At 54.0% G+C, this 140794-nt stretch overlaps 1 protein-coding gene and 2 long non-coding RNA genes across 10 annotated transcripts; 2 read left to right on the forward strand and 1 right to left on the reverse strand.

The window, feature by feature from the left end:
• Nucleotides 1-14438: 14438 nt before the first annotated feature.
• Nucleotides 14439-89046, forward strand: SH3BP4 (SH3 domain binding protein 4). 6 transcript variants are annotated; one of them, XM_081260577.1, is made up of 7 exons: nucleotides 14560-14612; nucleotides 45973-46051; nucleotides 46292-46378; nucleotides 63526-63768; nucleotides 67323-69682; nucleotides 75090-75278; nucleotides 75598-77475. In XM_081260577.1, the coding sequence occupies exons 4-7, from the start codon at nucleotides 63651-63653 to the stop codon at nucleotides 75820-75822; spliced, it is 2892 nt and encodes a 963-aa protein (XP_081116703.1). In that variant the 5' UTR covers nucleotides 14560-14612; nucleotides 45973-46051; nucleotides 46292-46378; nucleotides 63526-63650; the 3' UTR covers nucleotides 75823-77475. The 6 variants fall into 6 exon arrangements, with proteins under 6 accessions (XP_081116707.1, XP_081116703.1, XP_081116704.1 ...); XM_081260581.1 differs by lacking the exons at nucleotides 45973-46051; nucleotides 46292-46378 and having other exon boundaries at nucleotides 14439-14612; XM_081260578.1 differs by lacking the exons at nucleotides 14560-14612; nucleotides 45973-46051; nucleotides 46292-46378 and adding an exon at nucleotides 31032-31173.
• Nucleotides 83321-90117, reverse strand: LOC308630466. 3 transcript variants are annotated; one of them, XR_014017948.1, is made up of 4 exons: nucleotides 89969-90117; nucleotides 88127-88271; nucleotides 87385-87556; nucleotides 83321-83484 (listed from the first exon to the last, which is right to left on the reverse strand). It is a non-coding gene; the product is annotated as an uncharacterized lncRNA (long non-coding RNA). The 3 variants fall into 3 exon arrangements; XR_014017949.1 differs by having other exon boundaries at nucleotides 87385-87617; XR_014017947.1 differs by lacking the exon at nucleotides 87385-87556.
• Nucleotides 90118-118666: 28549 nt separating this feature from the next.
• LOC308630886 lies at nucleotides 118667-121796 on the forward strand. The gene is made up of 3 exons (XR_014018063.1): nucleotides 118667-118770; nucleotides 120859-121029; nucleotides 121607-121796. It is a non-coding gene; the product is annotated as an uncharacterized lncRNA (long non-coding RNA).
• The last annotated feature ends 18998 nt before the right edge of the window (nucleotides 121797-140794 follow it).

Below are 140794 nucleotides of genomic sequence, written 5' to 3' on the forward strand. Positions count from 1 at the left end.
GAGAGAGAGAGAGAGAGAGAGAGAATGAATAAATGGGCAAAGAAATAGAAAATAACTAAGAAAAAAAAGTTAAGGAAAATAGGACCTTGGCCCAGGAGATTAAATATCTAAAAACCAGGAGGTCTGACAAGAGAAAATGAAAGAAAATTGGAGGCATTCAATTTATTAAAGGAAAATGTACCATAATTTGAAGACACATGTTTGGAGACTGAAGGACTGTTAAGCTGACCATCACAGATCATAATAGGTGGAAAACAGCACAGGGAAATTCCACCACCCTGGGAACAAAGATACCTAGGATATCTAACAAATATCTAAGAACACTGAGAGAGAGAGTGTATCTCCACAAGGTGGATTCTGCACAGTGGGTGTGACCAAAGTTGGTCTCTCGCTCTGGATGAGAAGAGTAGATAATGAAATTATTTCTTGGTTGCCTAGAAGCTTAGTGTTAAAATCCCTGTTCGATTGCCAGTGGTCTCAGCAGGTTCCGCTGGGATGAAGATCTTAATTCATGTTGCAGTCTCTTCAACATTTATTTTCCTTTCAGTGGCTTTACGGTCCTGGTATTGTCTATCACACACTGTCAGACCCCATTGGAGACACATGCCTGAGAGTCAGCAGAAGGACGCCTCCCTCTATTCTGTCACTCCTTCCCTGACATGTCCAGTCGGTGCTGTGTGTGTCACCCAGGGAGCCGCAGGCCGTGGACGTACAGCTCCCTCCCAGGAGGCAGCAGAAGGTGCCTGAAGAACATCTGACGCTGGGGACACCCAGGTTGGCATCTCTGAGATGCCACCTCCTAGCTGTGTGTCACCACTGAGAATGATTTCTGGAATGAAAACAACATGCGACACGTGCCTCGTGCCAGGACCTGGCCGGAGAGCGTGACGGGACTGAGTCCAGCTGACACTCTGCTTTCCTGGGAAGATGGGTGCCGGGAAGCACAGGTGAGTCTCGGGTGGTGCAGACAGTCTGTACCAGGCCCAGGAGGCTACACCCAAAGCTTGGGGCCAGAGAGTCTCCACACTCAGGCTGGGTGGTCCACCTGCAAGGTGCAGAACAGAATAAACCACAGGAAGAGCCTCCCATGAGAACAACTGGTAACAGCTCATAAACAGAGTGCCAATCACCAGGCCTGGGGAGTCCTCACTGGAGACATGGATCATGGGGTCTTTGTGCAGGTGAAATAAATCAGGTGCATCAAGGACAGAGAAGACAGAAACCCATTTCCCACAGCCTCCACCAGGAGGAACCACAAATTGGAATCAGACACCTGGGGGCCATTGATACCAGAAACATTCGCCTTTTAATAGGCAATATACAATTTTACATTAATACGTTACAGTCTTGGTCTCTACTTTGAGAACGCGTCCTCTGTGGCTGTCTAACATGTTACACTCACGTGTCACACTCCCCCTGCCTGTTAGAGTTCAGATGCTGATGTTCAGAAGGCAAACCAAGGAAGCGCCATCCCTCTCTTTCAAAGCCTGCCTGCTTACCACCCATGGTGCCCTCTCTGACATGCCCACTTACCTGGAGAGGGAGCAGGCTATCTCCTCAGGCCCACTGCCAGCTGCCCTCTGCCCTCCCAGGGCCTCCGGGGACAGTGGCTGGAGTCTCTGGAGCTGATACAGAAATTAATCAACTCATCAGGATCATGAAGAGACCACTCCAAAGCCAAGCCCCAGCAGGCCACCTCCTGGCCCTGCCTCCCCTGGTCCCAGCAGGCCAGAGGACAGGGGCTGCCTGACAGGACTGGGCTCTCTGCCTCCAGACCACAGGGAGGTCTCTTGCCAGCTGAGGGAGAGTGAATGATGAGGTCAAGCCTGAGACCATCTTGGAGTCCCAACAAGCATGTGTGGGCTGGAGAGATGGGTTTCTGGGCAAAACAAGCAGCCGCCTGAGTACCTGCTGTTTTTTCTTTTTATTTAATGTATTTGTTTGTTTGTTTACTGGTGCCGAGGATTGAACCCAGGCGTCTAGCACGCCGAGCACGTGCCCTCCCTCTGAGCTGCACCCCAGCCCTTTCCATTACCATCCACAACTTTCTTTGCAACCATACCTGATGCACAGGTGGACATGGGTGAGCGAATTGTGCTCCTTCTCGGATGTGTGTACCCCTGCCTTTTATAACCAGACCGTAGGAAGAAAGCAGAGGTTGGGTTTTTTGTTTGTTTGTTTCAGATCCAGGCCACAGCATGGTAAATATTGTAAATAACGGTGTGCTATACATTTTGAAATCACTTAGAGTAGATTTCAAATGTTCTCCCCACACAAAAAAAGACAAGTATTTGAGGTGGAAACTTGTGTCTACACCCCACTGACACACCTCACTGACACACTCTCATGCCTGGGCTCTGCAGGCGGCCTCCGAGCCGCAGTGGAGGCTGGGGGTGGGAGTGGGCGGCCCGGGAGGCACCTGTCTCAGCGGAGCTCTAGTCATGGCTGCAGCCCAGTCGTGCAACCTCTCGGAGCCTCAGGTTCCTTATGTTCAAAGTGGGGGTGATGGGCCATGACCACCGAAAGGGGATGAGACTCATCTTCCTCCCTAGGTACCTGAGGCTAGGTCCCTGCCGGGACCCATGGTGCTGGTGGTTATCACTGCCATGGGACCCGCAGCCCCCCATGTTCAGAGCTCCACATGGGGCTTCCAGGACTCACCTCTTTCCTGCCCAGCCTCCTTCTGCCCTTCTGTGGGCTCAGGCACTCCCACTCCCAACCCGAATGACAAAAGGTCACCAAGCACCTCTCCCGGGACCCTTCAGAAACACACTCACACTCTGTCCACTTGTTCTGACTTGGGTCTCCTGACTGTCCTGCAGGTCTGGAGGCTCTGGCTGGCTGGGCCTGCGGTTAGGTGCCCTCAGCCCTGCAGACTGCAATTCTCTAATGGAGCCGAGGGGAGCTGATGGGGGGTGGGGCCATCCCAGAACCAGGGATGCCAGGTGTCCTGCCTGGTTAGATTCTTTGCTGCTGAAAACCACATGCTGACCAGAGGGAGCTTCTCCAGGGAGAAGCAGGCTATTCAATACTAACCGAGGTCTGTCCTGTCTGACCCCAAATGGGTGATGAACACAGAAGCGTGGAGAAGTGGGGTGAGAGGTGGAGCAAGCTTCTTATCACACAGGAGAAGGGGAAGAAGGGGGGAGGAGAGAGAAACAAGGCCTTCCTGACATCTCAGCAGAAGCAGCCACAAAGCAGAAGAAAAACTTTTCTAAGGAAACTGTGTCTACACCCCACTGACACACACCCCACTGACACACTTGAAACAAGAATCTATTTTTTTCCACCATATCTAATTATAATTTTATTATAAATTGAAAACTATAATTACATATACTTATGGGATACAAAGTGATTTATGAATATAATGTGGAATAATTGAATCAAGCTAATTAGCATGTCCACCTCCAATACTTGTCCTTTTTGTGGGGAGAACATTTGAAATCTACTCTAAGTGATTTCAAAATGTATAGCACACATTATTTACAATATTTCCCATGCTGTGCCCTGGATCTGAAACAAACAAATAAACAAACAAAAAAATCCAACCTCATGCCTCTTGTCTGAGGCTTTGCATTCTCTGCCCATCATCTCGCCGTCCCTCCACCCCAGCCTGTATAGCCACCCCTCTCCTCTCTGTTCTGAGTTCCATTGTTTCATATTCCACGGACAAGTAGGAACATGTGCTATTTGTCTTTCTAAGCCCAGTTTACTTCACTTGGCATAACTGTCTCCAATTCCATGTTGTACAAAATGGCAGAATGTCCTTCTGACTAGCATCCCACTGTGGATCTGCCCCACAGTTTCCTTACCTATCCCTCTGCTGGTGGACACTTTGACTGTGGAACTTAGTGGCTGTCCTTAGTGCTACAGCGAGCTCCAGAGTGCAGGCACCCCTGGACGTACTCATTTCAGATCTTTCAGGGAAATACCAGGGGTGGGATTGCTGAATCCTATAGTAGTTCCAGTTTTAGTTTTCTGAGGAATGTCCATGCTGTTTTCCCAATGGCTGCACGTCGTTCCATTTCTACCAGCAGTGTACAAAAGTTCTATTTTCTCCTCATTCCTGAAAATTGTCATCATTTTTTTTAGATAACAGTCATTATGATGGGCTTGAGTTAGTATCTCATTTGTGGTTTGCATTTCCCTAATGCCAAGTGACGTTGAGCATTTTTTCATACATATGTTGATTGTATGTCCTACTTTAAGCTGTGTCTATTCAGGTCCCTGGCACATTCTTTAATTGGATCATTTGCTTTTCTCCTATAGAGTTGTTTGAGTTCCTTGTGTATTCTGGATATTAATCCCTGATCACCTGTAGGTCCTACAAATATTCTCCCAATTCCTAGCTGTCTCCTTTGCTTTGCAGGAGCTTTTTAGTCTGACATAACCCCTCTGCCTAGTTTTGATTTTATTATCTGTGCTTTTGAATCAAATCTTAAAAATGCTCACCTGGGAGATTTCCTCAATCCCTTTATAGGGCTTATTTTAAATTTTGAATCCGTTTTGAGTGGATTCTTTATCAGGTGTGAGGAAAGGGTCCAATTTCATTCTTCTGCATGAGGATATCAGTTGTCCCAGAAGTGTTTATTGAAGACACTGTCCTTTCTCATTGTGTATTCTTGACACCACTGTCAGGAATCAATTGCCTGTAGATGCATGAGTTCATTTCTGGGCTCTCTGTTCTGTTCCATTGGTCACTGTGTGTCTGTTACTAGGTGAGCACCATATTGTTCTATGCTTTGTAGCGTAGTTTCAACTCAGATAGTGGGATGCCTCTAGCTTTCCACTTTTGCTCACGATTGCCTTTTCTATTAGGGATTTTTTTTTTGTAGTTTTATATAAATTTTAAGATTGTTCTTATCTATTTCTATTAAAATGACATTGGCATTTTGATCGAGATTGTGTAGAATCTGTAGATGACTTTGGGTAGTTTGGACATTTTAACAATATTAATTCTTCCAATCCATGAATACAGGATGTCTTTTCATGCATTTGTGTTCTCCTCAACTTCTTTCAAACTTTTTTAGTTTTCAGCATATAGGTCTGTGGCTTCCTTGGATAGATTTATTAAGTATTTAGTGAAGCTATTATAAATCAGATTGTTCTTTCGGCTTCATTTTCAAAAAGTTTATTATCAAATGGGGAAACACTACTGATGTTTGTGTGTTGACTTTGAACCCTGAAATTTTATTGTATTCTTTTATTCGTTCCAACAGTTTTGGGATGGAATTTTCGGGGTTTCTGTACATAGTCTGTGTTGTCAGCAAACGTGACAATTTCACTTGGTTCATTCCTATTTAGATGACTTTCATTTTTCTCTTGCTTAATTGCTCTGGCAAGAACTGTCAGTGCTGCAGTAAGAATGGGCATCATTTTCTGGTTCTCAATCTTAGGGTAAAGGCTTTCAATTTTTCACCATGGAATATTGTAGGTTTATCATATATTAGAAATTCAGGTTGCAGTAAAAAGTTATTGCCACAGTCCGGCTGGGCAAAATAACCGGGAGGTGACAAGCAACTTGAAGGTTGAAGCGGGAACTGCTTTATTGCGGGAAAACTCATCGGGAACTGAGAGGGAACTCAAGGTAGCGGGCACACAAGGTAGCAGGAGCCACTTTATTGCGGGACAGCAGAGGTATATATACCTAACTGATTATATATAGCTTGACTCAATTAGCATCATCTAGATACAGCAGTCAGCCAATAAGGAATCCCTCCATCTTAATGGCTCGGTGGCGTTGCCTCACAAACCACTCCTCTTGGCAAACTGCCAGGCGCCATCTTGACTGGTTGCAGCCCTCAAAAAGTTATACCTAGTTTTAATCAAATATATGCCTTTTTATCAAACATGATGCTGACTTTTGTCAAATGCTTTTCTATATTTAATGAAATGATCCTGTGGTTTTGGTCCTTCATTCTGTTAATGTGATGCATCATGTTGAATGGATCATGTAGATTGAACCATCCTTGCATTCTAGGAATAAATCCCACTTGATCATGGTGAATGATCCTTGTAAATGAATTCAGTTTTCTAGTATTTTGTTGAGGATTTTTGCATCTGTTCATCAAGAATATTTGTCCATAGTTTTCTTTTCTTGGGACATCCATTTCTGGCTTTAGTATATGGGTAAAGATATTCTTGAAAAACTGAGTTTGGAGTTATTCTATCATTTCAATTGTTTTTGAAGAATTTGTGAATAATAGTACTAGCTCTTCTTTAAATACTTGATAGAATTCAACAGTGAAGCCCCTGTCACCTACCCAATTACTTATTATTCTTTAAAATAATTATTGACTCCCACAGGTAGATACTCCTTAGAAAGATCAAGGACACTTGCATCTCCCTTTCCTCAGCGACTAGTACACTGCCTGGTACACAATAAGTAAGCACTTCAGGTGCATTTGTTGAATGTGTAAGTGAATAAAAAAGCAGAGTAATGAATATTTATTTAGAGATTGTTATAGTTTGGATAAAGGTGCCCCCTCTAAAACTCCTGTGTCAATGCAGAAATGTTCAAAGGTGAAATGCAGTTAGGATGTGGCTGGAGGGAGTGGGTCAGTAGGAGCCTGACTGGAAAAGTTCATTTTCCCTGTACTGCCTTCCTCTTTCTCTCTCTCTCTCCTTCCTTCCTTCCTTCCTTCCTTCCTTCCTTCCTTCCTTCCTTCCTTCCCCCTTTTCTGCCATTAATGGAGCAGTTATCCTCCACCACACCCTTCTGCCATGATGTTCTGCTCCCTTACCTTGGGCCCAGAACAATGAACTTAGCCAACCAGGGACTGAACTTCTGACACCATGAACCAAAATAAAACTGTCCTCCTCTAAGTTCTTTCTTGTCAGGTATTTAAGTCACAGCAGTGTAAAATGGACCAACAGAAAACTATTTCCAAAATTTCTTTAAAGTCAGCCATTTTGTCTCTGCACCCCTTCTGGATTCTGCATAGCCCTCTGGACTGTGCACAGAGAGCACAGTGCTGCTGTGATGCCTAGTTACACCTGTGAGTTCATGAAGGACATCCAGCAGGATGGAGGGACATAGCAGAGAACAGAGGCTTCCTGTGTAGCAAACGGATCACTTAACATTTTCTGGCTAAAATGGAGATTCTCATACAGCTAAAATTCTTGGCAAAGCAACACTCTAGCTGCTAGGGAAGTGACAGAGGATGTGACAGTGTATGGAAGCCTCGTGACTCTCAGTTCTCTACAGTCTTCAGGATCTCTCCATCTTTAGCTCCCCCTGCTCCCTGTCCTGCCCATCCCGTGGAATCTCCCCACCTTCAGCTCACCTGATCCCGTCTCGCCCATCTCCATGGAGTCCCCCCTTCCATCTCCAGCTCACCTGCTCCTTGTCCTGCCCACCCTGTGGAGTCCCCGTCTCCAGCTCACCTGCTCCCCATCTCGCCCTTTTCTCTGCAACATCATCGATATTACGTCAAGTCCCCAGGAGTGCAAAGCCCTTTTGAGCCTCAGGCTCTTCATACTTGGGTTCCCTCTGCCTGGCATAAGCCTCTCCCACTGCTTTTCCTCCTGCCTGGAGCAGGTCTCTCTTCACTTCCCAGCTCCTTGTGGTTTCTTTAATGTACCCACCACCATCTGCAGACTTTGTGGCTCCTGCCTGCCTCCCCACCAGAATCTCAGCAGCTCAGCGGCAGGTCTACATGTGTCACCAGAGCTCACACCTGCAGGGCCACCCAGGGGCTGGCAAGGGTTAGATGTTGTGCTCTTGCCCTTCTTTAGGCTTGTGAATTATGGAAGGACACCTTCTTCTTTGACTTAAAACCCATAGAGTGTATTTACCTAGGTTAGGTGGGTGTTGGGTTTTTTTTTTTTTTTTGAGGGGCGGGGCACATTTTCTTCATACCTCAGTATGCAAAAAATATTTCTCCACATCTGGAATCCAAGGAAAAAGATGAGATATCACGATTCATTATTTAATAAGAAAGCAATGTGCAAATCCTGTGCACTGGTATCTCAATATTTAAGCTTATAGATGCATTTTAAAAGAAAGATTTCTGTGCTGGCATTGTAGCTCGGTGGTAAAGTACTTGCCCAGTGCATGGAGGTCCTGAATTTGGTTCTCAGCACATGTACACAGAAATAGTTAAAAAGATGTATACAGTTATAGTTGTTTAAAGATAAAAATTAGTCTTTACCGCAAACAACATGTGTTATGTCCTGTGACAATAAAATACATAAGATTTTAGGTTGAATTTTGAATTAAATTCTTGCTTAAAATATTTATGGAATTGTTTTCCACATCAAGAAAGATTAAAGTGCGTGGGGTGGTACGATCTCATTTCCCAGCTCCTGGAATCCAAATATCACTTGAATTTGACTTATTAACTGAAAATTTGACTTATTAACTGACTCATTAACTGAAACTGCTAGAATTTTGTGGGTTTTATTTTTTTTTTTAGAATCACAGTTAATTCTTCAATAGCAATTAACAAATGATAAGAGATGACTTCAAATAGGCTCTACAAATATAACTTTATATCCAAAACATTGTATGAATCATGTGAATATCTTTTCAGATTAAAACACAAACAAAATAGGTGGGTTTTCAGTCCATGCCCTCAGTGGGAAATCTCTCCACCGTGTGGCTTAGGCTGAAGCACCTTGGCTGCAGGTAGAAAGCCTAAGGTGTCTCTGTTCTAAACTCCCTCTCCACTCTCTCTTCCTTGTGCTGAGGAATAGACATGTTTTATGTAGCACAGCAGCGAGTTTGGAGCAGGAAGACCAGGCTTCTGACCACAGGTGGCTGCTCCACACTCTGAGTGGGAAACAACAGATTTGAAATTCCAGTTACCCACGCATAGGATTCCATTTCTGTTACAGATTTCGTTAGAAGGAGATCAAACTCTGTGTGCCTTAAGCTTTTCTTTGCCCATTAGCTGTGTTTTGTATGCTTTTATCCTATTTCCCCCAACATGGGTATTTTGGTCCTTGTTTTTTTTTTTTTTGTTGTTGTTGTTGTTTTTCACAATTAGATTTTAATTTTTTTTTTATTTTTTATTGATTATTTAAAGCATTACATAGCTCATGATATATCATCTTTCATACATTTGACTCAAATTGTGTTTTGAACTCCCATTTTCACCCCAAATACAGATTGCAGAATCACATCTGTTACATATTCACATTTTTACATAATGCCATATTAGTGACTGTTGTATTCTGCTACCTTTCCTATCCCCTACTATCCCCCCTCCCCTCCCCTCCCATCTTCCCTCTCTACCTCCCCTGCTGTTGTTCAATTCTCTCCCTTTTTTTTCCCTCCCCCTTGCCCCTCATGACCTCTTATAATTTTATGTATCATTGAAGGTCTCCTACCATTTCCGTATGCTTTCCCTTCTCTCTCCGTTTCTCTCCCCCCATTCGTCTTTGTTTACTATTAGTCTTTTCCTCATGCTCTTCCTTCCTGTTCTGTTCTTAGTTGCTCTCTTTATATCAAAGCAGACATTTGGCATTTGTTTTTTAGGGCTTGGCTAGCTTCGCTTAGCATAATCTGCTCTAATGCCATCCATTTCCCTGCAAATTCTATGATTTTGTCATTTCTTAGTGCTGCATAATACTCCATTGTGTATAGATGCCACATTTTTTTATCCCTTCATCTATTGAGGGGCATCTAGGTTGGTTCCACAGTCTAGCTATTGTGAATTGTGCCGCTATAATCATTGATGCAGCCGTATCCCTATAGTGCACTCTTTTAAGGTCCTCAGGGAATAGTCCGAGAAGTGCGATAGCTGGGTCAAATGGTGGATCCATTCCCAGCTTTCCCAGGAATCTCCATACTGCTTTCCAAATTGGCCTCACCATTTTGCAGTCCCACCAGCAGTGTACAAGTGTACCCTTTTCTCCACATCCCCGCCAACACTTATTGTTGTTTGACTTCATAATGGCTGCCAATCTTACTGGAGTGAGATGGTATCTTGGGGTGGTTTTGATTTGCATTTCTCTGATTGCTAGAGATGGTGAGCATTTTTTCATGTACTTGTTGATTGATTGTATGTCCTCCTCTGAGAAGTGTCTGTTCAGGTCCTTGGCCCATTTGTTGATTGGGTTATTTGTTATCTTATTGTTTAATTTTTTGAGTTCTTTGTACATTCTGGATATTAGGGCTCTATCTGAGGTGTGTGTGGGGGGGGTAAAAATTTGTTCCCAGGATGTAGGCTCTCTATTTACCTCTTTTATTGTTTCTCTTGCTGAGAAAAAACTTTTTAGTTTAAGTAAGTCCCATTTGTTTATTCTTGTTATTAACTCTTGGGCTATGGGTGTCCTATTAAGGAATTTGGAGCCCGACCCCACGATATGTAGATCGTAGCCAACTTTTTCTTCTATCAGACGCAGTGTCTCTGATTTGATATCTAGCTCCCTGATCCATTTTGAGTTAATTTTTGTGGATGGCGAGAGAAAGGGATTCAATTTCATTTTGTTGCATATGGATTTCCAATTTTCCCAGCACCATTTGTTGAAGATGCTATCCTTCCTCCATTGCATGCTTTTAGCCCCTTTATCAAATATAAGATAGTTGTAACTTTGTGGATTAGTCTCTGTGTCCTCTATTCTGTACCATTGGTCCACCTGCCTGTTTTGGGTACCAGTACCATGCTGTTTTTGTTACTATTGCTCTGTAGTACAGTTTGACCTCTGGTATCGCTATACCTCCAGATTCACACTTCCTGCTTAGAATTGCTTTTGCTATTCTGGGTCTTTTGTTTTTCCATATGAATTTCATGATTGCTTTATCTATTTCTACAAGAACTGCCGTTGGGATTTTGATTGGCATCGCATTTAAACCTGTAGAGAACTTTGGGTAATATCGCCATTTTGATGATGTTAGTTCTGCCTATCCATGAACAGGGTACATTTTTCCATCTTCTGAGATCTTCTTCTATCTCTCTCTTTAGGGTTCTGTAGTTTTCATTGTATAAATCTTTCACCTCTTTTGTTAGGTTGATTCCCAAGTATCTTATTTTCTTTGAGGATATTGTGAATGGAGTGATTTATTTTCACCAAAGAACATTATTCTTTTTATTTCGTGGCTGAGAAAGCTCGGTGTGATTTCTGAGCAGCTCTTTCCTGGTGGGAAATGTGTTTCATGGTGGTCAGCATGATACATTAGAGAACGTCTAAAGAGCCCAGGGTTGTGTGTGGCATGCCACCTTGGTGCTGTTCTCGTCTGATCTGCTGTGTCTGGCAGTGTTTTATCTATTTTGAGAAGCCCCTCAGATGACCCTCTGATGGCAGTAGTTGGAGTGAACAGAACCCTTGTTGGGTTTAAGAACAGATGTGCCATGTTGACAGTCCAAACCCAGCCCCTTCCTTCTCTCTGTCTTCTCCATGAGTCAGACTCTCCTAGACATGAGAGACTTCTGGAATGGTACCTTCACGGTACACTGAGCACACACCCACCTGGAGCTGGTGCCCATGGAAAGATGCTCAGGTAGGATCCTGTTCTGAAGTCTGAAATTCACTGTCTCGGACTGACTCTCCAATCCTTTTCCTGAAAGCAATATGGACACCCTGTTGACAAAGACATTTCTATTTGGAGTTCATTTAAAAGTTAGGCTCATTCATTTGGGTTTTATGTGAACAAAAGAAAAACTTATCAATCTGTGTGTGTGTGTGTGTGTGTGTGTGTGTGGTGTAATAATGATAACTACGTTTGTATTTGTAAGTGATATGCTGTGTGCCCAGCAGTAAACTGAGCAATCTCCATGTGTTACCTTGATTAATTCTTGCAAGCATTGCACATATTTTAAATAGAAACAGCAGATACAGTGTAGCCTTGCCTTGTTACTGAGTCCTTAGGTGGTGGAGCTGCTGTTTCAACCCAGGCAGCCTGATTTTAGAACACACTACACTCTGCTTTTCACCCTATATATGAGTGTATATACACACACATGCACATCACATACATATATTATGTATGCATGTACATACTCATTAATGCATCTGCAAAACTTAGAGAAAACCTTCTGGAGAGATGTGTCATTCACCTTAGCCGGGGGATCTTGGAAGAGGATATGAAATTAGATGGATGCTTACATTCATTCCACACATTTCTCTAATCAGTTTAATCCCTGAAACAAACATGCATTTTTTCTTGTACTTAGAAAAACAAGTTACTGATTTGGCTATTATGTTTTCCCACTGGAAATGCTTCCTGAAAAACTGAATGTTATGGATGTTAGGAATAGTTCATATTTTTTCCTCTTCTTTTGCCCTAGAGACTTTTAGAAGAACAAGTCACCAAAAACTGGTACAAAAGACAGCATCCATTGAACAGGAATCAGGTCTAGAGACCTCCCTGCCTTCCAGAACCCTAGACAGAGCAATTTGCAGATGAGTCAACCTTAACATGACCTTCCATCCCAGTTCATCCAGAAGGGCAATTCCAGTTACTGTGGGGAAGTGTAAGGCGATGTGTTGATGTTTCTGCAGCTTTCTTTAAGGATTCTGACCTCTAAATTCCTCTCCTGGGAGATGACATGGTGTGGCTATGCCTGTCTCTGCTGGTGCCAGAGCCATGAGCTTTGCTCCCCCAGACGCAAGGTGCAGATGCCTCCTTCGTTCTGTGCATCCTGCATTTCCTTGGTCCTTTGTTCTTTGTGATTTTTAGTGCATCTTTCTGCTTCACTGCTCAGTGGACGGAGCTTTGCCTGGGCTGGGCTCTGGCTTTCTCGTTTGACTGCTTCTTTGTGTTTTGCCTGAGCTCCCTCATTAGCGTGTCTGAGGAGCTTTTCATGTGTTGGGCCATTTGTGGTCTTTCAGGGATTGTCTTTTTAAAAGCTTTTGATCATTTTCTACCTACTTTTTTTTTCAATGCTTTAAGCTTTTTTAAAAACATAGTATAGCTGTTGGTCATTTGGGGTAGCAGTAATGATGGTAGTGAGTCCTACCACGTGCCAGGCATCTTCTGAGTACTTAACATACTGTTTAACTTTCATACTCATTTAGGAAACTGAGTCACAGAGAGGCAAAATAACTTGCCAGAGATTCAAGCATAACAGGCGAGCTATGCAGAGACTCACGCTATCTGGACTCTTTCATCCTCCACAGGCTGGAATCTCTCCTCCACTGAGGAGGTTGGCCACTGTCTCCTTCTAAAAACTGCAGTATAGGGGCTGGGGATGTGGCTCAAGCGGTAGCGCGCTCGCCTGGCATGTGTGCAGCCCGGGTTTGATCCTCAGCACCACATATAAACAAAGATGTTGTGTCCGCCGAAAACAAACAAAATATTAAAAAATTCTCTCTCTCTCTTAAAAAAAATAAATAAAAACTGCAGCATATATCTTATGAGAAATTGTACCCATTTTCAGGAATTCAGTCTACATGCAGAAGACACCAAGATCAGGATCCATCCCTCTAAGCCCTAGATGTCTCTGTCTCTAACTCTGAAAATTCAACAAGGGCTTCACACCTAGGGTTTAGAAAATGGGTTCCTTGGATAAAGAGAGGTCTCCAAGACAGAAGGTGGGGCAAGGGCTTGGGGGACGGAAAAAATCCCAGGTTTGAATTCAGACTCGGAGACACCCCAGGGTAATCATGTCGTAGACCTTCGTAGCGCATGAGCGTCTAAAGTCACCTATAAAACGAGAAGAATCATATCTGCCGCCTGAGGGAATGTTGAGAACTGACTCAAACAGCGTCTTTGAGCCTGTAAAAATCTTAGTTTCTTTCTCCTCTAAAGAAAGGGGGCTCTGAATTGCAGAGGGGCCCCCCTCCTGCAGCGCGGCGCCTGGCAGTAAATGCACAGTTAAAGCCGAGGCTCCGGAGTTGGGTGGAATTCAGCTTCTATATCTTTACCTGTCGCCGACCAACCTTCCAAGCTTCCGAAATGAGAAATGAACCAAAGTGGGTAGCCAGGCGTGAGGATTTCGCCACACAGATACGTGATGCGTTCTTCCACGGAACATTTACTGATCTACGTGCCGGGGGTCCGGTGGTCTGTGCACAGGTCAGAGCAGGTGTAAATAATTCGGACGAGACGTTTTCGGTTTGCATTCCGCTTAGCGGGAAGCTTTTCTCCCTCGGTGACTGTCTATGCTGTGACTTTTTTTTCTTGTTTCTACTTTTTAACTTCTGCATTTGTTCCCACAACCTGACATCCTACCTGGGGTCACCCTATGCTGGGGGCACAGGAACTCGGCCAGGAGGCTGCGCTTGGAGCCGCATCCAGGGACCGAGATACAGGTCAGCCGCGACCCAGCTACTTCGGCTGGAGGTCGAACGCGGAGGCGGGAACCCAGTCGCGGGCTTTGGAGGTGCGGCCAGCCCGGGCAAGCCCGCCAGGGAGGCTGCGGCCCCGCCCACTCCGCGCTCGCCCCGCCCCTCCTCCGCCACACCCCGCGCTCGCCCGGCCCGCGGGACCACCCCTCTCCCGCGTCCGCGCGCGCTCCGCCCCGCCCAGCGCCCCGCCCCCCCAGGGCCACCCCTTCGCCCGCGGGGCGGGGGCCGAGCGCTCCGGGCACTCGCGGCGGTCCCGGCCCCTCTCCGCCTCGCCACCGCCGCGGTGCTTCCCGGAGCCGCGCGCGCCCCCGGCCGGGCGAGCCGCTGGACGACCAGAGCGCCGCAGGAGCCCGCGGGGACGCCATGCGAACCAGGTAGGCGCGCGGCGGCGGGGCGCCGGGGACTGGGGCCCTGGGGGCGGCGCGCCGGGTCGCCTCGGGCCTCGCTCCGCCGCGCTGGGCGTCTCGGCGAGATCGCACTGCCCTGCGGGCGCCGACCGCTCCCCGATGCCTGAGTTTGGGCTCCTGGGTGCCGGCACGGGGCTGTTTCGGGGCGGCCTCGCGCGTCCCCCGCTCCCGGGCAGGCGGGCGAGGCCCTGGACCCCAGGCGCGCTCGAGCCCCCAGAGCGGCGGCGACCCCCTCCCGGGCGCTGGCGTCTGCAAGACTCGCGGCCCTGGGGCGTCCCCGCGGCGACCGGACGCGTGCTCAGGGCGCGAGTCCGGGGCACGCGCGGCTCGCGGGGGCCGAGGGGCACCGGGAGGGCGTGGAAGGGTCTGGGCGACCCCTGGCACGATTCCGAGGAGGAGGGAAGGGCGCGCGGTTCCGCTTAAACTTGGTGACGATGCACATTTCAACTTCTTCGGAGAGCCTTGTCGAGGATAAAATGGAAAACTCCGGTTTCTGGCTTGGCGGGCGGTGACCCAGCAGCAGCGAGGTGACAGCGCTTGCAGCCGGCGGGCGGGCCCGGCGTGGATAGAGGCGCGTTGTTCTCCAAGTGGTGTCTACCGCGAAGCCCGCTCGGCTGCCGCTGGTGTCTGTTAGGGTTTCAGCGTTAAGTGCCGGGCCTCCTGGCCCAGGGCAGGCCGTGCCTCCTGGGGCGCTACCGTGCAGATCGGGACACGAACCGTGCAGATCCGGGGCTAGTTGGCGTTGGCTCTTCTCGAGGGTGCTGCGCCCTGAGGTGCTGCCCGGGAGTAGTAGCGCTGGTTGGGGAGCCCCACTAATCATTGATATTTGAAAAGGAGTATTGTGCCGGATTTTATTCGTGTTTATTCTTTCCAAGTGCAAGTACATTGATTGGTATGTCAATCATAATAAAGTTCTGGTAACTTTTGTCCTGATAACAAAAGCAGTGTATTCCAGAGCGGAAAATATGGAATTAAACAGAACCATCCTGATCCAACAGCTCCTACCAGCCTTTAATACGTACATTCTTGGGGTCACAGCCTTGCAGATTTAATCAAATTACAACAGAGGCCTTTCTTGTCTAAAGAAATTTGTTAATGCAGCCCTCCCCTCCCTTCTAAATGTAATTGTCTCAGAGCTCCAAAGTTTGGGTTTTTGGCATTAGCACTCCACGCAAGCTGAGAGTCTCCTTCTAGTGGGCAGGGGTTCTGTGTGAAATCTTGAGCCCAGATGGAAAGAAGGGTAGACCTGGTGCCTCTCAGCCCGCCCTGTGGTTTTGGTTCCTTGTCTTGTAAAAATGATGGTAATGATTCTCAATCTGCTTCTCAGGCCACCATAAAAATTAATGGGTGGTTTGCAGAGCGTTTTGACATACTTGGGTGGACAGCGGCTGTACTTCAAGGTGCTGGGGAGCATTTTGCTGTTCTACATTGTCATCCAATAAAACAGGCTGCCTCCCCCACCTGCATATTCTGCCCAGGAAACAGACCCCAGGCATGTCCACTGGACCTGGAGCACATTCCTGATTCCCTGTTCAGCACTGGCTAAATCCCTCAAAAGTGGGGAGTTTGGAGGAAGCTGGGGCTCTCAGACCCCCTCCACCACCACAGCCTCTGCCCCTGGGTGGATTTCCTAAAGTCAGGGGACACTGATATTAAGAGGCCCACGCAGCACGTTCCTGATGGGCTTTGGCCTGTGGAATGCCTTGGAGGTTTCGGGGGAGAGGGTGCACCTCCTGGCTTCCCAGGGGTTTGTCTTACCGCTCACTTGTTTACTGAATGAACAATGAGGAGCTCGGAGGCCAGCTGCGGGGAAGCCTGAGAGGCTTCTGTGAGCTTGCCTTTCCCCCTTGTAGTCCGAGGTTCAGGCACCACGCTTTAATGTCCTTAAAAACAGTCAGTGGCACCATGCTGTTTGTGAGTTCCAGGTGCCTGCAGCCGAGCTGGGGAGGAGGAGCGGAGCCTGCCTTTTGTCCTCTCCCTCTCCCCCCAGGAAGCAGCGGGAAGATCCTCCTCCTGGGTCCTCCTCGGATAGTTTCATTTTTCATTGTCACTCAGCACTCAGATCTGGCCTGGGTGTAGTCCACGCTCACACTGGGATTTGGAAGGACCCAGAAGGTGGGCTGGGTGAGTTGCTTTTTAGGTGTCCTGGTAGGGCCCATTGTGTAAATTTTCTCATGGTGCTGCTAATTTTCTGCCGTGAGGGAGGAAGGGGGTGTCTTCCTGGAATTTCTCTTTGCTAAATCGGCAGCCTGGAATTGTTTCCCTCTGGGATGTTTGAATAGATTTACTTCTTATTCTAATGTTGGGCTCTAGTCCGATTATGAGATGGGCGGTGGGGAGTTGGGTTTACTTCCTTGGGTTCTGGGAGGTCCCTGGATTTGAATCCTCCAATCCCAGACGCGCAGTCTTCCTCCTGGGGCACAGGCCGGTCTTCCCTCAGCAAACCCCTGATTCAGACTAGGTTAGGAGCCACGGAGCTCTGCTTGCTGACCTCACCCTGGCGTGGCACCCTCCGTGGAGCCTTGTTTTGAGGCACCCAGTGGAAGCTAGTGCAGTTAGCTCTTTGGGTTTCCTGTCACAGTGATTTTCAAGTTCATCTGCCACTTGGGCTGTGTTGTGATTTTTCTTCTGAGAATTACGGTCAGCCCCCCACCTCCCCGACATTTTCCAAGGCCCTGGAGACAGGCACCAGGACTTCTTTGTCCTGAGGTTGCAGCCTGAAACCAGGAATTGAGAAAAGGTCACCGAACAGATAGCCAGACTTGCAACCTCGGCTCCTCAGCTCCTGGCACAATGGGAGCCTCACATTTAGCCACTACCCTTTAGAGGGGTGACAAAAAATAATTTACCAAGCCCCAAGGCATCCGAGAACAATCCAGCTCCTGATTCAGTGTCCTGCAGGAAGCCACTACTCAGAGGCCTGAGGGCATCCGCCTGTTGTGTAACCCACACACCCGAGGTAGAGGGACCAGCTCTGGGGAAAGGGTGGTCAGTAGTTAGCCTTGAAGGTTGGGACTTTTCAGAAAGGAAGGGCTGAGGTCTCTTGGGGGCATTCCCGCCACCTCCTGTTCTGTCTGCCAGATGGGCGACACCTTCTTAAGCTGTCAGTAAGCAGATGGGCTTCCAGGAGCAAGTGGTGCCGGGTTCATCTGACTCAACGTTGGGGTGTTTTAAGGGTAGAGGTCAGTGTCACTCACTGGGGACTCCCCCTCCTCCAAGCCAGGTGTGCACTCTTTCTAGTTCTCACAGATACCGGAGGGTTTTATTTTTCAGGGAAGCTGTGAGTATTTGGGTGACCCCTCTAACTTGGCAGTTCAGAACCGGATCTGCCCAGGTCCCGGAGCTCTCAGCCACGTCTCCTGGTGCTGAAATAAAGAAACAGATGTCCTCCGTTATACATTTGGGAGCATTAGGACAGGTGTGGAAATGGCAGAGTGGCGCTTCCCCTACACAGTTAGACAAGCTTCTGCTTGGAGGTGATGTAATCTGCGATGTCTGCACAACTCCTCAGCCCTCGGAGGGGAGGGCCGCCTCCGCCGTCTGCAGCAGCAAGTGGGTCTACACAGAAGAGCCTGCTTTGAAGTTGGGGTAACTCGGATCTGGTCTGCAGTCCTCTTGTACCTTGAGGAAGTGACCTGGGCAGACCAGTCACTAGGAGGAGATTATAGGAAGATGTAAGATAAGGGTTCCACCTCTTCGCAATCAAAACGAATGACATACTAATGAGATTATTCTTATCTGCTCTATAGAGGCTTATCTCGGGGGAGCCCTGCGGAGGCCTGTTAGCCAACTCTTCTGAACAGATTGAAAAGAATCCTTTCTTTAAAAGGGATTTATGATTCCAACTTCTTACTAAATCTTCCCCATCCCCCCATTCTTGGGAACGTGGGAGCCGACTGAAGCCTGCAGGCCTGAATCAAGCTTTTCTAGCTTCCCATGAAGGGTCGGAGCCAGGTGTGTGCCAGGAACCTGCTCTGGAAGATGAGCCCCAGAGCCTGGGTGGCGCACCTGCTGGTTTCTGTGGTGTAAACACTCCCGCCACAGCTGGTGGCAAGCCAGGTGTGGGCCAGTGGCATGTCTAAATAGTGAATGGCGGTGGGGACCAACCCCCTCCTGTGGCCATGGCCTAATGGCCTGCCTTGTGCTGGGGCCATGTCTGCTGACAAGGACAGGGGCATCGCTGAGAAGCTCCTGGCAAGTCCCCCAGGCCATGCTCTGTGAATTCAGCGTGAGGACCATGAGGAAGGGGAGAAGTTGTGTTCAGGGCCGGCTTGGCCAGTGTTTGAGGCCTGCCTTGAACAGAGGCTCCCGGTGGGGAGAGGCAGGCAGCCCCCCACCCCCAGCTGCCCGCTGCCTGCCTCACTTCAGGGGCCTGGCGTGGCTTTGTTTGCTTTCGCTGGTGCAGAGGAGGAAGGGGTGGATGGAGCCCAGAAGAAGCCCTTAGTCCTTGGGTGGGTGTGAGGAGCTGATCTCTGGAGAGGCTTCCTGGGGCCGTCCAGCTGGAGAAAGGACCGACTTCACGCTTCGTGGGCCATAGCTGAGAACTTCATAAGTCCTTGAGCTTAGTTTCACACGTAAGTGGATTACTTTTTCTCTGTCATAATTAGCAGCAAAATCATCTTAAAATGTGAGTGCTTTCTTGGGAGATGGTCAGCATGGCCAGGGAAGTGCCCTTTGACCTCAGGGCCAGGTCTTCAGATCTGGGCTGGGCAGGGGTAAGCAAGGGCTCTGGGTGCAGATTTTAGGCAGGCACCAGGTCTCGGGTGATTGTGTTCAGGGCAGGGAAGGACCCTTGGAGAGAGGACTGGAGCCTTGAGGGAGGAGGGGCTCCATGTGGGAGTCTTAGCGGGAAAAGCAAGAGCCAGTGCCTTGCCATGAGGGTGGGCAGGAAGGCTTGGGGGGTGTCCGGGCAGAGGCAGCTGGGAGAACAGTGTTTTGTCCCTAAAGCCCACGAGAACAGTGGGACCCCTGTGCCAACCGGACAGTTCTGGGTAATGGGGGCCTGGAGGTTCCTAGGGTCCCTAGGTTTGGCTTGTAAGAACCATGTAATTGTGGTAGTGGGGAAGCTTCTAGAAGAAAGAAGAGAGAGTGGAGATCAAGTGCCCAGCTGAGCCTCCCCAGGCAGGCAGAGCTCCCTGACTCCTGCGGGCAGAGCCGCGCTTCCTGGTGCCTTTTGGGTGAGGGCTGCTGTTCACTTCTGAGGTCCTCTGTGCACAGTAGGCCCTCGGAGGCAGTGCACCTGGGTGGGCTGGAGGAACCGGCCGAGAGAGGGAGGCCTGCCAAGAGAAAACAGGGTGGTGACTTCATCAGACCATCCAGTGACAACTCCAATATTCTCTTCATAGGCCTCTTGACATTTTAAAACTTACAGTATGTGACCAGAGTGATTTCTGGCGTTGCGATTTGGGCTTAGGAGTAGTAATCTGCTTACTTGTGAATGCTGCCAAGGGGCCATCACCAGAGTTGCTTGCAGTCTAATTTTTAATTCAGGCAGGCTTATCCTGCCTTTGTTTACCCATTTTCCACTTAATGCCCTTTGTAAAAGGATTTGAATTTCTAATAGCTTTAGGATACAAAGAGGCAAATGGAGTAGTTGAAAAATGCGCGTGCATTAAGCACTTTAAAGTCACCTGAGAATCATAGCTTTGATAGGCAGTGGCTTGGAGTGTTTCTTTGCCCTGGGCATAAATGGAAACTCCACTTCTCCCTGAAGTTGGAGCCACTGTAGTACACAGAAACAGTCTGTGTGCAGCGCTGGGTTCAGGGCCTGTGCCCCTGCGTGGGCGGTTTGCGGGTGGGGGCCCTGGTGAACATGCTCCCAGGTTTTGCCCACCACATCTGCTCTCCCCTCGCCCTTCCCAAAGCCGCGTTTTTCTTTTATTCTCTTGCATTTTCACAAGTCTGTGATCAAGGGGTTTATAGAGGACCACTCTGTTCCTGTCAGGTGCTGGGCAGCTGCTGAGGGATGGCCTTCACCATGTGGGGCGGAATTTGAACCTGGACCCCCTTGAGGCCCACAGTGGGGGTGTGGCTGCGGGTGGCCAGTTACTAGCCTTGGGGGTCTCTGCAGCTCTCCTAGGGCACACACTTGCGTTGTGTTCTACCAAGCCTCCTGATCTCAGAAGGGTTCCATCAGGATCCGAGGGTTTGGGAACAGGAGGTTGCCCTTTATAGCACAAGAGTTTTTCTGTGACTTCAGATTCTCCCTGCATCTGTCAGGCTTTGACAGCCTCTGCAGGTGGCTCTTTGTGGTCCCTCAGAGATGAGGGGACAGTCCCCAGGGAAGCCTTCCTGAGAGTTAGGAGACTGGCTGTCATCCTGCTATGCCACCCTGTGGGACAGTGGCTGCATTGCCTGTCCCAGTGGCTAGACAAGCTCTTCTTCCGGGTGATCTCTCCAGTGGCCCTTTTGGGGGTCTGTTTAATTTGGGGGTTCCGCTGTGACAGAAAAAGAGCCAGGGCTTTTCCACCCTGTGTGAATCTTTGGCCTCTGGTTTTGACCGAGGCTTGGCCTTGGCCTGCACAGTGGTGATCATGGTACTGACCTGCAGGTGGGAGATTTGGGTGGGATTACATAATATCCCCACATTGTCCCCCATGAATTTGGCTGTGTCCTTATGCCCCTTTGGGCCTCTACTTATCAGCTGACAGCTGTTGGTGACCTGTGGAGTGAACCTTGTGTGTGCCCCCCAGTTTATTCCTAATTGTCGAGTGAACAGGTTTTGTGGGCAGACAGGTGCCCTGGTCAGTGGGCAACCTGGCCAGGGAGGTCTCAGCATTAGACCTGAGCAATGTTGGGTTTGATATTAGGTGTCCAGTCTGACCTTTAATGGTTACTTTGTTACTCAAGTTCTTTGGGCAGACCTGTGAGTGACAGAGCTGGCAGGTGGCTCTGCAGCCCCCAGTCCTGGGGTGAGTGTGCTCCGGAGGCAGTGTGGAAGGACCAGAAGGCTGCTGGGGGCTTCTGAGCCCCCCATGAAGAGTGCCCACCTGCCTGAGCACCTGGGGTTCCCCCTTCTCATGGGAAAGCACTGTGTCTAGTGTGAGTACTTTACCGGTAAAAATTTATTTTTTCTCAAAAACCCTTTTAAATTTAGTGGGTTTTTTTTCCCCCTCAAATACTTACATGTTGACTTTGGAAACATTGGAGCTCTTTGGGAGAAGTTCACAGGGTGGGTCCTCTAGGTATTCTGCCGTTGGAAGTTTTCACACGTGAGCACAGGCCTTGCAGACCAGGTGGGCTGGTGCAAAAGGGGCCTCCGTGTTCCTGGCACACGGTGATTTCAAGCAAGCGTGGTCCGCGTGTTGAACGAGCGCTGAGCTTCCATCTACAATGGTGACCCTTTTGGAGGAACACACACAGATTTGCACCCGCACTTCCAGTGTCAGAGTGTGTGGGTGTCCCTCTGTTGAGCAAGTCCTCGCAACAAAGGTGCCCAGGCCTTATGAGGTCTGTGGCTGGGGTCCCCTGGAGTGTCCCTTTCCTTGTTCGGCCTGTGCAGAACTTCCCAGTGCGCAGTCCTGGGTGGGTGGTGAATGTATCCTCGCTGAGCAGAGGAGCCCCAAGGGCAGGGGGCAGGGCGGTTTTTGGTCGGATGTAAACCTGGGGGGCTTCAGGACCCTCTGGGGGGACTGTGTCTCTGGATCCCAGGGTGCACAGGTTCTGCGGGGTCTGCAGGCCCACTCCCCTCAGCGCGGGGGGGGGGGGGGTGATGATTCCAGCGCGTTCATCTTGGACAGCCGGGCCCGGAGCTTCTCCAGGGTCTTGCTGGGTTTCAGGAGGGCCTCGCGGGCTGTGTGGCTTGATCAGCTCTGACACGGTGGGCTGCAGTCCCCTTGGCACTGGGGGTGGCCCTGGCTTGATTTTCGGACTTGGGGTTCGCTGAGAGGGGCGGGTTCTTACTACTTCCTACTGACGGTGGTCGTGATTCTGAATTCTGCCTGTGGTCTGGTGTCGCAGGCCTCTTTCTGGCAAGGGAGGAAAACTAATTTATGGTTCGAATATTTTTTGGCTGGTCCATCTCCTGAGCGTGGTTTTGGCACCCACTGTGTCCGTGAGTCATGCACCTATCGGTAACATGAGGCAGTACTTTGAGGGCCTCGTAAAACCCCAGCAAGAGTGAGGGGCTGTCTGCGTTTCCTACACCCTTGCAGCTCATTAGTACTGTGGGCTCGAGTGCAGCTGCTCCTCGGCAGGCTGGGCGCTGACCCCTTTGTAAGAGCTGGGGTGCAGCGCTGGCTCCCTGCCCTTCGTTAGCTCATGTTTAACTCGAGCTCTTTCATGGCTTGGCTCTGAGCGGAGTGGGTGGGGGACCACCAGACAGCCTCTGCCTTCAGGGCATTGGCCACAGCTTAGGAGAGGGCATTTGGTACCCAAGGGGAGAAGGCCAGGGTTCACGGGGTGGTCCTGGGGTCAGGGCCGGCTTCCCTGAAAACCCCCCTCAGTGAAGGGACGAGAGGCCAGGAGGTGGGTGGGTGTGCTGGGGAGTTTGGAGGGGTTTGGGGAGGGTGGCTGGGTGAGTTCAAGGAACCAAAACAAACAGCGGCAATGGCTTTCTGAGAGCCCTGGGAAGGGCGCCAGAGGCAGGTGGCTGGTCAGACGGGCCCTTCTGAGCTTTGATCAGCTTTGAACTTCCGTCTAAGGCCACTGGGAATACTTGATCAGATGTGTGAGCGTGACCTGAGAGGCTGGGTGTGATCTTACCCAGGAGGTCACCTAGCCGGGGGTGTCCTGACCAGGGAGCTGCCCAGGGGGTGACCTAGCCAGGAGGCGACCCAGCAGAACACTTGTCACCCTGGGTCCCTTCCTCACAGCCTGGCTCCCCCTGCAGTGGAGCTGGCCCCTCCCAGGGCTCCTGGGGTAAGTGACCCACACATGTACTTACCCCTCTGGGCCTGTCATTGAGATTTCATCAGATCATCCCAATTAAATGTCCACTCTGCACAGTTCTTCAAAGTTACATTTGTTATCAAAAACAACACCTGGGAAACTAAGCTCTCAGTCCGAGGCCCACAGGAGCCACGGTGTTCTGTACCCCAGACAGAGGAAGGCTTTGAAGAGTGGAAGGCCCACTGTCTAGCCGAAACCTGCCCGAGGGGTCCAGCAGGGCCGGTGTCAGCGCACCTCCCCCCCACCACAGCCTGGCTGCCCCCATGGTGGCCCTCGTCAGATTCCCTGACTGCCACCTTCTCTGCCTGTGTGAAGTGCCGAGGAGCCGGGGCTCACTGGCCACCCAGGAGATTCCTGTCCACTGGCTAATCCCGCCTCTTGTGGGGAACTTCACAGCCCCTGCCCCCCCCCCCAAAGCAGCTGTCCAGAGCATGCCCAGAGCAGAGCCACCCATTGTCAGGGCTCAGAGGAGGTGACAAAAGCTGGAAAGCGATGTCATAAACACCAGTGTTGTTTTTTGTCATTAGTGAAATTTTCTAGAAATTGGCTGTTTGCTAAATGGGGAGTTTGGTTGTTACCCCGGGAAGAGGAGGGGTTACTTTGCTGAGCAGGACAGTGGGGAGAGCAGTGACCCCCGGGTGAGCGCTCCACTGGGGGGCTGAGTAGCAGGCCAGCGGCTCCCTGGGAACAAAGTGCCCGCCTGCTGCCCCCGTAGTCAGGCTTCTTGGGAACAAAGGCTGGAAAGTCAGGCTTCCTGGGAACCTTGGGCGCCGTGACAGAGAATGCGGGGTCACAGAGAATGAGGGGCTCGTTCGCAGTCCTCCTCTGCTTTCAGCTTGTGCTGTGGGAGCTGTGCACAGGCACCTCCTGCAGCTCAAAGTCAGGGCGAGAGGGGACAGACCAGCGGTTGCTGTTGGCGCGTGAGCTTGGGCATGTAGAGGGCCCCCTTGGTCATCTGCACACTCCCACCCCTCCCTTTGTCTTTCAGGAAACAGAACAAACCATACATTTAAGGTGTTCAGTGGGGGGCACAGTAGCTGGGAAGGCCCCGCAGCCTGTCCCTGTGCCAAGGTCTTGCACACAGAGTCTCCAAAATGTGGCGGTGTTCACTTTTGCTGAAGGCAGAGTTGGAACCCAGAGGACAGCGGGTGTGTCCAGGGGCCCAGCAAGTGTCTGACAGTGGGGTTGCCGTGTGTGGCACGTAGGCCCAGATGGTAACGGAGGGGGCCAAGGGCAAGAGGCACTGGCATCTCGTGTCCAGTTTCTTGTGACTCTTTGGCTCTGCGTCTGGGATGCCTGAGCCCTCGATGCCATTCTGACCCCCTTAGCACTCTTGAATTACAGGAGTCCTCATGTCCCTGGGGCCAGGCTAATGTGCCCGCAGCCTGCGAGGGAGAGGAGTTAACACTCTGCTCAGTTCAGCCCACACTGGACTGTGGTAGATGGCTTCTGGGCTGTCCCTGGTTCCCGCACAGCACACACCTCTTAGGCTCCTGGTGGTCAGAGCGGTGGGCCCTCAGTGGCCTTGTGAGGAGCCACCTGGCATCCTCAGCTTTTGGTCTAGAAGTGCCTGGCATTTACAACATATGGGGGGGGGCTGCTGCCATCTTGTTTAACAGATGGGCTGGGGCACAAAGCATTGAGGGGTGTCTGAGCTGGGAGGCGGAGGAGCCAGGTTCAGCCCCACACTGGGCGCCATGTCTCCAAATTCCATGAAGAATGAGAGGCCTTCCACGGAATGTCATGGGGTGGATGAAAGCAGGGGACTGCCCACCCCGGTGCCCTTGATCCCGGGGTCAGAGGCATGCCTTGCCCACCTGCTTCTGAGCAGGGTGTGATTCCTTGTGCACCTCAGTACCTGACGCACAGCCTGGCACAGGTCAGCATGATCGTGGCAGACCCTCCCCACCCTGCGTGGTGGGTGTTTTAGAGATCACTGCAGCCTAGGCACCTGCCTGGGACATCTCCTTGGTGCTCCTTGGATTAGCCGTGTCCAGAGCTTCCCACCCGGGGCCAGGGCACCTGTGGGCCGCTTCCCTTGCTCAGGTGAAGGTGGCATCCTCTGGGCCACTTGGCTCCCATGGGTCCACAGCTGATGGAGCAAAGGGGTGAAACTACCCAGGCTGTGATCCTACAGGCTGTCGAGTCAGCCCTGTGATTAACAGTGATGACTGATGGAATGTTCTAGGTGTTTCCTCTCTAGATCTTGGAGCTCTGCTCAGAGGGAATAGTTGGAAGGTCTTTAGAACCAGGAGGTAGGGGGTCAGGGGTTGTGGGAGCTTCTGGTGTTTGTTCCGGTGCCCTCCTCAACTGGACACTGTCCCTCCTCACCTGGTTGACCTCTAGGACCCTTTCACTGGGGCTGATTGGGGTCCTGTCCTGCTTCGGGGGGGTCCATTGGGATTTTGTTTGGACTCTGTGTCAGATTGTTCCTGTGTTCTCTGGGATGGGGAGAGGTACCATGGACGGGGTTAACTCCTTGATGAGGCTGTTTCATCTTGCCTGCCCTGTGTCCTGCCTGGCCTGCGTCCTGCCTGCCCTTCGTCCTGCCTGCCCTGCGTCCTGCCTGCCCTGCGTCCTGTCGGGCTGTCCAGCTTGGCTTCTGTGAGCAGGCACTATTTTCCTCATTTTGGGGGTTCTTTCAGTGTGATGACTGCATATTTTTGACATCTCACAGTTTTGTCAGTGTGAAAGTTCTCCTGTGCACGTTTAATGTTTTCAGCCCTGAATTTGACTTTTTTCAGTGTTCCTTTGATTGTCCCCGTCCTGAATCATTTTGTTTAGTTTCATTTCATGTGGACAGGGTCCACCAAATATGTCCAGCCTGGAGAAGAGGCTCTGACCCTCAGTCGGTGGCTTTGTTTATGTTTGTTTATTTATTTGTGGTGCTGGGGATGAAACCCAGGGTGCCGTACCTCTGAGCCACACCCCTGCCCTTCAGCCCTTTTTTATTTTGTGACAGGGTCTCGCTGAATTGCTGAGACTGGACTCAAATTTGCAACCCTCCTGCCTCAGCCTCCTGAGTCTCTGGGAGCACAGGTGTGCACCATGGTGCCTGGCTAGTCGTTGGCTTTAATTAGGAGGACATTCAGACATTCAGCCTCTCTCCCCATGACCTTGAGGGAGCCGTCCTTGAGAAGTTTCCATTTTTATTGTTAGATATGCTGTCTTGAGGCTTTTCTGTGTGTGTGTCACTTAGGATATCTGATTTGCAGTATTTCATGGATGGTTTCAGTCTCCTGCAGTAAGCCCTGGTCTGTGAGTGGCCCTGGGGTGAGAACCAGCCTCCACCTTGACGCCCAGAGCCCCCCTGAGAGCCCAGCTTCTCTAAGCTTGGAGTGTTGGTGTTACCACGGGTGCTGTGACCGCGTGTGCCGCAGCACCTGTGTCCTGCGGCTCTGAGGCCCCCTTTTCTTCACTCTTGGGTTCCTTGATTCACGTGGCTCGTGTGCAGAGTGCCTGAGTGTGCCCGCACAGCTGCCTTGGCCTTTGACCTTTGCCCACCACTCTAGCCTGCAGTCTTCCAGGGACTTTCTTGTGTCACAAGTTTGCCAGCCAGCCGCATGGCTTCTGGCCACCTGGCCGGCACACTCCCACAGCCTCGGGCCTGGTCTCGGTGCCATCTGAGTCCCTTCTGCAAAGCTTGTGTGTGACCCTCGGCCTTCCTGCCCTCAGCTTTCTGCCTTACTGTCACTCCCCTGGTCCCCACGGCAGCTCCCCTTGTCTCCCAGGGTCCTGTTTTAGGTCCCGCTGACAGGGTCAGGCCTGGGGGCACCTTTCCTTTGCCCTTGACTTTAAGGAAGGCCGGGCCCATCTCTAAACCTTGGCTGAGCCCAGGGTGTGCCTCAGGATCACCCGGGAGGTTGAAAATGTCACTCAGGTCCCTTCCTAGGATTCGGGGGTGGGGCCTGCCTTTTGCATTTTGAGAGCATCTTTGGAGATGGCTTGGGCCTTCCCGCCCCCCTGCATCATGTGTCTTGAGCCTGTCATTCCTGAGATGATGGTTTCTCAGAACTTGTGTGCACAGAAATTGTTTCAGCCAAGGAATAACCAATGCCTTTGGAACGTTCCAGACACCACCGGCAGGTAGACAGTGAGAAATGAGCCGCCTCCTCTGCCAGCTCGTCTCCCAGCCTGCAGGGTCTGTGCTCAGGCTCCCTGCCTGTGGGATCCATTTCTGTTTCATTGACTCTGGGGACCCAGCTCACTTTTGCCCCCTGCAGTGACAGCTTGTGGCTACTTTGAATGGCTGCACAAGGCCTCGGAAGCCATGGGAGGAAACAAGATGGGCTCCTCCCTGGCCTCTGCTTTATCATCAGCCTTTCATTCTCTTGCAGGCGAAAGACGGCGTGCCCCCTCCTAGCCTCCTTTAGTGTCCAGTGTGTTCATTGCTGTGCGGCCGTGACCCTAGAACCACACTGGAACTGCGCCCAGCCCCTTTCCCAGCCCCGTTCTGCAGGGTCCACCTTGAGATGGATCATCTGGCTTCCTCCCTGAGCCTTCTGTCCTCCAGGGTCTCCTGTGTGGTGGCATCTGTGCCTTCTCTGGCTGGTTGTGTGTTTGTTTACCCATCCATCCTGGGGACACTTGGTTCTGTCTTGGTTGAGTACTGCCCCTGTGAACTTGGGTGTGCCCAAATACCCAGGATGCCCTGCTCTCGATGCCCTGGGCATTTGCTCAGGGGCAGGATCGCGGATCACATGCCAAATCTGTTCCCAGTGTTTTTTTGTTTTTAAATAGGAGCTTCCAAACCTTTTTGGAACAGCCCGTCACTTCACATCCCCTTGGTGCACGGGGCCTTTTCTCGCATCCTTGCCAGCATTTGTTATTTATTATGTTTTTATTTTTTATAGCAGTCTGCTAATGGGTGTGAGCCGCTCCATTGTGATCTCGAGTTCCTCGGAGATGACGAGGTTTAGCATGCTCTTTGGCCTTCTTTCAAACACATTTTCGGTGAAGGTTTTTGGGTAATAGGTCTTTTTCTTTACAGGTACAAAAATACCTGGTGGAAAAAATTAAAACCCGGGTGCCCTGTTTCAGACTTTGTCCCAGTGTGTGTTTTCTCCCAGCGCACATCTGTGTAGGGAGCGGATTTCTGTGTCAGCACATGAAGCGGGGGTACTTCTGCAGGGGCCTCTTCCTGCACTGCTCCCAAAGCCCCCTGCACCCTTGCATAGCACTTGAAGTGTCGACATGACTCATGGTGACGTGAAGAGCTCACGGAAAGCCTTCCGGTGCAGCCTGAACTCTGGGAACACAAACCTTCTGGTGACACTGAAGGGTGTTCAGGAGGAACAGCAGTGAAAGGGATTCCTTGTAATTCCCTTACTGTGAGATGAACCATGTAGACATTGTTCTTTAAACTGGAGTCCTCTGTGCTCAGTTTTGCAACCTGCTTTGGCCACTGACTGGACACAGAACAGCATTTGTAGGCAACGCTGAAGTCACCTGCAGGCCATCTGGCCGTGCTGCCATCCTGAGCAGGAGGTGGATGCCATTGGGGGAACTCTGTTCAGTGCCCCTTGGGGACCCTTTGGTGGCCTAGCGGGAGAGGCCTCCTGGGGTGTGCACCCTGCTGTAGCCTCGTTTCCTTTCCTGTCTTCTTCAGATTAGAGTTGGCGCCATCTCAGTGACTCCCGGCCTCACTTTGCAGAAATGGCTGCAGCGCTCTGCCTTGAAGTCAGGTGCAGAGGAGGGATTGACCACCGTGCAGGGCGGCAGTTCCAGACCTGCAGACTCAGCTTCTGGAGAGATGGACAGGGCTCTCGCCCTCCTGGGCAGACAGGACTGGTCCTTGGCCCAGCTCAAGCCCTGCTCTTCTCTGAAGCCTGGGTTGGGGCTGCGAGGCTGCACTGCCCACGGAGACGAGCTGACATTTGATGTGCCTTAGGTGCCCCCTCATCCTGGAGCCTCCGAGGTTCTCCCTGCCGGGGGCAGGGGTCAGGTTCTGGGGAGGAAGGTGTTGCTGCTCTCACTGCATCACCCTGTCAGCGTGGCTTATCAAGGTGTCGACCTTGGTCACCTGTGTAGCCTCTGCTACCAGCTTCTCCAGGCCCCTTGCTCCCTCTCTGAGCAGAGAGCTCCTGTGCGAGACCCTGCACCTCCTGCGCTCCTGCCCCCCCCTGCCCCTGCGTTTAGGTTGGCTACGCAGAACCTGGCATCTGAGTGGCAGGATGAAGGCAATAATTCAGTCTGCATTTAACCAGCACCTCAGACACCACTTGCCCTGCCCAGTTGGCCCGGTACATAATCCTGGCCAGGTGGGTGACACCAGGGTGACTTTGGTCCTCTGCAGCGGTCCCTTAACAGGGTACTTGGGAGAGGTTCCTGGAGTCTGCAAGTGTTCTTCACATGGGCAGCTGAACGAAAGGCAGGCCCCCGGCCCTAGAAGGGACAGCCACCCACTACGCCCCAGGCACGGACCTCAGGGCTGGAGCCACAGCTGCTGCGCACGGATCAGTTTCTGTTGGGTCCTGGAAACCCGACCCCTCAACAAAGGGCAGCTCTGGGAAGGGTTTGAGCCAAGATGGAACGTCAGTGTTTGTCCCTCACAGCTCCAGTGACTGGCTTCCTGCCTCCGCTTCTCCAAATGAGAGTTGAAGGCACCCATGCTGCCCACCTCCCTGGTCGAATTCCAATCCGGACTACGTGGGTCCCAGGCAGGGCGGTGGCGCCACAGCACCGGGAGGTAAGGGACAGCGCACTCTGGTGTGGCCAGACTTCTGGGCTTGAGTCCCACTGCTGTGACCTCAGCACAAGGCCTTGGACCTCCTGGGACTGGCCACCCACCCGCAGAGGGAGCAGGGCAGCCACGCCAGGCAGAGCACCTGATCCCGCGTGCTGCTGAGGTCACTACTGTGTCTCAGGGACAGGAAAGTCACCTGCAACTAAACACCTGCTTCCAGGGGCTCCCAGCCAGCTGCTCTGCCGGGCAGGCTCGGTTCCCACACACCCGGCTGCACGGACCCCCGTCTCACTCCAACAGTCTCCCTTCCTGGCCCTGCAACCCCATGAAGGGCAGCTGCTTGCAGGGCCGTGCTGGGCTGGCTCCAAAGCCAGGGCTGAGGCGTGTGCCAGGGGCACTCACAGGGCCTCTAATTGGGGTGTTTTATTATGATCCCCGTTACAAATCGCCACGAGTCAGCGACGGGGCAGGGCCAGCTGTGGTGAAAGTCCAAACACTGGGACCAGCTCAGATTCCTTCCCTCCTCCCAGAGCCCCCCAGGGAACAGCCAGCGGGGGAGGGGCTGGGCCAGCAAGGCAGCCCCAGCTTTCTCTGTGCTATGAAAGCATGTCGATGCCCTGGGCGGGGGCAGTACTGAGCTGTCCCTGAAAACAGAGCCAGAAGGGCCACGCCAGCCCATCCTGAAGGCAGAGCCTGAGGGCAGAACGTTCCACAGCCCTCCTGGGCTTCCACATGGGCCCAGCACTCCAGGTCATCCCTCTATGCCCTCTACGCCTGGTGCAATAAGATGTGTCACCCTCATGAACCTCTACATGGCCACATCCCAGGGCCAGGGAGGAGCTGCTCAGCTCTGAAACCCCAGCCCAGAGCCTGCTCTGCCCACTGCTCCCATGGCGGCTCTGGTGGGACAGGTGTAGTTCCAGCTGCTGTTCACACAGACCTTTCCTGCTCTAGGTGAGTGGGGTGGCCCATTCAGACCATGCAGGGTGGTTGACCACCTGGCCTGCTCTCCTGAGGACGTTGGGCATTGGTCAGCATGCAGGCATTTTGGAGGCCTTCTGGGCCATAGGTGCATATTCCTGGTCAGCTCAGAACCACGGGAGCTGTGAAAAGGGAAGCCACACAATTGGGACCCTGGTCCACTGGGAGGGCTGCAGACCAGCGCCAGGGAGGCCCTCAGGAACACACAGAAGAGCTGTGCTGGAGGGACATCCCTTTCCCGCTCCTCAGCACTTGCAAGGACAGGTGTGGGGGCCTCTCTGGAGGAGACCTGCATGTGTAGGGTGCTGGACTCTGGGGCATCGCTGCCCCCTGTGACCCCCCCTTCCTGGACCAGGGGCCTGTTAGCCACGGTCTTGGTGTCGCTGGGCAGTTCCCCTCACCGGGATCCGTTCGTACCTTTATTTCTCGCCTTGTCTGGAGGAGGGCTTCTCCTTGGCCCAGCGGGTCTGCTGCTGGACATGGGGGCAGGTGAGGGTGCAGGCCCAGGCACCCGCTCTCCCTGCAGGGCCAGCCTCCTCCGTCCTGTGCCCACGTGGCCCGGAGCTGGCCGCCTGTCCGCATTGTACTCCCTGGCCGGGTGGCTCACCTCCCAGTGGGCCATTTCCTTCTTCAGGCCTCACAGGATCCCTGCCGAAATCCTGATCCCAAAGTCCTTTTCTTCCTGTGGGACATTGGCTTGGTGGACCCAGGCAAGGCCAAACAGGATGTGGCTTTGGGCCACTCCCGGCTCCATTGTTCCAGTTGCCTTGAGAGGCACAGGCTTACCCCTCAACAATGGGGAGCTGCGGGGTCCTGGAGGGAGACAGGACCCAGTGAAGTGGGGGGGGTTCTGCGGCCTTCGTGACCTGAGTGTGGGGCTGGAGAGCAAGAGACTGGGCAAGCTGACCACTGGAGTTCACCCCATCCCAAGAGCCTTGCCTCCCTGCAGAGCCTGAGGCAGTGGGTGTGTCTTGACTAGGAGGAAGAGGAGGATTCCTGGGGGAGCTGTGCTCTGGGGTTGGAGGAAGAGGAGGATTCCTGGGGGAGCTGTGCTCTGGGGTTGGAGGAAGAGGAGATTCCTGGGGGAGCTGTGCTTTGGGGTTGGTGAACAGGACAAGGTGCTGCCCAGGAGTTGAGCAGGTTTTCTGAGACCCACTCTGTGCAGGGCCCCTGTCCTTACCCGGATGCAAGGGACCCAGCCACGTGGTGCCTAACTGTTGGAGAGACACAGATGCAGTTGGGAACACTTGGGGTGGTTAACCGTCATGGGAACAGGAACCTCGCAGCAACTTGTGGCCACTGGCCAGGCCAGAAGTGGAAGCTCAGCCTTGCTTTGTGGTCCCCGCCCCTTCCGCCCCTCCCCCACGTGTTTTGTCTAATGGCAGCTCCTGTCCTGAACTTTCTGAGGTCATTCCCCTGCTTGCTTTTGTTTTCACCAACTACCGTGCTGTCCCAAGCCATGTCTCCTGTCCTTTCAGTCTGTTTGTGACTGTCTTCCCCTCCTTTGGATCTGGGCTGTCCTAGCAACCTGCTTCAGACAGAATTCCTCACAGAGGTGACGTCCCTTCCTTGATTAGGTTACATGAGATGATAGCTTCTTGCATGGTGACTTTGTGGCTGTGGGGACACAGGGGCTCAGGTGGCCAGGGCTGAGGGTGGCTTGGACCAACAGCCAGGAGCCCAGGCTGAGGCCCCACACCTACATGCACTGCCCTGTCTGAGCCAGGAGCAGACCCCTTCCCGCCAGCCTTGAGAGGGACCTGAGAAGAAGGTGACTACTCTGCCCCCAGCTCTGCCCCAGCACAGCCACACCCTGATTCCTGAGCTGGGAGTGAGGTCTCAGCACCTGTCCTCTGGTCCTCTGTGCAGCGCTGGGTTCCTAAGGCCTTGCCCTGCAGGAGCTCCTTTTGGCTAGAGGCCACGCCTTGTTCTGGGTTCTTCTCTGCTGACGTGTGGCAGCTCAGCCTCCTGGCTGGTTTCCTGCCTGGTTCCCATCTCGGCAGTGCCCTTGCCACCTACCTGCAAGGGACCCAGCCTGCAGGTCAGCGCGCACACACTGTTGCGCACACACCACCGGCTGCTGGTTCTTCCCACAGGCAGGGCCTGTGCATTCCTTGCCGATGTAGATGGGTCCTGAGGCCAGCAAGATGGTGTCTGTTTTATTTCAGATTCTCCTGTTGATGAGCCAGTGTTTATGGGCTCCCCTGGTCTCTTCCCGCAGGAGGAGAGCCTGTCCATGGTTTGTGCCCATTTTCTTTATTGCTTTGCGGGAGTTCTCTGAGCTTCCTGGAAAGCGGCTCTTAGTCTTGAGGGTTGCAAATGCTGCCTCTGTCCCTACCTCCTGGGCTTTTGAAAACCCACCAGGCACTCTCTAAGTCCTGTCCCAGGCCCTTCCTGGGCACAGCTGGGCTGTCCCTCTGACTCTGCAGCCGTGTCCTGAATGTGGCCACTCTTGTCTGGGAGGCTGTCCCCTCCCGGTGGCTTGTCCTAGTCCTGGTCACCCTGGAGAGCATCGCGCAGAAGTCGGCCTGGGACCCGGGTGGGACCCCTCGTTGCTGGTGTGGGGGGCCTGCATTTGGCTCTCCTGAGGTGGGGCTTCCTTGTGAAGGAATGTGGGCGTGGGTGGGTCTGGGGAGTCCTTGCCCAGCAAGCTCAGCTCACGTGCTGCGTTCCTAGAGGAAGTTAAAATTAGAACAAGCGGCTCTGCTTCCTGCCATTCAGTCACAGCCCTGGTGTTTGTTTGCACAAGGGTTCTTTGGGTTTCTGGCAGTGAAGTCATGATTTTCAGGATGGAGGTGAGCGGTTTCCATGGCGATCTTTGTTGTGGGCGTTGCTGTGTTTCGGAGTCCTGCAGAGTGATACTGGAGTGGAACGTGCTGTTGAGCAACCCTTTTCGATAGTTAGCGAGATGATTTCCATTTTAGTTTTTAGAAGGCGGTTCTTTAATGGGATGCAAGACTCCCTCTCTTTGGGGGTGTCCCTTGTAAGTTTGGTTGATGACCTTCCCCCCACCTCCTGCCCTTTCTGCCAACTCTCTGGGGGCTAGCTCTTCACGCATGTGTTGAGGACTTCCTGGGTGCCTGGTTTAGCAAATTAAAGTGTAGGATGCCCTAGTGCATTTGGATGTTTGGGCTGTACTTAGGTTAAGAATTGCTGTGTACCCTTGGTTCAGATCCAGCTGGGAGCCCTGGGTTTTGCTGGATTCCATAGTACCTGGGCTGCAGATTGCTGTCCTGGGTCTTGGTCTTGGGTGGCCGGCCTCTCCTGCTGCTGGCTGGCTGGGTAATCCACTCTCAGATTGGCACTCATGCTGGGCTCAGCCCTGCAGCATGCCACAGCTGTGGGTGGCACTGCCCCTTGGGTGCAGGTGGAACGGCAGGGCAGGCACGGAGGGTCAGCAGCAGGTAAATGGCAGGGTCGGGGTATTTCTTGTCTGTGAGAGCCAAATCCCAGGAGCTGGAGGGTGCAGGAGAAGTGAACCGTGGCTTCCCTGGAACTCCCCCAGGGAGGAAGCGCTGTGGCTTGTGTGGGTGGCAGGTGGCGTTGGGAGCCTTCCAAGTTGGGCCTTGATGGAGAGCTGGTGTTGGCACTGGTGAGAGGCAAGACCCGGCTGGAGTGGAGGGATTGGTGTAAGGGTCAGGCCACACTGGGGAGACCCTCTGAGTGGGGCAGTAAGAAGCCCGGCACTGCAGAGCCAGGGAACATCATGAGCCAGGGAACATCACCCTGAAGGGGAGATGAGGGACCCTTGGTTAGGGTGAGACAGAACTGGGGTCCCGGGTGTCTGGGCAGCTTTCTTCTCTGTCCAGGTAACAGGTACTCTCATGTGGCTGCTTCACGATATGGGTGGCCCCGAGGGAGGGCTGTGTGTGCAGGGGGAGATCCCACGGTGAGACAGGAACCAGGGGTCACAGGGCAGCTTGATCTGTCCATGATTCATTCCTGTGAGAACCACATTACTTCTGAGGGCAGCACCCCACAGCCCACTCGCGCCCCCAGAGGGCCCATCCCCCTCGAGACCCTAACGCCCTGGGAGCCCACTCCTCACCTTGCTGGAGACTAAGCACCATGAGGGCTGGACAGGGGTGCAGACACATGGCCAAACTGCCAGGAGAGAAGGGCCTTTAGAGAAGGTGACCCTGGGCAGTTCCAGGTAGGACTTGCTCATCGTGGAGCAAGTGAGTGGACATGGATGGCGTGGTGGCTGCTTGGTGGCGGTTTCTCCACACCTGACCTGGTTCTGTGCTACATACTCAATGTTTAATGCAGGGCAGAGGAAGGCGAATCTGTCCCTCGTCAGGCTTTCTCTAGGATTTGAAATCACACGCGGTAAGGAAGACGCGGTGCTGTTTCTGCATAAGGTGTGATCAGCTGTGCTGCTGGGGATTCCATTCACCTCCCTTTTCCTTGCTTTGCTGTGCAGAGGATGGCACCCGGGCCCTGCATGTGCCAGGCAAGGGTTCCGGCTCCCTGCCCCAGCTTCCTCCACATTCCCTGAGCCGCGTCGTCCGTCACTTGCATAAGTCCTCTGTCATGTCTGTTGACAGTTTTAACAGTGTTGGTGCTGGTGGCGGTTAATGTAGATGCTGTGGCATGATCTCCCAGGAACAATGAAGAACCTGGGTCTTGGGTGTCGCTTGCGTGAGGAACAGTCACACTGACCTGTGCTTGGAGGTACCTGTCCCCGTGCTGCAGAAGAGACCGGAGCTCCTGCTCTCTTGGGGATGAACCAGCTCTTGATGGGCACCGAGGCTGCTGTGAGGCCCGTTCCCACCTCGTGCCCATCCCCCCCCACTTCTGCTCTTCCTCTCCGCTGCCCTCCCTGTGGCCATCCTGCTCTCAGTTCCTCACTCCTGACTCTCAGCTGTGTGACCTCTGACTGGAGTCTGTACCCACCTGGCCCTCTGCCTGTCACCTAAGTAGAGCTGACATAGGGACCTGTAGATTTCTCTGTAAAAGGCCAGAGAGCAAATGTTTCAGCTTTGGAGGCCACTGGATCTCTGAAACTGCCATGTCCATGGTACCAAAATGCCCTAGGTGGAGAGCAGGCACGGCTGACCCCTGGCCATGTCCATGGTACCAAAATGCTCTAGGTGGAGAGCAGGCACGGCTGACCCCTGGCCATGTCCATGGTACCAAAATGCCCTAGGTGGAGAGCAGGCACGGCTGACCCCTGGAACTGCGTATCCTTTTGATCCCTGCCCACCCCACCCCCAACGGTGTAACCTACACAAACCTTCTTTGTTCTGGGCACACAGGCAGGTGGCCAGGTTGGGTCTGACCCGGGAGCCAGTTTGTCTCTGGTGCAGGATGAGAACTCTTTTGTTCTGCCTTGTGCTGGGCGCTGCTCCTTTGGCACCTGGGTGTGGGGGGGCAGGGGTGAGGGAGACCCTCTTCCTGCCTGGAGAGACTCCAGTCCAGGTATCAGCAGATGCAGGTGGTGGCTTTAGGACCCAAGGAATAGGATTTGGGGTTCTCCGGTTTCCCCAGAGACACTTCCCCAAAGCCACTGTCATCTTGCTCCTCCCTCCCCCTCCCCTCCTACATCTGGGTGCAGGGCATGGCTAGTGGTGAGACTGCGGAGCTGAACCTGAGGTCACTGGGGACAAATATGAAGATTTGGGTGTCACAGAGGCTGGGAACCCTGCAGGACTTGGCCTGCACCAGGGACTGGCCCCAGGTGGTGGGTGGGTACCAGCCACCTGCTGGTTGAGGTGACCCAGGGTTCCTCTGGTGTGGGTGGGGCCTTGAGAATCCCTCTCCCCTTTGCAGACAGAGAGCCTAAGGTGCCATGCCCTAGGGAGGTCCTAGCCAAGAGCACAGCGTCCTGCAGAGGGCGCTGCAGCCCTCAGGGCAGGGCCAAGGGGTGAGCAGGACTGACTCTGGAGCTGCGAGGGGCATCAGGCCCCCTCTGCCTGGCGATCGCTGGTGTTCCCCGGCTTGTGGAAGCTCACCCACCCTCTGTCTGGACGTTCACCAGGCCTCAGCCTGCGAGGAGGCCTGCCTCCCACTTTCAAGTCACTGGGGCACGTTGGCTTGGTTGGGGTCCTGACCCGCTCTTAGCTTCATCATTCCTTAAAGATTCTATCTATGAATAAGGTCACATTCTGAGGTACAGGGGGTTTGGACACCAGCATGGGAAGTGGAGGGACCGTCCAGGCCTCATTGACTGTCCTGGACCCAGGATTTGGGACAGTCGCCATCTCCGCGTGAATGCAGTGTTGTCTGAGTCAGGCAGGGTGAGGAGCTGAGCCTCCTGTCATTCATCTCTCTGATCTCCAGGCCCCCTGGGCTGGATACACCGGTGGCTTTGCATCTGCCAGGACCATAAGCTGTTGCAGATGAGCGAGTAGTAGGAGACTGACAGAGGTTGACAGTGACAGAGGTCGACAGAGGCCGCTCTCACTGGCCGTAGGAGAAGACGCTGGTGTTTTCAGACTCCTGAGATGGCACCAGAGTGTCCTTCCTGGCAGTGGAGTGACGGATCCCCCAATTCTAGCCCATGGTAACGTGGACGTTTCTTGGAACAAACAAGCAGACAGAAATCGGCATGCGCTAGGCTTGGTGCCGATTCCATCCACCCTCATCATGTGGTTTTCTGTCTTTTGAGGCCACAGGGATGTAGAGGCCCACTCCTATGTGGTGGCTGTATCATGCTCCAGGAAAAGTAGCCCTTGTCCAGAGGCCTGTGCTTCAGGTGGAGCAGGAGTAGGTGAGAGGTTGGGCGGGGGAAGCCAGTCCAGTGAGCCAGCTGGCCCACCCTGGACCTGCACAGCTCTCAGCCCCTCCTCCCTTCCCGCTTGTGCACCTGAGCCCAGCGGTAGGTAAGTCTGGCTCAACAGCATGGGCCCGGCTGCTGCTTAATTGGTGGGACAGAGTTCCTCTTTGGGGCTTCAACTCACCGAAAAATGGATTTCAGGTGTGCACAGGTGTGGAAGGTGCAGAGGGATCACCCAGGTGTGCACAGGTGTGGAAGGTGCAGAGGGATCACCCAGGTGTGCACAGGTATGGAAGGTGCAGAGGGATCACCCAGGTGTGCACAGGTGTGGAAGGGGTAGAGGGATCACCCAGGTGTGCACAGGTGTGGAAGGTACAGAGGGATCACCCACGGGGACACAGAAAAGGGTCCACTAGGGACCTTTATCTAGATGACCTTTATGTAGTTACGCTGGCCTGGTCAGGGAGCTTCTTGGGACCCATGGGAAGGACATACAGCTCAGCCCCAGGACCACAGGGGCTTAAATAAAGGCCGGATGCCTAAAGGGAGTTCATACACACCAGAATGCCTGCCAGTGCGAACCTCTGAGAAGTGCCAGGGGGCCTGCCAGGCCCTGACCTGGAAACGCTGAGCCACCAGCGCTCGGAGCAGCGGTGCAGAGGGGTGAGCGCAGCTTGAAGGTGAGCGCTTCTCCCTGCACAGGAAGGAGCCTGGCGACTCTTTGGAGCAGACGCTGGGTGGCATGTGGAGCTGTCCGGCCAGCCATTATTTTGCACTAAGATGGGAGCTGGGTGGCAGCAGGGGTGGGGTGAGCCCAGCACAGACGTGGGGGCCCAGGCAGGAGGGCCGTGTGGGGTTGTTCTGCTGGATTTCTTTCTGGGGACCTCCGGGCTCTTCAGCCCCCTGACCCATGGCCTCTTGCCCTGTGGAGCGGAGAGAGTCTGTGCGGTGGGCTCCGGGGATGGACCTGGAGTCACGCAGGCTCTGTCCTGGGCCCTGCCGTGCACAGCCTGGGACGGCCACTCTATGCTTGTGTGTGAGCTGCCCTGGGTGGAGGAAGGAGGCTGGTGCCGCCCCAGCAGGTGGTTTCTTGAGGTCCCTGTTATGGGTGATACTCAGTCCCTATGGGGTGGTCCATCCCTCTTCATGGACACGCTGTCCCTGATGCCCTTGCTGGTGTAGTAGTGACGGTGGCACTTCAGGCACTGCCCTTATACTGGCTTCCTGTCCCTCATGTAGGACCCACAGACAGGTGGGTGCAGATGAAGAGTCCCTACGTGGCACCTTGTCAGAATGTTCCTAGGCCGGAGGGGTTGATGGATCTTGTCTACACCTGAGTTGACTGGGTTCTGTGGGACACCTGAAGGCAGTTGCCTGGTGCCAGGAGAGTGGGAGAGTCTCACCTCCGGGGCTAAGGGTGGTAAAGGAAAGAGGGGCACCAGGTCTGGTTGACGGGGCGGGGGGCGGGGCAGACAGAAGGCTTGCTGGCTGTGAACATTTTCTCCTCCTCAGCCCCTTGCAGCCCTTCCTTCCCCACAGTGCCCAGTGCTCTCGGCCCCCCTGCTGGGCAGACAGGCCACTGTCTGTGGGGGCAGCCCCTCCTGCCCGCCGTTGGGTTGGGTGGGAACCTGCTCCTTGAGATTCCGCATGCTGTCATGTTTAGAAGGCCCGTGGTCACCTAGATAAAGGTCTCTAGTGGACCCTTTCCTGTGTCCTGATGGGTGACTCCCTCTGCACTTGACACACCTGTGCACACCTGGAGTGGACTTTCCCGTGGGAGGCACGTGAGTTGAAGCCCTAAAGGGGTCTGTGTCCTGCAAACTGAGCCACCACCCTGGCCCCTGGGAGGGATCCCTGTCTTCCCAAGGCCTGTGATGCTCTCTCAGTTGCACAGTGGACGTCCGCATGGTGTGGGAGTGGCCCAGAGATGGGAAGTGTCTGCAATGGACCTTCGCCTCTCTTTCCCCAACAGGTGAGGTCCCAGTTTCTTCTAAAGGCCCATCGGGAAAGTCGGCCTGTGTGCAGGTGGCCCTGGGTGGCTCGTGGGCCTCCTTCAACTCCACTGTGTCTTGTGGCTGGGGGTCAAGTGCGCTCTGGCTCCACCTTGCCCGTCCGAGGGGTCTACAGCGTTGTCTGCAGATTGTCAGTGGCAGGTGCCAGGAGGTCAGCGGGACAGTGCGGGGGAGCAGGCAGAGGAAGCTGCCCTCACAGACCAGGCTCCCTCCTCCCTGGGGAGGGTGGGGGCTGAAGGGTCCACTGGGCTGGAAGCAGGGGGCAAAGGGGCAGGGCCTGTGACGCTGCTGTCTCTGTGAAGGCCCCACAGTATAGTGACCCCACAGCGGCTCTGGCCTGGGTGGTTCTTGGGAGTTGTCCTGAGTGGGGCATGGGGTGGGGCAGGCCTTGTGGCCACTGCCTTGGTCACTGGATGCAGGATGACTGAGAAGGGGCCTCTGTGACCTGGTTTGCAGCCCCTGTCCCACGAGGCTGGTGGCCAAGTTCCTGCTGCTGGCAACACTCCACACTTGGGCCCAAGAGGGCATCTGGGTGTCACGTCACAGGTCTGCTTGGTCCTCGCCCTCACCTGTGGATGGCTTTGGAACATGATCACAGTGGCTCCCCTCTCTTGTCCCTTCTGGTACTCTTCCTCTGCCATCGATAGCCACCGTCCCCTGATATGGTGATGCTGTTGTGACCAGGTGAGTTGGTGCCTGGCCTGCCTCCTGGCAGCATCTGTATTGTCCCCAAGGTGAGCAGATCTGTAGGGTGACAGGCCCCTTTTGTGTGTAGAGCCCAAGGGGGAAGTGGCTTCCAGAAGCTTCTGTTAAAACTCCTGCCTTGCAGCCACCAAGGCCACTCCCTCGTGGCTCTCTCCACATCCTTAGCAGCCCGCAATGTCCCCGGCATGGGAAGGGCAGTTGTCATCCGTGCAGCGGCACCAAAGCTGGCACCTGTGCATCCCCAGAATGGCCCTTTGTTCCTGTTTACTGCCCGTGGATTCCTGCTCTCCACTGCAGAGAACCAGCTTGTTGTCTCGAGGGACAGGTTGGCCGTCCTTCTGTGTTTGCACAAAAGGGTTGTTATTCTCTTAATGTAAGAGGTTGTGAGTTTCCCGACAGTGGCACCCAGTGACGAGCAAGCTCCACCTGGCCCCACTGTTACAAGGTCACCTTCACTGTCCCTGTCCTGGGCGTTGGGAGGGATCACTCAGGAGAGCATTTGTTTGTCCTTGAATGCAGTAGCAGGACTGTTGGGAGGGAGCTGCCGGCTTGAGGGGAGGGCTGGGTTGCGGGTCTGCTGTTTTCCTAGCTGTTCTTGGCCTTTGCTCTTGGCTGGCTGCAGGAGGGCCTGCCTCCAGGATCCCCCCTGGGCAAGGTTGTCCTGGTGACGGGGCCACCTTTCTGTGTTCAAAAGCGACAGGGAGGCCGCTCACCAGGTGGAGGAGGTTGGGCTGCATCTGAGGTGCTGAGCGGCTCCAAGGCTGGGGCTGGGGAAGCTGAGAGGCCACGCTGGGGTGCTCGGCTTCCTCACTGGGCATGTTTGGGCCTACAGCCCTTCCAGATAGAATGGATGGCTGGGGGCGGTCCCGGGTGGGCTGCACTGAGGGGCCTGGGGGAAGTTTTGGCTTCTCTCCTGTCTTCCATGTTGTGTTTTCCAGCGTCCAGTTGTTCTCTGGTGCAGAGAAGGTGTGGGGGTGGCCGCAGGTTCCATGAGAGGCTTTTAGTGGGGAGATGAGGGAATTCAGGGGCTCTGAGGCCCTGGCCGGCCCCAGGCCTTGGCCCTGCATGCGCGGGCTGCTGGGGTTGTGGTGGAGCCTCTCGGGAGGACCCTCGTTCCTAGCATTCCTCTGGCCTGGCAGTACTGGCCAGAGAGCAGGTTTCTCATATGGGTGCTGAGCTGGCCTCTCCCTGGAGATGGCAGCAGGCTCTGCAGCAGGACTCCGCCGGCCCCCGTGCACCTCCCCTCCCTGCACTTTACATGGGGGTGCAGCTTGGCCCAGACCCGTCCCGAATGCTGCGGGAGAGGCTCGTGGAGGGAGGCCCCTCTCTGGCTCCAGCAGTCCCCTGGGTGGCATTTCTGTGGTTGCTTTCTCTGGCATTCTGCCAGCAAGACATCTGGGAAGAGGAAGCTGGAGGGCGGAATTGGGTCAGGGTGGTGCCACAGGCCTCCATCGTGGGCAGGGGGCTTCCTGGGGCCCTCTGGGGAGGTAGCCTTTGCTGCCCCGAGACAGCAGAGGGACTAGAGATCCGCCGTGAGGATGCGTCCCTGGGTGAAGGTCGGGGGAGAATGCTGGTCATCACGGTGACTTAAAAGATCATCCACTGACTCTGACAGCTTGGGGCCAGTTTTTGTGCCCCACCCCCACACAAATTCAGTGTGTTCTTGGTGCTCATTAGAATTCACACCCTGCTGCGCCCGAGGTCACGGCGCAGGTCTCCAGGGTCTCCTCTGCTCTCTTCTGCGGGCGCCTCGCTGTGGTTTGTGCATCATCCCTGCAGCGAGGGCTGGGGCTCTGCCTGATGCTGATGGCGCTGTGCCCACCCTAGGTCCCTGTGCTGATCCTGCTGTGCCCACCATAGGTCCCTGCGACACCTGAGGTGGGGCCCAGGAGGGAGTGGAGTGCTGTCCCTGGGGGGAGCTGGGACCCTGAGGAGCGAAGGGCACAGCCGCCAGGGGCACCAGCCACCAGCCAGGGGCAGCAGGCGGGCAGCTGAGATTCTGCAAGGCCTGACCTCCCTGTCGTGCTGGGACCCAGCTCCAGCTGTGGCCACCGCAGTGACGTCCCACTGCCCAGGCGCTGAACCTCGCTGCCTGCCCTGCCCACGTGAGAGGTGGGGAAAGGAGCCTCAGGACTTCATGGCACCCATGCCCACCAGGTTACCCCAGGCTGCCCCTGCCGCCTCCTTAACTGGCACCTGGGAGGGCACACCAGCTGGTGGGCAGTTTTGTGCCCCAGACTCCCATGCCGGCCAGTGGAAATAGCCACAATGTGGACCACACAGAAGTGAGAAAGAACAGGTGGAGTTGTTTTGTTGGCCTTTAATGGGATGGTGGGTGTATGTGAAAGTGAAGAAGTGAGGTGGATGGTCTTAAAGGAGCCCACGGCAGCCGGGCTCATCTGTTTCCCTCGCTCGACGCCTCCTGCCTGGACCTTGTGGGGAGTCATTGACCGATTGGTTTTCTTACGGTTTGGATCTCGAGTGCTGAAGGCTTGGTCCCAGCCCTGGAGCTGTTGAGGTGGTGGGGCCCGGAGGTAAGCAGTTAGGTCTCTGGAAGGGGGAACGGGGGCCCAGCCCTTACTGTCTGCTCCCTTTGAGAGCTGTGCTGCCACAGGAAGCGATGGCCACCAGCCATGAATAGCAGGCCTTGCAGGACTTGCCTGCGGGCTGCTTTGGAGTTTCTTGGTTCTCAGAAGAAGCTGGTTGGACCCGCTCACCATTCTGAGCCAGTCCTCGGTGCTGGCTCAGCTGTGGATTCGTTCCCCTGTGTGCAGCGCCTCCTGCTGCTCCATCAGGGGGGGACAGGTCCTCAGGGGCCTCCAGACCGGCAGTATGCCTGGGGAGGTGTATCTGGCCAGGTGCCCCATTTAGTGCCCCCAGGGAATCGAGGAGGTGGCACGCAATCGTCCTCATCTGTGCGTATGCCCGCGCTTCCTGTCCCCTTTCCACGATCCCCGCTGTCCTTCAGAGGTTGCCCCTTCCCGAACACTTTGAGCAAGTTCTTTATCCTCTCCGGGCCTCATCTGTTCATCGAGGGTCCCAAGCAGCCATGCTTGCCTTCCCTGTGAGCGTGGTGTTGACAGACTGAGGGTGTGGGTGGTCCAGGCCCTGACCGTCCTTCCGGCTGCCCTTTTGGTCCCAACTGTCACCAGAGGAGAGATAGCATGATTCATTGGCCAGAGTCGGTACCTCGGGGCCTCTCTTTCCAAGAGGCCTGGGGAAGGGCTGGTTGCAGGAAGGGGCAACACTGGGTCTTGGGGTTGTGTCCGGGGGTTTTTGCTGAGCCATTGGCACGTCCCCCAGGGTAGAGGCTGGTTCCAGAGCCCCACAGTTGCTGTGCCAGAAAGGAGTCCAGAGGCCACCAGGCCAGGCTCTGCACTGGGCAGAGGAGGAAGCCAAGACTCAAGGCCAGAGGCCCAGCTGATGTCTCGCTGTGCCTTCTGGTACTGCCCACCAGGCCAGAGTCACTGCTGGTGTCACCCAGCATGGGGTTGTCTGGTTCTGCCCTGGGGTTTATGCCCAGCCCCCTGACTACTTGTGGGCAGAGGTCACCTCGCTTTTGTCCCTTTTGGCTCCCTGTCAGAATCCTCAGGCAGCCCTGGACCTTGCTCTTAGTAAACACAGCTTGGCCCTTTCCCTTTTCCTGTGTCCTGGTCCCCTCGACACTGTTGTGTGTGTGTGTGTGTGTGTGTGTAAGCCTCTCCTGGGCTTCAGCTTTTAATGAAGAATACAAAGCACTAGCAGAGGCTCTGGGTTGACGGAGGCCTTGCTGGTCAGTGGGCCAGGCTTTGGCCATTTTTATCAGTAACACACAGCCACGTGGGTATCTTGAGCTCTTGATCCCCAGCACAGTCCTTCAAGAGGGTCCGTGAAGCCCCTGAAGTTAAGCACCCACCTTTACAGGTGCTGCATTTTCTACACAGCTGGCTAGGGCCCTGTCAGATCCTTCTAGGGTTTGTACCCTGCAAGTTAATAGCCGCTGCCTGGGAAGAGGCCCAAGACAAGCCCGTCCAACTCGAGATAAGATAAGCTGGGGCGGCCTCGGGGAGGAGCAGTGTCTCCCCCAGCTTCAGTGCTCCCGAGAGGCAGACCCCCCCCCCCATGTGACTCCTTCTCTGGCCTTTGTATTTGTCTGATTACAGAATGGGGACAGACTGACTTATTACCTGGGGAGACTCCTTGGACTTGGGCTTACCCTGAACGACACCTGGAAGGTGAAGGGGCTTTGCAGATCCTCAGTACGAACCAGGGCAGGTCCAGGTTGCTACAAGGTGGTCGGTGGACGGGTGGCTGGAGAGAGGTGCCCTCCCGAGTTATTTGGGATCCAGGGTGCTCTGGCAGATTTGAAAAGGAATTATGTACAAACTCCCAAAATAGGAGGGTTTTACATGATGTGATTTGGGGCCGATGACAGATGTGGTGACATCTAAGCTTGAGAGAGCACTTGGTACCGTCCAGTGTGTGAAGAACTCTTCTGCAGGCGGATTTTATATTTAAATTTGCGCAGTGATTGGCAGCTTACAAAGCTCTCCTGGATTATCTGCTTGATCTTCTCAAGGCCGGGCGGGTGGAGCTGAGTTTTCATTAGAAGTCTTGTTTTATAGGTCAGTGTGCCTCTGAGGGGCTGAACAGCCAGGCCTCCAAGGTGGCCTGCTGGCAGGGAACCGCCCAGGTGGAGTCCTCTGATGTCAGCACCCAGGTCCCCAGGCTAACCATGGGCTCGCACAGTGGAAGGCCAGGAGAGGTTCTGGCACTGGCCAGCAAGGAAGGAGTTGCCTGATAGCAGCAGAACCAGGAGGGCTCTGGAGCCTCCCGTGGAAGGACTCCAGATTCCCAGCTGGCTTTGATCTCTGGGGTTCAAAAGACTCTGTGTAACTTGAGCCCGGCCTAGATCTTTGTCCACAGGGCGTCTGCATGCAAGGTGCTGTCAAACAGTTTGGGCAGTGAGTAGGCCTGGGCTCCCACTGAAGGGCCATTGCCCTGCCTTCTGACTTCCTGAAGTTGGTCAAGGACACCCTGGAGGCCAGGGACTAGTTTTTTTTTTTTTTTAACTAAACGGCATTCTCTGGGCAGATTGTTGGGCAACATGGCAGAAAGGTCTCTAGCAGGATGAGCTGCTGCTTGTCCTTACTGAGCAGAAGTCCCTTTCTTGGCTGTCTTCTCCCCTCTTTCCCTGTGTGGTTCTTGGGGTGAAGCCTGGACTCTGGAGCTACACTGGGTGGGTCTGGGTTCAAATCTTGGTGACTGACAGTTGCCAGGCCTTGCTCTGCCTTAGTTTGCTCATCTGTAAAATCGGAACGAGAAATGTTATTGTTGGGGTGTCTACTTGGGGTCCAGGTTCTTTGTGTCCCGAACAAAGAATGGAGCTGAAGTCACAGATGCATTGAAGGGGAATTTGGAAGCCGCGTTCTGTAAGGTAGGTGAAGAGGTCTCTTTCCCACACAGACCCGGTTGAGACCTAACCCATTTACTCCCCTTGGTTCCTTATGATCACTGATTGGAGTCCCGTCCGGTTCTCCCCCATTGGTCATTTCAAAATGCGGAACCTGCAGTAGGGGTCATCACCGGCAAGGTCCTCAGTGGCGGGGTTGTCATGGTAATAGGGCTTGGCGTAACTGGGTATGTGAGGACTCCTCTCCCTGTCCCCCTCCTCCAGCAGCATCTTCCTTGTACCTTGTGGTCACCATCTTGGCGTCCCTGAGCTCCTACCTGACAAAACATCTGTGTGACTGCCGCCTCCACGGTAGGTTCATGAGGACCCCTGGGGCACTGAACCACAGTGACGGTGACAAGCTGCAGGCTCCAGGTGCCACCTGTCTGCACTGAGGTGCCTCTAGGGCCAGGGCCCCAGTCTGGTTAGTGGGTTGAGCTGATTTGGCGTCTTGAGAAGGGCCCATAAAGGCCCAGCCGCTGCCCCACTGGGGCGCTGCTGCCGTGGGGCTCTGGGCTCGGTCAGCGTCTCTGACCCATGACGGCTCCCTGGTGCTGACGTGGGTGAAGTTGGCTGCACTCTGGCTGTGGCTTGTCCCTTGGCAGGACCAGCCGGCTCCTACCTGTACAGGTTTTCTGTCGTTAGGTGGTGCGTTCCCGGTCACCGAGCAGGCTCTAATGAGCACCTTTTAAATACAGACGTCTTTCTGACGGCCCTCCCTGTGCATACGCGATGTCTCAGCCCCAGCTGCTCCTGAAGGGCACGTTCTGAAGTTAGGCAAGTCACGGCGTGTCACAGCCTGGGTGGCACTGTGCCTCTGGACCACATAGATGCCGCTTCTTTTATTCTTTGTTTCTTGATGCTGGGGACGGCGCAGGCCTTGCACGTGCTGAGCAAGCTTCTGAGCCGCCTCCCCACCCTGGAAGTGACTGTTTCTTTACAGAGTTTGTTATTTTTTAAAATTTTGTTGAGGTGAAGTTGCCATGGTAACGAGCCATTTCACAGTGTCCCCACTCAGTGGTATTGAGGATATCCACGGTGTTGTGTACTGCCATTCCTGTCTGTCTCACCCACCTGCGGGGGGCCCCAGGCAGTCACTCCCTCTCCCACCCTCCTCCTGGCAGGGCTGATCTCCTTCCCACCTTCCTGCTGCTGGGTTTGCCCGCTGCATGCTCCTTATGCCATGGTCCCCAGGTGGGGTGGCTTGCCCTGTGGCATCCATACTTCCTGGTGGGTTTATCAGGACGCGGCACGATCATGAGATGTGGACCATCTGCACTTCGGGTGGTTTGACTTCTGCTGCTCCTGGCTCACAGTGGATGTGGCAGGACCTCAAGGGACACCTACCTGCAAGTCCCATGGCCCAGTCTGGCCTGCCATCAGTACCTCCTGGTTCTTGGCATGACATTCCCCATTCACTGTGTGGCTCACGTCAGGACTGCATCCCTTCTCATGGGCCCGGGCTCTGCTTCTGCCAGGTGGCCTGCCTTCTGGTGACCTGCTACCTGCTGCTGCACCTGGGCTGCTGTCCCCTTGGCTAACCTCAGTAGCGTTTCTGGGATTGACAGTGTGTGGGTGTTCTGATCTCATCCTAAGAGCTGCCCGGTTTCCAAGTTCCCTGAAAGAGCCCTAATCGGTCCCAAGTATCTCAGCCCTCCCAAGAGCCAGGGCTCGCCACCCTGCATGCCACACAGGGCCCTGTGCTTGGTGTACCCTCTGCAGACTCACTGGGTGTTAACGTGAGAGGCCAGACTGAGGCGGCTGCCTGCCCCTGGACCACCTGCGCCCTTGGACCACCTGCGCCAGGACGGCCGGGCGGGGCGGCTTCTGTGGAAAGCAGCCTCAGGGGGCTCCTGGCTGCTGAGGGAGGGAGGAGGGGGCCGGCAACATCCTGAAGCAGGACCTGAGGCCGACGCCCTTCCCTGGACTTGAGGGTCCCTGTTGGGTTCCAGATGCTGCCCACCCTTCTCTCTCCCCTGCTGTCACTTCTCCCAGGGTGTCCTGCACCTACCCCTTGTGAGTTGTCCCCTTCCCTTTAGGATCCTGAAGGACATGCTGTCTTCGCCCCTGGAGTGGACACCCACCGTGGTGCCCAGGAACCCCTGCCAGCTCTTGGAGCCACCAGCCTGACACGGGCACGGCCCTGGTGGCCTCAGTGCTGCCTCTGCCTTGCTGGGATTTGGGGTTCGGAGGTTGACTTACGTCTTACCGAGTGCGGTGAGGCCAGGGGATGGCGGGGCTGGGGACAAGTGCAGTGAGGCTGGGAGACAGTGAGGCCAGGAGACAGGGGAATTGGCTTCGCAGAGGGCGAATCATCAAAGACTGGCCTGTGCGGGTCCCTCACGTCCAGGCGGGGGCTGCTTCTAGCTCCCCTGGTTGGAACCCTACTGTCCTGTCGCTGTCTGTTCCTAGTGTGACGGCGCCTGGGTGGCGGTGGGACCCCTGGGAGGGCCAGGACAGGCATGTCCCCTGCAGCTGTTGTCCCAGCCCTCTGGCTCCACCACTAATCCTGGGCTGTAGCCACCTGTCCTGGCCCCTGAGCGGGTGAGTCAGGATGCAGGAAACCCAAGAGCGGAGCCACCAAGCACGCAGCACCCGTGCCGGCCGCCAGCCTCCTGTCCATGGTGCCAGACATAGAGGCGCAGCCTTGGAGAGGGGAGCAGGCTGCTGTCCCTGTCCTTTGTGCACGGCCTAGCCACTTGTCACTTTCCCTTTGCGGGGGGGATGGCTGTGTCCAGAAAGTCTCAGAGGGCTGCTTGCTGCGGGGAGCCATTCTGGGGTGGTGAGGCTGGGAACAGGCCCCCAGGAGAATGCCTGCCAGGTCACAGGCTGGGCACAAGCGGGTGCTTGGGCCTCTGCACATCCCTGGGCAGGCAGAAGAGAGGAGCTTCCCGAGGGAGGTGGGAGGACACGCCCTGGTGCTGGGAGCACACACCTGCAAGAGGTGCCCTCAAAAGCCATCTGCAGAGAAGGGGAGAGGACACCTGCAGGAGCGGGAGGCTGTGAAGCTCTGGGAGGCTCACCCGGGACAGCACCCTTGGGGCGGGCGCTCTGTGGCCCTCCTCTCAGCCTCAGTGAGTCCTGAGCTGGGCTCTCTTCCAGGCAGGTGGGGAGGGAGGACAGCGACTGGCCACTGCAGGATGTTTACACCCTGGAAGGAACGCGGCTCCCTGCCCAGCCGGCCTGGCCCCCAGGCGCTGCACGGGCTGTCGGCTGCAGGCACTGGACTCTGCCAAGAGGCCTGAGAGAATGTTCCAGAAAGAACCAGAAGCTGGAGGAGAGCGCTTTCCTCCCAGGTTCCTTTCTTACCTGCAAAAAGAATAATGTTCCTTAGGAGCTCGAGTGGGGACCACAGGGCTTCTCCAGGCTGCCCTCGGCTGGCTCCCATCATAGGGGCCCTTTCCCTTCTGTGAGAACCATGAGGAAAACCAGCCTGAGGTAGCACCCAGCACAGGCCCCCGAGCCCTTCTCCCTGTGGGAAACCCAGATGGTGTCCATCTGTCCATCTCTGCTGCGTAGAGACGTGTCACAGAGGCCCCACTGAAAGGCCTGTGATTCACACCGGGTTTGCTAGTGATGCTGGATCCTGAGATGAGGACATGGGCCTGTGGCCCGACTGACCACAGCTCCGGGCCCCACAGACCCGAGCCCGAGGGCAGGTGGAAGGATTTGACGAGGTTCCTCCACAGCTGAGAGCTTTGTCTTTGTGCCTGCCTTGGGTGAGCACTCCTCATCTCAGGAGGTAGCTTTGGGGGACACCGTCCAGGCCCCCCCCCCCCCCGCCCCCATGTTCTGGTCTCTCTGCTCAGCCTGTGCCTTCAGCGGGTCTGTAGGCTATTGGGAGCAGCCCTTGCCCTGCTTTCCTCTGTTCCTGGTGAATGCTGGATACCACGGGTTGACACTCGGGGCCCCACCTCTGGCAGCCTGAGCTTCAGGACTGAGCCTGCCCTAGGCAGAAGTGAGGCCGTGGAGGCCAGCAGCCTGCATTCCCGTGTGGCCTACAGCCCTCTGTGGCAGCCACTCATGTGGAGTGGTGGCCACCATGTGGTAGGCCTGGAGGTGGGAGTTGGGAGGGCCAACTCAGTCCTTGCCGACCCAGAACTTGTGATGTGGCCGGAGAGACAGGCCAGTCAGTCAGCAGTTACGTTGACGTGATCAGAGCTGTGACCCAGACTCAGTCACCTCAGCGAGGCAGCTGGTGGGTTTCAGACGTCTGGGAACCTGAAACTCCCTTCTGCAGCCTGGGTGTCACAGGGTACTGGCCGCTGCTCAGAGCACCCTGTGGACAGCTGACTGAGCAGAGACAGGAGGGGCCCAGACCTGAGTAGACAGGTCCCCGGGGTGCATTCAGCACAGGTCAGGGGTTGACGGCCACAGAGGGACCCCGAGTCTTCCCAGACAGCCTGAGTGTGCTGACGAGGCTCTGTGTGCGCTGGTGACAGTGGAGATGGTTGGGAACTTGTTCCCTGAGATTCTTGAGCGGGGCCAGAGGAGGCACCTGGGCCCCCACGGTCTCCCTCCTTGTCCTCTTGTTCCCACGTGTCGGCCTGAGGAAGGCATGAGCTGAGCGTCGCAGGGCCCTTTCCTGCTGTGTTGTGAGGGGGGCTCTTCCTCGGCCTGCGCCCAGGGAGCCCCCAGACCCCTCCTGAGCCCAGGCACACTCCAGATCCCTGCTGACCGCACCTGCTGGCCACATGGTGTGTCCCTGACTCTTTGCACCTCCTGTTCCTGCCCTGCTTCCCTGGGCACCTCTGTTCACCCATCTGACAACTTTGTGCCTTGCCACCTGCCCAGCCTAGGCCCCACTACATCTGAGGACGAGGAGGACAGGAGGGCATTTTAACCTCACCGAGGCTCAGGGGAGTGGCTGGGCCTGTGCCGGGCCGTGGGGCTGGGGGCAGAAGCACGTGGCAGGCCTCCGTCTGACTTATCTCGGGCTGCGGGGGTCGGCCTGCTGGGGACGGATCTGCTCACGAGAGGTGTCCAGGCAGCTCTCCCCTTCCTTGGCCTCTGTCCAGAATGCCGCCCCTTGATTCAGTAAAGGTGAGATTCGGTTTGTGCCAGCCCCGCGGTTAGATCCTGACCGCCATCGACAGGGCGTGCCTGCCGCTGTGGGCAGAGGTGGGGTCTCTGCCCACTATCCCGTGGCTCTGCCTCGGCCTGCGCCTCCTCCGCTGTGCAGGTTGCAGTGCAGGGACGGGCGGGGCAGCGTGTTCGCTGCTCGTGAGGGTCTCGGTTGGCACGTGTGCTGCTGTGCTGGCTGCCCACCCGAACAGCCCCGGTCCTGGAAGAAGAGCTTCCCGCTGTGCCGTGGTGCCCGAGGGGCTCCGTGGTCTTGGTCTGCCCTGCGCCTGCCTGTGGGTGTCTCATGGTGTGAGTGACCCGGGTGCCATTGTCCTGGAGTCCCTTGTTGTCAGCTACCATTGGGACACGGCTCTGCGTGGCTCTTGAGGCAGCTTAGCAAGCGTTAACTCGTGCCCTCTGGGCCCGAAGTGTGATCAGCTGCCAGAACTCATCCCTCAGGAATGTGGGGGAGCGGGACTGGGCGACGGCCGTGGTTTGGGGTCTGAGGAGAGTGTGTCTAGAAAGTATGGGGAGGGTGAAGTTCGTCCTGTGTCCGAGTCTGACTTTGTGCACATCTTGGAGTCTCAGTCCTATTAGAGGTGACAAGGAGGGACAGGGAGAGGCATGCTGGGAGCAGGGGCCACCCAGTCAGGAGGGGGGGCTGTGTCCAAACCCAGCGTTTGGCAGTGCGAGCTGGCCTCCCCTGCGGCCACTTAGTGGTGAGAGCTGAGAGGTCCCTGGGTGATGTCGGGCTGGGGGCCCATGAGCAGAGCAGGGTGGCCGCACATTGCCAGGCCAGCACCCCGTCCCATGTACAGCCCCTTGCTGACCAAACCCCGGGCAGCTCGCAGCCGCCCTGCAGATTGGGTGGCTCAACTAGCAGGGTCGCTCTGTCTCACCGCCCGAGGCCTGAAGTTCCAATCCACGTTGACCGAGCTGGCCTCTGGAGGCGGAGGCTGGAGGCAGGAGCCTGGTGCAGGCACCCCATGGCAGGCATTCAGCCACCTTTTCTCTGTGGCTTCACACCATCCTCTGTGCATGTTACGCCCACATTTTTCTCCTCCTACGTGAGAATGGTGGTGGCGCTGGACTAGTGGCCCCTAGTGATCTCATCTTAACATGGTCATCAACAGAGACCCTATTTCCAAGTGAGATTGTGTTTAAGCCTTGGGAATCTGTCTTCCAGGGGACACAGCTCCTGCAGAGGGCACTGGGACAGTGGGACACTCTGGCTCCTCACTGCTGGTCTCCCTGCCTGGTGGCAGTTAGGCTGGCCACAGTGCTGTCACAGCATGGCCTGCTTGTTGTCCTTACCCTGAGCCCCTGGTTGGGGTTGAGGTGCAGTGGCTGTCCTGAAACCTTCCCGGCACCCAGCCCGCCATGCTGGAGCTACAAAAGGAGGTGGCACTTAGGACTCGTGACCGAGAAACACGCTCACCTGTTGAAACCCAAAGAATGCACTGAGGCACGGACAGGGTGGAGCAGAAAGCGAGCTCTACTGACCACCTCCAAGACGGGTGCTGGGTGGCCGGGGCACCTGGGCATTTTATCCCCTAGTGCGCGAGGTCCCTCCCTGGGTCCTCTTTGCTGAGTACTGTGGGGTGCACAGTCCTCTTGTCCCTCACCCAGGTTTTACTGTCTCCTGTTGGGCTATTTAAAGAACTACACCTCTAGCTGTCGCCCCCTCTTTGTTCTCTTGTGGTGGAGAGGCCTTTGAGGGCTAAGTGGTGGCAGGTGCTCAGGTTATCGCTGCTGGTCATGGCCAGGTGGCCCTTTCCCCTCCCCTCCTGCCTGTCAAGGGGCTGTGAATTTCCACTCGAGTGTTAACTGCCTGTGGCTGTCCATCCTGCTCTCCCCTCCAGCTGCCCCCTTATATCCCATGTTGACATTTAAGGCTACATTCTGTATTCTGAAAATGCACCACTGGGCTTTCTCACAGTGGCCCTAGAGAAATTCGACGGCCCCGTTTCTGAGGCCCCTGGGAGCCCAGCCTGGATGAATCCTTTGCGTTGCAGACCTTGCCGGTGCCGCGGGAGAGCAGGAGGGCTGCACAAAGCACAGTTGTCACTTCCTGCACAGACCTGGAGCACCTGTGGAGGGAAAGCACGGGGCCCAGGTGTGAGCCAGTCCTGCTCACTGGCACAGTGCCCTGTCTGTGGACAGCTCGCTGGTCTGTCCCTCCATCTGGTAGATGGGAACCATGAGGCACATAGGCCAGGCTTCCCCGGGTGGCAATGGCTGAGAGCTGCCAACCTTGGCCTTGCTGCAGAGAGCGTGGGCCAGTGCTCGCTGCTGCCCTGGGGGTCTCCTCAGGGCTAGTGGGAATGCAAGGATGGTTTGAGCCCAGTCTCCGCCCGAAGAACTTACTGTGAGCCTGTGGAAGCCACCAGGCCACTCTGGCAGGCGAGGGGTGGGTGACAGAGGAGCTGATGGCAGCTTCTTGGGGTGTTCTGGTGGGACCCAAGGGGACGGTTGGGGGTGGGGGCTGAAACACAAATGTGTGCCTCAGCGGAGGCCAGTGGTTTGAAGGGTGGAGTGAAGCTCTGGCCACACCAGAACTCGGGGGTAGCCTGTCTGTAGCGCGTTGCCCATCAAGGTAGCTCTCCAGGATGGTGCCACCACATAGAGACGCACCCCAGGGTGCCGTGCTCAGGAATCCTGTGTCCGAGTGACGCAGAGCTGCAGGATGGGTGCAGAGGGTGCAGGATGGGGACACACGGTTGCCTGGGATGAAGCTCCTACTCTGTGGGTAGTTCACACGTGGCCACTCCCCGTCATCAGGGCAGGGGGTGGGCGGGGCTGGCCAGAGGGGCTACGACTGCTTTGCTGTGGCACACGGGACAGCTGCCGCAGCCCAGAAGTGTCGTGGCCCCAGGTTTCCCTCCGGTTGCTGGCATATCAATCCTGGCTGCAGTAGTGCCAGGGCCGGGGGCCTGGACCTGAGGGCAGGAGGAAGAGGAGGGAATGTCCTCTGGGCCCAGAGCAGCATGCCATGGCAGACATGGCCGCTGGATAGAGGCCTGTTTCAAAGAACAGGAAATTAAATTTTCAAGTTGGAAATGTTATGTGATATTTTTAATTGATAATTGACCAGACTACAGGAAAGAAACCAAAGATGCGATCCATGGTCCTTGGAGGGAGAAGCCACAGGTCCAGGAAGGTGGAGCGAGTCAGAGGTGGTGAAGGGCGGCCATGCAGAGGCCCACGGAAGGGCAGGCCAAGGGCCAAGAGGCAGAGGGCAGAGGCCGTCCATGTGGGTGCTGATGCTCCACAGGAGTTTCTTTAAGGCAGGATTTAGGTGCTGCATTGAAGATGCCTAGATGTAGAAGTCATTGACTTCTCTTTTGCAGCAGTGATTCCCTAAAAATAAAATATGAAAAAGATGGCACCCAGTGGCAACAGCAGCAAAACCCACATCTAGTTCAAATGCTCTGGAGATGTTTTCTTTTATTTTTGCCCTGAGCCTCCCAGCCAGGAGCTGGGGGAGCCAAGTGCTGAGTCCATCAGTCACACACGCTCTTAGCCTTGACATCAGAGCCCACCACTTAAGCTTATAAATAAAGTTTTATTGGAACATGGCCGCAGACATTTGCCTCTTTTTGGACCACAACAGCAGAACTGAGTCTTTGCAATAGAGGTTGTTTGACCCCCACCGTTTAACTTACTCCATGTCCCTTCACAGAAAATAAAATAAAATGGAGACCACCATATTTCTTGAAGAAAAGATGAAATAGCATAAAGATGTTAGTTTTTACCAGTGGAATTAAAAAAAAAAAAACTCCACTTGCCAAATGCTTCCTGAAAGGTCGTGGTCATTCACCCTCGAGTGACCACGGGTTACTTTTTTGTGGTAGTGGGAAAACATTTAATGACATTATCCTAGAATTCATTTGGAAGAACATAAGAGGCAAAAACAACTGACAGGGCTTTGCAGGAGAATGGCCCACGGGAACTAGTTCTTCCACGTTGGGTGGCTGTCATGGTCCCACAAGAGTGGATACTGCTGTGAACGTCGGCAGACAGTGACCCAGGGCAGCCCAGCATAGCCCTGTGTCTCTATGCACCAGCGTGCATGGAGGTGACATCACGTTGGTCAGAAGGGACATGTGACCAGGGACTCTGTGCAGGAGTGAAGTTCCTGGCTGAAAAGAGAATAAATTCCTTGTCCACTGATGTCGGCACACAGACCCATCTTTAGGCGAAGGGAAATGAACAGCCGTGAGGGTCCGAGGTGCTTCACTGAGGGAGCCCCTCACCTACTGGGGTGGGGGCATTGTGGGCACTTTGTGAGATCAGCAGACAGATGAGTGTGGGCAGGAGCGGGGGAGGTTGTGGCAGCTGAGGAGAGGAAGTTTAAAACAACAGAGCAGAGGACACACAGTGGCAGTGGACGGGCAGGAAATTAGTGGCAGACAGCCACCCATTGCTCCAGGGGACAAGTTCTGAGAAGTATGTCCTTGAATGACCTTGGCGTCCTTTGGGCAGCCCAGCAAGTGCTCACACACCCCAGGGTGGCAGCCTCACCAGCCATAGGCTGTCACGGGCCACTGTTGGTGTGTGTGTGTGTGTCCGTGGAGGGACAGCACGTGGCACAGGACCGCGTGAACCATTCCTGACCCACGGTCACAAGAAGGTGAGTCCCCCTTTGCTGTTCTGCTAACCCTCGGGAGATTGGCAAGGTTTTCTGGAACCGCTGTCGAGGGTGGGTGACCACGACCTTCCGGGCAGCATTTGGCACGGCTTCACACTCCACAGAGAAGTGTCCACAGAAGTGGCCCAGAGTGCCGTGTGCATTTAGGCGTGACGAAGGCCACTGCTGGCCGTTGTGGCTGCGAGCCTCGTGGAGCTGCCGGGGAAGCAGGCGGCAGAGCTGCCGACGCGGGCCAGCTGGCTTGGTCGGCCTGGCTGGCTTGGGAGACTTCCTCTGTTGACTTCGCTTTGTCCCTCCCAGATCTGCTCGCTCTCTGGTGGCCTGTGACCACGTGTGGTGGAATCATAATGCCCAGAGAAACAGGCGTGAGCAGAAGGACAGACGTACTCGTCCCAGGCCACAGAGCTGGACTGGGAGGCCAGTTTCCATCCGCGCACGCAGAGGGTGTTTGAAAGTGTTCAGGATCGCTGCTCCAGCCGACCTCTGCGACCTCTGTGCCTGCGCAGAAATGGCCTTGTGGGGTCACAGCCTGCCGGGGACAAGGCTTGCTATGTGGGAACACGAATGGGCGCTTATGCCATAAGAAGCACTTTCTAATTATAAAAAGGAAGAAAACTTGAGGAGAAGGAGGTTAACCCCATTTGTCACCTAGTAATGTCTAGAAGACGGACACTTCTTAGAGTAGGTTTCATGGTAGAATTTGGATTTTTCTCTGCATGGCATTGTCTGGGTTTTCCCATTCTATTAAGTATTCTAAGATGAGTGGCGTCTCGATGAGAGGTGCCGTGGCCCCAGCTGGCACGTCAGTGCACCTGGGGTGATTGGCTGCTTCCACTTGTACGTCACTGTGAACACTCTATGTCCTCCGCTCCCTAGGGACAGTTGTCCTTGAGGACAGTGGGGTGGGAGGAGGAAGAGGAACCTGCCGTCCTTCATCCCTGAGTGACTCCTGGAGAGGTGTGGCCTGCTGATGTTCACTGCTGTGGAGATCTTGGCTAGGATCCTGGTTGGGGCCCCTTCAGGAGTGAAATTCCGTCCTTCATTGCAGGATCTGGTCCGTTGCTTACCGTGCTGGAGGCTGGATTCTCAGTAGGCTGGTCAGCCCACCAACCAAGGAATGAGGCCGTGGGACCCTTGTCCCCACACTGTCCCCTCTACCAGGCAGTGCCCCACAGACTGCATGCGATTAAGGTGTCGGCATGCTGGGGTGCAGGTCTGTTCCCCTTCAGCTGTTTTCCTGGGTGGGGTCTGCCCAGGAAAGACCCTTGGAGATGCCCCCCCCCCAGCCTTTATTTTATTTTGACGCGGTTCTGAGGACGGAACCCACTGCCGCACTCGTGCAGGGCAAGCGCTCTGCCCCTGAGCCCCGGTCACGCCCAGGACACCCCTTTCAGTGCAGCTCAGTTTCTGCACCTGGGTGGGGTGGGGCTGCTGTGTGCTTCCAGAGGGGAGCAGCTGTCAACACCACTCAAGTCCTAGGACAGCTGTCCGTCTGTCTGAGGCGGAGGTAGAAAACAGTTGTCAAACACGCGTGAACTTGGAGCACGGTAGTAATTTTTAGGGAACTTGGCATATTGGCGACTGGGGCTGGAAACAAGTCCTCCTGTGCTCTGGTGCAGCCTTGAGCAGTGAGTCTCAGAGCCAGGAGCCCCTGGACAGCGCCAGCAGCCCAGGCACGTGACCAGCCCCTCTCGCCACCTCTATGATTCAGAGATAATTGTGCTTTTTCTTCCTGGTCTCTGGCTGGGGACCAGAGCTGGGGAGTTCTAGTCTGGGCTGATCACACGACCCTCCTGCTGGCCTGTGGACCGTGGGCTGCATCACAGGGTGGGTCGGCCTTCACATGACTGGACTGGGCAGACCGCGAGCCACCAATCGCAGCGAGTGGCCTCCGAATCTCACACTTGACGGCCCTCTCTGGGCCACACGTGGCTTAGTCCCTAGGCTCTGGTTTTCACTGAGCAGCAGGGCAATGGGGACAGACTGGGTGTCAGTGCAGAGTGCCCTCCATGGGACACATGACGCGATCAGCAACCACCATGGCGCTGGGCTTCAGTCTCCTGAAGGCCCAGAAGATGCCGGGGAGCCCTGCCCTTGCTGTCCTGTCCAGCGGGAGCCCCTGGCTCTTCTGTGGGTGTCGTTTGGAGTATGGTCTCCCCAGCTGATGGCAGTGAGGGAAGGGAGGGGCCGCACTCCCGGGGCCTCCGTGGTTCCTAAAGCATGAACAGGAAGGAGACCTCCGTCCACCCACCCACCGAGGGCCCCAAGCAGCACATGCTGGGTGTGGGGAGAGCAGCCAGGTGACCAGCTTTCGAGGACACTCGGGAGTTGGGAACGAAGCCGCTGTGGTGCTCGGGGCGAGGGCAGCTCATGTGCAGGGAAGACCGAGGTGAAGCCTGGTGCGCGCAGGCCCGAGGAGGCCTTCTCTTTGCAAGGGGCACTGATCGGGGTTGTTGGCAAATGAGAGGGTTGCAGAGCAGGGACGGGAGGTGGGGCCGGGCGTGTCCAGGCGGGAGTTGGGGTTGCCTCCTGCAGACTGCCAGGAGTCCCCGAGGTCTTCCTGTCCTTCAGGCACTGGGAGCCCAGCGTGCTGGTGGTAGCAGCCCCACAGCTAGGCACCACGTGGGCAGAGGAGGCTGCACTGTGGAGGGGTATCACCCTCCTCTCTCTGACCCCCACCACGACCCTGTGACCCCACCCCCACTCGGATTTCCTGGTGTCCCAGCCCCCCAGCCTCCTCACTTTCCAAGGTGGGGAGAGCCAGTGGGGGCAGTGCCTGGCCAGGACTGGCCTCTGCCTCCCGAGAGCCTGCAGCAGGTCATCCTTGTTGCCAGCTCTGCAGGGACAGCGAGTCACCAGCCAGCCTCAGCTGTCCTTCCTATCTGAGCCCACGGTTTTGTGGCTGTCTGTCTTAGATGTGGGCTCCTCAGAACCAGCTGTGCTTAATTCCCTGGACCTAGTGGCAACCACAGAGCCCGGTTCCTAGAAGTTGGTGCCCCGTGACCTTGATGTGGCCTTGTACAAGGGCCCAGGTGGATGTGGCACCAGGGGCTGGAGAGCCTGGTTCTGCCTACGAGGCTCACTCTTTCACCCAGAGGGCAGGGCGTGGGTCGAACACTCACCAGATGGGCAGTGGTACCCAAGTCTGTCCCCAGAGGTACCCAAGTCTGTCCCCAGCCTTGCTCTTCTCAGAAGGAGGCGGTATCCAGCATCCTGGGGTGGGGCCCCTCTGCAGCAGGGGGCTCTCCACTTGGGTCGTAGATTTGGAGGCCCACCCATGGCTCTGCTGTCATTCTGCGGGAGGTAGCTGGGGTGTTGACCTGTGGTGGTCGGTGGCCCTGTGGTCCTGTAGAGTGACTTCCTGGAACAGGCGTTCCTTGGAGCACCTTGTTTGGGGAGTGAGGGGTTCTGTGGGCAGAGACTGGTGCCTGGAGCCCAGGAAGCCCAGGCTGTGCTGCTAACCTGGAGGAAGCCTGAGGAATGGCATGGTACTCCCATGTCACGAGCAGACGTGGGGACCGGTGGTCTCAGGGCATGAATGGAACCGGCACCCAGGGCAGCGTTCCCGGGCACACAGAGGCCCACGAGGCCTTCTTCACTGCCTGCCCACGTCCTGTGCCTCTTCTGGTTCGGCTTGGTTGACTGTGTCTCTGGCAGAGCCAGGGCAGAAGGGCCACCTGGGTCTCTCACTAGAGCCTGAGTGGTTCTGACTTTGCACGTGGTGCCGCTGCTCAGGGGCCTCGTTCTTGGGGTCTATCTTTTCTCTGAATGTGTTTACCTGGACACAAGGAAGAAAAACTCAGTAGTGTTAAGTGGGAATGGGACTTTGATGGGGCTGTGCCCCTTCCTGCTCCTCCATCCCTCAGAGGCCCACGGAGCGGCTGCCTGCTATCCTCGGGGCCTTGAGACCCACGATGGCCGCGCTGACCAAGAGTAGGCCGTGTGGCTGCAGGTTTCAGGAGAAATAACCACCAGGCCTGTAGAGCCAGGCCATCCAGGGATGTGAACCCTGTTGGTGTTTTAGAAATGCAGCCTAGATTTCAAGAGCAGGAGGGTTCCTGGGTTCAGCCTGCGGTGTGGCAACCCGCATCAGCCATCAGGTGCCTGCAGATCACCCCAGGGTAGCCACCGAAGAGCCTCTGCACCGCTGCTCTCTGTGCTTAGACTCATTCCCTGTGTCTAAGCACCAGCTGCACACAGGGCAGGAACCGAGGCGCACAGTCCTGGGTCTCATAGGCTTGGGTTCTTGGGGAAATGGGCCAGAAACAGCTCCCTAGAGGTGGTAAGCAAGGAAAAAGGTGGGATGAGGTTGCTCTGGGGCCCGCACATTTCAGCAGGGCCCTGTGTGGTGAGCGATGGAGTTTGGAGAATGTCTGGGCTGGGGCCTGCAGGGACAGCACGGAGCCAGGCAGAGCAGGGCAGAGACTGCAGGAGCAGCCACATGGGGCCTGGAGAGATCAGAAGTCCTGGTGGGGGTGGGGCCTGGCGGAGACCACTGATTGAGGGGAGCACAGAGCTGGGCGCAGGAAGGAGCAGATGACTGATCAAGGCCAAAGCCGGTGTGCAGGTGCTCAGAGGGGGCAGGCGGAGGTCATGCGGACGGTTGGGCAGCCAGGGTGTGTGTGACCAGGAGAGAACTCTGGCTTCTGGGCTGGTTGCAGGAGTTGCCAGTGACAGGTGGCAGGCTGGGGGAGGAGCTTTGGGACCAGCCCCAGGATCTGGTTTGCGCCCTGGAAACTCCAGCCACCCTTTTGGCTGTGGTTCAGCCTGTTGGAGCCCAGCCGGGTCCGCCTGTGCCGCGAGGGGCCCAGACTGCCCTGGCGTCAGCTCGCGGCTCCTGGGGTTGTTCCGGTCACACGCCTGCTCACTCCTGGCACGAGTTCCGGAGGGCAGGTGCTAAGTGCCTCTTCATGTTGCCTTCCTGATGTTAGAAAGTGCTGTGTTGCAGACATTTTCACACACACGTCTCCATACAGGGCAGACAGGTTAGCAAGCCTTCCCGTGCTCCTGCTGAAGCTGGGTGTGGCACTTAGCGGGCCGGAGCCTCTGCTCACAGGGGCAGCATCGTGAGTCACGGGACTCGCAGAGCTGGGAGGAGGGGGAGAGGCCCTGGGTTTCCTGGAAGCCCATGGAGGTTGGGCTGGTCCAGGGCCCATGTGGCCAACCTTGGCAATGGCAGGGCAGGGCGGAGCGTGGGTGGGGTGTGTGGCGGAGGGAAGCCCCAGACGCACCGGAGGGCAGGCAGGAGCACGCAGGCCCCGCAGAGCCTGGCTTTGTAAAGATGTGGGCAGCCTCTGGAGGGTTTTACGCAGGGGAGTGGCATGACCTCAGAGGACAGCTTTGAGCAACCAGAGGCCGCAAGGGATGGTTGGCGGGAAGGAGAGGTGAGCTCCGAGCTGGGGAGAAGGTCAGCAGGCGGGCACCGAGGAGCACGAGGAGCCCGAGGAGCAGGAGAGGCTGGAGGACTCCACCACCAGGGAGGCCGGGGGCTGCTGGGTGGGCTTCTCCACCTGCACCCGGCTTCACCTTTGACCCCCGCCCTGCTCCTACTGGTCAGGGAAGGTCTCTGAGGATGCAAGGCCTGCTCCACACTGCGCTGGCTGCCTGTCTCTTTGCTGTTTAGGAGTTGAGTGTTCCTGCCCTTGCTTGGAGGTAGTGTCAGGACCCTGTCCCAGGGCAGTCTGCTACCAGCCCTGGAGAAAAAGCTGTCATTCCGGGGACACAGCCCTGAGGCCCGCAGGACGCATGCCCACAGGTGGGAGGAGGGCTGTGTGTGAACGGGTGGGTTGAGGCCAGCGTCGGTGCTGTGAATGCAGCCTCAGCACCTGGCTCCTGTCCAGCCAAGGGCAGGAGAGGATGGCTTACAGGCCCCAGGCACCAGCCTCTGTGGGCGCGCCCATCTCTTGGAGGACTGCAGGTCTCGCTGCTCTTCTGCCTCAGCACTGACTCGGGGCAACAGGTCCAGCCCCTGCCCGTGACAGAGTCCTGATTTCCCTCCAGGGAGCACAGTGGTGGTCTCTGTGCCTGCCCACCCCTGAGGCCTGGCCTTTGCCCCAGGCCACATTCGTGGTGGTGAGAGGGAATCCAAAATTCTGGTCCCTCCTCGGGTTGGTCCTGGGTGGCTCTGCTGACCTCCACGTGCGTCCCCAGTGCTTATGGGACAGTGCCTGCCCCTCGGCCCAGCAGGACCCGCTCTCCCTTGGCTCACCTGCCTGGACAAGGCTGGCCCATCCAGAGGTGCCCCACTCCTGGGTGACGCTGTCCGGGACTTAGAGGGAAGGGGGTCATCCAGTAGCTCTCCTGGCCCCTCCCTCACCGTGGCCCTTTGAAAGAAGTCAGCGCGGTTCTAACTTAGCACCAAGTCGCCTTTCTAAGCAGCGCCAGTGGCTTCTCCACCGCAGGGAGGAGCCAGCCCAGCTCACCCGGCTCCATCTCTCCCTGCTGGCCCACCAGATGCCAGCTTGCCGTCGCACCTCCTGGGCAGCCTCTGGCCCCCACCAGGAGGCTGCCCCTGCTCTGGGACCTGTCCCTGTGCCAGCACCAGGTTGGAGTTCTCTCGTACAGAGAGCACAGAGCTCCAGCCCGAGAGCTCGGGGGCTGCATGCAGTTCTCCGCACGGCCCTCTCCCTCCTGGAGAGGTTTTGGTGCAGGAGTGCGTCCTTCTGGGGTCTTGCAATTACGGGGAAGCCTCACCGGAGCTGCCGAGGGCTGGTCTCTCGGCCACTGGGGCTAGCGGTGGTGACAGAGGTGATGATCTCTGTCCCTGCTCCCTGTCTGTCGCTGCTCCCTGTCCCTGCACCTGGCTCACGCGGATCTCCCTGTTCGCTCTTCACACAGACATGCTCTGTCGGTGCTGTTGTGCCCCAGGTCACAGATGGGGCAGAAGCTCAGCAGGGTTCGCGCTGAGCACACAGCGTGCCAGAGCCACAGGCTGCCGTGCAAGCCGCTCTTCTCCTGCAGAGGTGCGCTGGGGCCTGCATGTCCCCGAGGCACACCCGCGTTGTTTGGGTGCTCCTGAGTGGCCACCTTGGCAGAGGGAACCTGGGGCCACATGGGGTGAAAGTTGCCCTCTGTCAGCTGCCGGTGTCACAAGCCACCAGCCACCTTCTTTGTGTCCAGACCCTCTCCCGGTGCTTCCTTCCTGTGTCCCTGTCTCACGAGGGCAGATACCTCCCACAGAGCCCCTTCCCGGCCTGGTAGCAGCACAAGGGTCAGTAAAGCCCCTGGTTTCACGTGCACGTGCCACGCTGCAGATCCCCGTGGCCACTGTGCTTCCCACGTTCATTTGGGGCCTGGGGCTGGGGATGTGGCAGGGGGCACCCCTCCAGGCCCTGAGAGCAGCTGCGCTGCCCGCTCACTGCTGCCCAGGTGCCAGGTCACCCACACTGCTCCTCCCAGGGGACCAGCTGCCCTCAGGACAGACGAGGCTGTTTGTGCTGTCCAGAGCCCTGGATCTGGCAGCGTGGCCTGCACGGTCCTGTGTCGTCCTTTGACTGCTGAATGGGCGGACCAGGTGCTGGGGCACATCTCACAAGCGCCATTGTGCCCCGGGAGGAGTGGCCGCATGCCCAGCGGGCTGAGGAGATGGCACAAAGTGGGCACAGTGCAGGCCGCTGGGCTCCCGGGCCAGGAGAAGAGAAACGGCCTCTCATGGAAGGGCCTGGAGTGTTCCCTCCTCCCTGAAAGGACCCTCGAAGCCATGCTGCTCTTGCTCAAGGGAACTTTCTTCCTCCTGTCCTTTCAGGAAGAAGCACGCTGCCGAGTTGCCGCTGCGCAGCTTGGTTGCTTGAGACAGAAGCACCGTTGCTGCTCCAGGAAGCAGAGGAAGAGACATGTGCCCTTAGTGGACCCCTGGCCCAGGGTTTCCAGATGGCGGCCCAGCGGATCCGAGCAGCCAACTCCAGTGGCCTCCCTCGGTGCAAGTCGGAGGGGACCCTGATCGACCTGAGTGAGGGGTTTTCAGAGACCAGCTTTAATGATGTCAAAGGTGAGCCCTGGTCAGCCACGGAGGGGAGGACTGGGGCTGCTGGTGCCTCAGACCCAAGGGCCCCTCTACCCAACAGGCACCGGCTTCGTGCTCAGCTGAACTGCAGCTCTGTATCCTGTTACAAATTCCTCCCTGCAACAGCGGCCCCTGGTCTGGGTGTTTGGTGTGGGGAGGCGGTTTTGATGGGACCCCTCCTTTGTCCACATGTCTCTTCTCTTGGTGACAGTATTGGCGACAGTAAGTAGCTTGGTGGTTCTGACATCTAGGGAAAGGAGGGTGTTGTAAGTAGGTGAAATATTGGGAACCACCAGAAGAGAAGCAGGTGGCCTGGGGCAGAGAGGAGACCTGTCCTCGCAGGGTCTGTCCTTTATTTTAGTCTCGCCCTGGCCTCCAGCTCTCTGCCACAGCCGGTCAGTGAAAGGCCGGGGTGACCAGGTGGACATGCCTGGGTGCTGGTTCAGCTTTACAGAGCCAGCCGGCCAGCCACATTGGATCGTGTGACCCCGTGTCTAGAAGGTGGCCACAGGGTTCAGTCACCGGGCTCGCTGGCGGATGGCCTCATCGGGTTGGGTTGAGGAGGACCCCGATCTTGAGACACTTTGGAGACTTCTGGCTTCCTCAGCAACCACCCTGCCCTCCTAGACCACGTCCAGGGTCGTGTGCTCCCTGGTGCCCTGGCAGCTGCAGCTGTGGCCGTATTGTCACAGGCTTTGGCCTTCTGAGCAGTTGACGCAGTTGATCACCCAGGTCCTCCCAGAGCACGGCTGGGCAGGAGGGACTTTCCCACAGCCCTCCAGATGCATGTGTGCCCCCACCCTGCGTCCGCAGCAGCCTGGCTGCTTGCCCGTTGATTGGCAGCTGCCCTGCACCGCCTCCCTAGCGCCTCCCTCGCCCTGTCCCTGGTTTCCACTTGCTGCCCCGAGCATCACTTTGAATAAGACCAGCATCTGGAACCGCCAGGGTAGCCGGCAGCAGGGTTCATGTGGGTCACCGTAAACAACCAAGCCATTCACTTCTCAGCCTGATCACGGGCGTGGTTTTCTTACTTTATCCAAACAGGCAGGTTTAAAGCTGGAGAGCGGAGCCTGACTTGGGTGCTAGGGGCCTTAAAGTAACCAATGTACAGAGCCCAGTGTTTTAAAATAATGATAATAATCCTGAGCATGAGCAGGGCCAGTTCAGTGGTGGAGAAGGCAGCCGAGAATTAGGCCAGATAAGACCTCAGGACTGCCACCCACGTGAGACCCTCTGGAGTCTCACGGCCAGGGCCGGCCAGCAGCTGCCCATGCACCATCCAGGTGCAGACTTCCAGGGGAGTGCACACTGCAGCCAGGATTCCTGCCGGGAAGTCTTCTCCCCTCATCAGTGTTTTGCTGTGACAACCTGGGCAGAGGATGGAAAATGTATTATTCGGTGCACCAAACTTGTAACGTTCAGGGAAGTTTGGGTATTAAAATCAAGGTAACTGTGAATATGGGCACGCTCCCCAGACTTCATTAAATGGGATTCGACAGGGATTTCTGGCACTGGATGGGATGTGTCCCCGGGTGCCCCTTGGCAGTGACTGATGGAGGCCACATACAGAGAGTCCCACCACAGCCCACCTCGGTGGGGTCTCCACAGGAGGAGGGCCCTTCCCCTCCTTGGGCGAAGTGTGTTGTGCTTCTCTTCCGAGGAGAGTGCTTGGAATTTTAAGTAAAGCCATCTCATTCTTCAGTCTGGCAAAACTAACATGATAATTCGCATTGATACGCGTTAGGCTATGTACAACGCATGCATAATTGCTTTGTTTTTTTTTTTTTTTAATACTGGAGATATTACTGTAGGGGAATTAATTACTCCAGAGGAACAATAATGAGGCTATAACTTTGGAGGGACTGTAACAGGATTTTAAAGGCTGGCGAGCTTTATGCAAGTCTCATTTGATTTTCATTTTTATTTCCAGTGAATGTGTCGAGGAAATAGTATGGTCTGTGTTGCCGGAGACCATGACCAGCCACAGGAACAGGAGAGAGGCTGGTGGTCACAGAAGTCCACTGACCTCAGCTTGACCCAACTCCCTGTTCCCTCAAAGCCATTCTTGGGGCTGAGAAAATGATACCTCAAAAGGAAGCACAGACTGTCTGCCCTCCTGCCCTCCCATCTCTCGTCCTCTTCCTCTCTCAAGGATCGGGGAGAAACTAGAATTCCTCTTCCCTAGGGCGGGTCAGAGGAGCCAGAGCCCCCAGCCAGCTGGGAAGGTACCACCCTGACCTTGCTGGGTGGAAGAATTTAGGGTGCTCCCTCCAGAAGGGGAAAGGAGTACAGCCGAGGGGCCAGGAAGGGTGTGCGGACAGGCCGCTGGCTCTCTGGGCTTCCCGGCTCTGGTGCGCCTTCCTCTGCGTGGCTGTGGCGGTGTCTGCTCACCCACTGTAACTGCGGGTCTTTGGGTCTTAATCTGAAGACTCCCAGGTCCCGCAGAACTGCGCTACCTTGGAGTTAGTGGTGCTTCTGTCCTGTTGGTCTGCTTCAGCAGACTCGGGCAGCAGGCCTCCCCGGGAAAGCGGGCTTCCTGCCCCGTTCCCTGCTGTCTTCCTCTCGCTCCAGCCCCCATTTGGTGCAGATCTGCCGTTGTGATCCCGCAGCAGAAGGGCCCAGCCAGGGGCAATTCTGACTGGGCCTTGGGCCAACACCTTGATCCAGGAGCCAGGGTCTGGCCCTGCTAGGGCCGGGGACATCCCCAAACAGAACGTCCAAGTGTCGGGGAGGGCCTTTCTTCTCCCTTCCCTGCTGAGGCCTCTGTGACAGGTGCAGATCACAGGTGTTCTGGTGGACACGGAGCCTTCCTGGGGAGAAGACCCACGTGAAAGCTCGGACCCAGAGGTGTCTGTCTGTGAGGGCTCCACGGAGTGTGGAGGGACGCAGTGGGACAAGGTGTGGGCTCAGGGTGGACGGGCGGCCAGGCCTGTGGGAGCCGGTCCCTGGGCCTGGAGATGAGGATGCTCTTGGGAACAGGAGTGGGAAGGCCCCACAAGATGTTCCCAGGCCCTGCAGCCGTGGAGGCTCCCCAGATCCTCAGCTTCACGAACTCCAGGAGCTGGGGTTGGGGAGCCGTGGGCTGAACCCCAGGGGTGACATAACGCTGTGGTTGGCAGCCATGAAAGAGGCGGGGACTGCGCCCCACAGCTGTAGCTGGGGAAGCCGTAAAGCCGCAGGCCCGCCCTCGACACCCCACGGCTCCCCACGCCCCGCCCCGTGTCTTCCCCTGTCCACACACCCATTGGGCCTCTGTCACACAGTGCTGTCCTGTCTCGGTCCCACAGAGAACACGTACAGCCGATGGCGTTCCACAGGACCCAGCACTGGTCCAGGCCACTGTACATTCTCCCGCCTCGTTGGCTTTCCCTAAAAACCGTTTGCGTTTCCCCCAAACTCGCCTGCACCCCCTCCTCTGCTGTATAGAGTGGGTTCTGTGTGCTCCGGGCCGTGGTCTCCCCTGTAGGCCTTCCCCCTTCGCACATCGGCCTTTTTCTACGTGTTTTCTCCTGCCTCACCTCTCCCTCGTGTCTGTGCAGTGCCTTCTCCCAGTGCCTTGCTGGCCGATACCCCCACCCCTTTTGGAAACGCAAAGGAAGTGATCGCCATCAAGGACTACTGCCCCACCAACTTCACCACCTTGAAGTTCTCCAAGGGCGACCACCTCTACGTCCTGGACACGTCGGGCGGGGAGTGGTGGTACGCACACAACACCACCGAGATGGGCTACATCCCCTCCTCCTACGTGCAGCCCTTGAACTACCGGAACTCCACCTTGAGCGACAGCGGCATGATAGACAATCTTCCAGACAGCCCGGACGAGGCAGCCACGGAGCTGGATCTGCTCGGGGGGTGGACAGACAACCAGAAGGGATCCAGCAAAGCGCACAGTAATAACCCTTTTTGGAGCGGGGTCCAAACAAACCCTTTCCTGAATGGGAACGTGCCGGTGATGCCCGGCTTGGACGAGCTGACTCCCAGAAGCACCGTGGACCTGCTGCTGTTTGATACCGGAACATCCTCCTTCACTGAATCCAGCTCTGCCACCACCAACAGCACCGGCAACATCTTCGACGAGCTCCCGGCCACCAATGGACTCCACACCGAGCAGCCGGTCAAACGGGACAACCCCTTCTTTAGAAGCAAGCGATCCTACAGCCTGTCCGAGCTCTCCGTCCTGCAAGCCAAGTCAGATGCGCCCACCACGTCGAGTTTTTTCACAGGTTTGAAATCCCCTGTTCCCGAGCAATTTCAGAGCCGAGAGGACTTTAGGACTGCGTGGCTGAACCACCGGAAGCTGGCCCGGTCTTGCCACGACTTGGATCTGCTCGGCCAGAGCCCAGGCTGGGGCCAGACACAAGCCGTGGAGACGAACATTGTATACAAGCTGGATAGTTCTGGGGGTGCCGTGCAGCTCCCAGACACCAACATCAGCATCCACGTGCCCGAGGGCCACGTCGCCCCTGGGGAGACGCAGCAGATCTCCATGAGAGCCCTACTGGACCCCCCGCTGGAGCTCAACAGCGACAAGTCCAGCAGCGTCAGCCCCGTGCTGGAGGTCAAGCTCAGCAACCTGGAGGTGAACACCTTCCTCATCTTAGAGATGAAGGTTTCTGCTGAGGTGAAAAATGACATTTTTAGCAAAAGCACAGTAGGTCTCCAGTGTCTGAGGAGCGACTTGAAGGAAGGGCCGTACCTGCCCATCCCACTCACCTACAGCCATGGGGACACCGTCCAGGTGCAGCTGGACAACCTGGAGCCCTGCATGTACCTGGCCATTGTGGCCCACGGCCCAAACATTCTCTACCCTTCCACCGTGTGGGACTTCATCAATAAGAAGGTCACCGTGGGTCTCTACGGTCCCAAACACATCCACCCCTCCTTCAAGACGGTAGTGACCGTTTTCGGGCATGACTGCGCCCCCAAGATGCTCCTGGTGAGCGAGGTCACACGGCAGGCCCCCAGCCCTGCCCCCGTGGCTCTGCATCTGTGGGGAAAGCACCAGTTCCTCCTGTCCAGGCCCCAGGACCTCAGAGTCTGCATGTTTTCCAACATGACCAACTACGAGGTCAAGGCCAGCGAGCAGGCCAGAGTGGTGAGAGGATTCCAGGTGAAGCTGGGCAAGGTGAGCCGCCTCGTCTTCCCCATCACCTGCCAGAGCCCCGGCGAGCTCTCGGACTTCACGCTGCGGGTGCAGGTGAAGGATGACCAGGAGGCCATCCTGACCCAGTTCTGCATCCAGACGCCACAGCCTCCACCCAAGAGTGCCATCAAGCCGTCCGGGCAGAGGCGGTTTCTCAAGAAGAACGAGGTGGGGAAGATCATCCTGTCCCCGTTTGCCGCCACCACCAAGTACCCGACGTTTCAGGACCGGCCCGTGTCCAGCCTCAAGTTCGGCAAGCTGCTCAAGACGGTGGTGAGGCAGAGCAAGAACCACTACCTGCTGGAGTACAAGAAGGGGGACACGGTGGCTCTGCTGAGCGAGGAGCGCATCCGGCTGAAGGGGCAGCTGTGGACCAAGGAGTGGTACATAGGCTACTACCAGGGCAAGGTGGGCCTGGTGCACGCCAAGAACGTGCTGGTGGTCGGGAGGGCCAGGCCCAGCCTCCTCTCGGGCCCCGAGCTGAGCACCTCGGTGCTGCTGGAGCAGATCCTCCGGCCCTGCAAGTTCCTCACCTACATCTACGCCTCGGTGCGGACCCTGCTCATGGAGAACATCAGCAGCTGGCGCTCCTTCGCGGATGCCCTGGGCTATGGGAGCCTGCCGCTCACCTTCTTCTGCCGGGCGGAGCTGGACAGCGAGCCTGAGCGTGTGGCCTGTGTCCTGGAGAAGCTGAAGGAGGACTGTAACAACCCCGAGAACAAAGACCGGAAGTCCTTCCAGAAGGAGCTCGTGATGGTGAGTGTGTGGCGGGAGTGGGCCCCTCTCCACCCCACGGCCACTCTGGGACGGCGTCCCTGGGGCAGATCTGTGGCTGGGCTGGGGGTATGCTTGCAGGGTCCAGAGCTGCCCAGGAGGAGACCACCTGGGTCTGTGTCCCCACTGCCTTCGTGGCTCCTTGGTGGTCTTGGAATGGAGCCGGTGGGGTGGGGGCGCAGGGCCTGTGCTCTGCACCCCTGGGCCACTTGGGAACAGGTCCCTGTGGGGTGTGTGGCTCAGCAGTGGCCAGGACCCCTCTCCACCGCCCGGTTTGTCCGGGTGATTCTCACCCTGTCTCCTCCTGCTCCCCCTCCACTGCTCTCCCTCTTCCCTTTCCTGGGGGCCTTAGATTTGGGGTGGGTTCAGCCTTTGCTTGGCCAGCACAAATGGCCGACCACGGGGAGAGTCCTGAGTTTTAAGTTTCAGGGATCACCTCCGATTGATCACCTGAAACCTCACCCCTCCATCAATCCCAAGTTCTAAGGAATGAACGGGGGACAGGTCACACTGTGGATATGCGCTGACCACAGACCACCTGGAGGCGCTTCCAGAGCTGTTTGCAAGTCCTCCAGTGGCCTGGGCTTCCCAATTCCGCTCCCTACAGGACCCCACCCCTGACTCTGGTAGTCACCCTTGGCTCCCTGGTTGTCCCTGGGATGGACATTGTCCCCTGAGCTCTCTATGTGACAGAAGTGGATTCAGCTGCATCCTGCAGGTGGGGACCTGTCCCTCTGTGGGAAGCAGTCGTGACCTTGCGGTCCTCTCCCAGGTTCTGCTGATCCAGCAGCCCTCCCGCCCCCTGTCCTAGTAGGAGCTGCTCCCGGTGCCAGCCTCGCTGCCACTCTCCCACTCTCTGCCTCCGCCCCACACCTGCCCTCTGCAGTGCATCTCCACACATGGCAGGTGCACCTGAACTGACCTACCTGAGCACCCAAGGGTCACGCCCCCCCATATCCAGCTGCCCCCTCGGAGCCACGGGCCTCTGTCTGCAGAGAGCATGTGTGGCAGCCTGGTAGTGGCACGGGAGGAGACCCTGGACAGAGGCCCGCGGTACTGCAGGGTGCAGAGCATGAGGCCAACCTCGGAAGTTGCCGGGAGGGAGACGGGCAGTTAGAAGGGCAGCCTGGACAGCCAGGAGGTCCTGGGCAGTGGTGGCAGTGGCTTCATTGGAAGGAAGCCGAGGCTGGTTAGTGAGTGGAGGCAGCAGGGAACCTCTGTGGGACTTGGGTGGCTCACCCCCAGGGGTAGCGCAGTGGCTCTCTCCAGCTGCTGCCCCTCTGCCCTGCAGCACACCCCCGTCCACCTGTAAAGCAGATCCCGGAGCTTGTGGGCACCAGGCACAGCATGAAGTCCAAGAGCTCGCCGGGGCTCTGGCAGGTGATGGGGAAGGAGGTGGCTCACCTTGCCCAGCTTCACTGGAACCCTCTCACCACTCGGGCCTGCCTGCTGGCCTTGACCTTGTAGTTGGTCATGTTAGAAAACATGCAGACTTTGAGGTCCGGGTCTCTGTGGCTGCACCTGGCTCTGCTGTGCTCCCCGGGAGATCCCTTAGGCCGTGTTGATTGTGGAATTAGGTGCCTTCATAGAACATAAACGATATTGATTGTTCTTTGCTGAGGAATGTGAGTGGGCAGAGGTGAGAGACGAGACGGCACACAGTTCCCACTGAGGACAGTGACGGGGTGGCTTTTATGCTCAGTTCCAGTTACTTAAATGACCAAACTCGTTATATTCCATTGGTGACTTTGGAGAGGATTTCTGTCTCCTTGAGTTAGTCGGGAGGGTTGGGGGTTTATGTGTCCTCTGAGCCCCCTCGACCCTCCTCTGCCCAAGGACAGGAGGCCATCTTGACCTTGTCTTACTTTTGCTGAGGCAAGGTGAGTCTCTCCAATTGAGTGAAACTGACCTTGCAGTGCTCTCCCACCATTGCCTGGCACAGCCACCACCCTGGAGCCGGAAATGTTGGCCACGGTCCCAAAGCCACGACTGGCTTCTCCGGGCACTGGCAGTGGGCGGCATTGCCCAGGCTTCTAATCACTGGCGAGTCGGGCTCCTCCAGCCTCAGTCCCGCTCCCAGGAGCTCCAGCCAACCCCCACCCGCTTCCCGCCTTCAAGATGCCTTTTGTGTGGTCACTGGGATCCCTGGCTTAGGAAGTGGTGTCTCAGTGACCTAGGAAGGCAGAGGTTGCCACACAGGGAAGAAGAAGGTGCCACCAGCCAGGCTTGTCCACCTCTTCATGGCTACCAACTCTTCCTGCCCCCGGGCCTGCAAGGCCTGTCCCCCCCTACCACCACCACCACCACCACCACGTCCAAGCCATCTCACAGGGAAGCGGCTCCTGGACCGGGGTGGTCCCATGTCCAGCTCTGTGCAATTGTCCTCCTGTGCCCGCCCACGGTAGGGTCTGTTGGCTCCATGGAGTAAGGACCTGGCTCGGGAAACACTCAGGATTCAGTGACTGAGGCAGCAAGTGACTAAAGACGAGTCACCACGTGGGGGGCAGTGGCTCCGTGGCAGGTCCAGGCCGCACTGCGAACCTGAGCTTCTCATCCCTCACACTGCCGTCCCTCGCCCACTGTTTGGGGGTTGGGGGAGCACCTGTAACCCAAGGCCTCTGCCCACTCCTCACGGGGCTTGTGCCTCAAAGGACGCTTCTGCATCCTGGCCACCCAGCTGCCCAGCAGGGGCCATGACTGTCCAGAATGGCAGAGGATGAGACCCAACCCTGATGACAACCCAGGCCTTGTTGATGGAGGGGGGATGATGCTGGGGAGAGTGGCACCAGGGTGGACAGCCCTGGAGCCCTGGGGTGGAGAAGGCCTGGGAGGGTCTCCAGCTGGGCAGGCACTGAGGTGGGCACCGTGTGTCTGAAGATCTGTGACGTCAGAGTGTCGTTGAGGTGGGCTGGGGCTGGGGGTGGTGAGGGGTCTTGGCCACAGCTTCGTGCAGAGCCAGGAGTGGGTGCTGGGCTCGGGACCCACTGGGCATCACAGCCTGCTGCTGGGCTCTCCAAGACCCTGGGCTTTCCTGTGAGAAAATCTTGGCATGAGCTTCTGTGGGAGCCCAGGACAGCTGAAGGCGAGATGAGAGGCCAGCGGGGCCTGAGGCTGGGGTGGCCATGGGAAGGCGGTCGGCTTGCCGTCACAGCCGGGGCAGGGCCAGGCAGGCTCAGAGCTGAGGAGCGGGGCTGAGGTCCTGCGGCTGGGCAAGGTGGGGGCTGTGGTCATGGAATCAGGGGCCGGGGGCCAGGGTGGAGCCCCCTGAGTGGTGAGTGTTCTCCCTGTCACCTGTGGGCCCTGGGAGGGGTCTGTGTCGAAGGGGAGACGGTGGGGACGTGACGAGATCTGCTCCTGGTCCCCCGCAGCTTTTGAGTCCAGGAGCGTCGCTGCCCCTTGACCCTGGCAGGCGCCTGAGGCGGCTGTCCCCCCCCACTTCACTCCTGGCGGTCGGGGGCTGAGGGCCCTGCTGGTGGCTGCCTCGTCCAGCTGTGGGAGATAAAGGGGGTGACACGGGCGTCCTGGAGACGACCTCCTGTGAGAGAGAAGGGGAAGGCGTGACTGCAGAACGCACATCCAGGAGGGTGTCGTTTGCAAAGCGGAGCAGGGACTGAGGTGTCCCCCAGACACTGGAAAGCTAGAGGGGAGGGGCTGTAGAGGGCTGGGGGGTGCCTGTGAGTCGGGAAACCCACCTTATCCTGCAGAGGAGCAGTCCCCAGTGACTGTGCCTGAGCCAGGCACATGAGGGTCCCCTCCAGGAGGCCCAGAGCGGCCACACTGCTGACTGCGCTGTTAGTCCAGGAGGGAGGGCCAGCGGGCCGTCAGCCACCATGGTGGGTGAGGAGGGCCTCTCTCCCAGAGCTTGGGCGTCTTGGGAACAGAGGCGGGTGGAGCAGCCGCACAGCAAACCCAAAGGGCCCCTCCCCTGTGCTTCCTAAAGCCTCTTACCAGGCTGGTGCAGAGGCCTCGGGCTGCTTGTTCCTGGGAGTGTCTTCCCACTGGGCCCTTTGTCTGCCTGCATCTAGAGCAGCCTCAGGCCCTGTCTGCAGAGAAGTCACAACAGACTGTGGCCCACAAAGCCCCGTGGATTTATGATCTGACCCTCTGGAGGTGAAGTTTGCTTACCCCGACTTAAATCATAGTTCCCACAAACTAACACAATTCCTGTGAAGTCGGCGTTGTGTGGTCTCACTGGGTATTTTCTGGCTCACCTGTGTGTGAAAAAATGAAGAGGAAGTCTCAGGGCTGGGGTCCCAGAGCGGAGCTTCCTGCTGTGAACCGAGTCCATTGCTCAGACGTGGCCCCGGCAGGTGCCCTTAAGTAATGCAGAACGGCCCCCGATCCTGTGGGCAGCCTGGTAACCAACTGAGCTAACGCTGGGCTGGTGGCATAAGTGGAGGCAAGGGCCTGGTCACCCTCCTTTCCAGAGATGGCCAGAGAGTAGACTGGCTTGGCTTGCCTGGGCCAGGAGTAGCTCGACTCCTAAGCACCCGTGAAGCAGGCAGCTGAGCACCCGCGTCTGGTGTGGTGCGAGCAGAGCTGAATGGGAACACCTGGTGGCTATGCGTCGGCCTTGTGGTCACGTGGCGCCCCAGCAGCCCTGCACACACCCACCCCCACTCACACAAGCACATACACTTAGACGATCTTTTTCTCTTTCTATGCCTAGTAAACATTTTATTTTCTTAAGACAATTTAGTTCTAATATATCAAAGTTCAGATGGATATCGACCACTTTCTGAAATCCTTGGTAGTTGAAATGAACCGTAACCTGTGCAGACCAGGGTTTTATTGGCTCGATTCCTGATGTCACCTGGTGCCCCAGAGCTGGAAGGGCCAGTGGCCTGAGCCCCAGGAGGCCTGGACCTGCCTCCACGCTGCGCTCCCAGCTGTGGGGCCTGGACAGGACACGGGAGGGGCAGGCATGTCTGTTGCTTGTCTGTAAAACGAGACCCTGGTGTCTGGGTCACACCCCAGCAGCTGGAGGCCAGTGTGACTCTCACCTTCCGGGCTCTGGAAGCCCATTCACTGTCCCCCGTGTGAGCTGCCCAATGGGGCAGAGTTGGCACCTGCTTCAAAGGGTGGCCTCTTATCCTAAGGACTCTGTCATGGTGGCCCCCAGTCCACACGGACTTCATCTGAGCTGCAAAGCCCGTTTCCCAGTAAGGTCCCATTCTGAGGCTCTGGGACTTGAACCGTGGAGGGAAATGGTGTCCAGCCCTGACCACCCGGCACACTGTCCCGTCCCTGCTGGGAGCCTGCAGTGCTCATGGGGCCAGGGGATTTCCATGACCTCAGAGCTGCGGGCGACAGCACCCCTCCACGTGGGCATTCCCCGTGAAGCCAGGCCCGGCTCTGTCCCCCTCACGCTGTGCCTCTCGCTCCCCAGGCCTTACTGAAGATGGACTGCCAGGGCCTGGTGGTCAGGCTCATCCAGGACTTTGTGCTCCTGACCACAGCCGTGGAGGTGGCGCAGCGCTGGCGGGAGCTGGCTGAGAAGCTGGCCAAGGTCTCCAAGCAACAGATGGACGCTTACGAGTCTCCCCACCGCGACAGGAATGGGGTGGTGGACAGTGAGGTGAGCGAGGCCCGGCTCCCGGGTGACTGGGCTCCCAGGACCCTGGGTGCAGTAGTGGCAGGTGTAGCCGTAGAACCAGGTGAGCCACGCCCGAGCCTGGCCCGCAGAGCAGAAGCAGTCGGGGTGTCCCGGGGTCGTCTGGGGGAGGCCTCCCGCAGAAACGGGCCGGGCGGATGCTGCCCTCCTCTGCGCGTTTCTCCACGGACTCCTCTCACCCCTGCAGGGGGTCTAGGGACTGAGGCAGCTCTGATGCCCCCTACGCCCACCCTAACCTTTCTCTCCTTTCCCTGCTTTTGCTCTTTGGGACTCCATCTCCCAGGCCATGTGGAAACCCGCATATGACTTCTTGCTTACCTGGAGCCACCAGATCGGGGACAGCTACCGGGATGTCATCCAGGAACTGCACTTAGGCCTGGACAAGATGAAAAACCCCATCACCAAGCGCTGGAAACACCTCACGGGGACGCTGATCCTGGTGAACTCGCTGGACATCCTGCGAGCAGCCGCCTTCAGCCCCGCTGACCACGATGACCTGGTCATCTGAACAGGCGCCCTGAGCACAAGGCTGCGAGCCGCCACCATGAGCGCAGAGCCCCGTGCTGTCACCAGGGGCTGCGGGGAGCGGGAAGGCTGCTCCCAGGGAGGGGGTCGCCACCCAGCCCCAGGCTGGGGACAGGGACACATGAGGCTCTGCCCTTCTCTGCGTCCAGGGACAGCCAGGAGGCTTTCTACTGCAGGTTGTTGCCAATCAAATAGCTTTCTATTTGTGTAAGTGTGAATTAAATTTAAATCACTTTTTAAAAAAAGACCAGGGAAGGAACCTGAGAAAGTTGGGATCTAATTTTTTAATGGACTATAAAGATTAAAAAGATCTTAGTAGGGGCAGATGCTGTTGAGGTTTTTATGTTGTCGAAACACTTTTTAAATTATGTTACAGATGTACATAGGTATTTAAAGGCCGTGGGTGCTTCTGCTTCCCAGCCCACGTCTCCACCCTAACAGGGAGGGACGGCTCTGTGGACTCCTCACTTCCTGCCCCCACACACGCAGGCCAGTCGGGCGGCGGGATGGGTCTTCAGTGAGTGGACAGCCCACCTGTGGCCACTCCACCATCATTTCTGTGGTCCTCTGCCTTTGCCTCTTGCTGTAGTCAGTGACCATCCACAGAGCATGGCAGTCTCTGTGGGCTTCGGTGGGTGGGCAGTTACTCCCCACAGTATGCCCTTGAGATGTGTCCACTAATAGCTTAGAGAGCAGCTGGAAGGTGACATTCCTGTGGCCCCTGCCTGTGTGCAATGAGTCATTCAAAAGAACGTGCCATTGGACGTGAGGAGGTCCTGCAGCTCTTGACCATCATGTGGTGTGTCCTTTGGGGGCACAGGTGCTCTGCAGCCCCGGGGTAGACAGAAAGACTCACCACCCGACCAGAGCCGGGAGGCTCCATGCTCCCAGAGACCCAGGTCACCTCCCAGGTGGTGCCGTGCACTGGGTGCAGAGGTGACTGCTGCCAAACTCCACATTTCATTTTGTCTACGTCGAACACTTCTCCCCTCCAGGTGCACCCGCGTCTCCTCTGAAATGCATCATGTCGATAAAAACAGTTTGGGCACAAGGTCCAGACCATCCGGGCGGGTTGAACATTTTCCCACACACAGGCAGGAGCTTGGCTGTCGAGAAGCTTGGGTTGTGCTGGGTCGAATCCCGCCGCTACCCGGTAGCTGCAGCCCCTAGGAAGGAGCAAGAGGCAGGACTGATGCTGGTGGGTCACAGAGTGATGGCCCCAGTCAGGGCGTCCACCTTGGGGACGCTGAGCCTCGCACTTTCCTGACACATGTTACTTAGTTAACGGATGTGTAATCCCCTGTTCAGCTGGAATACTGTCACGCACCACCGATGGCGGCACTTAAGACCAACCGACAGAAATACAAACACTCCATACTTCATGCTGCAAGAATAAAGCCACACGAGTCCCCAATCATCGCACAGATGACCTTACATCCTGCCTCCGTGCTCCTCACCCTCATCTGCCCAGAGATCACCTCTCACCTTTTCCCCAAAGACGACAAACCAGTTGCACCTTAAACCATGGGTATTTTTCCTCAGGGGCTTTAAATAGTTTCCTATGCAACGTGTCTTGTAGCACAAATCAAATTCTACAAAAGTTGCAGTAAATTTTATTTGGATATTTTAACCTGTTGAGTGTGTGTGTGTGTGTTCTGTCCCCATCCAGTGGAACTTTAAGTAAAACAAAAGCACAATCCACTTGCGCACCTGTGCAGACTGACGGTCCCTCCCGAGCCCCCGTGGCAGTGACGGCTGGAGGGGGAGCCCTGTTTTCCCACTGTTAATTGTACTGCTCTCGAAACAGGTCACTGCCACACTGACAGGGAATCTGTGTCACCAGGAGACAAGTTGGAGTCGTGCCTTGTTCTTGGCCCATGTCCTTGGAGATGGCAGCCCCCAGCTCCTTACGTGAACCACAGGGCTGGCTGGCTGTCCCTGTGTGTGCCAGGCATCGCCTGGGGGTGCTCAGTCCTGGGGGTGTTCACTGCAGCGGGCTCAGAGCCCCCACCCCAGAAGTGCTGCACTGCTTGGGAGAAGAACAGGCACAGGGCCTCTCCTGGAGGTCAGGGGAGGGCGGGTGCTGTATGGAAAGCCTCTGAGAATGACTTCAACCCAGGGTCCAAGCTGGGGTGGGCACCAGCTGGACCAAGACAGACCTGGGGAGAGCAGGTCAGGGTACAACGGCACAAGAAGCAGCAGAGGATGCCTGGGGCAGTGGGCGGGGCCGGAGTGCCCCCACAGAGGGCTCAGCCCAGGAGCAGAAGCCCGGGAACTCGGCGCTCTCCTTGATTCCAGCTGCTGAAGTTTGGATCTGCAGCATCCCAAAGGCCCACGTGGTAAGGACTGGGTCCCCAGAGTGGCAGAATTGGGAGAAGGAGGAGGAGGAGCCTTCAAGAGGTGGGGCCCAGTGAGAGGAGGTGAGGCTGTTGGGGCATACCCTTTAGGGGATTGTGGGATACACTGGTTTCCTCCCCTATTGGACATCCCTGGGCCACGAGGTAGATGGGCCTCCTTTGCCATGTGCCCCCTGCCATGTTGTGCTGTGCTGCCCCAAAGCAGCAGAGCCCATCAATTAAGGACTAAAACCACCAAAAACTGGGGCAATAAATAAATAAAAACCTTTTCTCTTTATAAATTATCATCATTTCTGGATTTTTGTTATAGTAGCAGGAAGCTATCGCCATGTCCTCACCCACATTTTACAGTTAAGGACACACTTCCGTGTGGTCTCATAACTTGCATGAAGCTGAGAAGAAAGGGAGCTTAGGGGAACCAGAAATGCATTCTCTCTTGGTTCTGGAGGCCAGAAGTCCAAAACCAGACTGTCTTCACTTGACTGCATCTGCAGAGACCTGGGTCCTGAGGATGGGAACAGCTGCAGGGCTCGGGGTTCAGGCTTCCAACACATCTGGGTCGCACCCTCTCTCTCTCTTGGCCCAAGGAACTCCGTCAGACTCTGCAGTCAGTCGATGCTGATCCTGACGCCGATAATCATAAATACAAGTGATGGAATTTGTAGGGGCTCTTTAGGACAAAATATTCAGGGGAAAGACTTGGTTGAAAAGATTTGTTCTCTGGTTTGTGGTGGGAAGATTGTGTCCCCGATAGATTCTCACCTTGATCTTTCCCTGTGAAGTCAGAGCACGTGCCAAGTCATTTATTTTGCAGTGGCCAGCACCTGCTGACTATCGACAGCTGCAGTAGCAATCAGATGTGGGCCTGTACCCAAGTCCCCTCTCCTCCAGTGGTCACCAGGTCCCGCAGCCATTCCTAAGACCTCTTTCTTCCTTTGCCTTCCCTGCCACAGTGTCCCAACACCCACCTCCTGTGCCCAGCCTGTGGCCCTCTCCTGTCCCTGCCAACGTCACCACACATGAGCCCTTTGATGACAGCTCATCTCTGAATCCCAGGAGCACATGCCGCAGGAGAGAATTGGTCCTCACTGTGATAGAAATGAGTTTCGAGAGTGAAATGGCTTGGGCTGTGGGGCTTCATGCTGTGTTTACCACCAACATGGAAAATAAGTGCAGACGTGTCCACCAATGAATCGAACAGCCTAGATTCTAGGAGGTCTGAGGGCCATCGCAGGGAGGGAGCTCCATGAAGTACACACCAGGACACTACATTTCTTAATACATCATTTTTTGGCACAAGGGGAATGTTTTCAGTTTAGTCCAGTTTTATGCAAAATAGATTGAAATGAAGCTACCTAACCCTGCTGTGGAGCCCTTGGGCCATTTGATAAAGGCAACAGCGCCTCAGAATTATGTAAATGCATAAAATAAAACCTGGGTGAACAAAGGAGAGCCGTCTCATTTACACAGTTACCAAAGATTCTTTTTTTCATTGTGCTGCAGTAACGGTGCTTCCTTGTGCAGCATGAGCAGGCTAGCCCTGGGCCCCGCCTCCCCGAAAACCAGAGACGGGGCGAGAACACAGGTCTGCAATGTCAAGTTCTCTGCTCCTGCATCTCCTAGGAAATGCTCGTGTTCAGCTAGAGGTTGATGAGAGTAAAGATGTCCTTTCACCCTTGTTTCTGTGAAAAAGAAAGGTCTCATCCGAGGGACACGAGCCAGCCAGGCTTGCTGGCACGTTGTTTCAAAGTCGCTGGTGTCAGTATTCTGTGCTCCTCACTGGCAATGGGGGTTTCTTAAAGATTTGTTTTTCTGACTTAATTTTCTTTCTAATGGAGGAGACAGAAGGACCTCATTGGCTGTGGATGGGTTTTTAAGCATCTTAAGTTATTTTGCTTAATTTTCCATTTTAATTTGTTTACTTCCTTTAAGAATACCTGTATGGCTCACAGTCGTGTATTGACTGCGGACGTGGACGAATTATTCACTTTGGGGAGCAGGGAAAGTCTGCACACGCCACGCCACCAGACGAAGCTGGGGGGGGCAGGCACTGCTCCTTCGCCTGTGTTAACCGATGGCCCTCCTGGGCATGTGGGGCATCCAGGGAAGAAAGGGCCAGTTCCTGGCTGCCAGCGTTTATGCATTTGCCACCGTCAGGCCCAGAGCAAACACAGGAGCACAAACAAGGTCCACCGATGTCCGCCGAGCGACCAGGCAAGGGGAGGGCGACTGCCGTGGCCCATGGGAGCCCACGGGGCCACATGCCAGGGAACAGCGTTATAAATCAGATTCATAGTAGGTGTGAGGTCAGGTAAAGGTATGTGCTGTGGGGAAAGAGGTGGCTTACAAGGACCCCAGGGCAAGAGGAGCAGGGTAACCCTGGAGGGCCTCTGACCCGCAGGTCCCAGTCCACGGGTTCAACTAACCATATAAAGGAAGTATTTGGAAGGGCTGGGGATGTGGTCAGTGCTGGAGCGCCTGACTGTCATGCTTGAGGCCCAGGGCTCAATCCCCAGCACAGGGTGGGGCGGTTGGTACATGGAGGAAAAGTCCCATCTGCCCTGAGAAGGTGCGCGGTTACTCCTTGTCATTGTTCTTGTCCATACGCTGTCAGGACTGCTCGTTCACATAGCATCCACGTCCTTTGGCGCGGGATCTGGAGATGGTCTAACGCACCCCAGGAGATATGCCAAGGTTATGTGCAGACACGCCATTTTGTAGATGGAATTAAGCCCCCTGGGATCTTGGAATCTGGGGGGTCCTGGATCAATCCCCATGCATACCCCTCAGATCCTGTACTAAAGGATTTCTGGAAAATCCCCCAATACTTGGAAATCACACACTTTAAATCATGAGTCCAAAGAGTCGTGAGGGAAGTTAGAAAATGCTAGAATGGGAAGGAAAGCCAGGTGCCAGACGCACAGGGTGCTGTGTGTGAGGTGCTCTAAGTGCGTTCGTTACTGAGGCGAGGGGTCCTAGAACCAACCCCTCAGGGCAGCCGTCGCTCAGGAAAGTTGGAGACTAAGGGGCTTGAAAAGAGCAAGGGGGGGGCGGGGGCTAAGGTAGAGAACGTGGAACTTCAGGGCTGATGTGATGGTGATGCCAGGTCTTAAGGGGCCCTCCCCTGTGAGTGGGGAGGGAGACCCAGGGCCTCAAAGGAGGCTTCACAGAGCGATGGCTTCACATGACATTCAGCCCTCTGGGGTAGGCAGCAAAAAGGCGCCACCTTGAGAGCAGAGAGTGGCCCTGACCAGACCCTGAACCTGCTGCTGCCTCGACTTAAACTTCCCAGCCTCCAGAACTTGAGAGGTTTTGTTCTTTATAAATTTCCCTGTCTCAGGCATTTTGTCATAGCAACCCAAACAGACTAAACAGATGAGAAGTTGGGCCAGAGGTAAATAGCCTTCAATGTCCGACTCAGGATCCTAGAGTCTGCTCCAGGTGAGGTGGGGAGGGTTTGGGGGTCCCAGAGGCGGCCCTGAGTGGGTCTGAAGAGGTCCAGGAACAGAAAGAGAAGGGCAGGATATGGGAGATGGGAGGCGAATCAACATTGAATTGGGCAGGAGAGCAGTGGCCAGCTGGGCAGGTGGCTGGTCACCTGAGAACATGGAGACTTGGTGGATGGACAGCTTTGCCTGACGGTGGGGAGAGGAGGGTTAGCGGCTGTGGTTAGACGAGCCAAGTCAGATGAGGATACAGAGGAGGGTGGAGGGTGGAGGTCTAGGGTTGGCTCTGTAAAGGACTGCAGGTGGAGCCGAGACGTCAGACCTGAGGTCAGCGCCTCAGAGAGGCAGAGAGAGGCAGGAGATGCTGGGAACTGGACCGCGTCCCCAGGCTGCTCACCCCTGTGCGCCACCTTGCGCTTTGACTTCTGCTCCAACCTCCTGTGCTCCTCTCCCTCACGGTGGCTGTGCCAGCCCAGCCACCGCCCCTCCCCATAGTGTTCTTCCAGCCCGTCCCCACAGCCACCACAGCATCCTCCTCAAATATCAGCTCATACCCCTGCATGTATGTCCCCTTGCCTTTGGCGGCCCCCTGGCAGGAGCAGACGGGAGAGTGCCCATTGCCCACCTGCAGCCAGACTCATCTGCACCAGGACACCCCCGAGGCTCCCCCTGAGCCACGCGTAGGCAGATCTCCTTCCTGATCCGAGACTAAGCCTCCACTTGTGACTGATCAGACCGCGCTGCCCGTTGTTCTAACGCCCTCCGCGGCACAGTAGAAGGCTGGCCGCAGGCACACACCCATGCCGCATTCTAGGGTGGCTTGTGAGTCATGGGAGGGATTCAAGGTAGGCCCGCCTGTTCCCCGGGCTCTGCATTTCCACTGCACCCTCCTCCCTAGGAGGGTCTTCATCTGTCCTCAGGCTGCTCTGCGTCTTGGAAACCTGCTTCCTCTGTCTGGAGCCCTTGAAGCACAAACTGGGAGCTTCCCTTGCAGAGGCGTGACCAGCTCTCCCCGGGGAGGTCAGCAGCCTGCAGAAGGACGTGGGGAAGTTGCCAGAAGCATTCACCTTGTAGGGCCACAAGGTCGTGGGTGCAAGCTCCTGGCCCTGCTACGGCATCACTGGGACACATGGCTGTGGCAGTTTGTCCTTGGGCCACAGAACCTTTCTCATCAGGACAATTCTGGACACTTCTAGAGGCATAGCATTGAGCGAGGGGCTTTGGCAAACTACCCAATGAACCTATCCTAAACCCCTTTTGTGGAGAACCAGCCTTGGCCAACTGCTGTTGCATGTAGTAAGCACCTTGACTTTGACCTTGATCATGCTGACCTCTTCAGGGTTCAGCTCTGAAAGCCAGGCTCCTCTGGGGGTCTCCCCCATCCCCATGAAGACCCCATCCTTTGACTCCCCATAACCTCAGCCCTTACCATTTACAGAATCCAGGTCTGTCTCACAGCAGAGTGCTTGCTTGTGAGACCCAGGCAAGGGGGACCTCAATGAGTGGACGCAAACCGCCAGTCAGTCTTGGGATGGATGACAGAACCACTCAGGGTATTAGTGCCCAGATGGCTTTCTGTGTACCTGGTGACACCGCAGGCTACCAGGGACGAGTGCTGCTCCCCCATGTTGAAGTGTAACCTTAGAGAAGCACGCGGAGGCAGGCATACAGAGCAGGGTTTATTTAAAAAGGGAGTCAGACTTCTCCGGGAAGGGAGGGGAGTCATAGCTGGTGTCCTGGTGTCCCCGGAGGCAAGGTGTTCTGTCTTTAGTGTCCTAGGCTTCCTTTGATCTCCTGTGCTCTTCCCTCTCTTCTCCTTCCTGCGTTCCTGACCAGGAGTTGCTGGGTGGGATGGCCAAAATGTGAGAAGCAGATGGACCAGGTAAGGACCGGATGGAGCGGCCCAGGACACATTAATTAATAACTTTATAACTTTATAACTCCCTATGGAGGGTGGAGGAAGGACTCTGAAGGCATTTCGATCCCTCTCCAACTTCCCAGACTCGCTCAAATTGGCCTCCTTGATCTGACCTGACTCGGTTTACCTACCTGCCGACTGCCTGTCTAATTCTGGCCTCACTGGCACTACTCTTTATTTTCTTCAACAAGTGCAAGTTTTGTGTTGAAGAATAGGAAGTTTTCTAGAAAGTTCTGTGTCTACTGCTCTTGCCACCATGATATTACGTGTTTGGCTCAGCTGGAACTCACACTTTGGGATGACAAGTTCTTGTTCTGTTTTTCACACACCCACACTTTTTTCTGCACTCCAAGTGCAAATCAGCTCACACCCAAGGTGTAGCTCACCCACCTTAGGTGTGATCAGCAGTCCTGGGTGCATCGCGATCACCTGCAGCCTCCAGTGAGCTGTCGTCCAGGTCCTCCCTGGACAATTGCCCTGACACCTGAGCCCAGCAAGAGGTAGGAGTAGGGGCGGGTGGTTGCCTGGCAACTGCAGAGCTCCTGCCTTCCGGAGAGAGGAAAGACCTAGAGAATCGCCTCACTTTCATTTGTGACTCTGAGCCTGGTTGGAGCCTTTGAGCACAAAAAGGAGTTGATAGTAGACTCCACACTGACGTCGGCATAGCAGCCTGAACGACACCAACGCAGCCCTGTGCACGTATGTAGAGGTTGGTGGGGGTGGGGGATTCTTTGTGCTGCGTGAATTCCTCAAGATAGAATTGGGCATTAAAAACCTCTTAGGAAAATCAGATTGCGGTTCTGCAGGGCATTTTGAACACCACCTTTATTCTTAATTATCACTTTTCCACATGATGATGAGTTAGGAAATTAGACAGGAAAGGTAATGCCTGTGTGTGGAGAGGCTCTGGCCCATGACCTAGTTAGAGACTCCCCCAGGCCCTGGAGGTGGGTGCACACCCCAGGACCCAGAGCTGGCCCTCACCTTTCAAATATTAGGTTTGTGTAAAACACACAGAGGTTCTGGCAACTGGCAGCACTGTGCCATGCACAGGGGCCTCACACCCACCGTCCAAACAAGAGCGCCTGTGTCTCATGCTTGAGATCCATACCCATGTTTGTGACATTCCAAATTCTGCCCCGAATGTCACTGGAGTCCCTTGGTGTAGTCAGCAGATCTCTCTCTCTCTCCCTCAAAGATAAGGCTCTGCTCTGCATTGAACTCACATTTCTCTCCAAAGAAAGCAGCTTGTCCGTGTGGTTTCTTCACCATGTAAGTGTGCGCTGTTCTGTCTTACTTGGGCATTTTGCAGACCAATCAGGTCTAAACAGAGCTCTGGTGAATGGAATATGATTTTTATCTTGGGCTCCCATATAATTTTGCCCTCAGCTCTGGGAGGAGCCACCCTGGACACCAGCCTAGGAATCAGACCGTTGGCCTGCTTCTTTCTTTCTTTCTTTTTTTTTTTTTTTTTTTTTTTTTAGAGAGAGAGTGAGAGAGGGAAAGAGAGAGAGATAATTTTTAATATTTATTTTTTAGTTCTCGGCGGACACAACATCTTTGTTTGTATGTGGTGCTGAGGATCAAACCCGGGCCACACGCATGCCAGGAGAGCGCGCTACCGCTTGAGCCACATCCCCAGCCCCCCTGCTTCTTTCTTTACGTGCAGTCCCTGGGCCACCTGAATAAGAGCCACCAGGAGGAGCGTCAGATGGCCCATTTGCTGATTTGGGTGCTGTGGGCTCGGGAATCAGCCTGTCAGCAAGCCTTCTTGGATTCCTAGGAGCCCCAGCGTGTGAGGACAAGCTCAGGTTGAAGACTTCCTCTTCTGCACAGGGGCGGGCTGTGGGTCCTGGAGTGTGGCTCCTGTTTCTCCTGCAGCCCTGCAGACAGCTCTCGGGCTCTGAGCCTCCTGCCTTCCACCCCTGTCCCTGTTTGCAGTCGCTTCCTGCTGAACTTTCATTCAAACCCAGCCATTGTTTTCAGGGAGTCTTCTCCCACACAAACAGGTCGCTGGACTCCTGGGCTGCCCAGTGAGAGGGATTAGCAGGCCTCCAGTGCCTAGCAACAGACCCGCCCTCTGCACCCAGCAACAGAGCCACCTCCGCTGCCTCAGGCTGTGCTTTGCAGTCCTAAGGAGACTTCATCTCCTTAGCAGGAAGTCCCAGCAGGACAGCCTGTGCCCACCAGGGGGACATCTGCCGCTCTTCCGCAGCTGTGAATTGGGGAATGGGCTGCTGTCTCCGTGGAGGCACCGTGTGGGCAGAGGCCTGGTTCCCTGTGGTTTGTGCTGGTCCTCCCCGGGCTGTGCAGAGGGTCTCCTGGGCACCCACACAGTCTCTGTGAGCTCCAGGAGGGGTGTGTGCCCTGCCTCTGCCCCCTGGATCCAGGTGAGCTCTGAGGCAGGCCTGGCTCCTTGCCTGGAGCAGCAGCACCCCTGCAGGGGCAGCTCCCCACCCAAATTTATTCCTAGGCACCCAGGCTAAAAAGACTCCTCGACACATCCTTGGCCAACAGAGTCCTGACACTTTAGAGATTTTTCCTCATTTGATCTTGACAATGTGGTATGAAGTAGGCACATTTACTATCCTCATTTTACAGATCAGGAAGGGAAGCACAGAGAGGCTCAGAACTTTCCCAAGCTCACACAGCCAGCCAGTGTGAGTTGACATCAACCCTCGGGCAGCCTGGCTCCCAGGTCCTTGCTGTGTCCCTTTCTTACCCTACCCAGGTGATGCTTTCTGTGAGTCAGAAACCCCAGCATGACAAGGAAATGGCGACTTGCATAATTAAAAATGGCAAATATAAAAAATCATAATATTGGACTTTGGATGTTTTAGTGAAGGTAGGTAGAACAGGGTTTGCCAAAGTCTAGTGGTTTTAATTCTCTTTCGCCAAGCAGAGGCAGTTGGTTTGTATTCTCTCTGACACCCCAGGAGCTGCATGGAGTTGGGACAGAGTCCTAGGGAGCAACAGGAGTTTTAAAATTTGTGACAACATAAACATCTGTCAATCTCAGGACGATCTAATAAACAGCTGCAGCACATATATACATGGGCACATTTACACAATGGAATGCTGCTACCAAGAGGGAGAAGCAGATCCCGTCACCATGTGCAGGGGTCTCCAAGTCAGCAGGGGAGAGAGCACACTCTGGCCCACGCAGCACTTCCAGAACGAGAAGCTCGGTCCCGGGGCCCAGAGATCGGGATTCCCGGGGCCCAGAGATCGGGATTTCAGGGGCCCAGTTTCTGTCGTGCTGTTTAGTCTCTTACTCTGAGCCAACATCATTTTCATCATTCCATATTTTTTGCTATAGATCATAATTTATGAAATGAGAGCAATTTGGAACTGGCTGTAAGCACCCAAGGAACAGAACGAATACCCCAATTTGCAAAATTAAAAATCAAACAAGTACCTAATTTACATGCTGTTAATCAACAAAGTGGGCATATGTAGTCAGATAATCAAAATTGATTGTGTGTGTTTAGAGCAAGATTTTTTTTTCCAGCCAGGGCCCACGGGGGGTTTAGGAGTCTTTGCAACCCTCAGAATGGTGCACAGATATTTTGTTAATTTTGGCCTGATTAGCTTATAAGGAGGGTATCCAAGGCTTTTAGTTAATTCTTACACAGGTTCATGATGCATAAAAGCTAACCACCAGCCAAGGTGCTGGGGAAATGACCTGGATAGAAAAAACTAGCATTCCAAGCTTAGTTCTTGGGTGAGCCAGCAGCCACGCCCAGTCAGGTGGGAGGCCACTGGTCCCCAGGTCAAAGCTGGCTGCATTGACATGCGGCCCATGACTCTTATGCAGTTCTTACCTGTGACACATGGTGCACCAGGCTGCAGGACTGCGTTGGTGGGGTGCACCAGGAACCTCACCCAGCCCTCTGTGGCGGAAGGGGCTTATTCTTCACACCTAACAGGTTGTCCATAGGGTCTGGCTCTGATCCACACTTGAGGTGGCTACAGCATCTCTGGGCATTGGGTCCACTTTACAGGTAGGAAGAAAGGCAAAGGTGGTGCACTTTTGTGATCCCAGCAGCTCAGGAGGCTGAAGCAGGAGGATCACAAGTTCAAAGCCAGCCTTAGCAAAAGGGAGGCCCTAAGCAACTTAACAAGACCCTGTCTCTAAATAAAATATAAAAAGGGCTGGGGGTGTGGTTCAGTGGCTGAGTGCACTTGGGTTCAATCCCTGATACCAAAAAATAAGGAGGAAGGAGGAAGGAGGGGAAAGGAGGAGGAGGAGGGGAAGAGTAAATGTCGTGGAACTGCCAACCGAGTCTCTCTTTACAAGGGCAGCAGGTACTCTGCCTCAGTAGCACTGCCCAGAGTCCCCTGCACGTGGTCGGGCGGGAATGCAGCACGTGCCACCTCCTGGTTACAGAAAGCCTGGGCTGGTGGGGAGGGCCTCTGGTTGACTGAAAGTCACCCTAAACAGCAGAGATTCCTTTAATGTGGAAGGACAGGGGCCACAGAGACTGTGGGCCCCACCTGAGTCTGCCTTCTCCAGAGCTGGAGCATGGATCAGAGGATCAATTGGGCCTAAAACTGGCTCAATACCTGCATTGTGAGAGTGCAGCCCGAGTTACCACCCCTGGCTGCACCCAGGCTCCTGGAATCCAGAATGAGAGCCGTGACTTGATGCTTCCCTCTTCAGGTCTCATTCTGACACAGGCACAGGACAGCTGGGACTTCATGAAGGATCCTGATGGAAGCAAAATTCACTTTAATAAAACTGAGGTGCAAGAAAAGAAGAAATGAAGTAACCAAGCGGGCCTGAGTCACTTCCACTCTGGGCGTGGACTGTCACGGCCTACCTCTGCTGTCAACAAGTCCCCAGCCCGGCCCGAGGCAGGCCTCTGATCTCCGCCCTCACTATGAAGAAAACAGGTGTCTCTTCTCTGAGCCCTTCTGCTGGAAGCCACCAGGACCCGAGGGATGCACTTCCCAGCTGCGGACACTGAGGCCTGGTGGCGGGCAGGGTAGGAGCATGCTCGCCAGCCGGGCCGTTCGAAGGAGCAGTGGGCAGAGTCGGGGAGAGTCTGGGGCCGGGGGTCAACAGGCCTGCAAGGTAGGAGGAGTGCCCACGTCATAGCAGCAGGTCTCCCTGAGCATAGAACTCAAGTCTGAGAAGGCGAAACCCACTTCTTATTCCTGCCGAGCTGTCTGGGAACTCTAAGGGACGATGCCTCCTGCTGTGACACAGCTGGCCTCCTGGGATCACCCGCTCCTGTCACCCCCTGCCAACAGCCCCAGGCCCCCGGGAACCTGCAGGCTGCCTTGTATTTGTACAGCATGATGGCCAAGAACTCACGAGTGCATAGCAAAGCTCCAACATAAAAGAATATAATATGTATATAAAATATAAAAGTAAAAGCTCTCTCCCCCTTAAACATCCTCTGCCACCTCTACATGGACTCCAGAAGTATCGATTTGAAAACCTCGTATTTTAAAGAGATACTACTGTCCAGGACAGCCTTCCCTTGTCGCCCTCTTCTTCTCACAACAGAATGGCCGTCCCAAGCATGGTGGGCGCTGTCTAGACCGCGTTAGCGCACGAAGAGAGAAGTTATTACCCACAGTCCAAGAAGAGGAGAATTTCCTTAGTCTCCAGAAAGAGAAAGCTCTGAACACGCGAGCCCCGCTCAGCTTCGGTTAGAAGTGCTCCAGGGTGGCTCTGGTCACGCTGCTCTCTCACGGTGACACAGATGGCATTTTTTACATCATCCAAAGTAGCTTTGATTTTTATTTTGTGTCCACGCAAAGGAAAAACCAGGGAGTGTTTCGGAAGCTGTGATTCTGGGAATTGTGGGTCCTTTCTTTAAAGTTCTGAGGATAAATTGAAATCCAGGTTTCCTTAAAATAAATATCCTTTGTTGTCACAGCTCTGAAAGATCTGAAAAGTGGTCTGTTTCCCGCAGCTCGATCCTTTAGACGACATCGAAGCAGCTTGAGAATCTTTAAAAGGTCCCTGGGGGAGCTGCATAAATATTAAAGAGATGTCCAATAAAAAATGTAAGGGGCCTGGTGCTGTCCTGCCGTCAGCCACGGGCACATCCTGGATGTCTGGCCCGGCCCTGGCCTCTCTGAGAAGCAGCAGCCTGCGTGTTTCCAGAATGGACCCAGGAGGCCCCAGGACAGTCGGTCAGCCTGGCTCCCAGCAGGGCCTCTGCGAGGAATGAAGGGTCGCCTCTGAGAGCTGAGAAGGCACCCCAGGAGCTGCTCTCACTCCCTGAGCCCTCCCAGAGGTGCAAGGTGGGGGTTCTCCCAGGAAATGGCCCCCCTGGGGGCATCCTCCTCCTCCAGCTCCCCTACCGTGGTGCCCCATCCCTGGCTGTGGTCAGCTCCACTGGGAAGCCCCCTCAGGCCCCTGGCTCTTTTTTTCCAGAGAATTTACCTCACCTGACGTCCCCACCTTTGCCACAGCTGCTTCCCTGCTGCCAGCTTCCCTGAGGCTCTGGGTGGGGCCCAGTCTGGCTCTGCTCACCATGGTGTCCCCGGTGGCCAGCACCAGGGTCAGGGGAGACTGCTAAGTGTGCGGGTGGGAGAGCAGGCGGGGCCGGGAGGATCGGGGCTGGCCCATCCAGGTTCTCCCTGCCCTGCCTGGGCTGGGAACTGGGTGGAGCACCGCGGTTTGTCTCTGTGTTTTTCTGATTGTATCCAAATGCAAACAGCTGGCCGTGGCCAGTGCTGGTGCTTTGGATGATTCAGCTGGCTCCTCGTTGCCCGTTCGCCTTTCTTTTTTTAAAAAATTTTTAATTGTAATTAGTTACATATGACTGCAGAGTGCATTTCAATTCATAGGACACATAGAGAGTACAGATTTTCCTCTCTCTGGTTGTACACAAAGTATATTCACACCATTTGTGTCTTCATACATGCCCTTAGGGTAATGATGTCCGGCTCATTCCACCACCTTTCTTACCCCCTGCCCCCTCCCTTCATCTCCCTCCCCTCGGCCCTGTCTAGAGTTATCTCATCCTCCCATGCTCCCCCCACCAACCCCACTATGAATCAGCCTCCTTACATCAGAGAAATCATTCAGCATTTGGTTTTTTGGGATTGGCTAACTTCACTTGGCATCACCTTCTCCAACTCCATCCATTTACCTGCAAATGCCCTTCACTTTTCTTAATGTCCCTTCTGAGCAGTGTCCCCAACTGTGCTTAGAGTTGCTTAAAGGGACAAAACTGTGCCATATTTTATAAAACCATCTCCTACCCAAGACCCGACTCACGGTGAGGCCCTGAGACTCTCCTGCAGGTGCCAGCGCTGATTTCATTACCTGTGGCTTCACAGCCCAACCTTGTCAAAACGAAAGGCTGCCATGGAGACAGGAGCTCAATCCACGTTTCTTGTATTGGCTCTCAACAAATCGTGCCCATTGCCTCTTTTCTTCCCGAGTTACATAGATACAGATGCAGAGTTGAATGAAGGGGGAAGAGCCAACACCTCACCCGAGGAGGGAGCCTGAGCCTCACATAAGGAGGCTGATTTTCTGAGTCGCCCTGGAAGTCAGTGAGGAGCGGGGCACAGCCTCCTCCAGGATGCACCCTGTTCCCCCCTGGAAGATGGACCTGTCCCAGCTGCACCAGCCACTACCCCAGGACCCAGGGGAGCTGCCCTGTGCTGGTCCCATGGCTGAGGGAGTTTCCTACAGGGCCATGTCTGGGGACCTGACTCCCTGCCACCCCACATCCTTGTTCCCTGCCCTTGAGCGGGCTCCTTGGTTTTGAATGAACACTCTTGATATCAGTGGTTTTAGACCAGCACCTGTCCAGCCAAGTACCCATTCAGTATCTGAAACTCTCTGCACTCCCTGGGGAAGACGGTGCCGGTGGCTGTGGATAGACACATCCCGCATGGGCAGAAGGTCACGCTTTCTGCCCTGGTGGCTTTGCTACCCCAAGGAGCCCACTCCTGACTGCTCCCGCTCACGGCCCACCCTAGGGCCATGTTCCTCCGGAAGTCCTCAGGCCTCCTGTAGCTTTGCTTTTCTCTGTTTTTTCCTTCCTGCAGAGAGAACCAGCACAGTAGGACGAGTGACAGTCACATCTTCCTTAGGTGTCCCTCCTGCTGGATGAAAAACACCGATTCAGTTTGCGACAGGACTTTGCTTCTCTTTTGGTTCATTTAGTAGAAACTTTTAAACTGGTGGAACATTTCTTTCCCCCATGTCTTTGGGGGAAAGTTGGACTCTTGCTTCCAGCCGCCAGCTGTGGTCCTACTGAACTTGCCTGCCCGACAAAGCAGGTGGAAAACTGGGAAAAAACCATGAAACAGCTTTCAGACATTGGGGCTGTCAGCGAAGTCACCGAGCAAAGGGGACACGTGGAGAAATGGAGGCTGCCGTCTCTTCCCCCAGAGACGGAGTCAGGCGACCACAGAGAGCCAGTTAGTGAGAGCACAGACTGGGGTTCCAGGAGACAAGTGAACTGAGGTCACAGAGCAGTTTCCAAGTGGGCTGAGCTCAAAGGAAAATTGCTCCTCACAAGGTGTCTGAGGAGCCAGACTTGATGGCACACCCCTGTAATTCCACCTGGTTGGGAGGCTGCGGCAGGAGGATTACAAGTTTGAGGCCAGCCTAGGCAACTTAGCAAGACCCTGTCTCAAAATAAATTTTAAATGGGCTGGGGAAGTAGCTCAGTGGTAGAGCCTTGCCTAGCACGTGCAGTGCCTGTACTGGGGGTGGGGGGAGAGGTGTCCTTGAATTTCTTCAAGACGGGGGTCACTCTGTGCTACTCAGCACAGGATCAACCTGCCAAGGGCAGGCAAAGAAGTGGGGACCTGTCAGCGGGACAATTTCTAGAGCTCACAGAGTTCCAACCAGTCACGTGGAAAGACCGCGCTGAGTACATGGGGCGTTCAGAAAAGAACTCAGGAAAGTCACGCCTCGGTCACTGGACAAAACCAGGCCAACAGCAACGTCTGCTCTACCCCTGCCCTGAAAAAGGGAACAAGCCTCAACAAGATCAATCTCATTCAAAAATAATTTTAACTGCCTGCCACAGAAAGCTGAATCACTACCTAGAGGAAGACAGACTTGAGCCACTCAGCAATGTAATAATAATCAGGACGTCCAACAGCCCATCAAAGTCAACCTGACCCGTGAGGATGTGAGAAACTGTGACACATAACCCAGGAAAAAAGTCAGTCATAGAAAAACCAGAAAAGCAGACGTGGAGATGCAGAAATGATGGATTTATCAGAGAAGGGCTTTAAAACAGTTATTAGAATGTGCTCATCATAGACTAAATGTTTATGTCAGGGTTCAATATATTATGAGCCAAATAATATATTGAACCCTGACCCCAAATGTGTTGGCATTTGTATCCTGAGGCCTTGGTGAGGTGGGTGAGTTCTGAGGGTAGAACTCCCATGAGCAGAGTTGGTTAACAAGAGGCGGAGGGCACCCAGTGCCCAGACCCCAGACTCCATCTGCCAGGGCCTTGACCTCGGAGCCCTCAGCCCCCAGAGCTGCTGAAGCCAATGTCTGCTGTTTGAAGCCACCACTGGGTCTGTTACAGCAGCCAAAAAAGCTGTGACCATGCTTAAGATTTCCAAGGGAAAGAGGAACTCGAGGAAGAGGGAAATGGAGCAGAACTGAACAGAAGCACTAGAGCTGGAAAATCAGTTTATGAAATTAAAAAATCCACGAGATGGGTTTCCAAGCAGGTAGAAATGAGGAAAGAAAAGATAGTGCACCTAAAGATACTGCTGTCGTAACTTCCTAATTGAGACCAGACAGAAAAAATGACTGGGGGACGGGGAGGGGGACAATTTTAGTGATCTATAGGACAATACCAACTGGGGTTGTACGTGCAGAGTCCTAGCAGAAGGGTGGGAGAGAAGGGGCAGGAAAGTGGGGGAATTAGGCTGAAATATCCTCAGATTTGCCAAAGCTCTCAGATCTGAGAAACTCAGGTGAGTCCCAATCGCAAGAAATATGAAAATCACACCGACTTCCACGTGTCTACATCTACATCTGCATCTGTATCTATCCATCTATCTACCGCTACAAAATTTCTGAACACTGGTGATAAGAAACTCTTAAACGCTGTCTGAGAAAGTAGTTGCCATGGAACAAAAATAAGAAGACCGCCAGCCAGGTGAAAGTGATGTCAAGAATACAAGATTGCTTTAACATTTGGAAATCTATCAGTACAATTTGCCTTATTTACAAAATAAGGGATGATTTAAATAAATACAAAAAAGCATTTGATAAATTTATGTTCATTCATGTTAAAAAAAAAGTCTCAGAGAAGTAAGAATAGTAGGGAAGTTCCTCAAGTCCATAAAAGCATATGTGAAATCTCACAACAAATACACTTAGTAATAAAGGACTGAATTGTTCCCCTGGAATGGAGAATGAGGCAAAGAGGCTTGCTTCCACCTCTTATATTTAACATCAAGCTGGAAATTCTAGTCATTGCAATAAGGCAAGAAAAAATAAACAAAATGTATAAAAGTCAGAAAGAAAAAAATAAAACTGCTCCTATTTGCAAAGGATATAGTTCTTTACACAGAAAATCCCAGGGAACCTACAAAACAATTATTAGAACTAATAAATGGATTAATAAGGTCATAAGATATTAGTTTAACTTGCAAAAAAAGACACTAGCCTTATATATAGCAGCAAACAATTGAAAATTTAAAAATTAATCCTATTTATAGTACACAAAGAACATAAAATATCCAGGGATAAATCTAAAAATAATAAATAAATCTAGGTATTTTCACATAAGAAACAATATCACAGCTCCAATGACTATGAAGAACCCAAAAATACATCCTAAGAATTTTTATAGCATGTATGATAATTTTGTCATTTCCTTCTTTCTTACTAAATTAACTTCATCGAAGGATAATTTCATGGGTCCTTTGAAGAGTACAACCTGTTTCGACACTATCTGCCATGTACACTGCCACATATTCAAGAAGCCAACTAAAGGTCCACTTGGCTATTTATAATTGATCTCATTCCCCTGCTCCAAACCCAGGCAACCACTCATCAGCTTCTCCTCAACATGGCACAGTTTCTGGGTCACCTGTGTTGCTGTACGAATTGGTACCTCTCCCTCTTTCCATTAACGAGTAGCATCCTTCTTCTGGGGTGTGCTACGGTTTGTTTGCCTGCTTACCTGATGATTGATATTTGGGAGGTCACTGTGTGACTTTGTGTGGACGAACACCTACATCTCTGTGCAAGGGAACACCTAGGAATGGGGTGCTGGGTGGTGAGGCCGCTGCTCTGTGCCTTCTTTCATTCTCACCCTATTCCCTACGGTGTCCTGTATGTGGCTTATACACCAAATACAGTCAGCTTGAAATGTGTTAGCTACACCATCAGCACATCCTTATCAACCACGAGTCACAGGGGGAAAGACAGTTCGTCCCACCATCTCCCCACTAACACACCAACACAGAATATTTTTGTGACCTCTGGGAACTAAAATGGGTAGGGATTTCTCCCCACCAGCAACCGGCTCTGTAAGAGCACCACCCCGCATCCTCAAACTCAACTCAGTTCCCCTGCTATCTACATGGAGATAGTGTCAGACACCAGAAGTTGAGGGTCAGTCTCCACCAATGACAAGTGTGGTTTGTGGCCTGTGCTTCTGACTTACTGCCTATAAATTGGGGCTCTCACAACCCTCTCCTCAGGCTCAATTAATTTTTTAGGGCACTTGCAGAGTGCAGCTCACTTGTTTATCACAGAGGACATTACAAAGGACACTGTGGAGAGATGCATAGGACAAGGATGTTGGAAGGGGCTCAGAGACCCCCTGCTTTCTCAGGGTGCAGCCCCCTCGGGAGCCTCCAGGCACCAGCCACCTGAACTTTCCTCTAGTGGAAGCTTCGTGTTACAGGCATTTTTATTAAATCACTGTCTATTGCTGATCACCTCCATCTTCAGTCTTTCTCCCTCCCAGGAGATTTGGGGTGGGACTAGAAGTCCCAACTCTAATCCTGCCTTGATCTTTCTTGTGGTCAGTTCCCATCCGGAAGCTGTGGAGGGGCTGCCAGCCAGGAGACATCCCATTAGCATGCAGGAGGCACTCCCATTGCTCCAGAGATTCCCAAGGGTCTTAGGAGCTTCACCAGGAACTGAGGACAAACACGAAACACATCATTACAGAATCCACTGGGTTTTGAGAGAGAAGAAGCCCATTCAAGTGCTTTGTCAAGAGAGGTTTACCACCAGGCACAGGGCCATGCCTGGAATCTCAGCAACTCAGGAGGTGGAGGCTGGAAGATCAAGCTTGAGGCCAGCCCCAGCAAGCTAGCAACTTAGTGGGACCCTGTCTCAAATTTAAATTAAGTTAAAATGGCTGGGGATGTAGTCAGTAGTAAAACACCCCTGGGTTAAAGCTCTAGTACCAAAAAATATAAATAAATAAATAAACATTATAAAAAACACACACACACACAAAAAAAAACCAGAAAGGGGTTTACAATGTTCATGGACACACGGCATCTTATGCTGGCTAAGTGCAAGTACACTGCCACGACTCTGGAAGGACTCTCCCAGAACTGGAAAGCCACCAGGAACCAAGGCAGCGTGAGTCCACTGTGGCCCACTGCCCCCTCACTCTCCTTCCTCCCTGCAGAACCCACACTGCCCGTCCACTCGTTCATCTTCCAGTGGGCTCAGACTCCAAGTCAGTAGGACATTCCTACCTCACCCCAGGCAGCTGATGATTCAGACTTTGTGGCCACAAATCTTGGGGAAGAGGATCTGATGGTGGCAGCTTCCACCAGCTCCCATCCCTTGGTTCAGTCCCCTCATGTGTGTGTGACATGCCTGCACATGTGTCCGGAAAGGGCAAACACCTGTAGCACATTGGCTTGTCCACGTGGGCTGTGAAGAGGGTGGTTTCTCTAAAGCATGTGGTGGGCAGAATGTGGGTGATGGACACTTCTGTTGAATGCTGTTGCCTGTCCAATGTCACCCGTGGCTGGCAGCTGCTGTTTGTTGGCACTGCCACCAGCAGCCCTAACAGCAATTTGAGTCATTAATTATGTAATTGAGGCTGCACATAATGAATTATGGAAACAGTGAGCAATTTACATTTAATTTCACTAAAATGCATCAGAAAGCATGTGCACATTAAGAGAAACTTGTGTCTCCAAAGAGGTAAATGGGATGAAGAAAGTCCTCGTGAGCTCCACCAACATCGGGGTCACGCTCAGTCCAATCCTGGATTTCCATGGGTGTTTTGGTACGTTAATTTTATGTATTTTAAGAGTTTTTTGTTTGTTTGTTTTTAGTTCACTTATGGTACAATCCACCCATCAAAGTGCAGACGCAGTGGAAAACATTCTGGAATACGTGCGAGCCTCTGTACCATCAACCTGAGAACAATTTTATCTACCACACTCCACCCTCCCACTCTCTGCCCACCCCTAGCCAACCACCAGTGTCCTTTCCGTCTCCAGAGCAAAGTCCAGGAATCCTAGCACATGTGGTCTTTTGTGACTGACTTTTTTCATGCTGCGTAGTGTTTTCAAGACCCACCTCTCACTCCTTCCCAAGGTTGATGATCTTCGTTGATGGGATACCCCACGTTTTATTTATTCACCACCATCAGTGGCTTCAGGGTGGCTTCTGCCTTGTGGATATTGTGGATAGGGCTGGGATGAACGTGGGTGGGTGTGAGAGTGTACCTGGAGACCTGGTTTCTTTTGCATTTTGTTTCTCTTGCAGGGTTGCTGGCTCCATGGTGATTCTGTTCTTGGGTTCCGAGGATGCCCCATGTTGCCTCTGTCACCCTGCACCACTTGCTTTCCCACCTGTCTGCACACCGCCCTGTGCACAGGGTCACGACTTTTCCACATCTTTGCCAGCACTTGTTATTATCTGACTTCTTGATTGTAGCCATCAGAGTGAGTGTGCAGTGGGTTTCCTTGCTGTTTTGAAGACTCAAAAGCATTTAAAATCAGATGTGTTCAAATGGAACCATCTTTTTTCTCTCAAAATCCACTTCTCCCCAGTCATACATGAAAGTACAGGAAGATATAATGAACCTCAAGTGCCCGTCAGCTACCCCTACCATTACCCACATTTTGTTCTTTGAGTTGTCTTTCTTAAACTCTGTGTGCATGCACGTGTGTGTGTGTGTGTGTGTGTGTGTGTGTGTGTGTTTAAAACATGTCATTTTGCTCACATTCCAGTCTGTATTTCTAACAAGTCAAGGATTAAAGTTTAAGCACTCACAACACCATACGTCACCAGGAGGTCAGCGATAACTCCTTAGTTTTATCTGATGACGGCTCTGTCTGGTTTTCCCTGATTGTCCCTACAGTGTGGCGCTGGTTCCTTTGCCTGCCCCCTGCTGTCAGCTTCCTAGTCTCCTAGTCCCCCTCTGCGTTTCCCATGCCGACTGCCTGTTGGAGACATTCCCAGTCCTTGGCTCACTTTTGGATTTGGCGGGCTGAAAGGTCAGGAGTCCTGTGGTGGCTCTGTCCCCGGTGACCCCTGGTGGGCAGACAGATCTGGAGTCTATGGACAGTGCTGCTCCACAGGGGGTGCTGTGACGTCCCACAGGGGTGGTGGAGACACATGGTCCCTCCCCTCTGCTGACTGCGTTAGTCACCTTGAGGGGCCTGTCTGGCTCACAGATTTGGAGGTTCAGAATCCACGATTGGAAGCCCCTGTACTTGTCCCCTGTTGTGGGCACCAGATGGCAGCACTTCATGGCAGGAGTGGGCAGAGAAGTGGTGGTCCCACCCCAGCAGGTGCGGAGGAAGGGAAGATGAGCAGGGGTGGTGGTCCCTTTATAACTGCCCTCGTGAGGACCACCCTAGGGGTCACTATAAACCCCTCAGGCCCCAGCCCACCCGGAAGGCTCGGGCACCTCCCAACCATGCCACCCTGGGATCAGGCCACCTGGGACCACACCTTCCACCGCAGTGGACCCTCGGACACACCACATTCAAACCTCGGCTTGATGTTGAGAGAGGATGGGGGCTAGTGGCTGCCGGCCTGGCCCTTCCACGGGTAGCTTCGCAGGAGCCCTCACCTGCGGGTCTAGCTCTCCTTAGAGTTAGGACTCCAAACATCCTGTCCAGCCGGGGCCGAGAGGCTTTGGTTTGGGTTTTTACTTGGTGAATGTTTCGGGCAGCTGTTGCCTGTGCGGGCTCCTCCGGCCTGCGGCTGGCCCCCGTCAGCCTCTGCGGCACCAGGTCTCCACCTGCTCCTGGGCTCCTCTGCCCATCCAGGTCTGACTGATGCAGAAACCCAGGCACGGCTCCAGGATTGGCCCACAGGCCGGGCTGCAGGGAGGCATGAGACTCCTGGCCCTGTTCTGGCTCCTGCTGAGGTCAACATCTTAAAGCCACCAGGGCTGCGGGAGGGTCACTTCAGTCCCTACGGGACCTGCTGCAGGGCCCCGGACTGCGCACCCCCACTGTGGTCAGGGGAGGAAGGGAGCGACAGGAAGCGGGTTCTGACTCACCTCCGCAGTTCTACCCTCTTCCTGGGACACAGGTGGGTCTTCAAGGGCGGTCTGTGGACAGACTGGCTGGGGTGGCCTCCCCTCCAAGCCGACTCACTCGCCAGGGTCCCTGCTGAGCTCCTCTGCTCCTCTGGCTCTTGGGGTGGGTCATCTCTCAGGGAGCCCCAAGGTCTTGCAGCAAATGTTCCCATGGTGGGGTCATGGGTGGCCGTTTAGACAGCCACAGAGACATGTCCCATCTCTCTGAACTAGGATGGGCTCAGGGAAGTCCATCTAGCTATGCCCTGGCCCTGCCAAAAGATCAGCGTAGAGCAATGAGGTCGATACTTTCAGAGAGCTAAGATGGCATGCCACCAGACGGACAACAGAAAAAAGTCAACAGACTTTAAAAGAAAAGAGAAAAGAATTGGCCAGGTGTGATGGCCCACACCTATGACCCCAGCACCCTGGGGGAGGCTCAGACAGTGTAAGGGTCCCGAGAACGTCGGAGGAAGAGACCACCAAGAGACCGGCTCATGCAATCAGCAAAAGGGGATTTATTGAGGATCCAATCCAGCATGCTGGGGCTCCATGCTCACTCAAGAAGGGAGAGCAGCCCAGAGCCCAGAGCAGAGGTCAAGCAGAGCTTAAGTACACTTTTTGGGGAGGGCGGGGGCTTTGCATACATCAGAACAAATCATCATGAGGCGCGGGAAAATTGAACAACAACTCTCATACATGATTAGCACATTCATTGGCGGGAACAGGTCGGCGGGGGTGATTGGTCACCCCTAAGCGGGGTACACATTCAAACTGATTGGTTTGGGCCTTGAATGCCTACGTGCCAAGCTACACAGGGTCCTAGGTTATTAAACAACTAAATGGTCAGTTCCAGGCATTGTCTTAACTGCCTCAGGAATTTCAGGTTCTGTGTGCAGTTCAGAAACTTTACAATACCTAGTCCTTTACTTTTTAACTCAGGCTTTGCAGCTTAGAAACTTTACCCTTTCAACAGGAAGATCCCCAGTTCAAAGACAGCCTCAGCAACTTAGCAAGGCCCTAAGCAACTTAGCAAGACCCTGTCTTAAAATAAAATATAAAAAGGGCTGGGGTGTAGCTCCGTGGTTAAGCCCCTCTGGTTCAATCCCCAGTACCAGAATAAATAAATAAATAAATGGCATAGAGAAAAGGAGACAATAGGCCTGTGTTCAATTCTCAGCACTGTTAGGGGAAGAGAGGAAGAAGGAAGGGAGGGAGAGGGAGGGGGTAGGGGGAAGGGAGGAGGGAGGGAGTGAGGGAGGAAGGGAGGGAGAGAGAGGAGGAAGGAAGGAAGGAAGGAAGGGAGGGAGGGAGGGAGGGAGGAAGGGAGGGAGAGAGAGAGGAGGAAGGGAAGAAGGAAGGAAGGGAGGGAGGGAGGGAGGGAGAGAGAGAGGGGGAGGGGAGGAGGGAGGGAGGGATGAAGGAAGGGAGGGAGGGAGGGAGGGAGGGAGGGATGAAGGAAGGGAGGGAGAGAGGGATGAAGGGAGGGAGGGAGGGAGGGAGAGAGGAAGGAAGGAAGGAAGGCAGGGAGAGAGGGAGGGAGGGAGGGAGGGAGGAAAAAGAAAATTCTAAAAGCCTGTTCCAGGAAGCTGGGGCCCTCTCTCCTGAAGAAGGCTGGCCCTGGGCATCCTGCAGGAAGGACAGATAAGCAGCTCCAGGCTACTGCTGCCCTGTAGCTCCTGGTCCCAGGGACTGAGAGGACTTGACAGGCAGGTGCTCCGCTTCCCTCCCAGAGATGCTCCCGGAGGTAGGCAAGGCTGGAGCCGGGCATGTTTTCTACAGGTTTTATCAGCAGCCAACTTGAAGAGGCTTTTCTCACTGTCTGGTGGTGAGTGGCCCTTGGGAGGGAGCCTCGCTTGGTCCCTGACCACAGAAGCAGTCACATTGAACTTTCACGGCAGAAGCCCCGGAAATGACGCAAGACCAGGGGCTGAGAAGGAGAAATTCTGTCCCCGACTCCAGCCCTGGGTCCCAGAAAGGCCCCCAAGGGAAAACTGTGCCCCTTAAAAGCCAGCACAGTGAAGAAGGTACTCATTTTTCGTACGATGTTTTAATTTATTTTAAATATTTTGAGAGATATTTGTGCCTATGTTCACAATTATGAGACTGCCAGGTCCTGCCCTGCTCCTCGCCCCAGCCACCTCCTGCCTCACTCAGCACACCCCTGCCAACTCCCCAGGCTGTGTTCTTCTCTCCCACTGAACAGTCAGTGCACCCCAGCACCCAAACACTATTTTACCATCATTGGCAAAGGTACTCTTCTTTCTTACTAGAATGGGTTTGTACCATTCCAGGAAGGGGTTTCCATGCCCAAGGGCAAAATTAGTGAGGACCTTTGAGGAAAATGAGCCAGGAGTCACTTCACAAGTTTGCATCTGAATAATATGCACATATTAGCTCATTTTCTATTGCTATAACAAAATACCTGAGGCTAGGTACTTTATAAAGAAAAGGGGCTTACTTAGTTCATAAGATTGAAAGCTGGAAGTCCTAGATGAGGATCTGTTTTGCCTCTGATAAGGGCCCCTTTGACTGCGTCACAACATGGTGCAGGAGCAGGAAGGGACAAGGCATTCCGGAGCTCTGTGCACAGCCACACGGGGGACCAAGCTTCCAGGACACGAGCCTCTTGAGGAACTCAAACCTTCCCTGCTCCAGAGCACTAAGTGCTGGGTCCAGCTATTGTGTCCTGTGGAACTGACTATGGGCACCAAGTCCTCAGAGCTCTGCAGGTTGGACCCTCACTAGTCCCACCTGCCTTCCCCGGGCTCTCCCGGGACTCGCAATGTGGACCTTTACAAATCCCTGGTATTTGAAAATCAGCCTCTCCTCCCTGCCCCCAGCTGTGCATTTGACACACATTCTCCTTGAATCTGGACGGACTGACAGCTCCCACCGTGGAGTCCAGCCAAAGCCACACAATGTGACTTTGAAGCCAGGACGAAAGCAACCACGTGGTTTTGCCTCACTCCTGGCACCATCTGCCCCTGAAGGCCTGACTGCACATGAGTGTCCCCTTCCTCTGAAGCCACCGTACTCCCAAGAAGCCCAAGCTGCACGAGGAGGCCATGTGGAGTGCCCTGGTCAGCAGTCCAGCTGAGCTCAGACTTGAGGCAGCCCAGCCCAGGCACTAGATACAAGAGAAGAAGCTTCTAGAAACTTCCATCATTCAATCCTTTTGCGCAGTGGAACAGATGTCCCCTGCCCAAACTCCTGGCTCACATGATCCATGACCATGATAAGACGGTGGTTGGGTTCCTCCCCTAGGTTTTGAGGGATTCTGTGCTGGAGCCATAAGTAGCTGGAACACAGTTGCTAGCTCTGCTGCTTGGATCCCAGGAGGAGGGAGGCGGAGAGAGCAGGCGGGATCCGCTTTTCCAAGAGCTGAGCTGGGAAGGACAGAGGGAGGGACAGCAGCGGCCAGAGAGTGACCAGGGTCCCAAGGGGTTCTGTACTGTTTTTCCTCAGTGAATTGCTGATGGGAATGATCTAACAGCTAGAAAAAAATCGACTTGGTGGAGAGGGGACCGCGGACTGGCATTGGGAGGAGGCTGGAGGGAACCTGACCTCATGTCCAACAAGCTACCCTCTTGGGAGCAAATCTCCCTCCTGCCCTGTGCCAGGGAGCACAGCTGTCCACTGAGGAGGCTCATCCCAGCTGCTTGGCCTCGAACAGCGTCCCCTCAAGTAGAGGAACGTGAGTGCCAGGTGGTGGCCTGAGACTCCGCCCCCCCCCAGCTCATCTTCCACACCCAGCCCAGCCCCACTCCTGCATTTCTTCAGACTCCTGCTTTATCCCCTGGCTCCTGGGAGAAGGAAGGACCTCGCTTCTTCCAAGAAGGCACATTGAGCAGCCACGGCCTTCAGCAGAGGGACAGGCAGAGCCTGCCTGGACCCCGGCAGCTCCACGTCCTCCGCCCTGTCCTCCGCCCTGAGCTCAGGGCCCAGGGCAGCCGACTCCCGCACACAGCTCCTGGGGAGGGGCGGCTTTCCTCCTCATTTTAAGAAGCCAGAAATATTATCTGAGGCTTTGTTCAGAACCTCCCCCCTCCTCCTCCCCTCCATCCCTGTCCCCAGCGACTGCCCCGCCCTCTTGGCACCCCAACTCCTGCTCTTTCTGAGGGAATGCCCCCTGCTGCCCCTGCTCCTGCCCAGGGCTGGTGGCTCCTGCCCTCCTCCTGTGCCCAGTGGACCAGCCTCCCAGAGGCAATGAGGGTCCTGTGCTCCCTCTACCCTCTCTGCTACTTAGAGAGGAAGCAGGAATCCAACCCTGAAGCAGCTCGTGAAGCTGAGTTGGATGTGCAGTTCACTATCTGGAGTCTTGGTCCATTCCTTAAGGAGTGGAGTCTGTGCAGAGGCCACCCGCCCTGGGCTACACTAAGCACCCGCCCTCTGGAACACTCCCCAGGCCCTTCCCTGGAGGACCCTCCTGGACACCCCTTCTCCCTGCGCCTCTGCCGGGGGCTGCACTTCTCTGACTCAGAGCTCCGCCTGGGCTCACTCCTGCATTCAGGGCCAGGGCCCCACAGGGTCCTCTCTGCACACCCCACACCAGTCCCCCGCCCTGGCCCATGGGACAGCTCTCCAGTCCTGCCCCCACCCCATGCCGCTGTCACCTAGGAGACACCCTCCTCCAGAGCTGCACCTGCTTCCACCCTGAGGAGGCGGGAGGAGCAGGCCCCAGGAGCACCTGGCCCTTCAGTGAGGTGGATCTGCTGCGGCTTCCCTCGCAGGGCCCCAGGGCGGGTTTTCACTCCCTCCCCTGCCTCCCGTCTCACGCCTTCCCCCTCAGTCAGGGCAGGGACAAAAGGGGAGGGTGGGACCCTGAGCTGCAGGCTGGGCTGCCATCGATGACCTGGATAACAGCAAGAAACAGAGAGAGGGAGAGCCGAGAGCCAGGCGGGGCCCTGCAGGGCCCTGGGTTCCCGGGAGGCTACACCTCCAGCGGCTGGAGGAGGTCGAGGTGCCAGGTATCAGCCCTCTGGTCCTGGCAGGGAGTCATACTTGGGTGGTGCACAAAATCCAGGGGCGAGGAATAGGAGCACCTGGATCCTCCTCTGGGCTGGGCTGGGCTGGTCCTCACCGTCCGCCTTGCTCCAGGCGTAGGAGTCTCCATTGCCTCCACTGGGCAGCCAAAAGAGAGATGGTTTCCTCGGCAACCGGGAAACCTCCGGAGCCTTGGTCCCATTGTTTTGAAGTGTTTTGAAATCTTATCAATGGTCTCCAGGGAAACGGGATGGTGAATCGGCTCTGGCTAGGTGAAGTTAAACAGCCGCTCAGGGAACCTGGGCGGCTCCCGGACACCAGGGCTTGGCTGTCCCCGCAGGTGCAGGAGTGTCTTCCGCTTGCATCTGATGTTTCAGTTTCATTCAGATAAAACTGAACTGCAGTCACTCCTGGGGAGGTCACCACCGTTATTTGAATCACAGTCAAAGAAATTACACAATGTTTTAAAACTCTGGGATTTGTGAGTCACATAAGAATCAAAATGCTAATTAGCATCTTGTGTTGGGGAAAATAGGGATTTACAGCAGCAGCCGAGCCGTCAAACTTGGGGTCAGAGCCATTCTAAGTCAAAGCCCACCATGTTCTCCATCAGGAGAGACCGTGCAGGGCCAGCTAGGCCACAGGAGTGACCGACCCCACGCCCCCAGTGAAAGGGTAAAGTTTCTAAGCTGCAAAGCCTGAGTTAAAATGTAAAGGACTAGGTATTGTAAAGTTTCTGAACTGCACACAGAACCTGAAATTCCTGAGGCAGTTAAGACAATGCCCGGTACTGACCCTTTAGTTGTTAAATAACCTGGACCCTGTGCAGTTTGGCACGTAGGCATTCAGGGCCCAGACCAATCAGTTTGAATGTATCCCCTCCTTAGGAGTGACCTATCACTCCCGCCCGACCTGTTCCCGCCAATGAATGGACTAATCATGTTTGGGAATTGTTGTTTGATTTTCCCACGGTGTATGGTGATTTGTTAAAGGAGACTGTGATGTATGTAAAGTCCCTGCCCTCCCTAAAAAAGTGTACTTAAGCACTGCTCAACCCCTGCTCGGGGCTCTTGGCCGCTCTCCCGTCTTGAGTGAGCCTGGAGCCCCAGTGCGCTGGATTGGATCCTCAATAAACCCCCTTTTGCTGTTGCATGAGTCGGTCTCTTGGTGGTCTCTTCCTCCGACGTTCGCCGGACCCTTACACCCTGCAGGCTGCCTTGCTGCGGCTTTCCCCAGTCACCCCTGCCCTTCCCACCTGTCGAAAACTGCCCTGCAAGTCCGAGTGGGGATACCGGGTGGTCATGATTTGGACGTGGTGGATCCCCTGAAAGGCTCCTGTACTGCCAGCTTGGTCCCAGCCTGGTGTGCTGAGGTGGGGGGCCTGTAAGGGCTGGGTCTCCTGGTCACCGGGTCTCTAGCCTCGTGACTGGATTAGCTCTGTCTCCTGGGATGGGTCAGGTCTCCCGGGAGTGGATTAGTTCTGAGAGAAGGGTTGTTACAATGAAGCTGTGCATCTTCCCTGGTCCCTTTCCAAAGGCACTCCTGCCATTGTCACCAGGCCCCCGCCAGAGCCCATGAGATGCCAGCACCATGCTCTTGAGTCTCCTGAACCATAAGCCAAATAAATCTCTTTTTGGTATAAAGTTCCGAGCCCTGGGAATTTTGTTAAAGCAACACAAATTGGACTAAGACAGGGATTTATTTTATTTTGATCTACTGAAATCACCAGGTGCTTTTGTGTTCATGGGCAATATTTTCCTTTCCTTAGCGGATCCATAATCCTATTTGGGGGCTCCTCATTGCCTTTATTGTGTGAACGTTGAAGAAATCTCTCTAGCTTCCTGAAGACTGCTCAAAACAGCAGTGTCAGAAAATCAAAATGTTAATATCCTCTGAGTCCAGCCAATTTTGTGTCACCTACGTCTTGGAGCAATGACATCTCCTTAATTGAAATAAAATTTACATTTTAATTCTCTAAGTAAGTCATATTTCCTGTTGTCATAGAGTTTGGCACATACTCCCTACAGAGTAACCCTTCTATTTTTTTTACACCTTTTGACGGATATTTATTTGCTTTATTTTGACTGTGAGCAGAAACGGATGGATGACCTAACTGTACGTCAGATTGACAGCATCTCCACACTGCAGCAGAGCGATGCAAGTACCTTGTGAGAAGTCCGCCCTACTGTGATGTTTCAGGACTCAGTGGTGTTGCCATGTACTTAATAGCTTTGTGTTCAGTAGCATAGTCGTCATATAACCACTTCGCATCTGTAGTAGGGTCAGGCGATGAGAACCAGGTGGACGTAGGAGCGCCAGCTCTGGCCACGGGAGAGAGTGATCTGCTGTTGGTTGGGGTGTGAGAGGAACCTGCTGAGCTGGAATGAAGGTAAGGACATCAACGCATAGACTCATGGTTGTTTTTTCAGTGTGGGATTGAACCCAGGGGCTTGAGCACACTGGGCCTGCTCCCCACTGAGCTGCATCCCCAGCACCAGCTGAACTCAGGACCTTTGTTTGCTAAATCTGCTTCCTATCTCCTCCCATTGGAAAGGGAAGGAAGTACTGAGGCCCGACAGCAGTGAGCACACCTGGGGCCCAGAGTTGGTTTCTAAACACCAATCTCCTCCAGAGGGAGAGGATCCTAGGCCCAGAGCAGGGGGCTCAGGATCCGCCTGAGGCTCCTCACAGCCTCAGAAAGAAGGACGAGCCCAAGGACAGGGGCACGTGAGAAAGGCTGCCTTGAAGAGCCTCCATGGGCCAAATCGGGGGTGATGTGAGTGTATTCATAGACCCCAGACTACTATACACTGATGGGGATCTTCAGAACGTCACCCTACAGGGGGGTTCCCGGGGGGCAGTGTGCATTTATAAGAGGTGACACAAGACCATCAATAATGGGACAGGCTCTTGGGCGCCTCTGGCTGGGATGGGCTGATCCACACACAGCATCTCCCACGGGAGCCCCTGCTGGAACTGCTTACCCCTAAGTCTAGCCCCAGGAAACAGTGCGACAGCCCCGCCAATCACGGGACACGCGGGGAAAATGGCAGCCCAGCCTGGACCCTTGGTGAACATTACCTGTGAAAGAGCAAACTAGCTGGGCACAGTGGGCACGCCTGGGATCCAGCAGCTCAGGAGCCTGAGGCAGGAGGATGGCGAGTTCAAGCCGGCCTCCGCAACTTAGGGAGGCACTGAACAAGTTAGCTCTGTGGATAAGCACCCCTTAACCTTAACTGGGTTTAATCCCCAAAACCAAAACACCCATAGACATTCATACACACACACACACACACACACACTCACACACACACACACACACTCACACACCCATAGACACTCACACACACACACACTCACACTCACACACCCATAGACACACACACACATAGACACACACACACTCATATACACACACATAGACACTCACACACACTCACACACACACTCACACACACACTCACACACCCATAGACACACACACACATAGACACTCACACACTCATATACACACACATAGACACACACACTCACACACACACACACCCATAGACACACACACATAGACACTCACACACTCATATACACACCCATAGACACACACACTCACACTCACACTCACCCATAGACACTCACACACACTCATATACACACACACACTCATATACACACACATAGACACTCACACACACTCACACTCACACACTCACACACCCATAGACACACACACTCACACACACACTCACAATCACACACTCACACACCCATACACACACACACTGACACTCACACACCCATAGACACTCACACACACACTCACACACACACACTCACACTCACACACCCATAGACACACACACTCACACTCACACACCCATAGACACACACACTCACACTCACACACCCATAGACACACACACACATAGACACACACACTCATATACACACACATAGACACACACACACACACTCACACACACACATATACACACACATAGACACTCACACACACACACACTCACACACTCATATACACACCCATAGACACTCACACACACTCATATACACACACACACTCATATACACACATAGACACACACACTCACACTCACACACTCGCTCACCCATAGACACTCACACACACACACACTCACACTCACACACTCACACACCCATAGACACACACACACTGACACTCACACACCCATAGACACTCACACACACACACACTCACACTCACACACCCATAGACACACACACTCACACTCACACACCCATAGACACACACACACATAGACACACACATATACACACACACTCATATACACACACATAGACACTCACACACACACACACACTCACACACACACATAGACACACACACACACAGAATGGAAGAAAGAAGGAAAGGAAGGAAGGGAGGGAGGGAAGCCAGAGTGAGCACAGGAGGGCTGCTGGGATTGGAGAGGGTGAGAGCCCGGCTGCTGACCCAGTTCATGATCCCTGGCTGGGTCCTGGAGTTCAGACACCCATGAATGAGCCAGGCCCGTGGCACACACTTGTAATCCCAGCAGCTGGGGGGCTGAGGCAGGAAGATCGTGAGTTCAAAGTCAGCCTCAGCAAAAGTGAGGCCCTAAGCACCTCAGTGAGGCTCTGTCTCCAATAAGATACAGAATAGGGCTGGGGAGGTGGCCCAGTGGTCGAGTGCCCCTGAGTTCAATCCCTGGTACCCCCCCCAAAAAAAAACCACTCATGAACAAAGTAGTGGGCCTTGAACATGGACTGAATATAAAATAATAGTATTATACAAAAGGTGAATTTCTTATGGGGAATAGTGACATGATGAGTATATTAAAAATGTTCTTATTTATGGCATTTAAAAGCCATATTAGGATACCTGCAACTTCCAAATAGTTTCAACATTCCAATTGCTCAGGAGAGTGTGTATGTACACTCAGGTAAATAAGGCAAAACATACGATCTATAAATACGTATATGTAAAGCTGATTATATGCACACATAATGTACATGCATATATATGACATATAATATATGCATACATACATATACACATGTATACATGAGTATAATATATGTGTTTATTTTATATAATTATGTTATAATATATTTGTACATTGTAAAGTTTATATAGGCTATAAAATATGTAAACATTCCTGCACTCATGCATATGTACTGATGTGCGAGTGTATTATGATAGTATGTGGGTAGACCAGCTGGTATTAATAACACAAATGTGGCATGTATTAACTGGGTACTGCATCTGCAGGCCAATATCATGACTTGTAGAGGGAGAGCAAAAGAGGCGCCTTGTTAATGAGAACGCAGGTGTGGTGCCCTGTTGTTTCAACTTTCCTTCACATTTTAGAAGTCCAGTGTGGACATTCAGGGTGGTCGGGACCTTGTCTCTCCTTCCCTGACTCAGTCTCCCCAGGTGGGAGCCAGGCGCTTCTGCATGCTGGGGTCTGCGTCCTGCTGGGCCTCCCTGGGGTGTGTCAAGGACAGCCAGTCCCTGGCTGGCCTGAGCTGCCTGGGGTTCCAGGGTCCTAACCCGGCCCTAGGAGCCCAAGGCCCATGCTCAGGAACACAGTGGCCAAGAAGGGGGACCAAGACCTGGTATGTACCTCGCCCTGCCCAGAAAGAACTAACTCGGACTTCCGGAGAGTCTCTGAGCTGGACTTTGTCTTGCCACATAATGCCTCCATTAAGCCCAGCTGCAGAACTGTGGAAAGCATACTTCTCAGAATCCTTTCCTGTCATGGAAGCCGGACAGCCTGGCGCATCAGTTACCAGGTTGTTGGGACAAGTGCTGGTGCAGCTGTGCCACTCACACAGGAAAGTGCTTGCAGTCTACCAGGAGCCGGAGGGTCTGCTGGGTCACGAGGGCCAGCCCAGGAGCAGCTGCCCATTCTCCACGAGGTGGTCGGCAGAGGCCTCTCCTGGGGCACTGGCAGAAAACCTGGGTCTGTTTAAGTCCTCACACGGTTTATTTTCACTTTCTTGGGACTCTGAGTTGGCACAAGAGGGGCAAACGCTGAGCTCGGGGATGCAGCCAGCCAAGCAGATTTCACAAGGTCAACAATGTCTGCTGTGCAGAGCACCCTGTCCCCAGCCCTGCCTGCTCCCACTCACGGCCGGCCGACAGCAGGGCCTTCAAGCCCACACATGATGTTTGCCAAGGTTGCTTCCCTGCCTCAAGGTCAGGGACCAGTTGTGTGGAGCTGCCCCACCCCAAGGAGGCTGGCCCCGGAGACAGAAGGTCTGGCCCGCTCCAGAGCCACACTGGTGGCAGTTTCTAAAGCCCTGGTCCCTTGGTGTCTCACCCAGGATGGACATGGTCACCTACACTTTGAGGTGACCATGAGCACCGAGCGAAGTTCAAGTTTGTACAAGAGTAGAAGTTGCCTCCTTCTCTGCAGATGCGATCGCAGCCGGGCTAGAGCGGGGCTGCCCTTGGCAGAGGGTGTCGGCCACCCGACAGGCACTCTTACAGCTGGAAGCCCTCCAAGACCCGCTGGGATCTGGGGGTAATGGCAGGTATTCTTCAGCTGCCGGACACCAGCGTGACCTGACCTAAGCAGGGAAAAGTCCCTGCAGGGGGCACGCTGGCCGTCACGGGAGGCTGGCTCGCTGCCTTCGTCAGGGCCCAGTGCCATTCACAGCCCCCCCCCCCCGGCTTTTTTTAATGTTTATTCTGTTTCAGGTGGACACAGTGTCTTTATTTTACATTTATGTGGTGCTGAGGATCGAACCCAGTGCCTCGTGCAAGCTAGGTGAGCCTCTACCACTGAGCCCCAACCCCAGCCCCGCTCCCCTTTTTGCTGATGAGCTCAGGTCGAGGTATTTGGATGAACCACTTTCATTTTTTCAATTAAAAAGCAAAATACTGTTATTAAAAAGAAATACAACTTTTTCATTTCAGAAAGCCTATGCCGACATTGACGGGAGCCCACATGAGAGTCCGCGGCCAAACACGGGGTCTCCAAGAGCCTGGGGCACAAGGCGGTGAACCCACACCCTGCACTTCAGCTGCTGAGGCGGCAAACTCAGGGGCCCCAAAGACGTGGGTGAGGAGTTTGGGGCACATCAGATGCCAGCTGGCCGTAGGATGGGGAGGCAGAGAGAATGGGAGTAGAGTCCTCAGCAGAAAGTCAGCTGTATTAGGCCAGGTGGGGACTGCTGGGCAGGTGGGGAAACCCAGGTGCTCAGGCACCCCGCGGGTGCAGAAAGCTTGCCTCCAAGGCCTCCTCCAGCCAGCATCCTGGGCACATGCCCCGAGGTGGAGTGCACTTGTGTTACCTAAGCCCAGAGGAGTGTCCTGCTCTCAGCCTCTGCAAGAGCGATTCTTTGTGCATCAGCTGCTCTGGAAGCCAATCTTCAGGAGGGGAATGCCCCGCCCCCAGTCCCTGTCACACCATCCCCTCCCTTCACAATCACCCCTCCCATTAATGACAGACAAATCAGCCTCAGGTTTATACATCTGTCACTATGGATCTAGTTGACCCGTGCTGTTCTTAAAAGACAGAACTACTGTTGGGGCAGTAAAAACAGGTTTTTGGAAACCAGAATTGAGCTGGGAGCATTCACCCAGGTCAGGTCCCCCAGGGGCATGTAAAAGGGTGACAATTCAGCTGCCCTCCAGGGAAGCTCACCCTGAAGCTAGGATCTGTGGTTCCTGAAGAAGAATTATTGTTATACAAATTATCAAAATTATCGATAAAGACAGACCTCATTTCCAATTATTTTTGTTTCTAGCTATACTTTTATTTTGCTACCTGTGTCTCTTCTCACTTTTCTTTTCACTTTACACATAAACAAAATAAAACCTTGGCAAACTGGGAGAGAATACTTGCAATAAAATGGGGGCTGGGTTTGTGGCTCAGGGTAGAGCGCTCGATTGGCATGCGTGAGACACTGGGTGCACTCCTCAGCACCATGTAAAAATAAATAAAAAGTGAAATGTACTGTGTCCATCTACGATTAAAGAAAAAATATTTTTAAAAACATAAATAAAATGTTTCATCCATAAATGCTGATTTATTTGATAGATGGATGGATGGTGAATAGACAGATTTTTTTTTTTTTTAAACTGGAAATGAATGAATTCCTACACGGGGAAAGGTGGGCTGAAAGCTGTCCAGGAGCCACATGTTCTATAATACACTGGACTCATAAACACCTGCAGGTCCCGTTCCATTGCTACTAGCACAGGATGGTTGTATTCACAGCCATCTGCGCCTGCTTGGGGCCTTTCTGGTTACAGAGCAGTTCCTGGATCACACCTTCCCTCTGTCCTCATGGCAGCAGCTGAGCTTAAAATGCTGAGTTAGTTGAGTTATTTGAACCCAGAATGCCATGGCCCCCATCTGCCTACTCACCCCAACCCCCAAGCACAGGCTTCCTGGGGAAGCAAAATGCAAAAACAAGACAAAGCACAGGCCCACGGAGTTGTGGAATCAATTACTCAAAGTCTGCAGGGCACTTGTGGGCATCCACAGACCAAAACCTCTAACCTTTACCTAAACCTCACACCGCAGACAATGAGCTCACCTAGATCTTGGACTCAAATGTAAAACTATAAACTTTTAGATAAAGAAGAGGAGAAAATCTTAGGGGCCTAGGATGAGGCAAAGAGGTCTTAGACTTGATGCTCAAAGTAAGATCCAGAAAAGGGAAGATGGATCCACTGGATCTTCTCAAAATCAAATACTTTTGCTGGGTGCAGTGGCACACAGCTGTTATCCCAGAGACTCAGGAGGCTGAGGCAGGAGGATGGCAAGTTTAAGGTCAGCCTCCATAATTTAGCGAGGCCTTAAGCAACTTAGTGAAATTCTGCCTCAAAATAAAAAATAAAAAGGGCTGGGAATAGGGCTCAGGGGTTAAGTGCCCCTGGGTTCAATCCCTAGTACAACAACAACAAAAAAATCAAACAGTTTTCTCTTTGAAAGACTCTGTTAGGCGATTGAAAAAACCAGCTACAGACTGGGAGAGAATACTTGCAAACTTTGTGTCTGACAAAGGGCTGCCTCTAGAATCTAAGAACTCTCAAAACTTATTAGCCAAAGAACAAACAATCCAACTAGAAAATGCAGGAAAGGCTGAGCAGATATCTTCCAGGGGAGAATGTCATGTGGAACATAAGCACAAATGACATGAGAAGCCAGAAAATGCCCAGATGGGAGGCCACAGCCTGTCAGGGTGTCCGAAGTAAGAAAAGAGGACCACACCGAGAGCCCCCAGGGGACAAGAACCTGCAGGGCTCACACAGGGCTGGTGGCTTGTGAAGCAGCACTGAGTCACCTTGGAAAAGCCCCGGGCTTTCCTACAGAGCTGCACACAGGCTCAGCCCTGTCCCAACCAGCGCTCCCCCGTAGGTTTATTTATAATGGTCAAAAACTGGGGACAACCAAAATAATCCCCCCGGGGAGGGGCTACAACCTGGGAACCTCCACACTGTGGGGTCAAAAGTGGTGAGCTGTAAACACAGATAGCGGCTTGGATCGTCAGGGATGGTGCAAAGAGCCCACCTCGAAGGCCACGTGCCGAGGTGGCTCTCAGGTGGCCTTCCTGGGGTGACAGAGCTATGGAGACGGGGAGATGAGTGGTCGGCAGAGCTTGGGGTGAAGGACCAGAAGGGGCTGTGGCTGCGGAGGATGTGCCCGCGGGATCCTAGTGACGGGTTGCCGCGTGTCTTCACTGTGGTGGTCACACGCATGCACATGTGACAAAATCACACAGGACTCAACACCACACAAAGTCATTTCACAGAGGCTGACAGTCAGAGTCCGAATAAGTGAGCGATCCTTTCCTGGGGCTGCCGTAACTGCGGGGCCACCACTCGGATGGCGGGAAGCAGCGGGAGCTGATTCTCTTACAGCCCAGAAGGCTCTGGCCTGTCCCAGCTCCCCGTGGCTCCGGCTGCCCGGGCCTGGGTGGCCCCAAACTCTGCCTTCTTCACAAGGCTCCCTCCTGGGGACACTGTGTGTGTCGATGCCAGTGTTCTCAAGCCCAAAGTTTGTCTTTTTGAAGAATAAGCTGGCTGGGCCAGAGGGAGGGAGGAGGGACTCATGCTGTCCGCGGGCTGCAGAGCGGAGGGACCCATTTCAGGACAGGAGACCTGCAGACTGGGAACACTACAGGGTGGGAGCCGGGAGGCTGCTGCTCAGGGGACGCCCAGCCCGGAGGCGTGCATTCCTCTGGCTGTGCAGGTAGTGAAGCCAGCAGGCTGGAGCTGGGCACTCAGCAAGGAGAGGGCACAGGAGACCCACTGATGTAATGGCAGAAATGCGCCCAGGCCCCAGGAGGGGCTGGGCTGGTGGCCACTGGGCACCTGGGCAGCTCAGCCTCCATCCTTCAGTCTCGCTGCGTCCACTAGAATACAATCAACCTCGTGGAGAACAAAGAGAACCATATTGGGGGATAATTTGGACTGTGATCCAAGAAAACGCAGATTCAAACAATCTTGCAAATGTGCTCTGAGACTTTCCAAAATGGCAGCTGCCTTTGGTGATTCCTCAGAAGTAGAGCTGTGCATAAGAAGGGCTGGGTGTCGCACCAGGTTCTGGGGAAGGGGTCCCTTGCACAGATCAATGAGGTGAACAACGTCTCAGTGGGCATGCCTGCAGCCCAGCTCGAAGGCTCAGCTGCTGCACGTCTGACATCTGGTGAGCCGTGTCCTCCTGACTCTGCGTTAGGATCCCTGAGCCAGTGCCTCTCCATTTTGACTTCTCTTCCCTCCACACCCTTAAGGCCAGTTCCTTAGTCCATATGGTATGTAGAAAGCTCCTGCCCCCAGCTCCTAAATCCATGTGTTGTAATTCCAGCCACCAGAGAATCTGGCCTCTTGCTTTTTTCCCAGGGAACCGTCCCCACTTCCGCAGCTCTCTTGGGGCCAGGTGCTGTCTCTGCTGCAGCCTGAGGACAGGCTAGGTTTACCAAGCAAGGCCGGAACTTCCCTGCACGTAAAAGGCAGCTTACAGAGTCATCCTGAGCTGGGCAGTCACCCCAAAATGTACCACCAAATCCTGAGGTTCTCACATTCAGTCTAAAAACCAGTAGAATTGACCACATTTTCCTTTTCAGAATCTCTGTTTTCTAGCCATCACATTTTACAGAGATTTTCAACAACAGGAGCTGAAATGAACACTTGGATTAACTTTCATGTGTCCAGAAAATTAAATTAACCAAAGCATCAAATCCCTAAGCATGCAGAGAATCAGAGTTTCATTTTATTACAAATCCAGATCTCTGCAAACAAAAAGCATGCTCTTAGGGATTGCTCTCAGTTGTTCCTTGCAATCCCTTTAAGCTGTCTAAAATCTTATTTATTAGGCTGATAAAAATATCTGGAGATCATTTGTGGTAGAATAACAACGTGTGAAAAGCCATTTCCTGCAGCGGGGAAGCCCCACTTCCTCCTAGAGACACAAAGGTCCACGCAGAAGGCAGATTGAGGTCACGGGTCACCTGAACTCTCTCTGGAGGCTTGCCTAACAAGTGGGTCCTCTGCTGAAGGTCACATGATAGACACTTGAGCAGCAGAAAGAACCTACAGCCAGAATCAAGCATCAAAGCCAGGGAGCAGGGTGAGGAAAGGGTACGTTGTTTCCCCTCTGTGTGCAGCTCTCTTAGAGAAGGCTGTCCCCTCTTGTAGAAGCCGGTCACAATGCCACCTGTGCTTGTGCTGCATAAACAAGCAGGCCCAAGCATCTGCTTCCTAGACTTGGAATTTGTTGACTTAGTCCCACCATTTGGCCTCCTGGGGATGTGTCATTAATGAAGAGCTATAGAAACAAAAGAACTTTCTATTCTTCAATCATGGAATTTTCCAAACATCAAAGTGGACAAAGAAGCTTCTAGAAACTCTTTGATTCTAAGCCATCCCTCTCCTCCCCAGGGAATCCACCACTGAAAGAGGCCAAAGGTGAGCCTGCAGAAGGGCCCCAAGAAGCGAGCCGGTGAGCGCAGAGCTTCCCTGGACAGTGGTACAGGCCGATGTGTTTGGAAGAGGGTTTTTAAAATAACAGCTCTGAGAACCTGGAGCCGTATCCCTGCCAGTGCTGGGCAGCTGCGGAGGTGGATGATATAAACTGAGTTCACATTCCGAGCATGCCACTCTGGTGGAGAGTAAAGCCAGGTTCAAAGAGGAACCTGCGTCATGTCCAGATGAAATATTGCTAAGTAGCTGTGAAGTATCTAAAGGTCAACTTGGAGGTCTTAATGAGTTTGTGTGCAAAAATTTTTCTCAGAAATCACAGAAGAGATTGAGCTAAAAGGAATTCCAGTGAAATTTCCCTGAAAATGAACGAAGCGTCAGGCAGAATTCCAAGGTGCTGGAGATCTGCCCTGGGCAGACACATGGCATCACCCCACTCCCCTGCGTGGGACCTGGAAGGAGGAGGAGGGAGTCCCACCTGTGACCATGCTGTCACACAAGATGCCAAGAGCAGCCCACTGTCTGGAAAACCAGCCCCAGGGCTGTGCACTGAGCCACGGTGTTCTAAGGTGCAGTGTGGCTGGGACAAGAAAGTCCTCTAGGAACTGAGAGTGGGCCCCGTTGACAGGGAAAAACAAGAGCTCAGCCCAGCTACGGGTGCAGGATTCTGCCTACGGCCTCATGAACTTGGGGGAGAACCTGGAGCCTCAGAACTGCAGCCCCCACAGGAACACCCTGAATTCAGCCTGGTGAGACGGAGCAGAGGCCCTCACTGACCTGCCCAGGACCCCAGCTCACAGCAACTGAAAGACGATAAGTCTGTGTTGCTTTAAGCCACTGAGTCGGTGCCGATTTGTTACATAGTCTTAGAAAAAAACCATAGAAATCAGGAAAATCACTATGATTTAGCTCATTAAGAGCCATACAAAATTGGATGCATCTTTTGTAGCAGAGAAGATCGCTGCTATTGGATTAGAACTTAGGAAACCTGAGAGAATCATTTGAAAGGAGGAGCACTGGCGTCCTCATGCTAGGGGCTGGGACTGCTTGCCCCTCTCCTCAGCTCTCTTCCCATCTATTCAATGCAGGGGGTGGTCCTGCCTTGTCTTCCTTATGAGCTTGGAGATACTCATTAATGTTTTACCCACGCGGTAGGCACCAGAACATAGCGAAGAACAAATGTAGCTGAGGGCGGTGAGTGGGAAGGGGCTGTGGTCAGGTGGGCAGGGCATGGACCTCACGCTGGCAGATCTGCAGGCATGGACTGGCCACAGTGCACAGAGGGGAGATGCCAGGTCGTGATGCAGCCTGAGAAGGACTCCTGGGCTGTCTCTGAGAGGTGCTGGCCTTCCACGGAGGTTGTGAGGACAGGCACGCGTGTGTGCTCGTGCACGTGAGAATGTGAGTGAGGCTGTGTTGTGGACGTATGTGGATCTCTGCACGAGTGTGTATAAACACATGTGTGTACTTGTGTGAGTGTGTGCCTGCATCTGTGTGTGGGTGTGCATGCATCAGGTCTGTGCCTGTATGTGATGGCACATGTGTGTACCTGTGTGTTGGCACATGTGTGTGCACACGTGTGGTATCTGAGCTTGTGCGTACATGCATGTGCAGTGAATGTGTACAGATATGTGTGTGTGTATCTGTGTGTGTTCTTGTAGTTGCTAAGGAGCACAGGAGACAAGAGGGGTCGGAGAGAGGCCCAAGGGTGGTGGCCCAGGAGAGGTTCTGCAGTGGGGAGATCCAGGGTGCGGTAGGTACACAGCTCACACACGGGGAATGGCAGTGCGGGTGGGCCTGCCCTGCTGTGGGGGGCTGCTTTCCTAAAGGAGGAGATTGGCTATCGTCCCCGCCTTTTTATGTGCTGGAGACGGAACAACCCACAGCCCCAAGCGCTAGGCAAGCGCACAGCCCGGAGACCGTCTTAGGAGGAGAAATGGAGAGCCCATAACCAACTCCGTGATGCAGAAACTCATTTATCTTTCTTTCTTTCTTTCTTTGATTTTTTTTATGGCTTGTGGGAATAGTTATTCTTAGCATCCAGGGTGAAGGATGTTCTATTTTGAACAGTGGTCTCCAGACATTCGGCCTGCCACACAGGCAGGGCCAGCGTCCCTGGTGCTACAGTGGGACTGGCAACCTGGGTGTGGCCTTCACGACGTCACTCACTGAGAGCTCACGAAGCCCTGTGCTCTTCTCCAGGCCGTGTGGCCACGTCACCCTCGGGGGCTGTCCTGGAGTTCCAGGCAGCCAGCAGGAGTAGTGTGGGGCATGACAGGGAGGAGCGGACCACAGAGAGCTGCCGTGGTGGGGAGCAGGTGGGGACCTGTGCAGGGCTCTCACCCACACAGAGGGTGAGGGGGACCTGGGCAGCGTCCCGGTGGGATGGTGGCATGGCTTAGTGGAAGGCTGCCATTGCTGTCAGCTGGAATCCATCAACTCTGTCCGAAGACTGGTTACGCCACGACCCTTAGCTGTGCAATTAAACATGGAAAAGCAATTATTGCTCAATAAGAACATGCTGTAAATGGAGGTTTGTTAAACAGAGGGCCATGGTCACGGGTCCCTTGTGAAGAAAACGTGGGGTTGGCGGAGCTGGTGAGGTCCTGGGGCCCCCAGCTCCCGGGAGCTCTCATCGTCCAGGGTCAGGATAGTGACTTTCTTCTCCACTCCCCATCCCCGGAGGCTGCACTGCTTTTGCACCAAGGGACTTCATTCTCAGCTCTAGAAACACGTACCTGCCGTGAAGAGTCACACTCCCAGGAGACCCGGGCAGGAGCCACCTGCAGGTGAGAAATTGCTGTCTGTTCTCAGCCTCCCTGGGGACAGAGACCCAGGGTCCTCTAAGAAGGGCCCACAGAACTCGAGGGTGCTGGAACTTCCCCAGGACAGGCAGGCTGCTCTGACAGGAGCCTTGGTCTCCATGCAGCGGGAGTCAGAGGGGATCCTTGGGGGACATTGCTGCCTGCATTCACATTCCCGGAGGAGGCCAAAGGCTGAATCCTCTTTGTGACATGTTGCTTCTTCCAGAGATTTCCTGGAGCCCTTTTTCTTGAACAGAAAGTTACGGAACCAGAGAATCTGCCCTGAGCCCGTCTTCTCTGTCCCCCCACCCCGCTGTTTTTCTTTCTGTCCTTTTTCACCCTGGACTGATAGACAAGAGATGATCTCATCAGGGAGTTCCGAACTGCTCTAAACAGCCACTCAGGGGCCTGGCTTCAGCTGCCTCTCTGGCCCTCAGTGGCAGACAGAGCTGGCACCAGGGCGTGCTGCATGGATCAGTGCTTCTAAATAAGGGCAGGGGTGCAGTGAGCCCGCGTCCATCCAGAGAAGGGGACACTGGATAGGCAACTCCCTGCCAGGAGGCAGCCGGCGTGTGTGTCCAGCCTGTGGCTCTAGACTCAGGTCACCCACCCGCGGGAACTGGGGACAACAGAACTTCTACAACGCTTCTGGGGAGGGGTGAGGACTGGAGTAGGGGGCACAGGGTGGCTTCTGGGGAGGGATGAGGACTGCAGTAGGGGGCACAGGGTGGCTTCTGGGGAGGGGTGAGGACTGGAGTAGAGGGCACAGGGTGGAAGGGCTGCAGGCGACTTCACAAAGCTGGGTCTGCCGAGCACATGTCATTTCTAGCTGTCCCTAGTTCAGGCTGGAGTTTATTTAAGGAGGGGAGGCAGGGTGGGGGTCTGGTGTGGTTCTCCCAACCACAGCCTTTTATGCACATGGGTTTCGGCCTCATCTGTCCCTGCTGGTTTGTGGCTGTTGTTACTCCCTTTCCCTGGTTCTCCTACTCGTGTTCAAGAGAATCACTAGGTTGTTAAGAGGATGCGCTTTGGGTCTGAGTTCCAATTCTGCCCCGGCCATTTAACCAAGTCCTTAAGCCTGAGTGACTCATGTAGAATGGGGTGATAATACAGTAGCTCTCCCTTCCCTCATCCACAGTTTTGCTTTCTGAGGTTTTAGTTACCCTTGGAAATTTGAGGTCTGAAAATATGAAATAGAAAATTCCATAAATGAACAATTCATAAATTTCAAGTTGCCCACTGTTCTGAACACCCACCACATCTTGTCAGGGATATGGATCATCCCTGTGTGCAGTGTATCCATTCTGTAGACACTACCTGCCTGTTACTTAATAGCTGTCTCAGTTATAAGATCAACCCACAAGGCATCACAGCGCCGTGATGGGAGGGCTGGGGCTGTGGCTCAGTGGTAGCACACTTGCAAAAAATAATTTAAAAAAAAATAATAACATGTGAGCTTTTCATCACTTGGATAAAATACTTGATAAAATCAATTTAAATGAAAACTTTGGCTTAGATTTGGGATTTAGTCATGGTCGGCTGAATCCATTGCTGTACTGTGGAGAGGCAGTACATCATGGTGGAAGGGCACGATGGAGCAAAGCTGCTCACCTTTTGGCAGCCAGAAAGCAGAGAGGTAAGAGAAAGGGGCCAGGGACAGGATATAGTCCTAGGGCACAGCTCCAAAGACTCACTGCCTCCAACTAGTGTCCAACCTCTACGGTTTCTACCACCTCCCAATAACCCATTCAGATATGGACTCTTAACTGGATTAATCCACTGATGGGATTAGAGCTCTCATGATCCAGTCACTTCCCAGAATCTCACCTGTGTATACTGCTGTGTTGGAGATCAAGACTTTAACACACATGACTATGGGGTCTTTCCAGATCCAAACCATTACAGGTATCACTACTTGCCGGCAACTGGGCATGAAGGAGAGAAGCTATACGGACCATCCTTTCAGAAGAGGTGCCTTTCTGACCTGGACTTGAAACTCCAAACCTAGCCCCAGTCCCATAAGCAGCACTGACTTCCAATTACAATGGAAGTTGTAAATTCTGTCTTTCAAAGGACCGCAGAGGGAGACCTTCCCAGACCCTGAGATCACACTGGGACTCTCCCACCCCATCCCCATCTCTGGAGCAGCTTGTCGTAGGCCTCTGGAGTTTGACGGGTGTCTGGTGCGCCCCTCTTGGGGTAGCTCTTCAGAGTTACATGGGGAGCTGATGCAGCCTCTTGGAGGTGAGGTCTGTGGGATTTACACAGCTGGATAAGGTGCATGGTAGCCCCGCTTCTCCATCCCATGCCCCGCCAAGATTGCTGCCCCAGGCACCCCATGTCTGGGCCCCCATGGAAGTTACCTGGGTCTTGGTGGGAAGGTGCAGTCTTTGGTCAGAGAGTGAGCGCCACCTGCTGGCCTGTGGCCCAATACTTTGCTGGGTTTCTGTGCACAGGCAGAAGGCCACCTTCACCCCTCTCCAGGTCCCAAGCTGCACTACCACTTGGTTGTCTTTGATGTAGGCAAGAGCAACCCATCCTGGGTCCCCAACTTCAGAGGCTCGAAATTATCATAACCCCCCTCCAATAAATGTACTGAGCACGCATGAGCTTTTCCCACTGGGCTCTGAGCCTGCCCAGCACTATACATCTGCTCCAGTAAACACAACAACACAAGTCCAGAGAAATGCTTCTCCCTGGTCTCTGCTCCCCAGGCCTAAGGTGGCATATCCCCAAACCATCTGATGCACCTGTAACCACCAGAGAGCTGGTGAGCACTTCAAGAAGACAAAAGGATTCCCTCCTTGATTCCTCCTTGCAGGCAGCACAGATGGGGTGGGCTCTCACATCAAGTGGTTTTGTCCAGAAGTGCCCAGCATCCTTTTCCTGACGGGGATTCCGGAAACATCCACAAATGAACAGAGGCTCGGAACTCTGGCCTGGTGTCTCAGAACATTCCCAGTGTTGAATCATCTTGGGTGCTGCTTTTACCCGTGAGTTTATGACACTCTAGAAAGGCCACATGTGAGGCTAAAGCCAGTCCTTCATGTTTTTCTATGAATCTTGATATTGCTTTAAGGGATTGTGAAAATCATTTGAGTGTTTGTAATTTAAATGGTGAAATTAAAACATTTGTATTATTTTATGCTACACTGAAAATGTCTTTATCTCAGCAATATTATAATGTTTGAACAAATTATGTAAATTCCTGGTGCATTTCTGCAGCTCAGTGTCCCTCTAAGACTTTTGTTGATGATTCCAATGGCTAGGCTCTAGCAGGCAAGTTTTTAATAAAAAATGACTCAAGAAGGTCCAACTTGTCATGGCTATCAACAGAATGCAAATTTTATAAACATACTAATTGTAACAACTTAAGTAGTGTTTTTGTTAAAATAAAGAAAAGACAAACTGTTTGGGTAATGTATGCCATGGATTGTGTACGTTGCTATTTAGTGATTTGGTCAAACAGCTTAACCTGTCCACAGGCCTCTTAGGCACACACAGCGATGATTAACTTAGGTGTCCACAGCTCTCCGTCCCTTGATACAATAGCTTGACATTTATAGCTCAGTCTTTGTTGCTCTGAGGTGTTTTTCAGGATAGAATCATAAAACATGTTTACTAGTCTGTGAACTTGATTTATATCTTTAAAATATCTCTCTATATAGTATATCTGTATCACGCATGAACCCTTGAACTCTTTGAGCCCTTGCCCCAAGCCCCATGAGTGTAGGGGGACCTGTTGCCACCGATTTCTTTTATAGTTGACCTTATGTAAGTTGACTCAGGTTTGTAGGAACACTGGGTCAAATGTTCCAGTTTATTAAGATGTTGGGCTACTGACGCTGACTCTGAAGGAGACTGACGTGGGACAGGGAAGCTAAGAAAGGCCAGCGAGACCTGCAGATGCTGAGATAGAGGGGTTCAGTCCTTGGGGTATCTTGGAGGGGAGGGCAGCGTGAGCCTTCCAGAGGAGCCTCAGCCTCTGAAGGCTCCTTCCTCCCTTTCTCTTAGCAGAATGGGAAGCTGTCGTTGGAGTGATACCCACAGCACTTCCCACACAAGAGATGGGGACGTGGGCCCTGGCCCAAGCACTCAGGGTCCAGCATTGCAGAGGGACGCCCCATCATGAAGCAGTGTAGTTCAAAATCACTTCACTAGCTGGCAGGGGCTCCTCCAAACACTAACAGCAGAATGACGATAGGGTGCCGTCCGCCACTTCTGGCAAACACACAGAAGATCTGAACAAGTCTCCAGCAGGCATTTGGGCCCCCTTGGCATCATTCACAGCAGCCAAAAGGTAGAAGCCACGTGAGTGGCCATCAGCAGATGAATGGATAAGCGGGATGTAGTGAACGTGCAACAGAATGTTAAGTACCTGCAACCAGGACGAACCCTGAAAGTTCACCATGGGTACCCATTGTGAAAATTAGAGTCAAACCTGCTGATGGAAACACCTGCTGTTATTTATTTGCACCTTGGCATTTTCTTTAAATGTAAATTTATTTTGCATTAACTAAATATCTTATCTAAATATTAAGTAATTATTAAATAAAATAAATACTAAGTAAATATCAAATAAAATAAATTCAATAAAATATTATATAAATATTAAATAATATAAAATAAAATAAATTAAATGAAAATATAAGTAAATTTCTTATTTCCTCAATGTAGGTGGTGAATCTATTTTCATCAGGGCTACCCCAGGATCTCAGATTCCTCTGATCTTTACAATGGGAATGCGCTCAACGACCCTGAACTGCATACTAAAAAATGGAAAGATGGCAAATCCTACATTATGTGCACGAAGGACTATTGAAAAACAACATTAGCTACTAGTTCTCACACATTTACTTTCATTTGCCAGAGGATGCTTTTCACGAGGCCCAGCCCGGGGCCAGGGGCAGGCTGTAGAAGAGCCGGGCTCTTGCGTTTCCAGGACGAAGCCTTGGGAGGAAGAGGGGCCTAAGCAAGGAGGCTGGGTCCCAGAGCAGAACGTTCCCGTGAAATGACTCTTCTCCAGGCAAACATCACCTTGAGGAAAGCTCACCTTGAGAATCGGAGGTCGAGGGGTCTAAGGTTCAAGGAAATCAGCAGACACTGAGACAAGACTTCCTCCCGCTCTGCCACCGGCACAGCAGCTGAGGCCTGCTCCAGCTCAGGGCAGCAGGACGTGGCAGATGCCACAGAGCTGGTGGCTTTATGTGTCCCCACAGCTTTCCCTACCTGGCAGTCGACACATTTGTGAGTGAGGAGTAGGCCTCATCCAGGAGGCTGTCCAAGAATCAAGGCCCCCGCAGCAGGAGGAAGGGTAACCATCGAGGGCAGCCTGGGCCCAGAAACCGCTCCAGCTACTCCCCGAAGGGCCCTCAGGGTGAGCCAGCGTTCCAGCCCGGGCGCTGGGCATGGGTTTGTGATCTTAATAAAACCGAAAATGGCCTTTTGTTCCCTGGAGAGGGCAGAGGTTTTTATGGTGTGCAGGATGAAAACACAAACGGATCTTTACAATCTCCTGAAATGGAAAACTGAGAACCAGCCGGAGGCTGTGCCGGACAGAAGCTCACCCCGAGCCCCCAGCCCTCCGGGGATCTCACGAGACCTTCCCTCCTTGCCCCAAGTGTGGACCTTCAGACAGAGGAGGCAGGACACATCCAATGAAAAGTCATCAGAAAGGGGGCTGGGGTGGTGGCTCCGTGGTACAGCACTTGCCTGGCACACATGAGGCACTGAATTCGAGTCTCAGCACCACATATAAATAAATGAATAAAATAACATCAACATCTAAAAAAAATTGAAAAAAGAAAGTTATCAGAGAGTGACTTGTTCTGTGTGGTGGTAAGTTTCACATTAGCGTGGCAGCGTGCCCTGGTGTTCTGTCAAACACCACCAGACCTTGCTCTGAGGGTAATCTTTAGATGCTATTAACGTTTAGATTGGCTGATTTGGAGTAGAGCCCATGCCTCCATGAACAAGCCTGCCTGCCCCACTCAGTTGAAGCTCTTAAGAGCAAAGGCGGAGGTCCCAGACAGAGGAGGAATTCTGCCCGCTGACCGCCCTTGCACTAGAGAGGGCCACATCAAGTCTGTGGGAGCTTCCAAAGTGCAGGCTGCTCTGCAGATGGCAGACCACCTGGAAGATGGCAGACCCACCACCCCACAATCATGGGAGCCAATGCCTCAAAATATCTCCTCCTCTCTCTGCACGCATTCTACTTACATTATACATACAGGCACCCCTCGGCATCCACGTTCCTGGATCCCACTGGACACCAAAGTCTGCAGTCCATGATATAAATTAGAGCAGTGTTGGTAATAACCTACACAGGTACACTTTAAATCATCTCTAGATGACTTATAATACCTAATGCAGTGCAAATAGCTGTCTACAGAAGATAGCTGTGTTGCTTAGGGAATAATAACAAGGAAATAAATTCCGACAACGTTCAGGACAGATGCAATTTTCTCTTCAAATATTTTCAAACTATGATTGGTTAGCTCTGCAGATTCTGAGGGCCAGCCTCACGTGTGTGAGAGCATTCTGTATGCCTGCCTGTGGTGTGACATCGTGTGGCGTAACACATCTCCTATTGACTCTGGTTTCTTGGAAATTTGGAAATTAATCAATGGTACTTGTGAAAATTATGGGTCCTACTTGAAGATGAAAATGCTTGATTTTCTTTATTGATACTTTATTTTTACTTTGGCATTTTCTTTAGCAAAACACGCTTAGCGTAAATGTGAATTTGTGGCTTCATCAGGGCCACTCTGGGACTCTCAGGTTTTCCTAGAGTTCTGGAGTCCTTGTGGGCTGCCCACCTGGCTCTGCAGCCCCTGAGGGTCCTACCCTCCCTCCCTCCCTCCCTCCCTCCCTCTGGCTCCTTCCCAGGGTCCTCTCCCCACCTGAACCTGTTTAGTTTAGTCCTTTTTGCTATGTTTCTCTGGCCCCTGTGGAAGAAGGCCTCCGCTCCCACGCCTGCCCCTGCTCCTCTCTGAGTCTCATCTCAAAGTTCCCTCCCACAGAGGTGACATGGCCAGGTGGGCTCTGTGTTGTGGTGAGTGACATCAGAGGCTCAGAGCTCTCCTGGAGGATCGTGACCCTTGTACCAGCTTGCCCAGGGTGTCTCCCACACTCTGCCCCCAGCCCACCTCTGTTTGGGGCCGTGATTGGTGGTGGGAAGTATGGAAGTCAACTGTTGGTGCGTGACAGCCCGTGGTGGAGCCAGGCTCCCACTTGTAGGGCAGGGAGCTGGTGGAGGGGGATCAGCACCCTCCTGGACCACAGTGACCTCTCTGCAGGGAGGGGAGTGGTGGGGATCAGCACACCCCAGTGCTCCCTGCATGACCAGGGCTGAGCCTGGCCTCCCCCACCTGCCAGGCAGGGGTCATTGTGGGGACCAGATTCCAGATTCCCCAGGGCTATCTTCAGCTCCCTCCTTGGTACCACCTCCTCCTCCATGCCTCCCAGGAAAGTCTTCCCACCAGCATCCTCCCACCTGTCGAATTATGTAAAGGGGAAACAACGAGAAACAGGAAAGACTAAAGTCTACTCCTAATGAGTGGATCCTCTGCACCCACCCGGAGGGCAAGACCTCGCCAAGAATTGCTCCTGCAGGGTCAGGGCTGAGTGGCTTCCAGGTGGTCTTCAGGCTACTGTCCGATGGTGGGGACCTCTTGGATGTCACCAGAAATCCCTGCCCATCCCTTTAAAACATTACTTGAAGCACTCGGCTGTTCATTTGCATACAAATTTCTGTGAACAAACACTGTGCTGTTTGGAATGGAACCAGGGATGGAACCCAGGGGCGCTTAACCACTGAGCCCATGGCGCCCTGTAATTTGTTATTATTGCTGTCATGGAAGCCATCAAGAAATGGCCTTACCAGGGCCCCAAACCACACAGGCCAATCTGTCGTTGAAATAGCAGTCAGTGGTGGCCAGGGGCCGTGAGGAGGCCAGAGGAGCGTCCTGCTGGTTACTTTGGGAAAGCAGCCCTGAGTCGTGGAGCAGAATGTGATCGGGGCTGTGCAGGAAAGAGAGCCGGGAAGGAAGAGGGAGGTGAAGCCCACCTGGGGGAGGCGGGCAGGGAAGACAACTGGGTGCGCGTCCAGGAGGTTGGGGTTCCTAGGGGGAAAGAGTGGGGAGAAAAGAAGCAGCAGGGTTTTGAAGGTAAAATCTGCCTCTTTTTTTCTTTCTTTCTTCCCTTTGTTTGGTTTCTTTTCCGTATGGACCAGTACTTGACCCACCCTACGTTGTTAAGTGGAGGTGTAAAATCCACAATTGTTCCTCAGTGCTCCTACCAGGTCACTTGGCCTTGACAGAAGTTCTAGTTGGTTTCAGTTGGAACCGCACGTAGCTCTGAAACAGGCCACGGAGGTGGGAATTATGTCAGTGAGAATTTCATTTTTTCAAATTATGGCATGAATTTTTTTCCTGAAAAAGCAGCTAAGCGCTACTGAATCTTCCACAGTAGGGTGCAGGAGTGAGTCACAGAGTCTCCGAACTATTCCTTGCCCACATTCCCTTGGCAAAAAGCCGTGTTGAGTAATGGCCGGCCTGTCGTTGCCCTACCTGTTTTCCTTTATTGGCAATACTGTGCTCTGGCACATACTATTTGCGATACTATACTTCCCCCTGGTGGAGATAAACAGGCAATAGCAATTATAATCTTCCTTTTCCTGCAGGCCCGGCGCAGAACCTGAGAAGACCAGGAAGGAGAACCTGATCTGCTGACTTCCGGACCTCCACCCCAAACCCCCTCCCCTCTCCCCTGGACTGCGTCTGCAATGTTTTCACTCTTCAATGGCCTCACCATCTAACTTCTTTTGTAGTGGTATTTAAGTGAACCGGTGCCTTAGCTCCTAAGATTTCATCAATTAATAATGCTCTCCGCTGGGCCCGAAGCACACACCTGCGATCCCAGCTACGCTGGAGGCTGAGGCAGGAGGATGGCAAGTTCTAGGCCAACCTGGACAATTTAGCAAGACCCTGTCTCAAAAAATAAAAAGGGCAGGAGATGTAGCTCAGTGGTTGAAGGGCCTGGGTTCAATCCCCACTACTTCAAACAAAGAGAAAGGCTTTTACCTTTGAGAGCCAGTTTTAGACATAACCAAGGAATGGAGCTTATTGTCATACATTAAATAGTGCCTTTGCTTGATATAATTCTAGCTAAAGCTAACATTTTCTATTTTACCCCTACTGTGGTTTAATATCTTTATTTAAAAAAGACAAATAAAAAAAGACCAAACTTAGTAGGACAGTCTTTTTTTTTTTTTTAAACTTTTATACTCCTAGTGAATGAGTCATTTTGCTTGATTGATCGGCAACAGCCCCTGCTTTTCAATCAATTAATCAAGGTCACATCATTAAACACTTAAATCAGAGTCACAACATTAAACTGTCATCAGAGGGAAGACTCCAGTTTTGCCACCTATAAAAACCAATCAGTCAATAAAACTATCAACCGAGCAAAATGACTACCTCCCTTAAATGGCCTCTCTCCAAAATGAGAGAGGACCCTGGACAGACTCAAGGCTGGGCCGTGTGCGACAGCTGGGCGAGTGCAGCCAGCCAGGGGCTCTCAGAGCAACGGGGAGCCCAGGGAGCAGCAGGTCACCAGAAAAGAAATGAAGTAAACCTGACAAACGAGAAGAGCATTTATCAAAAGTTAAAGGCTCTTAGTGTTAAAACACAAAATTAAATGAACTTCTGCTTAAGGAACAATTTGTGATTAACGTTGAAAGTTTACCAAATATGGAAAATTCACAGGCGCTGGGAAGAGCTGGGAAACGTTCAGTGGTTCCGGGAGACAGACGGAAAGGGGGCAGAGGCGTGTCCTCCATGTCTCGGCCACTGCCACCGCCGTTCTTAGCTACCCAACCAGCGATGAAGTAAAGGGACACCATGACACACTGGCCAATTAAAGTCCTAGAGACGGACTGGACCTCCACAGAGAGTGCTACAGACAGCTTCCAAACATGCATAAAGCAAAAACTGAAATAGAAGGAGAAATCAGCAGAGCACGTGGGCAACAGAAATGTACACGCACAGTCAGGTCGACGGGCCATGACTCGGGGTGCTCACTGGGCACTCACGCTGACCTCTATGGTGTGCCTGGGCCTGTGCACCCCTGTGGTCCATGGCTGCTCCTTGGGTTCCACCCCCTGCCCAGTGTAGATGTGGTTCTGTTTCCTCACAGAGATGAGAGCCAAATGGCATCTTATTGGATTTTACCTGAAGTTCTCTAATTAGGGCTGGAGATTTGGCTCAGTGATGGGGCCTGCCCTCAGCATACGTGAGACAAAACCAGAGTCACCATGGATGATGGTGATGGTGATGGTGATGGTGATGGTGATGGTGAGGGTAACACACAGCAGTGGGGGCTGGGGAAGGCTGGGCCGGCTATGCCCACTCACTGGGCCTTATAGCAGTGAGCCTCCTGCCCTCCCACAGAGACTGGGGCAGAGACCTTGCTGTGGCTTGATGTGTCCTCCAAATTTCATGTGTTGGGAACTTTGTCCCCAGAGTCATATGTTTGAAGTCTATGGAGGTGGGGACTTTGAGAGGAGAGCGTCATGGGCTCTGCCTTTGTGGATGGGTTGATGCATGCATGGGTTTGTGGATCCATATGTAGGGAGACAGTGGCTATATTATAAAGGCAAGCTCTGTCTGGCATGTTCCCTCCGTCTCAATATGGTGCCTCTGCTATGTCGTAACCCAGATGCCAGTCCCATGCTGTGGGCTTCCCAGCCTCCAGAACTGTAATTTATTCTATTCTATTTTATTCTTCATAAATCAGCCAGTCTCAGGCATTCTGTTACAGCAACAGAAAACAGGCAGTGCCCTGGATACCTCTTGATAGTTGATCCCAGGTCTTTGAGAAAGACAGCCCTGGGTTGTAGAAGATGCATCTCTAAGGGCCAGAGAGAGGGTTTGTAAATGGTAAGTCCCTAAAGCAAGTACTCCAAGAAGAGGGAGGGCGAGGTGGTCTTCAGGGTCCAGCTGGGGCACAGCATTCCTTCTGCCAGGCTGAGCCTTCCCAGACAGGGGTGGAAGGGCTGGAGCTGACATCCTGGGGCACAGTTTGAGCTGACGGAACCCGGTACTTGTTCAAGTCCCTCAGTGAGGAGATGGGCAAAACCCCGCAACGGCAGGTGTGCATCTTAGAGGCAAGGTCGAGGCCCCGGGGAGAGGAGGGCACAGGGGCCTGACCGGAGTGTGTCCCGGTTGTCTTAGTCTGTGGGTCATGTTGCTGCAGCTCACGCAGGGAGGCACTCTAATGCCACTTGGTTTTACACCTGTCTCGTGTCAGGACCACCAGTGTTTCTCTAAGCCACGGTGTGCGCCCTTGCTCTATCTATATTTTATTTTATTTTTGTGGTCCTGGAGGTTGAACCCAGGGGGGCTCTACTACCAGGCCCCATCCCCAGCCTTGTTTTACTTTTATTTCGAGGCAGGGCCTCGCTACGCTGCGGAGGCTGGCCTTGAGCTGTGGATCGTCGGCCTTAGCCTCTGGAGTCGCTGGAGTAACAGGTGGGCACCACCCACCTGCTGGTCTGAATCAAAGTCAGTGTGTCTCACACTTTCCTATTAAGATGTTTGCTACGGGTTGTGGAGTTTGTATTTCCCAGTTCATCTAATTTTTATTTTTCATGCTACCAACTTCTCCTGGTTTGGGTTCCCTGGACTGCTGGTTTCTGGTATTGTCTTTGATCTTCATCTCCTTTTGATTCATCCTTCTCTGTTGCTCTTTTTCCAACTCTAGTCCCAGAGTATTGAACTCATTGGTTTTCGTCTTTCCTGTTTCTTAGTGAATTTACATTTCCCCATAAATACTGATCTCTGCTTTTCGACAACATGATCCAGGTTTTGTTAGGATCCAGCACTAGTTACTTCATTATGTTACAGATGTTTACCTTTAAGTCCAATTTTTGCCTAGAAATACATTGTTTAGTTTGTAGACATGGGGATTTTTAAGGCTCTTTTTTTCTTAGTTCAAAATCAATTCCATTATGAAAATTGTTTTTTTCCCCTAAAACAAGGCTGATGTTTTTATGGATATTTTATGGGTGCTTGAAAACAATGAGTTTTGCTGGTGTGGAGGACAGATTTCAAGCTTAGTAATTGTGTTGTTCAGCTCTTCTAATTACATTTGACTAATGCATTTTATTTTTTTCCCAGATCTGTTTTGGTTTGCTGCACTTGTTATTGTAATCAAGCAATTTACATACAAAGTGCACAACTGAAATATTAGTATTGAAAGGGCTTTGCTACAAACCAAAGATGGTGCCTTCAGGAAGATAGGCAGGAGGGATCTGCTTCAAAATGATGTGGAATTCAGTGACGAGGGTTAGTACAATAATTGCCAAAGCTGGAAACGTGTGAAACGAGGACTGATTCTGCACTTGGACTTGTCGGGCTGTCCAGAAGGACCTGCTTGGTTTTGCAGAAAATGAAAGGATAGATCTCAAAGGCTGCTCCCTGGGTGTGTTTTACAGTCAACGTGACTCGGGGTTCCCGTCAACGGCAAGGCATTGCGTTAAAAACTTGTCTATTTTGATTTATTATAGGCTTTAAATTAAAATAAAATAGTTAATATGTGCATTTATATATTTTTAAATTTCCTACCCCTAGTTGTTTGATTAGTCAACCAGTTGACTATTTTATTTTATTTTATTTTTTTTAAAGAGAGAGTGAGAGAGAGAGAGAGAGAGAGAGAGAGAGAGAGAGAGAGAGAATTTTTAATATTTATTTTTTAGTTCTTGGCAGACACAACATCTTTGTTGGTATGTGGTGCTGAGGATCGAACCCGGGCCGCACGCATGCTAGGCGAGCGCGCTACCGCTTGAGCCACATCCCCAGCCCCCAGTTGACTATTTTAACAGCTTAGATAAGAGGACGTCGGCCACACGGCCACTACTGTCCACCTCCCAGAAAGACAGAGGGTAACTATTCTAACGTCAGCAGCGTTGCAGGCCGGGGAAGGGGGACAGATGGTCACATGCATCTTTTGTCAATTTGTCAATTTTTATGTCAAATGTATATTATTTTTGTGATCAGAGAGGAATTTTTTAATAGAAGAAAATGAGAAATACTTATGCCATCAGAGTGGGAAAGGAAGGGCTACAGAGGGTCACAGTGGGATGCCTGGAAGGACTTCCCAGGTCTTAAAGCACAATTACCCCACCTTCACCTGAGCCTTGAGCATGGATCCATTCGGAGCATCCAGGGTGGGTTAGTGGATTGTCAGGGAAGAGCTCCGTGTCCTCCCAGGCTAGCCCTCCTCCCCAACACGCTCCAGTGTACAGAACCAAACAGCACCTTCCTGAACACCTGGTCACCAATGCTCTGCTTCCTTGGGCTACTGGGAAAGAAGAAGAAAAACTGAGAAAGCAGTAAAACCCTCTGCAATGCAGTGGGGGCCTGTGCTCCCGGACACTGTCAGTGGGAGCTCTGCTGGGACTGGCCCTGCCCCACTATATCAGAAGACAGGGCAGCAGGACAGGTGGGTCACCTGCCCTGGGTGGAAGGAGAAACCCAACAGTGTGGTCAAGGTGGATCCTGGCACATTTTCAGATTAGGTTGCACAGGACGCGAAGGAGGTTTTTGAGGGAAGTCACTCCTGGAGGCAGAACGGACAGACTGACCACCCTGGGGAGCAGCTCCCTGTGGTAAGGGCAGCAGTTGGGTGCCTGGGGTTCTGGCTGGGGGGAGGAGGAGACCATCTTGCCAGTAGCCTCGATGGTGCCTTCACTGTCTGAGCTGGACTGAGCGTCTCTGTACCCAGAGTCGGCCTGGGAGGGTGCTGATGCAGATGACAGCGGAGGGCCACTCAGGGAGTGCGTGCCAGAGACACGCAGCACGGGGCCTCTCCATCTGGCCTCCTGGGTCAGGGTCAGCTGCAGTCTTTGCACCCTGAGGCCACCCTCTGAGCTCTCAGCTTCTCAGCTGCTGCCAAGAGCTTAGCTGGAGAACCTGTTCTGGGTTTCTGTGGGGTCCATGGTCGTTTTTTGCAGAAATCCCGACCGTGTGAGATGACGTCTGTATCCCTCAGTGCCTTAAGTTCTTCTTCTCTTCGTCCTTTCCTGTTAGTTCCTGCTGCCAGGAAACCTCATCAAGGCAGTCGTCCTATCCTCCTCGGAGCCCTGACCATGTTTTGGGATCTGAACTGCCCCCACACTCCCGCTGCTTCCTGCCGTTTGTTCCTGTAGCCTTTTGTGTTAGAGACCAGGGTCACAAACCTCCTCTGGACGCCTTCTGGATCTTCAGGTTTTCCAACTTTCTCCAATTCTTCTTGCCTCCTTTTGGGCTGTCCACCTGGCCCTGCCTCCGACACAGACCTCTTTTTGACGACAGGTAACCTCCATCCTGATGGAACCATCAGTCTGCTCTTGCTTCCAAGGAATTCCGATGGAGAATCTCAGGGCCCAAGGAGCTTCAGTGACGGAGTCCAGTCTACACAGCAGGGAAGTGACAGGCCATCTCCTCATGGGTTCCCAGCCTGGCCAGGACCAACCGCACTCGCCGACCAGCAAGCAGGAGGCAAGGCTCCCTGCCCTCGGTAGAGCCCACACCGAACCCACCTCAAAGGTCACTTGCTCTTAAAAAAAAACAAACAAAGGAGGAGAAGAAGAGGGAGAGAAGAAAGAAAGAACGCTCCTGTGGGGTCTTGTGTGTGGTTGCAGACGAACGTTGGCTGGGGCCCTGGCCATCTGCAGGCCTCCAGGGGCTGGCCCCCAAGGTGGCGCACTCAGGTCCCTGGAGCCCAACTGGAGAGCTCGCAGAGACCACTCTCAGCTGCAGGTTGGGTTATTAGGGGGAAGCTACCAAGGCTGAGCCCCCAGAGTCCTGAGCAGAAGACACAAGCCTTCCAGCAGGGCCTCCAACCTCCCAAGCACATCCCCCCACGTTCTGTGCAGGTGATCACGAAGACCATCCTGAATTCCCAGGGAGGGACTGAGACCCTTCCTCTTGGGGGACAGAGCAACATGACAGCGCAGAAGAGCATGTGGATGAGACGTGGTTGAAGCCATCTTTGGAAAAGCGGATTTGCCACAGTCAAATGGCTGAAGCTCACCCAGGACAGGGTGAGCCGTGTTCCTTTACTGCAAACCCTATTGCAATGAGGTTTGCAGATATTGATTGCATCATGGTGTTTGGTAATTTTTTTTTCAATAAAAAATATTTGAGAACATTTGCAGTTTCCGATGTTAGTATCAGGACTGCCACTCAGAAAGTCCTAAAGGCAGCCAGAGTTTCCTGCCTGCTTCTGATCTGCCTGTCACTTAGCAAAGGGCCGGGAAGGGACTATTAATCCACAGCTCAGCTATTTTCTTAGATGAACACAGCGTGTTTGGGTTGCTGATTGGTTATTGGTAATAAAGCTGTTTTCCTAGGCATAAAAATAAGACTGAGTAACTGCTTTCTATATTAAAGTCATGAATTGCTCCAGGTACCTTCCTGTCCCCAGGACATCTGAAATAAGGCCTGAGTAATTTTTACAGCCTCCTTCATTTCCCCCAGAGCCACGTGGATTATTTTCTTCCCCTCTGTCTCTTGTTCTAGAACATCATTTCCTTGTTCATGGGAAGATTCTGGAAGGCTGGGAGGAGGGATGGGGAAGCACAATGTCAAGGTCACCGCATTTACCCAGCCAGGCATGTGTCTCAGGGACCGAGTTCGTTTTTCTTTAAAGAGACATACTCGATTTGGTTCTGTCCCCCGGGCCCTAATGTGATTAAGAGCACGGGTGATGGACAGGGCCAGAATCTTTCTACCGAGTATGCCAATAAGCACTGTCCCCAGCTGTCCGTCGTATTCATCAGGCTCTAGGTGAGGTCAGAATTTGCTTCATTCATTACTGCTCATAGTGGACCCTGGACACCTGCTCTACTCATCACTGTGATGAACTGTCATTAGAATTTGGTGGTGGCCTGCATTCAGATCACGCCTGATGGGCAGCTGGGGGACTTGCAGATCTTCTCTGAAGGTACCTCAGCTGGCCTGCCAAAGATAGCCCCGTCCTCCCCAGACCAGCTCTGCCCACTGCTCTTCCTGAACCATGGAGAGCTCAGAGATGCCCAGGAACGAGCAGGAAGAGCCAGGGAGCAGGGTTCCCGTCTGCTAGGAGAGGGGGGTTCACAGGTGAAGAAGTTGACAGAAGTCGGTTTCCATCTTTGGTGGCAGCGGGAGTCACGGCAAAGAGGATAAGAGTCTGAGCTACAGCAGGGGTGTGGGAGCCACAGGGGTGGCGGAGGGAGGGCGGGAGGGACAGCTGCTGGGACCTGATGACACCACAGCAGACAGGGCCTCCTGGCAGCACTTCCCTGGCCACTCGAGGGCACAGTCAAGACGGGCTATGGCCTGTACTCCTTGCAGCCACTGCTCCCCGGCCTGTGTCCCTGAGCTCCCCAGCTCATGTTCCCCAGTTCTCCTTTGCTGTTTTATTTAATCTCCTGCCATCAGAGACATCGTTCTGCTGACATTTTTTCTGGCTGCAGTCCACATCTACTAATCAAAAAGGTTTGAAGCTCTTCTGTAAAACCAAGCACGGTCCCAACATCAGTAGCCCAGTGCCTGCACTCAAGTTGGCTAAATTGACTATCCCACAGCAGCTCAGTCCTGTGGAGATAATGATATTGGGGTCCCAACCCTTTGGGGGTTAACTTTGCCTTTTGTGACTTGGGCTTGGCTTTGCAGCAGGAAGACCACCTTGATCTTCATGCCCAGACTCTAATGGCCCCCACTGGCCCTCCTGAAATGGATCCAAACCTTTATTTATATAAACAATTGCCCAGTAACCAATTAGTGGCTGTTAAGAAACCTCAATCATCTACAAAAGCTATAGTTTAGACAACTACTGAACCCTACCCTCTTGGTGAATTTTATTTTCTTGAGTCACTTTAAACAATTAGAGACAGGAAAATACATTTCATCTTCAAGCTCCTGTTTAGATTCAGCCAACAGGTGGTATATGAGCTGAAATGAGTATTTACCAAACAAAAATAATCTTGAAGGTGGCGTTGTGTCACTGTTATAAACATTAAACAAAGATTGGGCCACCGCTGGAGGGAGGCAGAGTCCCTCCTGGTCCTTGGTCTTTCTTCTTCCTCGTCCCACGGCTCATTGCAAATCTCTGTTGAAGGGTCACCTGTGGCCCAGAGCTGGAGCCCAAGCTGCACCAGTGTCCTCCATGTAACTGGGAGTTCTCCAAATTAACCTCTGTGCACAATATGAGCACAGAAGGGTGGGCAGTGGTAAATGTGCTCATTTGAAGCTTCAGAAATATTGTTAAAACAGTGACCACAACAATTGTTTTCAACTTAGATCAAAAAAGTTCCTTTCTCAGGCAGCGTGTTTTTATCCCGGCATTGTGTGGAAGAGCAGCTGAACTCGAGCTGGTTTCCTTGCTCTTTTGCAACTTACTTCAGACAGTGGCCACTGCTGCACCCTGGCAGGGCCTCCCCAGTCTTGAGAACATGCCCTCAGGCTTCATAGACACAGATCGACAAATCCAGCACCATGAGTCCCTGCAGGATCTGCTCAGGAGGAGGGTCCCTTCCTGAGACCTGCCTCAAGGAGACTTTTTTTTTTTATTGGTTGTTCACAACATTACAAAGCTCTTGACATATCATACTTCATACATTAGATTGAAGTGGGTTATGAACCTGGGGTCTGATGACTCCTTGGTAATCTCCCAGGGCTAAGGCCTCAGGCTGCCTGACCATCACAGTTGCCTCAGCTCCTGGAATCCACCCAGGAGTGAGGGGATGAGGGATTCCTTGGGATGAGTCTTCAGAGGGACCTGGGGACACTGAGGTTGTGAGCTCCCTGCAGAATCTGCAAAGGTCCCCTGTGGCTGCACTGAACTGCTCCCTCACCCCCAGGCCAGGCATCCACACCCTCTAAACCCCACTCTTGTTCCCACCTCCACAGAGTATTTCCTACTCCCCTAAATCTCAAATGAAAAATCAGCCTAATAACTAGTAATCATGAGAGTGGCATATTGAACTTCTTTGAGAAAAAAGCTAAACATAATTTTTAATAGGAAAAGTTATTGCTTTCCATAAATAGCATGAATGTCCTATGGCCAACGGAATACAGGGTGAGCATCCTTAGTCCAACAAACCTGAAATCCCAAATGCTTGAAAATCCGAAGTTTTGGGGGCATCGGCATGACACTACAAGTGGATGATTTCAATGTCACAAAACTTTGTTTTATGCACAAAGTTGTAAAATGTATCATACAAAGTTACCTTTGGGCTATGCATATAAATTCAGGAAAACACAGTGTGGGTGACAAACAGCCACCAAAGGCAGAGGGTACAGTGAGACCGCAGAGCGAGGACAAAGCACAACTATCAGGGACTGTGGACAAAGTGCTTCCTTGGCAGGGGGAGGGGGCTTACACACCGAGAGTGACCGAGGTGGGCCTCAGCCAACTGGGATGTTGAACTTTCTCAAGAATGACTGACAAACCAGTCAGTCAAGGTGGCCTCTTCTGGCACCATGGGGCCAGCTATCTTAATGACTTGGGTCAGTGGGGTTTGGAAGGCAGGGCAAGGTCATCTGATGAGCAAAGTGGTGGTTTCGACCAAGAGGGCTGTTGTCCTGTTAGCCCAGATCCCTGCAAATGTGGACATGAAACAATGAGGTTTGTGCTTAGACTCGAGTCCCAACCCAAGACAAAATAGGAACTAGGAGACACTTCTGCTCCCAAGCATTTCAGACCAGAGCTACTCAGCCTGCCATAGCACCCACCCGCCCACCACCCAAGATGTCCCCCTCCGACTCCCCTGAGAACATGGCAAGGGCTGAGCAGCACTCGGGTGGAAGCATCCAGCTCCAGGAGCTCACGACTGTCTGCCATGAGCAGGGGAAGCTCCCAGGAGCAGGAAGCCCAGCCACAGAAAGATCTAGACCTCCGCTGCGGCTCCTCAGGGCCTGGGGTCCCTCAACGTCACAGTACTGTGAGTGAGCTGGACCTGGGGGCTCAGTTGAAGCCGTCCTCTCTTCACTAAGGCTGCGACTGGCTTTTGTGGTGTGCCATATTCTCCTGGGGTAGCAGTGTGCATAGTGCACTGGTTGCTGGGGCCAGAGAGGACACCTGATCTACAGGGTGAGCAAAAATAACCAAGGATCAGCAAGCTTTCCTTCATCCAGCAGCAGAGACAATCAGTCAGGCATGGGGGGGCTCATTTTCGGGGTGGAAAATGGCCCCCGGTTATAGAAGCCTGTTTTTTATCTGGTAACAATGAGGGTGAATTAATCATTGGAAACTGAGGCAGAATACGTTGGTTTGGGCAGTCAGGAACAAAGTTGTAAAAAATCTGGAACTTACTGGGAAGGGTTGAAAGCTCAGAATATAGCCGGAGCTCACTGCGTATCTCTTCCTCTGGGACCTGTTGTCACCCAGACTCAGCAGCAAGGGACAGGGTAAAAGTCCATGGCCCTGCGCACAGTCGCCTCAGGACCATTCCTGGGAATGGTTAATGCTTGCCTTATCCTCCCCCCACTGTTTTCCCCGGCGGGGGGCGGGGGGAGTGTCTTGGGGGATGTTATTTGCACAATCCTTCCTACAGGAAGTGCCAGGATCAGTTCAGAGACCTCTGGCTTTCATGGTCACATTTCACACTGACATATGGGCTCGCACCCATCCACACTTTCATTTTAAAGCAATTAACAACCACAAGAAAATACATTTCCCTTCTTCAGAGCAAACTACCACAGACCGGGGGCTAAAGCAGCACTCACTTGCCATCCCAGGGTTCTGGAGGGCAAAGCCAGATGTGGGTCTTCAGGGCTACACTCCAGGGGCTCCAGGGGGAAATCTGCTCCCTGCCTTCCCTGGGATCTCTCTGCCACCTGCATTCCTAGCTCGTGGCTGCTGCCTCCTCCATCTTCCAGTGTCTCCCTCCTCACACACGGCCTCCTCTGAGGCTGACCTCCTGCCTCTCTCCTAAGAAACCTTGTGATGACCTTGGGCCACCCAGGTATTCTGGGGGAATCTCCTCCTCCAACATTCCCAGCTCAGTTGCATCTGCAAAGTTCAAGGTGTAAAGTAAGACGTCAGGGGTTAGGACTCTGGAATTTGGAGGTGCAAATTTGGGGAGAGGGATGCCAACATTCTGCTTAGGATTGGGCTTTACCCCCATTTCTGCTTTTAGTACTAGGGATTGAACCAGAGCTGCTCTACCACTGAATCACATCCCCAGCTCTTTTTATATTTTATTCTGAGACAGGGATTCACTAAATTGCTGGGGCTATCCTTAACTTGAGATCCTCCTGCCTCAGGCTCCCACGTGGCTGGGATTACAGGCGTGAGACACAGTGCCCGGCACTCTCACCATTTCTGAAAAATATTAGGATATTAGATTTGGCTGCTCATTTCTCTGTCTTCAAAATTAGAACAGTTTTTCTTAGTTTATGTTTGAAGCCAAGGAAATTCAATACGTAACTAATAATCGCTGGTTATTAGGCTCATCTGTCTTCTGGGACTGGGCCGCGCTGTTCATTGCACCGCGTGGGAGTCGTGAATTCGTTTATTATTTCTACTCAGGCTCTGCACAGGTCTTTAAAAATGACTTTAGGCTCTTTACAAACTTAAAATGCAATGAATAAAAAACCCAAGTAAGACTCCAAGAGACCAGGAGGTGCTCCCAGCATGGCAGATGTCGGCCGAGGGTGGGGCTTCGAGGCTGAGTGCTTGGCTAGTTGTTGTTGTGAGGTTTCCATTTCCTGGTCCTGCAGTGTGACAGGCGGAGCAGGCACAGAGCTGGACGGCACTCCGTGTGCGCTGGGTTCCAGGAGCCCTGGCCCTCTGTGTCCTCCTCCTCCCTACCTGGGCCTGTCTGCTGGAGACCTGTCTCCAGACAACCCCCTTGTCTTGTCCCTCTTCCTCCCACTGTTCCCAGGTCAGTCCTCGACTCCTGCTCTCTCAACACTCCTCTGACAGGGTCCCCAGCTCCCTGCTGGTATCCAGCCTCCCTCTGCTGACCTTGGAGTCCGGGACCAGCATGACCAGCACCCCACACAAGCATGGTCTCCTTGTCCCCCTGCCTGGACTGAGCCTCCCTGGTGGGTCCAGCACCCCTCTGCGCTCCCTGAGGAGGCTCTTTGTTCCTCCACAGACCCCTGGAGTGGGAGGTGGACCCAGTGTGGGGGACCAGCATTCTCCTGGCTGAGCCACCCACACCCTAGCCAGCTCACCCCAGGGTGCAGAGCCCTGCCCCTCGCCCCGCCCTGATGTCCCCTCTGACCCTGCTTGCTCTCTGCCTTCTCCAGCCCAGTCCCTGCTCCCAGCCCTGGTCCTGCTGTGTCCCAGCCAGGCTGTTCCTGTTACAGGGGCTCAGGCTTGCCAGTACCCTCTCCAGTTTGCTCAGACAGCTCGTGCCACTCTCAGGCCCTTCCCCACATTGGCACTGGGTGGGGGGCTGCAGAAACTCACCCAGGCACCGTAGGCTGCTGATCCCCAGCTCCAGCTGACACTTGGGCCTCTGAGCAGTTCACACGCCAGCACCTGCCCCTCCACCCCCCCCACTCCCACCCCATCACCCGGGCTCTTCCAAACCTTGACCCCTCTCCCCATGTGCCAAGTCCCACGTGCACTGCTGTGCCCAGCTTCCAAAGACCCTGCATTGAGCTCTGCAGAAGCGACCCAGAGGGTGGAGAGCCACCTTCATCCGGGAGGCCAGAGCGCAGTTCTGGCCGTCACCCACTACTGCCAGCATTGCCTTCTCTGGCTGGGTCTTCTCTGGGCCTCTGGAGGCTGGGGGCCGGCACAGTGCTCTCACACAGTAGTTTTAAACTGTGCAGAGTGGGACTGAACACGTGCTCACCACGTCTTGCTCCGGTCACACTGGACATGGTGTTTCCCTGGAGGTCACTTTCCTGGGAAGGAGAGAAGGGAAAGACCCCACACGGCGCTGATTGTGCCATCATTCAAAAGGCATGTGTGCCAGATGCCCCTCGTCCTGGAGACTCCAAGGTGATTAGGAAGCCGCCATCTGTAA

The sequence above is a fragment of the Spermophilus citellus genome (genome assembly GCF_964194105.1).
Source record: "Spermophilus citellus genome assembly, chromosome: 11".
Lineage (NCBI taxonomy): Eukaryota > Metazoa > Chordata > Mammalia > Rodentia > Sciuridae > Spermophilus > Spermophilus citellus.

What these genes read in the sequence shown, in the direction of transcription:
- SH3BP4 (XM_081260581.1), top strand. Translation starts at nt 63,651, where the DNA reads ATGGCGGCCCAGCGGATCCGAGCAGCCAACTCCAGTGGCCTCCCTCGG. An exon ending in TCCAGAAGGAGCTCGTGATG is followed by an intron (nt 69,683 to 75,089) that starts GTGAGTGTGTGG and finishes CTCGCTCCCCAG; the next exon opens with GCCTTACTGAAGATGGACTG. An exon ending in ATGGGGTGGTGGACAGTGAG is followed by an intron (nt 75,279 to 75,597) that starts GTGAGCGAGGCC and finishes TCCATCTCCCAG; the next exon opens with GCCATGTGGAAACCCGCATA.